This window comes from Stylophora pistillata, chromosome 5, assembly GCF_964205215.1.
Source record: "Stylophora pistillata chromosome 5, jaStyPist1.2, whole genome shotgun sequence".
NCBI lineage: Eukaryota > Metazoa > Cnidaria > Anthozoa > Scleractinia > Pocilloporidae > Stylophora > Stylophora pistillata.
The window spans coordinates 2,949,378-3,092,155 of NC_142523.1; the positions used below are offsets into that span (position 1 = coordinate 2,949,378).

Genomic DNA, 142,778 nt, shown 5'->3' on the forward strand with positions numbered 1-142,778 from the left:
TCATCATCAACTGAACCTAAATCGTTCCATTAAACTCTAATGTTATTTTTACTGATTTGGGTCTTGAATGAGAAATTAATATATCTGCATCCAAAGACTAAATTATCTTACAAAATTAGTCGTCATACCATTTTTTTAATTTACTGAAAAAGACAAACAAAGAAAGGAAATAAAAATTAGCTGGCACACTTAACCTCAGTAACACGCACATAAGTTCAAATAACAAAAATTCCTCACTTTGAAGGCTTTTCGAGTAATTACAATGAATTGTCTTCATTTATTAACACACCTCAGATTCACTTTGGGAAAGCTGTAGTTGAGCTCTTGCTTCATAGTCAGCTTTCTTCTGTGCACTTATATTACGCCACTAATCGAAAAACAATAACGATAAGACATTAGCACATACATAACTGCAAACTGAGAGAACTTTGGCTATTCATGACAAGCCGTTCATCCATTTCACTCTAATCAAATTTTTACATCACACTAAAACCATGCATGCAAACTTTCAACCTCGTCGCCTGACAAAGACTAGCTAGCAGTGTAGTCATCAAAACGTCACGATGAATACACTTGATAGCGCGACTCTCCATCGTGAGACAAAAGTGTAAACGTTCACTGATCTCCATAACCAAGATTAACAACATCTTTTCTAACAGTTGTCCTATTACCAGTTATAACAGTTATCCTATTATCAAGAAAATAATCAACCCCCCCTTTTTTTTTAAATGTACTGAAATAGCTTATTAGTGAGTTATTCAGCTCTTACCTCCACTCCAATGATACGACTTATTTCGCCAAATGCATACTCTGGGTGTTCCTTTCTAATTGTTGCCCTCATTTCATGAGAAAATAGAAGGTATCCTGACTGACCTCTCTGCTTTTTAGGCTTCTAGAAGAGAAAAAAAAATTGACCTATCAGAAATAAGAATACTTCAAATAACTCCTTCAGTCCTTGACGATAATAGAACTCTTCATGTAGCTGTTGACATCAACTTGCCAGTGATACACTGACACTCCTTGGATGGAAAATAAATGTTAACATCAAATAACAGAGCTCTGACCTTGCTTCCATCGCCTGTTGAATCTGTCAAATTCAAGGCAGGGGATTGACTACGCTCTTCTTCTAATAAATCCAGGTCTTCAATCAGGAGACGAGAAGGAACCTAAAATCACACAAACACAACTTAGTTATTCAGGGTGTTGTATTTCGCCCTCGAACAACATGAAAACTCTTCGAATAACCCTGCACAAGCGATATACCACATTCCATATTCCATTCCATTTAACTAGTTAAAGATCATCCACACATTCAGTCAGTTTTAATGCACGGAACAACAACTGTCTGAGGATCATTTGGAAGAAGAGAGTTCGAAACAGTATGTAGAATGACGTCTGTATATATGCAAGGGCTACAGTTATGTCTTAGCACTTAACAAACATTCACCAACCTTCACTGGGCTGATGGGTTTTTCAAAGAAGTAGTATTCATCTTCTTGCACACTGACTTCGGTGTAAGAGATAATGAAACATGAAAACTCGCCCATGATATCCTTTAACTTTCACATAAATATTTTGAAATGCTTAGTCAGTAAATATTTCATTCACTAAAATTACGGGAAAAACGGTAGAAGTAGGGTGTAAAATCACTTTCTGGTTTTCTTCGATGTGATGCAGTGGAACGAATTGAACTTAGCCGCTTGAACTCGGCAAAGTGCTGTCTTGAAATTTCAATGACGGTACTGAAGATATAAACAGTATTTCACGACGCTTACCAGGCTTTCAAATGTTCAGAAAAAACCCTTAAAAATTTTCCTGCAGGATACAGAACTAACAATCAACAACAAACATATGAAACATATGTGTGAACTGCGGTTATGAGACGTATATGAGAACGATCCTTCGCAGTAAAGCACTATTTGAGCAATAGTGAAAATCAGACCTGAAAAAAATTTCAGGCCTGTACGGGATTCGAACCACTGACCTATGCGATACTAGAGCGCTGCACTAGTATCGCAGAGGTCAGTGGTTCGAATCCCGTACAGGCCTGAAATTTTTTTCAGGTCTGATTTTCACTATTGCTCAAATAGTGCTTTACTGCGAAGGATCGTTCTCATATAGAACTAACAATGTAGGTGTACCTTGAGACCTTTCAGTTTTCTGAATTGTCCTTCTTCTTCGTCATATCTCGCTTCGTTCAGGTAAATATCTTTCTCTGGTATTTCTGTGGGCCGACCTGTGGCCAAAAAAAAAATGTGAAAAACCAGAAAAATATTCCGTCATGACCACACAAATAAACAAATCAAAGTCTTCATTATGAAGAAGGAATGTTCATTGGGATGACAAAGAACCAGGCTTAAGTAAAAGCTTTCTTAGATATCAAATTCAACAAATTTCTTTTTATATGACGGAAAAAACTATTTTCTTAAGACAACATGTAGCGTTTGAGTATAAAATACAGAATCTGTAAGCACATTTAACAGGCATTCGCTCTTAAACTAGTTTCTAGATTAATTGACACAATACAGCGTATTGAAGTGTCCCGGTAAGAAAAAGTAGTATGATCTCACTTACATCTGATATATTCCCTGAATGACAATACACAACATTTTCCTGCAATGGCGCCGATAGGCAAGGTTTCTTCTAAAGAGCTGAGGAACACTTCCTTTTCATAAAACATCCTGGTAGGTAGGTGCTGAGTACTGGCAGGTGTGATAAACCAAGGGCCATGAAACCACGCATGTCCACTACGGTACAGAAACAAAGTAATAAGTAAGAATAGGACTGAAGGTGGCTAAACTCCACGGAACTTGCAGCTGAAGTGAAAACTGTACACGTCATATTACGGATGCATGGCCGTGCGTTCATAAGGATTTTTACCATAGCAGTTTCTGAGGAATTTGGTAGGAATTGCGCCCATGATGTGTTGTAAATCTAAGTCAAGCATGCGTTCCAAAGAGTCAAAAGTCGAAGTGGAAGTGAAAAGTGGCATCGCGGCTCGGTAAATATCCACCCCTTTCACCGATATAGAATATATTACATAGCAAAGAGATTTCGCTTTGATAAGAATCGAGAATGAATTGTTTATTTTAAGAGCCGGGAAAGAAAGCGAACTGTGCTTGTAGCACAATAAACCCAAAGGGTTGTTCAATATTTTCTTTGTTTTGATATGACTGTCTTTTGCCGCTTTTTGCGACTTCGTTGCCGACATTTTCTGAAAGTTACGAACACAGGATTGGCTTCATCATGCCCGCAGACGCTGCCAGCTGTGTAATAATACTAATAATCTTTATTACTACATGATGCACAAGTAAAAGCTCTACTGCCACCTATAAGACCTCTTATTTCCGTCTGCTGAACCGGTTTCGCCTTAATTGCAATTGAATAGTCCTTTTAACGCGAGCTCGTGTTTAGCTCGCGGTAAGCCAAGTACTGTTCACTTGCGAGCAGCTAAAGAGAAATAAACTCGCTTCCCGTTTTTCATCGGTTTTCTCTGGGCAAACTTTATCAGTAAACGAAAAGGCCACAGGAAGAATACAACCATTGTCACGAATTTGGTTTAACACTATGTCTGTTCATCTTTTTAACCTCAAATTTTAAGAAGAAACAATCAAATACAGTGCCTTGTTCACGAACACCGGTGGCATACTGAGAAGTTATTGTAAACACTCACGATTATTTTCCTCCACTTCTGTGAATAGTTTTTTATTACACTGGTCAACTGTCTCGTTACGTTTCTGCAATCCATTTTTGGAATTGATTACCAGCGCTATAAGTTTTCAGTTGCGATTGATAACACCACAAATTTTAGTATTTTGTTCACATTGCTAATATTGTGACGTGACGTGACGTGAATTCAGACTAGTTTGAGTTCAAAGGATTAGACTTTGAACTTTGTTTAAGAGTAAAGAAAAAGAATTGAAGAACAAGCCAGACCTACTATCAGTACATAATCACATCCAACTCAGCGAAAAAGTTCAAACCCAAGAGAAACGACCACCAACGAATTGTTCACCCACAATACCCAAAACAACATCTTTCCCTTATGCATTTTATTTCTTACCTCCTGTCTGTCCACAACTTATCAATTCTGGACATGCACAGAAATCCTTCATCTGACCTGACATAGACACAGTCACCTGTAAACAGAAATAAAGATACTACACGTCAGTTCATAATTCAGTCCCTTCCATGCTTATTCACGTCTTAGTTTCAGTTTAATCCTTTTTCTCACCTACACAAATCTAAAAATAAAACATTGACAAAACATGAACGAGGCAAGGTAGCCTAGCAGTAAGAAAGCTGACTGCTTACCAAGCTTGTAGGGAGTGTCTCTCACATAAAACTGTTCATAATGTATGCAGCCTTCTTCCGCATTCTGAGGAGACTCCAGAACCACATTCTGGAAAGACAATGTAAAATCAATCACATTTTAACTTACAAGCGTAATCACATTTTCGTTTTCAGTGTTCTGTATGTACTAGAATGCATCATGGCTCAACACATCAAGAACTACAAATTTTTTTTTAAGTTCTACTGTTTTTACCCTTTACGTAGTATATTTTCAAACGAACTAATCGGTCTTTATCAACGAGTTTTGCAACAATTGAAGCACCAGTCCGTCATTTATATGATTATTTTACATTTTCCTGCGGATCACAAACGTCAGACATTTGGTGTGCACGTCTGTTTCATTGCATGTAATGGAGTATGGTGGGAGTTATGCTGCTGAAATGAGCATTGAAATGGACGATCTATACACAAATTACTTATTGCATTGGTTAAATTTCTTGCCTTTTTCGCATCATGGACAGGTGCTTCTCCTGAATCGATTTCCATTGGCTGAGCAGTGTTGCCTGTTTTGTTGACAAAAACCGATGGAACACGTCTCGGGTGGAGAGGTTCTTCTCTTGCGACATGACGGACTTTTGATGGAGGTACAGACCACACCTATAACAGGATCAAATTAAATACGATAGAGCTGGTCGGCCAATGCTCAAACGATTGACAAGCTACGTCATCACGATTTCAGAGGAAGTGACGTGTATAAACCGGAAATCAGGTACATATTGTTTTTGCTGAATGTGTTGACTGATTATAACGACAGTTGACCCAGCTATCACTTGGCCAGGTGTGTCGGTAAAGGAAGAAACACAATGCTACTTACCACACGACGACTAACGCATAACAAAGCGGTACCACAAATGTTTGAAATCAAACCCAAGGGCTTAGTTGCAGACTTTCACAATAATATATGTCATGAAATTCAATACAAAAAGTAAAGCCTCTTTCTACCACGGAAATGTACCTTTATCTTTTTGAACGACTTTGCCTTGACATTGTATCTTGATTCACAAACAAAAACATCTTCGTCTTTGAAATTCTGCAAAAGAGATTGAAGAGATTTTATTGAAGTATCAGAGATAATTTTTCCCGCTGCCAAAGAGCAAGAATTGCAAATTGTTTTCAAATAAGATACAACACTTATGCGACACTGAGTGAGACCTACTCACTCAATGGAGCCAGCCAAATAATGCTATGTGAATGCCAAAAGTGTTTATTGCAAAAACAAGGAGGGCGATCCACAAAGGAAAGAAAGAACATAAAAGTTTGTTAATACCTCTTAGTTAGATTTAGAACTCAGTTATTTCAGACCATTTTAGGATCATAATAGTAATCATGACCCTCTCTGGTGTACATGTAAAATTAAAAAAAAACATATTCGCACAATATTTCATGAAAGCAATATCAGTAGAGAGAGCAGAATCAAAATTTCAAAAAGTATGGTTACCAACAAAGAGAAAGCATAACAGCTGGTCTCCAAGAAAGCCCATGAGGAGCAACATGCACTAGTCCAAACAATAATGAATACCGAAATTTACCAACAACAGGACGTCAAAATGCAGTGACAGCTGCCGACTCATAGCTCGCATTCTCAACAATTTTTCGGAAGAGGTCTTTCTATTAATCAGGCTCGTGAAAAGACAAAAACTTCTTCTTTATCACGTTTGTTTCCTCACAGTATTTCACTACCCAGGTGAGAATACAACGGAAGAGAATTCATATGAGGGTAAAGTTAGTTCCCGTACAAAGAGCGATACATTATCGTGAAACTTAATAAAACCCCTTACCTCTGACTTCTGCTTAAAGAAGTCTTTAACAAACATAACATAACATTTTCCCACGACTTGCTTCAAGTTTGAGCATTCATAGTAATCACTCTTAAACACTTCCTGCAAGGGACAAGTTTGCACTTCAGGGTTTTGGTGAAATCAGAGACAGTTTTTACCTCATGCACTTCAGTTTTAAATTTCTGCTATCGCACTCTGCGAATAGTGTAGCCATGCAGACAATCTTCCTCTCACTAATGTGGAAGGTTTACGCCATTATTCGCTGAGCAACATTTGTGCTCATGCAGCAAACCAAGTTCAAGTTATTAACTTTTGATTAATAGAATAAAGGAGGCGTTAATTCACTAGAACTGTACATTTTCTCAGTACTTAGTGGAAAACTGCTGTAAAGGTGGCAAGGTGAACAACATGCACCCATAGAGCAACATTCAAAGGACGGTGTAAATTACCTTTTCTAGGAATTTCCTCGTAGCAGTGTGAAATGTCTCCTCTGGCCGATAAAACCAGCTTCCATACAACCACTTGTGGGAAGAAAGTATTTTATTTTCAAACTATGATAACGACTTCATTTCGTTTTCTATTAAGGTGAGAAATAAGACCATCAGGGGTTCGTGAAGGCCTTGCGTCTGCAAGACCTGACTTTTAACTCTATGGCTCAAATATATTGTCGATGCACACATACAGCTGTTTTTCTTTTGCTGGAGGGAATTGTTGGGTGCGGACAAACGGTAAGGCTACGCGGATTGATTAAAGATCTTTCTCGCTCACCTCCGCGGGCAACCCTCTCATGAGCGTCAATGGACTTTTCAAGTCTGTTACTTTTCTTTCCGTGCACATTTTGTACTGATCCTTCTAAAATGATCATTTTCTCTTCCGCTTGTACAAAGTGTCATTGAAACACTCTAGCACATTGAATCACTTTAGCACTCCTCTAGGGGAAACACCCACCAAAGGAACGTTTGGAGGAGGAGTAGGTTACACAAACCATAAAATTTTTACTGCTTACCGCGGTTTCAGATTTCAAAGAATGACATAACCTTACAAAAATTACCAGCAAATAGCACCAAAATTCGAATATAGAGGCCGCCATCAAAAAAAGAAAAACAAACACTCAGAAAAACAACTGAACAAAAACAAACACTCAGAAAGTTTGGCACTAAACTTCAATGCGCGGTTCAAAAGACTTATTGGTAATTATTGGCAAAATAAAATTTACTGCTACTACACATTCTCACCAATTCTCCATTGTTATCTCTGTAAAGCTTTTCAACAGATACAATATGTGGCTGAAGGTCTTCCTCTCTGGTAAAATGAAAGGGAAACATCAAATTACCCCGTGTCTACTGATTTCAACAATTCTGTTGCGAGTCTCGCGACATTATTTCGCACTAAAACGAAGACTCTACCTAACTGTTGAAAGTTTTTAATGATTAAAACATAACAGCTAACTTTTTTCCAAGAGGAAATGAACGCCTAGTGTTGAGTTCTACGCATCACAAATAACGCGCAAATCGTTCTATAACACGTACTACGTTCATTTACAAGCATGACGTGTGAACTGTCCTGTTGGTGCTTAAACCAGGAAGCTGACAAACAGACACGTGAGGGAATTTTGCTTTAGCGTATTTTTTAGTTCAGATTACGCAGGTCATTCACCTTGGTTTAAGGTACACAAAATCTCCAACTCGTATTTGAATGTCTTTGTAGGACAACTCCTGTTCACATGCTTCATCGCTTACTGGCACCTGTAAAGAGAGGCAATGTTTCATCAATATACAGAAGAATTATGTCACAAGTAATCAGTTAGCATTGGGTATTTTATATCTGATGGTTAAAGGATTAAGCGAAGTTCAACTGGGTGAACAGTCATATGTCACTGAGTGACTGTACAAAAGCACATGAACCCCGACGCAGGAGTCACATCTGTTAATTACAAGTTGGATCACAAACAGAATTGGACAACACAACATCCTTTTGCCAAGTCATTACAATTTCCGATAAAAACAAATTTATCTCTTTAATGAAGGCTTGCAATTCCAATTTTCTGAAATAAAAAATTATGGGAATATGGGGAACACATTGCCCGATGCATTTAATTCCTCTAGTTGGGAAATTCTAAGTGAGGAGCAGATGAGTACTAATGTCAGGGTGTAAAGAGTTAACTCTTCCAAACTTTTTCGCACGTTATTTTTCACATTTTTTACACTTGAGTGAGAGTGGTGTAGTAAAATTAACAAACTTAGTGAGACACATAGAAGCTCACAGTGTAATTGCCAAGATTCGGGGCTATATTCAGCAAAGATTATGAAAAAGTGCTAGCAAATTGTCGGAGAAACTTGACCGACTGAGTAACACTCCATCAGTAGCAATTCTTGAAGTCACTCCACGCTTTAAATAGCAGAATAAGCTGACGTGCAGTCTGACGAGTCTGTACTGAGTAACACTCCACCAGTAGCAATTCTTGAAGTCACTCCACGCTTTAAATAGCAGAATAAGCTGACGTGCAGTCTGACGAGTCTGTTTTGATGACAGACAGAGAAACTACCCCAAAGCTATTTTCCATGCTGTCATTAATAAATACTGGTTAAGGATACACGAGTTCCAGTCCATTAAATTGTTAGGGTTTGTTAAGTACTGGTACCCTATGCATATCAACTCAAAGACTGTAATCATTGTCAATGATATTTTAGCTCCACTTGTCGTGCTTACCTGAGAATGTTGTTTCCCTGCTCCCTTTTCAAGCTCTTTTTGCTTTTCGTCTTCCTTGCCTTCTGTGTCAGCTTTTGATTTTCTCTCCTCGTCCAGATCTTGGAGTAAGTGCCTTTTGATAAAGACAAGGGCTGGAGAAACAAATCTCTCTCCATCTTTGCACAGCTTATCTCTCTGGGTCACAAAGAATTGCTGCAATTCTACGGCATCATCATACATCTAGACAAAAAAAAACCACTACAAATGCACTTGACTACAAACTGTTTCATATAAGCAATTAATTTTTAAAATAAAAAATTGTATCATAGGGTGTTTATAATTTTCAATCAGAGGTAACAAACCTCTGACTTGAAAGGAGTAATCACAACTCAACTATATTTATGAAATTTAAAAGCTTTACTGAAATACTGGTTCCTCTATTCTATCTTTAATGCAGCTCAACTCTGTTAGTCCGTTCAATAGGCCATTTTATAGTTGTGTACTTAGTTGCCAAGCCTTTGATTTGGAGTGAGGCTGAAGGTAACCTTGTCATGATAGAGACATGTATCTAGTTAGCATGATAACAAAGTGATTTACATTTGAAAGGCAGCAAGGTTTGTATCATAACAAGGTCACCCTCAGCCTCACTCCCATTCAAAGGCTTGGCAACTAAGCACACAACTGTAAAATGGACTATTCAGTGTAATTAGCATGACTACCTAATGCAACTGTATAGACCACTTTCATAAATGGCTGTCGGATTAATAGTCTTTTGTTTAAATTTAAATTAGCCCTTCTGGCCTCGTTCTCCAGTACAAAATTCAAAAGAATACATTATCTCAAGCGAGGCCAGAAGGGCTAATTTAAATTTAAACAAAAGAATATTAATCCGGCAGCCATTTATGAAAGTGGTCTATGATTAAAGTTTTTTGTGATGGGTAACTGTCCAATAACAAGTGTGTGATTACACCCATCTGTCCAATTACACTGTCTGTTTACAACTCCTCAGAAAATTTAGCAAAAATGTGATAATTCTGTGCATAAAGTAGAAGTTAAAATAAAGCACCTCAGTATCTGAACGAAAGAAGAAACAATCAAATACAGTGCCTTGTTCACGAACACCGTGATATTGACCCAAGCCTGTGGAATAACAGTCTTCGGGTACTCTATAAAATTTATCAGCATTTCGTTACACTTCCAAGGGTTGAACCTCATCTTACGGTCAATACAAAGTGAGTGTGTGTCTCTAACAGCCAAATCGAGAAGGCTTATTCAATTGCGAGGCAGAATTTCTACAACTGTGGTATCATCAATATATTTTGCTCTCACATCCCAATCCCTTAGGAGCCTATTTATCATGACTGAGAAAAGGGTGACACCCATCTTGGTCCCTTGGGGTATACCTCCATGGGTATACTTCCAATCCGATAAAACGTTTCCGATGCGCACGGCTTGAGTTCTATTTGTTAAAAAAGATCTCATCCAACTGAATAGCACTGGGTCCACACCGAGCAGTGATAATTCCTCCATAAGGATCTGATAGTATTGGGCATTTGTTTCACAACTGTGTACGAGATCTACGGCTCCCTCGCTTCCCACAGCTGTGGCATTTAAGACCCAACGAGAGGGCAACTCAGCGTAAGCTTCTTCGACCCTGCACGTCTCCTAGCCTTGCGAATTACCCTGGGCAGTCGAGGGTTCTGATAATGCTTCTGTCCCCGAACTTAATGGAGACTTGCATTTTCTGTGCAAACTACATCGATGCCTCTAATACTTAAAATTACTAACAGACTTAAATCAACTCCACATAGAGGCGAACAGCACCATACAAGATGGCGAACAGCAGTATTTACAACAAGCAAGTGCTTTGTCGTGTGGCATTTTCTGAACAGCTTCCGAACGAATGGCGAAATCTTAAAGTGCATTAATTTTCAAATTATATTTTCTGAAAGTTTGTACAAGGAGGAAGGCTCATCATTTTTCCCTGAGGGTAAAACGTTCATTCTGTGTACTGCATTCTTCATGCGCGGGATCGATTCCTCGTAATAAAAATAGGTCCGCAATGTGGGGGCTATCAATTACTGGTGGAAGCTCTTGTTGGAACCACTATTGTGTTAATGCGAACACCTCCAGTTACCACCATTTTTGTTAAACCCTGTTTGAACTGTTAGTTAAACTATGCAATCAAGAGCTGTTGTGATGGAGCGGTCCAGTAAGTGTCTGTAGGCACCTGGCGTACCCAACTGGACTTTTCCACAGAAAACTACCAAAGTTGGCTTAACGTCACGTTGGCAAAAAAGAGTTAATTATAGCGTAGTGTGTTATAGTCGAATTTTCAGTCCCAGCTTGTTCGCTGAAGCTGGCCAAAAAGCTAAAAGGGGAATTTAGAAGTCATATACAATCCATGATAGCTCATGGTTAAACCCACACAGTCGGAGAACTTTGCTGTTGTCTCCTGTCAAACTGTGACCTCTACTGTGAACACGCGCAAGTATTTACGACAAAAGGCTTCTATAGTATACCAGCATATTCTAACTTATAGTTCTCAGCTCAACTAAATCTGGCCCTCAAATTTTTAGAGTCTGAACGCTTCGCGAAAACAGTATCGCAATGTAAAAAGTCAGTATGCTTCGGGCTCGCAAATAAAAACGTGAGAGTCGTCGCTGGCGCGGTGAGGATAGGAGAGCACCAATCAGAACAGATGCCATTTGAACTTTGGCCAAGTCTAGGTTAGCCAATCAAAGATGAGTAAAAATTTTCGATCCAGTCACATCATATGAATATAGCGTCCGCGTGGCATGGATCAAGTTTATCATAAAAGAGTCACGATGGCAGACATCCTCGGAGACCCAGGGGCTGTGGGTCGATTTCAAGTTAGGGCATGAAGAGCCCCTGGGGACATTGTCTAAGACTAGTTCCAAACGGTCGCAGTCGTTCTGCCATCTGATTGGTGCCAGAAAATCTTTGTGTTTTTCTGCCCAATCAGAGTGAAGTGTCCTTTCGTGTGTTATAACACGGACATATACTGATAGCTCAGTTGCTCGCTATGTTTGTTTCGGCCGTGCGACCATAGTTAGTAGAGGGGACTACTCTCTAACTATGGTCCCCTCTACTAACTATGGTGCGACGGAGACTTGCTTGAGGTGAAAAGTTTCAGCCTTAGCACACAATGTAAGAGAAATCGATCAGATTGTCCGCGAGAATCTTACCGGAAATTATACTGAATACTTTCGCAGGTATCACTAGAGAACGTGTTTTAAAGTTTGCGAGGTTTGTATACAACACGATGGTTGCAGTCATTGATATGTCGCTTTAAACGTTACACGAGATTTGAGCTTAAACCTTTCTATGTTTTTTGCATAATTTGCTGTGACGGAAACTTTGCCAATCCCGTGAAGTTATTTCGTCGCACGGGCCACGCAGGTATGTCGAGCAACTGGCGCTTTCCCCTACGCAGCTTTCTGCTTTCTGTGCGCGCCAAAATCTAATCTTCGCTTGGTAGTAAAGTCGTTCACAATACAGCTTAAGTTCGTGGACGACCTCCAGCAAGCGCTTAGAGAAAGCTTAGCTGTGTTTCCGGTGAGCTAATTAAAATCTGAACAAAAACTTATTAATGAGAATATCGTGGGAAGGAGAGGTTTTTTCGGGCAGTTACCGAAGGGGTTAGGAAAGAGTTTAATCTTTAAACTGCTGCCTAGAGTGTTGAAATTCTTGAGCTAGGAAGGCTACAGATTCTCTTCTAGTCCCTTGGTCATTTTCATTTCACCTCTTCTGTCGATTGTTGAAGACCAAGTGAAATACCTTTGTTCATTGGGAATCGATCCGATGCTGCTTTCAATGGGAAAAACAAAACCAAAGACCAAGAAATAATGGATGGAAAGGGCGGGTTTGCTTTATTGCAAATGTCAGCTTAATAGTACAGGGCCATCTACCCACATCTAATAAACTAAAGTTTCCACGCTTAGCTTTTCTTTTTTTTTAAGCGAAGATGAGATTAGATTAGATTTTGACACGCACAGAAAGTTGCGCAAGTACCAGTTGCTCGACATACCTGCGTGGCCCGTGCGACGAAATAACTTCACGGGATTGGCAAAGTTTCAGTCACAGCAAATTATGCAAAAAATCTAGAAAAGATTTAAGCTTAAATCTCGTTTAACGTTTAAAGCGACATATCAATGACTGCAACCATCGTGTTGTACACAAACCTCGCAAACTGTAAAACACGTTCTCTAGTGATACCTGCGAAAGTATTCAGTATAATTTCCGGTAAGATTTTCGCGGACAATCTGATCGATTTCTCTTACATTGTGTGCTAAGACTGAAACTTTTCACGTCAAGCAAGTCTGCGTTGCACGGCCCAAACAAACATAGTGAGCAACTAAGCTATAGGTATATGTCCGTGTTAAAACACACGAAAGGACACTTCACTCTGATTGGGCAGAAAAACACAAAGATTTTCTGGCACCAATCAGATGGCAGAACGACTGCGACCGTTTGGAACTAGTCTTGTAAGACAATGTCCCCAGGGGCTCTTCATGCCCTAACTTGAAATCGACCCACAGCCCCTGGGTCTCCGAGGATGGATGGCAGAAACCTGATGTCAGGTCTCCGTCAACTACCAGGAGCCCAGCAAATGCCAGGAACTCATCAGGTTCATCGACCAGAACAGCAAATTCAACGAAAAGCACAGCAAATTCAACGAGAAGCACAGCAAGTTTAACGAAAAGCACTGCAAGTTAAAATATGGAGACCATGGTAAGTTCAGTGATAGCCACGGAAAATTCAATGGGGGCAACAGCAAGCGGAATTACTTCTGAAGCAACTACATCGCCAAGACGTTCAGGCAACGGAGACTTTATAGGCTATGTTCACCAGTTGTCTCCGATAAAACGTAACAAAAAAACACTATTGACTATTCTACACTGCTGTTACAAAGTAAAGATGGAGAGCAGCAAGAAGCGTTGCTGTTCTCTAAACACAAAAGGCCGCTGTTGGTGGATAGCGAGAAATGTCGTACGCCTGTAAAGATTTAACCCTTCACCTACACTTCAGATGGCGAGAAGATAATCATAAATGACATGACCAAGATATCAGTACCTGGGCAAACTGAGTACTCATTTCAGTTCAAAGAGAGCCTGATGCCGGCGCGTACGCAGCCCGTTTCAATTGAAGACATACTAAGTCGTACCAATGAATGGGAGAATGTCACATTGAGCGGAAAAGTAGTACATGTTGGCGACATTTCAACGGTTGGTGCGAAGCAGTTGAAATCGGCGGAGACTACGTTTTACAGATTCCACTGGAACTATAGTTGTAGATATATGGGAACAGCATATTCCAATGATTGAAAACGGGAAAGTGTATCGTATTGCCCCTGTTAAAGTGCGTTCTTGGGCTGGAAAGAAGAAACTTTCTACTACTGTACGTTCAGTAGTAACAGAAATTATTGCTGATGACACACTTTCAAAGGTGTTCGTTTCCGAAGAAGATCTGAACACAGTAGACTGTAATGAAGTAACGGTGAAAGTGTCAAATATTCACTCAGTTGAGGCAGTTGGAACATTCATTCATTGTTTAAATAAGTATTGCTCAAAACGACTTCTCCAACCCTCGGCGGGAAAAATAGTGCACTGTGACAGGTGTGGATACACTATGATATCTAGCAATTGTACTAAACAAGTCTGTGCAAAGATTGTTATCCAACTTGAAAGTGGCGAGCAAGGAAATTTAACGGCATTTCAAAGTGTTTTGAACTGCATCTTTGAACGAGAGATTTCTTCGCTGTCAGAAACCGATGTGGCAGAAAAGCGTTTACTTTTAGAGGAGGTAATTATACGATATAATTCTGATACGCAAATTATCACAGGGCTGCTGTTGTTGAAATTGTTTTAAATGAAAGCAAAAGTTATTCACTTTTATTAAATTTTGAAATGGAATTACGAGTTGCGTTGCTGAATTACGTACTGGAGAAAACGAATGATGTAGTTGAAATTGGTGGATACTTATTTCAGGTGGCATTGTTGACACTACTATATGCAGGAATTTAAAATTTAAGTCAATTTAGATGATATCTTGTGGCATGTTACTCTTTTCAAAATCAAAACGAGTTGAGTTTGTTTTGAAATCGCTACAATAACAGGTCTCGTTGAGTTCTAACTTACTTGAGAAAACCAATAGGTTTATAATTGTTAACTCGGAATAACTAGCTGCTCCAGGCTGGACTTTTTTCGTAATTTGGCGAATGGTTAGTTTTTCAGGTATTTTTGAGATTATTCAGGAATTAAAATTGAAGCCAGTTTAGATATGTTGTGACATGCTACTGTTTGCTTTGCTAAAATGTCACTGTCACGTAATGTGAAGGAAAGTGTTCTCTCCAGTTTTTGTTCTAACCCTGTGCCACTCCAGCAGAAACCATTCTGAAATGCGAGGTACCTATGTTGCCTGAGCAAAGCGTCTGTTGAGAAATGCATTTTCCCTACCTTATTACCTTTTGCACATATTTTTGTAAATAAACTTTTGGGTGTCCTAGATAAAAAGGGTTTTGGCTTGATGGCATGTGGATTGAATAGACTAGAACTTCCGGTGGACTTTTGTAATAAAATCTATGCAGTTTGAATGCTTGGCTATTATTCATTAATTAACTCCCTGAAATTCCTTGAAAGAGAGACTTGTAATAAAGGAGTTTATAACTGGCTTCAAAAATGGATGGAGGGTGAAGTTAAATCCTGGTGACGAATGATATTAATCTGATCTGAAATGAGGGGAAATGTACCGCCCTAAGTACTTAGATGAGTTTGGCATACCAGGTAGCCTGCATGTCAGGCATTCAAGAGAGATAAAGAAAACTAGAAGTGTTTTTGAGCTCCTAGTTTTCTTCCCTCTCTACTACCCCTTTGAATGCTGGTATAATTCAATGCCGCTGGACTGTAAAACAGTGGGTTGTATGAGAAATAAGAATATCAACACCTTGCATTCTTCTCATGCTTATGCTAAAAACAATTATTTGATGAGGTTTTAGTGATGGCCAGAATGATCAAGGTCTCGGTAAGTGTTATCAGCCAAAGGTTGAGGCTGATAACACTTACCGAGACCTTGATTATTGTGGATATAACAAAAACTGAATCTAATAATTATTATTAGACATTGATTTAAAGGAAATACAAAAATGCATTACGTTGAAGAACTGAATCAACCAGTGATGTTCTTATTTCGCTGTGTGAACTTGACATTGCTTTTGCAGAATAATCTGCTAGCAGATTAATGAATAATCTGTAGGTTGCACTGTTTCCTAGAATTAACTGTAGGCTTTTAGCCAATGAGAATACAGATGATGACTACAATGTATAATAAGTGGCATTGTTGTGTCCAGGGGGGACCATGACTTTGCACATTTCTGCAGATAGCACCTGATGGTCAATAATTAATGTCAGTTTGTTAAGAGAATAGGATCTATTTATATGATTGCATCTCAACAAGAAAACTGCTATCATTGGTAACTTCAAGCTGTCAAGTTGCCTGGAGTTTATGGTAAATTTATTATTGAGGCATTTTAATTTATAGCCTTATATTATATGACAGAGATAAAGACAGAGATAAAGACAGTTACTGTAGTAGTAGTATCCAATCAGTGTGTTTAATACTCTTTTGTTTTGATGACTACTTGCTCAGTTAAATAATGTCAGGCATTGTAGATTTCATTAACAATAACAAAGAGTTTCTACTGGATAGATTCCATGAATGTGCCGTCCTTGCAAGAGGCCAGCACTCAATTTCCGAACAGTTTGATGTTGGATGTTATCATAATGTCAGCATATGGAAAGTTGCACCAAAGAGTGCTTCATTTCCTTGATAGTAGTCAACACATACTGTTCTTGTCGAGTCGATCACTTCAAATATTGTAGGACCTGGATTTTCCTCCACATCATTTGCTTGCCTTATAATCAATGGAATATAAATATTGTAGAATATCATTTGTGTGAACCAAAATTTCACTTCGTTCCTCATTTTGTATTTCCCAAGCACTTGCTTCAACGTTGGTAAGTAAAACACATTTAAATACAACATCATAAACGTTATGTTCCAAAATCGTCCTATCAGACGTGATAAAACAGCCTTTGTCTTAACAAAGCTGTCATGAATGCCAATCCTTGACCGATATTGTTCAATTGAGATGGACCCCATGATATAATGTCGAATAATCGAGATATGAGCGAAAATTACGATCCAGTATTCTTTTCTCAGCGTCTACTTCGGGCTCTATCAGTGAGTTTTCAGTAGCTATATCAGTACTATAAAGTGCTCCCTCAATGAGGATTAAGCCGAGTTAAAAACATTGGCTTGCGCAGGCGTAAAAGCCTCTTTTGAACTGAAGTGCAAAAATGCACAGGCCGCACTGACTTCGTGCTATTAAGGCTACGCTGGTTAGCTTGACTCCAAGAATTGCTGTAATGACGAGAAACTGCAGCAACAGCTGAAAATAGTAAGATTAATATTAAAAAACACTAAAAACATGCGCACAGGAATTTCGAGGCTATCGCCGAAATTCAGAAGGCTTGACACTTACTTTACAGTCGCTAACAAATTTACGCTTAACTACGATGATTAAAAAATTTTGGTACGCTAAAGCAAAAATAAAGAACAGCTAAAGAATGAAACTTACCTTCGAAACACCAACAATGTATACTGGAGACAAAAACGCAAAACTTGCAAAGTGTACGCATGAGACAGCCCATCCTCGGAGACCCAGGGGCTGTGGGTCGATTTCAAGTTAGGGCATGAAGAGCCCCTGGGGACATTGTCTTACAAGACTAGTTCCAAACGGTCCCAGTCGTTCTGCCATCTGATTGGTGCCAGAAAATCTTTGTGTTTTTCTGCCCAATCAGATTGAAGTGTGCTTTGGAGTCCTTTCGTGTGTTATAACACTGACAAATTGCTCAGTTGCTCGCTATTTTTGTATGGGCCGTGCGACGGAGATTTGCTTGAGGTGGAAAGTTTCAGTCTCAGCACACAATGTAAGAGAAATCGATCAGATTGTCCGCAAAAATCTTACCGGAAATTATACTGAATACTCTCGCAGGTACTAGAGAACGTGTTTTAAAGTTTGCGAGGTTTGTATACAACACGATGTTTGCAGTCATTGACATGTCGTTTAAAACGTTAAACGAGATTTAAGCTTAAACCTTCCTAGATTTTTTGCATAATTTGCTGTGACTGAAACTTTGCCAATCCCGTGAAGTTATTTCGTCGCATGGGCCACGCAGGTATGTCGAGCAACTGGCGCTTTTGCCTACGTAGCTTTCTGCTTTCTGTGCGCGCCAAAATCTAATCTTCGCTTTGCAGGAAAGTCTTTCACAATACGGCTTAAGTTCGTGAACGACCTCCAGCAAGCGCTTAGAGAAAGCTTAGCTGTGTTTCCGGTTAACTAATTAAAATCTGAACAAAAACTTATTAACGAGAACATCGTGGGAAGGAGAAATTGTTTCGGGCAGTTGCCGAAGGGGTTTGGAAAGAGTTTAACCTTTCAACTGCTGTCTAGAGTGTTGAAATCCTTGAGCTAGGAAGGCTACGGATTCTCTTCTAGTCCCTTGGTCATTTTCATTTCACCTCTTCTGTCGATTGCTGAAGACCAAGTTAAATACCTTTGATCATTGGGAATCGATCCGATGTTGCTTTCAAGGTAAAAACAAAACCAAAGACCAAGAAATATTGGATGGAAAGGGCGGGTTTGCTTTATTGCAAATGTCAGCTTAATAGCACAGGGCCATCTACCCACATCTAATAAGCTAAAGTTTCCACGCTCAGCTTTTCTTTTTTTTTCAAGCGAAGATGAGATTAGATTTTGGCACGCACAGAAAGTTTCGCAAGTACCAGTTCCTCGACATACCTGCGTGGCCCGTGCGACGAAATAACTTCACGGGATTGGCAAAGTTTCAGTCACGGCAAATTATGCAAAAAATCTAGGAAGATTTAAGCTTAAATCTTGTTTAAGGTTTAAAGCGACATATCAATGACTGGAACCATCGTGTTGTATACAAACCTCGCAAACTTTAAAACACGTTCTCTAGTGATACCTGCGAAAGTATTCAGCATAATTTTCGGTAAGATTTTCGCGGACAATCTGATCGATTTCTCTTACATTGTGTGCTGAGACTGAAACTTTTCACCTCAAGCAAATCTCCGTCGCACGGCCCAAACAAAAATAGCCAGCAACTGAGCGATTGGTATTTGTCCGTGTCAAAACACACGAAAGGACTCCAAAGCACACTTCAATCTGATTGGGCAGAAAAACACAAAGATTTTTCTGGCACCAATTAGATGGCAGAACGACTGGGACCGTTTGGAACTAGTCTTGTGAGCCAATGTCCCCAGGGGCTCTTCATGCCCTAACTTGAAATCGACTCAGCCCCTGGGTCTCCGAGGATGTAGACAGCCCCAAAATGGCCGATTTACGACGCTGATTCACAGGTGCATACCAGTCCCCTCCCCCGACAAATAAATTCGTACTGATTCCTACCACCACCGGGTGCGGCTAATACACAATTCCTCCCAGATGACCCTGCGATCCCGACACGCAGACTAATAAACCCCGCCGATGGTAGCATAGTGGAGGTTGACGCCCCCACAAAAATGAAGTGATGTATCTGATCAAACAGCTATCTATAGTTGAGACTGTGTCATCGTCGCTTTACGACTTTGAAGCCCTTTTCTTTCAACTTGAGTATTCTTATGCACATTTCCTGTTCGTTTGCGAGGTCTACAAGGGCGTATTTTGATCATGGATGGAGCGAAGGGAAGGAAAACCACTTTGATAATTTTGGTCACTGCACACCGACCGACGCCATTTTGATAAATGTGTTGACTTAATATACTCAGTCAAAAGTGTTGTTGTATTTTCCACAAGAAAGGACAACTGGTATCGCCCCTTCAAGGTTGATTTTGGGTAAAAGCTTCGAACACAAAGAAGGGAGTACGGTTACAGTCAACTGGGAGGGCAAGAAAATACAAGCGGAGATTATAGCTGTGGGTGGTAAATCTTACAACCTTTTTCCCATAATTCTTTGCTAGACAAACAGCGATTCTGTCTGCCATTTTTTTAATGGGCTCCACGCACATCACACCAAAAAAATTAATTTAGGGCACACTTTGTTGGTCCTCAAGTTTTTACATTTATTACTACCGAACTTACTATTATTGTGTACCAGCTTACAGAAAACGAAGAGATTCTAAATCAAAAAGACATTGAGTGGTCTTCCAAGTTTGTTTCTGCAACTGAACCCGATCCAATTTCCAATCAGTCCAAATTACCAGTCGAAAAATAGGAAGAAAGCCAGCAGCCACGGAGAACTCAAGTCAATTTAAGGGTTCATGAGGTAGTTACCGTTCATTTGCATTTACAATTTCGGTGAAAAAAAATTCCACCTGTTAACGACACCATGTAATTGTCCATTAAGTGATAGAGAACTTAGGCTGAATCAAATTGAATGATATTTCACGCATAGAATTGATTTGAGTTGTGTAAGGAATTATAGTCGTTTCATCAACGTTCAGTTCGCAGACTTCTGATGGCCGCCAGTTTGCAAACCTAATACGTTCCACGTACGTAAAATTAATGTGGTACGTAGCACAACTTGAGTGCGAGACGGTTGCATTCTCAACAGAAGATTCAGAACGAAACAGGTACCTGCTGAAATTTGTACTGAATTGAAATTAACATTATACCATTTATTTTCGAGACCGAAAAAACTACCAACAACGCACATGGTGTGGGAAACTGTCCCATCGATACATGTCAGTGGGGCTTATAACTTACCATAAGTAAACTTAACGAATCGTAAAACAGTACTTTGATTTATGATAAAACTTTCTATCACGAGCTCAGTGGTAGGAGTTGGTGTGGGTGTCTGACTGTTTGATGCTCCTTGGATAAGATAATAATTACCGCTGAAGAGAAAAACACCACTGATTTTTGATAACTCTTTTTTAAGGACGACGTCATCCATAGCAAAGCTAACTAAGGATACGGCAAGGTATCAATTGAAAGGAATTTTGCGATCAATAAAAAGCCATAAGAAATGCTTCTAACCTTTTAATTGTAGACATTAAATAGAGTGTGTGACATAACAATAAATACAGTTTTTTGTGTGATTTTTGTAGAGTACAGAAATAAACGCTCATACATCTACATGATCTACATCCATTCAGTTTTCAAATAAGAATTCCGTTTTACCACGACGAAGTTGTCAGTCTACTAAAACGAACGCTCCTCATAAGCGTTCCCTTTTTTTCTCGTACGAACCGAAACCACATAAGAAAATTAGTAATCTAAATTTACTCACCCTTTTAAGACGGTTCTCTCCGTTTACGACAAAAGCCTTTAAAACTTAAAGCAAAGCAATAAATTTGAATATCAATGCAATCAATTGTTTTCAAATAGCAATGGCTCGAAAGTTAAACAAAGCAATATGAGAGCAAAATGCATGTGAACTAAAGGACATCAGTTACGGAGTCAATAATATCGACGTACGGGATACTTCAATGGTGATCAATACCACACTACTAATCCAATACCAAACTACAAAAAAATTACCAAATTTCAAATATCCTTGGGAGGATTCCCTACCAGATTTTCTACAAAAAAAAAATTTACGGCGGAATGTTTGCACTACAACAGCTTGCAAATTTAAAGAGTATAAACGGGCCGCTTCTCAAGTTTGTTTTGTTTTTTAAATGTTTGGATGTTATTTTATCTCTTTCTATCCTGTTTTAATCAGTGAAGGACACTTAAGTAATATCTACCCAAGTTCTCGTACTCTGAATCCACCTGAATTGATTAATTATTTGTATCTTTAAACAGTTAACTTAATGAATTATTATCTAAAACAAAGATATCATTTGATTCTTTAACATGGAAAGACCTTAAAATCATTGCTGTGATCACGCATAGTTTAGCACCGAGAGGTGACAGAAAGGTACCCTAACGGCGAGCACTGGATCATTTTCCCAATCTTTTAGCAGCAGCCTTCTTTGCAACTTCCTCACTCGGTCCTGCATCTTCATCTCCAAGATCTTCAACCCTGGAGTATTTTTTCTTGTCATAAGCTCCCAGATTAAGTAGTTCCTCATATGTCTGGGGTGGAAAGCAAGAAATAAGGGTTGTACATTTGCTGCACAGCACTATATCACTATGATGTTAAGCTGAAAAGTAAAGTTACTTCCACAGTGGACTGAGAACCTCTGTGATTTTAGGAGGGATTTATAAACTGAAAATCGTGAAATGAGCGTAGACGGCATAACGAGCGTGAAAACACCACTGACTAGGGATCTAAATGGTCCTAGCTGAGCTGTTTACAGCGCTATGGGGAACAAAACCAGTACCATCGAGTGCTGCTCCCGATACTAAATGGTGTCAAAGTACTGAAAAATCCACGAGACTTCAAAATTCATAGAATGTCAGCAAGCTTTCAATTCTTAAAACAAACCTCTTCACGAATGTATTTGTCCATTCTTTGTCGCAGGTTTTCAAATGGAGGACGAAAGTCAGGGTTTAAATTCCAGCACCGTTTCATCATATCATGCCTGAAATTAAACAAGGATGGTCAATTCTCAACTACGTTTTTTGGACTATGCGAAGAATTGCAAGAAGTTTCTTTTACTGGAACCCTTTTAACGAAAATAATGGTTTAGGTTTGTTTTGGGTCATCGAACAAATCGGCACTATTTCACTCGCTCTGATCTCGTCGAAGTACGTAGACACACGTTATCACAGCTGAATACCTTATGCTCTTAGTTCACACTTTTAAAAGAAAACAGCTTTTATATTCATTGGTTAATTATGCCACAGCAAAAAATTCTACAAGAAGAACGTTAATTGTGATGTACTGTGTTGAAATTTAGGCTATACATTAGAAAACGTCGATTTCGCACCAGAGAGGTACAACTCACAGTTTTTTATCAACATGATCAGGCTTTGGCAGCTGATATCCTTTTGTGACCTCTGCAACCACCCTGCCTTCTGACCATCCATCGTATGGAATTCCTCCTGTTCAGGCATAAGGACGTGTGCATGTGATATTTAACAATTATTCGCCGAAGGCGAGGTGAATATCGTCGAATAATCCCCGAGACGAAGTCTAGGGGGTTATTCGACAATATTCTCTGAACCTGAGGCGAATAACTGTTTTAGTATAATTTCAGAGCTGAACAACAGAGAAATTTCTAAAATAACACTTTAGTAACATTTACTAACATTTGATTTTAACATTTTATATAAACCGCGTGGAGCGGTTTATATAGCGTCATATAAGGAACCGCTCGACCAATCAGATTGCTGGAAACTCTCTACCCAGCTCTGAAATTATACTAATACTGAATATATCACTAATAAAGATGTTGAAATTGTAGTCAGTGAGCCATAATTTTAATAATTTATTACAATTGTAAACATCTATCAGGTCAAATAAAAGTGCATATAAACATGTTCCACGAAATTGCTGTGGCTGAGACATCGCGCTCCTTTTCGACATCATTTTAAACAAGAAAAAAGTCCGCATTTAATATAGCTAGATGATGCCCAAATCTAAATTTTCCTTAATCTTGCATATACTTTTACATAGCTTGATGATGCTCAAATACAAATTTTCCTGAGTCAATGTAGTTTAAAGTTTTTTCGTTTTGGTTCGGTTTTGATGGTAGTCTCTAACAAGTGAACACTATGGAAGTCTTCTACTTCTTGTTTCATTTCATTTCATGAGATTAACTATCGATAAATAGCTTGCTACATATTAAAATGAAAACAGAGTTAATGAGATTTGATTTTCAGGTGTAAAAAGCAGATGATCTTTACTTAACACGGGAGTTGTCCTAAAAACGACAACTGTCGTACTTTTTGCCTGGAGGTTATACAACTCGACCGGAACTCATTAATAGGGTTCATTTTTACAAGAGTAGTTAAACTGCTTGATCAGTCTTACAAGACTGGGACACTAATGAACTAACTTAAAGCAAGAGATTGTAAACCATCTATATTATCTTGTTTAAGGACATTTTCAGGAGTGAAAGGCGTGGAAAAAAGTAAAAACAAACCTTTATTATAAATATTCTTATTGAACTTAGTTTGGCTTACCAAGGGTAACTATCTCATACAGAACGATTCCATAGGACCACCTGGTGAACATATCAGAAATATTCCACAGTTAGTGCCGAGTGAATTTTGGATGTGAAGTAATAAAAAAAAAATCAAATTGGGTGATCATTTCGTTAAGGTGATGGAAGAATATACACGATACATACACATCACTCAAAGTGGAAAGTCCGGCGAGGTTTCCCAGCAGAATTTCTGGTGCAGTCCATTTGGTTGGCAAACATCCCTGCGGAAAAAAAAAACATTAAAACTTCTCTTAAACTATCATTATAATAATGTTATTTAATTTGTTTTGTTTTCGTTTGTGATTGTTTTTTGTTATTTTTGCTTTACATCTTTTGTGATAATTTTCTTCAATTGTTCCTGAGTATCTCTTATTTTGCAAAGAAAAAATCAGTGCTAGCGCAAACAAAACCACTGTGAAATGTTGAACACCAAAAGAATAGTCGGTCCTCCATGTACTTCATTGTATGAGAAAATAAAAAGTAGCATTTTAGTAGTTGTCAATTTTTTTTGCGCAGAAGATGAAACAAGTAGGAGAACAACGGCTAACGAAAATGAGAAAAGCAAGAGCTAAAATTTTTTGGGCCCTTGAACGGCGAGATCTATTAGAACTGATGATCTTGGAGAAAATAAGTGCATGATCAAATTAAGACAAAGACTTAATTAAGACGGCCGCAATGGGAAAGGCACATACAGGAGGTTTTGCTCATATGAAAATGATGGATTAGTGCAGAATAAAGAAAGTATCCAAAGGAAACTTCTTTCGGATCAATGCATACAACCTCCAATCGAATGAGTCGGAGACAAATGAGGAAAAGAATAAACTTGAATCAGGAGAAAAGGAGAGGAATGAAGGGGGCAACTGAGTAGTAGCGATAGTAACGACTGAAGCTATTTGCAGCATTTGACGAGAAAAGATGTCTGCTTCCCCAGAACTTTATTTTACTTTAAAAATTATCTTCCTTCTTCTGCAAAGTCATATTTTACAAAGTATGAAGCTACTTAATATAATTGTGTAAAAATGTAAAAACAAAAATAAATTTGCCACTCTCCTAAAAATAGCTTTCAAGCAGACCTATCAGAAAAGAGAAAACATGTTTCCTTTCGCGAGACTTTCTACGAACAACCTCAGTGAAATTTATATACCACGATGTTTAGCGTTTTACTTTGTCTTTTTCCCTTTTTTAAGTTAATGTGAACTATGAAAACCATGTTGGTGGTCGAGCTAAGTTAATTTCATGCTGAAAAAATGCTGTCGTTTACAGCTTGCTTCTAGAACGCTCCATAATAAAGCAACAACAACAACAACAAAAAGCATTTCCTACCTTTTTGGCATTTCCATGGCCACATTTAATGCTTTGATTTGCCATGCCAAAGTCGGTCACTTTGCAAACATAGTTGTTATCGAGGAGAATGTTTCGGGCCGCAAGGTCACGATGAATGATCTACCAGAGACAAAGATCCATGACGTGAAAGCTTTTAAATCATTTGATTTCATGACAAAACGGCGAGATAAAGGTCTGAACATGTGCGAAGAGAAAAGGGCAACTGGACAGGCCAATATAGTTCTTTGAGGCTGTCAGGACTAAGGCGTTTACCTTCTTAAGAAAAATGGCAAAAATAGTAATGATGATGATGATGATAATTATGATAATCACATTAATAATAATTATGACAGTAAAATGAAGTTTAGATATAGAAAACCAACAGAAGACCGGTTGTACTCAGAAAAACAATATGCTCTTTTCATTACCGTAGTTTCTTGTTACAATTGTCAAGGGACACTCCGCTGTGCTTGTTAGCGCAGCGGAGTGTCCCACAACAGGCCAAAATCTAATATGGTTGGCGCATATCCGACCATTTTACCGTTGCATTTATTTTTCTGAGGGTAGTCAGACCTCAGTAGGCATCCTATTTTAGCTGCTCCAACCGAACTATTATGAAAATTACTCTCATATCCTTTTCCTCATTAAAGTAAAAATACCTTTTGGACAAGTTCACACATTCATCAATAGAGTTTAGTTATTCAAACGAGGTCCAACCTAAACCACGGTTTTACACAATCACTGGGCGTCGGGTTTTCTCTATTAGTTAAATAAATGTCCCTCGACTGTAAGTTTTCGGCTTTCTTAGCTTTGATCATAAGAATAAATGCTCACACAAAGGGTTCGGCTAAAATGAAGATAGTTAATAACGCAGTTTTGTTAGACAACGACTAAACTTTGTTTGAATAACCGGCCCTATAAGTTTGACATCCGAAGTGACCTACTCGCGGTAATAAAAGTACCATGGCCCAAAATTGGGTATCAGACTTTAAGTAAGTGAAACGTACCCACAAATGTTGGTCAGCATCTGAGCTATTGGAAAACAGTTGAAAGGTCTGAGAAATTTTTCGGAATTAGAATTGATTTATGACAACAATGAAGGAATTCACTTACCCCTCTCGATCCAAGGAACACCATGCCAGCCGCGATTTGTTTGGAAAACATCACAAGATCGTAGTTTGTCAAATCTTGAGCCCTTCCGTCACCAAGATAATACCGATCCCTCACTCCTCGGCATTTTCTGAGGTAACCAAGTAGGTCACCGCATGGCATGTATTCCATTATGAGAATAGGGTGAACTTGAAGTGGCGTAAAAAAAAAAAAAGTCAAGGCTCATAACCACAATATCTATTAAAAGTTTCTGAAGAGGACTCATTTTAAGGATTTTCCTTCATGAGACTTAAGCCTAAATTTTTGAAATGAGAAAGCAAGACAGCTCGAATACCAAGATTAATGATATTAGATACTCTGGTCCTGCGTCCAAAATCTTCGTGATAGGGCTATCGATAAATGTTCTCAAAGAGGAACAGTCTAGCTACTGCGTGCGTGCGCGCACACAGAAACAAACAAAACAAAACAAAAAAAATAGAAACCACAAACTTCGTCTGATCAACGAAGTTCTGGTTATGGAGCTCATTCAAGAAGTAGTGTAGTATTTTTAATAACTTATACATAGAAAAATGCTTTACACTTAGTACTTACTTTGAGTTGTAACGCAGCCCATGAACTTTACAATGTTTGGCTGATTGTTTTCACCGATAAGTTTTCCCAGCTCAATTTCTCTCATCAAACATTTCCTTCCCTCCTCTCCAGCAGTTGCTACAACAACAGGGTATGTTGATGAAGAGAATAATTCTGATAAATGCATTCTTTTCAAGCTTGATACTGAGAATTAATCTATTTAGGTTTCAAACCTCACACCTTCCTTTTACCATTTAGATGATTTTATTTGAAACCAGTACGTTACTCAACTCACTGACGAGTTCTCCCTAGACATTGCTGGGTCGATAGGGTTGGAATCAGTTAACGTTCAAATCCTACCAATGGACTCTTAGTTTTCTTTGTTTAGCATCTTCATGAAAATCATTTTTGTTGCCGCTTTTGTTCCGTATATTGCCGCGAACGGTGAATATCCACGAAGATCCGAACTTTTAAAACCAAAATCCTTCACGAGGGCGCCGACAAAAAACTCGCACTAACTGTTTACAGTGATCAGCCCAAAATTATAATCGAATCGAGAGAAAGTAAAAGATATAAAGAGGTGTCAAATCGATGGCCTTGTGGCGCCGTTCGGAGATGCTACTAGCGCGCATGCGCGAAAACTTAGATGTCCCGTATGGGGACCCAGGCGACGGTCGTGTGTCGAGCATCCAAACCTTGTAAATGCTATCGAAAACCACCGTCCACTCAGTCTGTTGGAATGCCCCCCTCAACCCGAGACAGTCTACCACTGGAAAAATGGGAATAAGTCACGATCTGTTGGAAATAATTGCATTTTTTAACAAAACATAGTTCAGGGGGAAAATAAGCTCTAGCTAGTGGATCCAGTGACGGATTCGCAGGGAAGATCCGGGCTCACCCCTCATCTCACTCCAAATACAAATGCACGGCACAAAAAGTTTTGCAATGACAAGATCGCCTAACTGGCTGATTTTTTTTTATCAATTTGTTTGCCTTTTCTCCCTTTTGTTCAGTGTATATCCGTGAGCGAAGAAGAGTGGGGGTTGTGCGTTGGTCGAAAGATAAGTTTGGACCCCCTCTCCGTATTAAACTTTCTAGAATGCACCCCTGGAATCAATATAAGTATCAACATATCGAATCAAAGGAATCTTACGCGTGAAGCATTTAGCGGCGACTGTTCGGTTTCCAGGCCTTCCATTCGGTGAACTCAGGAGAGCTCTCCATACGGCTCCGAACGCCCCTCGCCCAATGACTTCTTGAAGCAGGACACGGCTCACCTCAATCTCCCATCCATCTACCTCAACATCCAATGGCTCCATCTGAATTGCCTGCTCTTGACCAGGGCTGAAAAGTGGAAACGTTACATACTTTCGGGGTTAAAACAAAGAACGGTGATAAAAAAAAATTTGCTTTTGAAAGCAAAAAAATCATTAATTTGCTAGTAATTTTATTGATTGCCCCGACTTTTACCGAGATAATTGCCCTTGCTGATGATGAGAAGACAAAGTTATCACTAAACTAGAGACCTAACTTATGACAAAACACGCTCGTAACTATTCATTATGTAAGTACACTCCTCAGATCGGACTGAGTAAAAAAAACTACCCCGTTGTTTGTTAAAATGAATTACGGAAACTTTTTCAGTTGTTTAAAAACCGGAAAATTATACTTTAAATTCAAATTTAAAAAACATTGAGTTTTGGGATACAAACAGGTGGAATTCATAGAAACTTTGAGACAAGAAAGAAAAAAATTAACAAACGAACGAATAAGGTTGATTCTATCAGCAATTTATGAATGTTAAATATGCCGGCATAATTATTATCATAAAAGTAAAATGATATCATCTTTGTTACGATCATCATGTAAGGTCGTAAGTCACGAGGGGGGTCAGAAATACATTGAAATTTTTTGGACAAACTGAAAACAATGCTTCACAAAAAAACGAAAAAAAAATAGTGATGTTGGTGACTGATAAATATGGGGATAGCCTGGAAAGGATTAAGGCATGAGTAAAAATTAGATGAACAAAAGGTAAAGTAGTTGACTTACAGAGCCATAGCTGCAATTTAAATCGAAAAAAAAAATAAGAGAGGAGAAAAAGAAGGATTAAACTTTTTATCAATGTATTTAAGCAAGTATTCTTTTAAAATTGCTATACAACGGCAGCATGATTTCAATGTGCACCAAATATCAGCTGAGTTGACAAATGTTCTCAAAATACCGTCATTAATCATAACAATATCGATAATGACGATAATAATAACAATGTTAATTATAATATTGCAAAATATATTATTATTATTACAATAATAATTAACAAATTGCAGTTTCCGCTTGGTCGTTTCATTGTTTTTTCGACTTGAAAGGGTAAGATCGAGGTAACAGTTAAAGTGTGGGGTGACATAAACAAAAAGAAAGTCTATGTAAGCATTAGCTAGCTTCTGTTACTCTAATCAAAGGTAGCTAAAATAAAACAAAACAACTGAGCTTCACCTGTCCTTCGACACTTGCAGAAAAAGCAGGCAATCAGCGAAATGACAATCACCACCGCCACTAATCCACCAAAGTAATACCACCAAGAATTGGAACCTTGAATGGCTCTTGGAACTTGCTCGGCTAATTGTGTGAAATAAATGAGGTCATTAGATCAATCTCAACGATAGTGCCTGTAATAATAGTCATGTTACCGTCCGGAATGGCCTTGGGCATCCCTGTTGTGCATTATTTTAACCCGTGATTGACGCCTGTTCTTAAAAGTTAGCTCAATGGATAGAGCGCTGGACTGATGTGCGGGAGGTCGAGGGTTCGAGCCCCGGCCGGACCAACACTCAAGGTCTTAAAATAATTCAGAAGAATATGCTGCCTTTCTAAAACATCAAGAAATAGTTTAGATATTCTATTCTTCTCGGATAGGGACGAATAAATGGAGGTCCCGTCTCCTGCAGGGTAAGGGGTAAGAAACGTTAACTTCCCACCCATCCCTCCCTTGGGGTGGGATGGGTGGGTTGTTGTCTTGCGTTTCATACATAAGAACCAACAAGGCAATAAACCAAGCACTCTGGTATATCGGAGTAGTTGTTCTTTGGCCAGCTGTAGTGATAAAGAGAGAACAAGTTAGTACCAAATCATTCACAACTTCCTGCTGTTTCCCTCTTCTAAGGTGGGGGGTGGCGAGGGAGGGGAGGAGAGGGGTGATAGGAGGCTTGGGGGAAGAAGGAACAGTCAGGTTGTACCAGTTCGAGTAGAGGAATCCCTATTATCCGTCCCAAACCTCTCAGAATGTTCCTATCATTACAGCAGTAAAGTCAAGACTCGAGCTTAGAGGCGCAAACAGCCGGAACTTATCCCACCCTCTGTAGCACAAAGCAACTACGAGCAATTCCACTCCCCTGCATGAGATGTTAGTCAATCGCAAGTAAACCCTCCCCCCCCCCCCGCCGCCATTTCTTCAGATTTCTCTGACAGTCCGCTGGTATCCAAGTCTCGAACCCGACCTCTAGTACAAACACACAAAGTACGTGTCGAACTTACTCACAATTCCCAGGATGGATCTGGCTTCAGTGACTTCACTCGGCGGACTTTCTCCCTGATCGTTTCTTCCGATGGTCCTAAATTCGTACAAGGCAGACTCCAGACCATCAATCTCCTTATCCAGTACATCACCCAAGTAGTTGACCCACGATGAGTTTACAAACTTTTCAACTTCCACTAACAACAACAACAACAACAACATAGAGAAATCAGTTTATTGTTCATGTAAAATGGGAGTAACTTTCTATGTGTTGCAATAGTAGGAGTATAAAAAGACAATTTAGCTGATAATGTAAACTGGCCACCGTGTATAGTCTTTGAAGCTGACGTTTCGAGAGTTGGCCCCTCGATAGTTAAGCAAATTCCTCCAGTCAGAATCTTAAAAAATGTTTAAGGTACACTGCGAAGAAGATACATACTGATGCAAGGGTGCAACTTACATTTCTGTCGGTACTGAACAAGGAATTCATGGGTGTATCCTCCACCAACATCAAACTCGTAAGTAACCTTGACTTTGTCAATTGCCGTTGGTTCAACTGTGGGAGCTTTGGGCTTAGCAGGTGCTGTGGATGAAAAATATAAATAAGATTAATGCGTTCATCATCGTGCAAGCGCAGTCAACTCTCCGCTCACGGACACGTAAGCGGACAGTTCTACTTACGGACAATTTAAATGACTCTCAATCAAACTCTGTATTTACACAGCAAGGTTGTAGCTAAGAAATTACGCTGCCGGCTGAAATTTCAAGCGAGGTGGCGTAAAGTTGATGAACGATTGTAAGTGTGTAACCTCGGAGTGCTCGCTGAGCTTTACCAGGCGGTTGCCTGCCAAAATGTAGCCGGCAATCGCTGATTTTTCATCCGGCGAATTTCGCCGACAGCCGGCGATTAGGGACAACCCTGCACAGCGGACACTCTCTTGTGAAAGGACGCAGACACTTGTGATATAGAAAATCGGATTTTTTGCTTATTTGAGCGCTCTCCTCGTGAGCGGACACCCCATCGATAATAATGAACTCTAGGTAATAAAATTTGTCTTGAAGTTTCAAATCAACCTTATGACAGAGCAACACAACTATGAGGATCAGTTTTGTGAAACCTCCATTTCTCCGCGAGAAAGCAAGCTCTCCGTTCGTTTGACTTTAACAAGAGTCTGACATAATACTCTTCCGTATAAACGGAAATCCACCTCCTTTTCTTTGGCGTCCGCTGAGCGAAATAATTTTCGCAGACGGTCAGTTCTTCTGACGGACACTTTTTCCAATTCCCGAGAGTGTCCGCTGTAATCGAAATAATTTTCCAAATTTGTCGTGACTTACCAGAAACTTTGACTGTTTTAGTGGGTATTCTCACACTTTCACCGTAACCCAGTTCGGTTTTGGCTTGTATTTCTACAACATAGTTTGTCAGTTCTTCTTGCTTTACTTCCTTGCCAGTAAGGTACCTCCTCTCCGAAGCTTCTAGCTCGGTCATCTCCACTGGCGTATCTTTAGGCTCTGAACCCTCGTATTTAGCAGATCCCGTTCGGTAATTTGTAATGATTCCATTGGGTTCTACAGGTGGTTCCCACGTGACCAGGATGTACAACGCAAATGAGTACACTTTCACATCTGACGGGGGTCCAGGGACTAAAAATTAAACACACGCCAAGTTGCAACATAAGGGAAAAAACAGTGAGTTTTTAGTATTAGAAGTGGGTGCAGTAAAAACAAGGGAAAAGGGGTGCAACTATTCCGTGAGCGGACCGACATCATAACCCTTGTAATGAACGCCTGGATTGAGTACCTGCTCAAATGCGATTGGACGCGGGGAACAAAACAGCAATTTCAATGCCTCTATAGACCTCCCAAGAACCCCCATTTGTAAAACCGCTGCATTGCATTTGCCTAAATTGACTTCAGTCTAATCTGACATCACTTTTTTATTCGATGATCTTAAGGACGCTAAAATTAAATACATTTCCTAGTTCTGTTTCCTCATTCCAAATTCCCGCTCAAATATATGTTCACTGCGCAGGCGCGCATATGCGGTATAAACAAATAGCCCATTTCCGAATTACCCTTGGCCTCATTTTCAAAACGAGTCCTCGTGCTCATCCTTTCATATGATAATAAGTTTTCATTCACATACATATTAAACTCATTTTCACAAGAATGGTTGAGCACCAGGCCTCGTTTTGAAAAAGAGGCCAAGGGTAATTCGGAAATGGGCTATTAAGCTACTGCAAGATAACTTAAACGTACCATCCTGCAAAGAGGAAAAATATGTTTCATCACTTGCTGGGCCTTCCCCTCCGCTGTTGAAAGCCTTTATTGCTACTGTGTAAGAGGTGTAAGGTTTCAGGTCTAAGACTGTCGTTGAAGAGGTAGTTCGCCCCTTTACATCGGTAGAGTTCGCATAGCTTGGAATGGCTCGTCTTCTTCTCCTTGCATTCGCCAAAAGGCTCGCGCCCCAGTAAAAAATCTGCAAATTTTACACACAAGAAAAGATAAGAGACCTTCAGAGATTATCAGTGGAACTTTAGTTAGAAGTTCCTCGACTCCGACGACTCGAGATTCGAAACACGACCCTAGTTACTTTCTCCACGGAAATGCAATTATCGAGGCTTAAGTAGAGTTTACAAATATTTAGAACTATTCGCTGTTTGAAACATCATCAAATCAAGATACAAAGAACTTGACCCGCGATTAACTTTTTCACAGCCAAGAAAATCAAACCTCGCAACTAATCTGCGATTCTCGATTTTCTTAACGATCGAGGATGGGGCCTCCAAGTCGACACTATCAAGTTACGTTTAAACAATACAGTACGTCTGTCCGTCTATGAATCTGTATTTAAATTGTTTAAATTTGTTTTAATCTATCCACATTATCGCCTTCGTTCCGACTGTCACATATAGAAATGTTGGTTTTGAGTCTGTAAAGTAGTTTGTTCCCGGCTTTCAGTTGGAGAAACCGAAGCGAAATAGTGAACGGCGCGAAAAATTCAGATACGAGTCGTTACGCGACCCGACCCAGACCTCTCTCCCTTTTCTTACTTCTCCGCTTCAATCGCTCGCGCACTAACGCGCTTCGTTTTAAAAACAAAACGCCTGGACCAGGCTAACTGTAAGTTAAGTCCCTTACCCTATATCCATCGACACTTCCTCTGGCCGGGGCATCAACAGGCTGCCATGAAAGCTCCACACTGCGCGCTTGTATTTTCCCCACTTTCACATCTTTCGGTTGGCTTTGAGGTGGATCTTGGCCAGAACGGGATCGTTCGATGGCACTGAAGGGTCCTGGGCCCAAATTGTTCCCGGCGCGAATCCTAAACTCCCAAAGCTCATAGTACCCAGGATTGTCGATTTTAAAGGAGGACGCTTCAGCGGGGATTCTGGTGTCTTGCCATTTGTCAGGAGCATCTTCATTCGCCGTTTCTTCGACTTTTTTGTACTCCAAGAAATAGTAAAATCCAGGTCCGTTCCAGTACACCTTTGGCATTTTCTGCCAAATCAAAATTAATTCTTCTATTCAATTCAAATGAAAATTGGTGCAAATTCTACAATAGAGCGTTTTCCGATCGAGTGTCGTCAAACTAAAACCAAAGTTATCGCAGCAGCCAATCAGAAGAAAGGATAATACGTCCAAGAGCCAATGAGAACTCAACTTAAAGATCATCAAATGGCAGAAAGCGCGGGAAAACGCGGGCGACCAAGTCGTGACTGGTTTTAGTTTTGCATTTGATTGGTCGAGAAAGTGGCGCGAGTTTCCTGGACCAATTACAGAGCGAAGTAAAGCAATACCAAAGCAATCCAGGATTAATTTCAAGTCACGTGGTGAGCTTCGGCCAATCAAAAGGTACTTACCGTCCAAGCAATATCAAGTTCACTAGCCCTCTTTGGCACTCCACGCAAGTTCTCTGGGAATTTCTCTGGAGCTGTAAGGAAAGCAGGCAGAAGTCACGAATAAGCTTTGTGTTCGAAAAATCTCGAGTTTTCCTTCTCCCTAGTTTTGTTTCCTTTAACGGATTTCTATGGAAGTTCCAATTTCTTTCGCTTATTTTGCGAGACAGAGGTGGTTCCTACGAAATGCAGGAAATTTGGGCACGGGCACCCAAAAATGATCCCCTCGCGCAAGCATTGCGTTTGACCGCTTTGTTCGCACACAGAAACACAAACACACCTAACTGAGATGTTCTACAAATTCCAGGCTCTGTGGATAAACTAGGACGACTTGGGCCAAAACTGTTTACAGCTCTCATACGGAAACGCAGAGTCGACCAGCCCGTAAGGTTAAGCGTGAGGGATGTTGCATTTGGGTTTGTCTCATTGTAGATGAGATAAAACACATCCGGTTCATGGTTCGATTCCTGTTCAATCAAGAAGTGCAAAATGGGAGCATCATCGGAGGGTAAGGTAGTCCATTCAAGTACTGTTGTCCGATTGATGCGGACCGACATCATAACCCTTGTAATGAACGCCTGGATTGAGTACCTGCTCAAATGCGATTGGACGCGGGGAACAAAACAGCTATTTCAATGCCTCTATAGACCTCCCAAGAACCCCCATTTGTAAAACCGCTGCATTGCATTTGCCTAAATTGACTTCAGTCTAATCTGACATCACTTTTTTATTCGATGATCTTAAGGACGCTAAAATTAAATACATTTCCTTGTTCTGTTTCCTCATTCCAAATTCCCGCTCAAATATATGTTCACTGCGCAGGCGCGCATATGCGGTATAAACAAATAGCCCATTTCCGAATTACCCTTGGCCTCATTTTCAAAACGAGTCCTCGTGCTCATCCTTTCATATGATAATAAGTTTTCATTCACATACATATTAAACTCATTTTCACAAGAATGGTTGAGCACCAGGCCTCGTTTTGAAAAAGAGGCCAAGGGTAATTCGGAAATGGGCTATTAAGCTACTGCAAGATAACTTAAACGTACCATCCTGCAAAGAGGAAAAATATGTTTCATCACTTGCTGGGCCTTCCCCTCCGCTGTTGAAAGCCTTTATTGCTACTGTGTAAGAGGTGTAAGGTTTCAGGTCTAAGACTGTCGTTGAAGAGGTAGTTCGCCCCTTTACATCGGTAGAGTTCGCATAGCTTGGAATGGCTCGTCTTCTCCTTGCATTCGCCAAAAGGCTCGTGCCCCAGTAAAAAATCTGCACATTTTACACACAAGAAAAGATAAGAGACCTTCAGAGATTATCAGTGGAACTTTAGTTAGAAGTTCCTCGACTCCGACGACTCGAGATTCGAAACACGACCCTGGGTACTTTCTCCACGGAAATGCAATTATCGAGGCTTAAGTAGAGTTTACAAATATTTAGAGCTATTCGCTGTTTGAAACATCATCAAATCAAGATACAAAGAACTTGACCCGCGATTAACTTTTTCACAGCCAAGAAAATCAAACCTCGCAACTAATCTGCGATTCTCGATTTTCTTAACGATCGAGGATGGGGCCTCCAAGTCGACACTATCAAGTTACGTTTAAACAATACAGTACATCTGTCCGTCTATGAATCTGTATTTAAATTGTTTAAATTTGTTTTAATCTATCCACATTATCGCCTTCGTTCCGACTGTCACATATAGAAATGTTGGTTTTGAGTCTGTAAAGTAGTTTCTTCCCGGCTTTCAGTTGGAGAAACCGAAGCGAAATAGTGAACGGCGCGAAAAATTCAGATACGAGTCGTTACGCGACCCGACCCAGACCTCTCTCCCTTTTCTTACTTCTCCGCTTCAATCGCTCGCGCACTAACGCGCTTCGTTTTACAAACAAAACGCCTGGACCAGGCTAACTGTAAGTTAAGTCCCGTACCCTATATCCATCGACACTTCCTCTGGCCGGGGCATCAACAGGCTGCCATGAAAGCTCCACACTGCGCGCTTGTATTTTCCCCACTTTCACATCTTTCGGTTGGCTTTGAGGTGGATCTTGGCCAGAACGGGATCGTTCGATGGCACTGAAGGGTCCTGGGCCCAAATTGTTCCCGGCGCGAATCCTAAACTCCCAAAGCTCATAGTACCCAGGATTGTCGATTTTAAAGGAGGACGCTTCAACGGGGATTCTGGTGTCTTGCCATTTGTCAGGAGCATCTTCATTCGCCGTTTCTTCGACTTTTTTGTACTCCAAGAAATAGTAAAATCCGGGTCCGTTCCAGTACACCTTTGGCATTTTCTGCCAAATTAAAATTAATTCTTCTATTCAATTCAAATGAAAATTGGTGCAAATTCTACAATAGAGCGTTTTCCGATCGAGTGTCGTCAAACTAAAACCAAAGTTATCACAGCAGCCAATCAGAAGGAAGGAAAATACGTCCAAGAGCCAATAAGAACTCAAATTAAAGATGATCAAATGGCCGAAAGCGCGGGAAAACGCGGGCGACCAAGTCGCGCCTGGTTTTAGTTTTGCATTTGATTTGTTGAGAAAGTGGCGCGAGTTTCCTGGACCAATCACAGAGCGAAGTAAAGCAATACCAAAGCAATCCAGGATTATTTTCAAGTCACGTGGTGAGCTTCGGCCAATCAAAAGGTACTTACCGTCCAACCAATATCAAGTTCACTAGCCCCCTTTGGTACTCCACGCAAGTTCTCTGGGAATTTCTCTGGAGCTGTAAGGAAAGCAGGAAGAAGTCACGAATAAGCGTTGTGTTCGAAAACTCTCGAGTTTTTCTTCTCCCTAGTTTTGTTTCCTTTTACGGATTTCTATGGAAGTTCCGATTTCTTTCGCTTATTTTGCGAGACAGAGGTGGTTCCTACGAAATGCAGGAAATTGGCGCACGGGCACCCAAAAATGATCCCCTCGCGCAAGCATTGCGTTTGACCGCTTTTTTCGCACACAGAAACACAAACACACCTAACTGAGATGTTCTACAAATTCCAGCCTCTGTGGAGAAACTAGGACGACTTGGGCCAAAACTGTTTACAGCTCTCATGCGGAAACGCAGAGTCGACCAGCCGGTAAGGTTAAGCGTGAGGGATGTTGCATTTGGGTTTGTCTCCTTGTGGATGAGATAAAACACATCCGGTTCATGGTTCGATTCCTGTTCAATCAAGAAGTGCAAAATGGGAGCATCATCGGAGGGTACGGTAGTCCATTCAAGTACTGTTGTCCGATTGATGCACGTTTTCTCGTTTATCTTGAGGTTCGTTGGAGGGAACGGAACTCCTAGAGGGAATAAAAAAGGAGATGCTGTTAATCACTGCAGATAAGTTAGTGATTAAAAGTTGACCTAATTAACAACTTGAGGACTGCGACTTATTTCTCTCTTACTTCTATTTCTACTTCCAGATCTGTGAATAAATACCTCCGACAAACCGTGTTCGAGTATCCCCAATCGGAACGAAACAATCTTCAAAAAGCTCAAATACCCGTGGGGGGTGGGAGGGGGGAACGTTGAAACTTTGAATCACTCGATGCATTGATGAGAACAAACCTTTAATATTAACTTCAGCTGACGCCTTGTCTTCCGATTTCCTAGGTTCAGGCGTGTAAGCGACACAGGTGTAAATGCCAGCGTCGTCAACACTTATATCAGAGATTTTTAAAACGTTTTCTCCTTCTAACCACTCTATCTTTGAGTTGTACTTAACAACTGCATCATCTCTTTTCCAGTAATAGTTTAGTTCCAGTCTTGAATCGGCCTCTGCTCGGCAACGAAGGTCGATGTTGACGCGCTCTGGAACAACTTTGTCCTCTGGTTTAACTGTAATTCGCGTTTTTTCTGTGCCAAAGAAAACAACAGATAAACGCTTTAACTTACATGAGTGACCAAGACAGAATTTCTCCTTACAATATCAATACAATATTAAGCAGACAAGTGATGAGAATAGAGAAAGCATCACTTAGGGGATTATTAGTTGATCCAATACTAAATTCTTAAAACTAATATCGTAAGATCTATAGAGTAATAAGGTTAATCCAACAGAACCAAAAAATACTTTAATTCTTTCTCTGGACGGGTTGTTCCCGTCAAGATTGCGTGAGAGATTCCTTTCCAAACTTCCCTATCAAAAATCTTTCTTGAAAAAGAAAATAATTTATCCTTCCTGTTTAAGTATATAAAGCTTTTTCCAGCCTTCAAAGGGATTAAATCAGCAGTGGCAAGTTGCCAAGGACTTGCCACGCTTTTTACTTCAATGACTAATCCCTAACTTCCACTTTATTGATCGACCACTTCCTGATTTGTGGAAGTGAGGCAGCGCGGTTGGAGAGTACATGTAAGTATTCCCCGGTTAATGTTCGAACATACACTTCTGCAACTCATGCTTGTAATTCACGCGTGTAATTTGAATGTGTAATTCAGCTACCGCACCGCACCACTCCACTATAAGCATATGAAAGTGTGCACAATTCCCACGAAAACACGCTTGATACACATGTAATCCGTGGGGCAATATTTGTGAGCGATCCTACAGCAACAACAACAACAACAACAACCTTTATTTATGTGTCAAATCTAAAATAGCAGTTATACAACCACTAACTGGGGACACTAAATACTACCTAAAAATTTAAGAAATTTAAAAATAAAACAATATATATGTACAATTTAAAAATCTAACCTAAGTCTTACATAAAAGGCAGTTTTCACATTTACTATCAGTCAATTTAGAAACAAGGTCTATTCTACGTATGTTACATTTAAAAGATGATATGGATGTCAGTTCTCTTACATTTCTTGGTACAATTGCCCATACAGCAATGTCTATGCTATATTATATGAGATGTTTACCATAAACAATTGCTTCTCCTTTCTCCTCGGCCGAGTTCAAGAAGTTCGTGGCTTTACAACGATATTCGCCCTTATCATCCTCACCAACATCATTGATCAACAAGACGCCATCTGCCTGAACAGTGTAGCGTCCATCAGTTGTGATCTGTTCACCACCTCTAAACCACTCGAATGTTGGAGGAGGAGCAGCTTCTGGTTCGCATTTTAGAACGCCTTGACTATTTTTAAACAAGTAAAAGGGACCCAGTGGTTGGGAAAACGTTGGTGCTTTAGCTGAAAAGAAAAAATCCAAATCACAGTTATTTAAATGCATAAAGTTGTTTGAATTAACATTTTGATCCTCTATGTTTGACTAGCAACCCTGAATCACGCATAAGGTCACGAGGAAAATGGAAATGATCACCAACTCAACAGGCTCTTGATTGTTCACAAATTCTCCTTGTCAGCACCTTGCAAAATGCATACAATATTGTATCGAGAATAAGCATTCTGATGTTAGGATGTCAATGATAAAAACTTCAGTTACTCACCGCGGATATAGATCCAAGTGGATGATACAATCATTCCATGCTTGTTTTCCGCAACACACTGGTAAACACCATCTTCCTGCATTCTAGCATTTTGGATCCTCAACTTGTCGTTTTCTATTACGACATGTTGACTGTGGAAGTCAAGATAGGGAATTAACTGACTTTTTTTTCCCAGCAATCTGATCACTTCTTCATAAGAGAAGAGTCCAGTTCTATGCCTTAGGGCAAAAAAAAAAAAAAAAAAAAAAGCCCTAGCAGAATGTCACCCACATTGCCAATTCGCATTGAAACAAAACAGAGAGTTACACAATAGGCTGCTATGATGGGAATTAAATGTGGCAGTGCTATCACTGAGACACAATATGAGCCCTTATTGGATATGGGCATTTGCTGGTATAGGGGGGTGCTTAATGGGATGAGGGTGCCTACTAAATAGGGGTGCAAACTCAAGCAGGGCACAAACCAGAGAGAAGGCACTTATTGTAATGGGGGCACTGATCAAATCACTGCAGTATTCTCCATGCACATAACTTATGTGCATGTAAGAAAGGCTCCACCTCTAGACAGTACATGTTTGAGTACAAAAGCCACCATCTCAGCTAGTGTTTACTTACTCTGATGAGGGAATTATCTTTCCATCTTTGTACCACTTGAAAGATGGCACAGGATCAGCATATACATTACAATGCAATGAGCCATTCCCTCGAATGTCTACCTCCAACTTCGAAACAGGAGCTTTCTCCCACCGTGGAGCGACTAGCCAGATAAGGAAGAAAATTATTCTTTAGCTTATTCATTTATTCATTTGGTAAGGAATTCCAAACCTTTGGACCTCGGTGCATGATTGTAAACTTCTTGATATTAGTTCTGCAATAGTGTGTAGAGCAGTTTCTATCATTCTGAGTATCGTGTGCATGAATTTGATGATGAGTTGAAAAGAGAGTACGTCCCTTAAAATCTCTAAATTGTACTAAACATCAAATTGTTCAACTCTTAGATCTACATTTTAATTTTCTTCTAATTGAAGACAAACATTTCCTAGTCGGTACAGTCGAACCTTGATTATCCAGACTCGTTGGGACTTTGGTAAACAGTCCAGATAATCGCGAGTCCATATATTTGAAAATATGAATGTTAATGAAACAACAATGTAAAAAAAAAGAAATAAAAAAAACACACTTTAAATCCGAAAAGTCTGCTTCAATGACTCTCCAAGCGCTCGATCTTTTGAAAGCGGAGGAGGTATTGCACTGTTTTAAACGCACTTTTCCTGACCTTAAAACAAAATCTCTGAATTTTTTTACCTCATAACATTTGAAGATCGAAGCTCATAAATAATCATGAAAAAACGGGACCAAGGAAAAAGTCTGGATAATCGAGGTCCGGATAATCAAGGTTTAATTGCACACATAATTATAAGCCCTAAGAATTCAATGTTCATTGAGATTAAAAAAAGTTCAAGTTCATACTCAAGTGACCCATCTAATCTAAGCTCGCCCCTGTTTCCTTAGCATAAAGCGACTAGGAGTATCACAGGATAAGAGAGTACATGTCAAAAGCATTAGGAATTAAGGAGGTTATTATGATTGGAATACATAAAACAAGCTACAAGGAAAGCATAAAATTAAACGTTATAAATATCAAGGATATTAAAATTGAGATCTAGGAGTAAAAATACTGATTGAACACCTGAGGGGGGGGGGGGGGGTGGTGGTCTTAAAATTCTCAATTGAAAGTAATGCTCTCAACCCCCACTATAGTTACATGTTTAGTTGCACCTACAAGACATGTCTGTTAACAAAGAAAAAGTCTTTTGTTGCTTATAATATTCTGGTATGAAGTCGAGGTATTTACACATTCCTCTACACAGAAATCTTTCATGAGCAGAAAGGGACACTTTTGAAAGTGAAAATTGGACTTTTGTTTTGTTTATGCTCTATCATAAGAAGACACTCACTACACAATAATTGAATTTTGCACTGAAATTTGTCTTTAAATTGCAAATCAACAAAAATACCACCTCTGACAAAACACAACAGTGGGAACTGGTTTTATCAAATTTCCATATTGTCTCCATAGGGCAAACTGTCTATTTATTTGATATTATCAATAGTCTAGTATAACATTGGTAGTTCCACATTATGGCCATATTCGTCATGGTGGACATCCAATTCCTGAGGGTGTCCCCTAGCAAAAGAGTTGACTGTACAATCAAACATACATGTACCATGTGCATCACCATGCTTACCTTCAACAATCAGATTTATTTTGTGACTCAGAGGGTTCCCACTGTTCATTGAATTCATTGCCTCGCATGAGTACTCTGTTGATTCATGTTTGTCTTCCTTTACGTCCATGATAATCAACTGCCGTCCAAAGAACAAGTCTGGGATGTCATAGTTATTTTGCCCACTTGTAATCGGCTGACCATCTCTCTTCCAGGTTATTTTTGGAGCTGGCCTGGAAGTTTTCAAAGATAAAGTATTGAGTATTAAAAATAGTAAGTCAAAGTTGTTTTTACCCTTAAAGTAATGAGATCTGATTGTTACTTGTAATATTTTTCGCCTCTCTAACTGTTATGCATTACTTTGTAAATAATTTCTAACTGATGAGTTTGAGTATTGTCGCCACCTGTTCACTGGATAACATTTGGATATTTAATGAAGAAGTTACATATTCCATCACTTCTGGGTCTTACAGGGTTAAGAAAAAAGAACAGCATGGAAAAACTACACCAAAAAGAGCAAACAAATCATGGACAATCATATCAGAATACAAGATGGATCTCCTAGTCTCTGAAGGAACAGTGGTCCAGGTTAATCAGATTACACCTTACAGCTCCCAATGTCATCAAAAACAAAGAAATCCACCAAATTACTGCTGCATGATACTTTTCATTCCAGCTTTAACCACAAAAAAAATTATAACCAATTTGAAAACTTTAACCCTGAGATAAGTGATTCACAAATTTGTCAGAAAAAAAAAACACTCAGCAAAATTACACGTACAAGGACATGTCAGTGCCAATGAGATTACAAAAAAGATTGGAAATAACTGATATCAAGATCTTTGGAGTGAAGGGGATTAAATTTTTTTTGGCAAACCATCTATAACTAGATCACCTTCCGACAGCAAGGCAGTAAAGAGTCTTGTTTCTTCCCTCAACGGCTATTTCAACCATTTTTGACAATGAATTTACTTCCCAGGAAGGTGTTCTTTGCGTCTCAGGGTCACCTAATATCAAACATAAAAGAAATAAATACAATTATCAACATAACAACACAAGTAAGACCTACACACGTATATGAACACATAAATGTATACTTAATGATAGAAACTATAACAGTGATGATAATAACAATAACAAAAACAACAGTCATGTGAATGCTGATGTATCCAGAAAATGACACAGGCATTCTCAGAGAAAAAAAGAATACTAAGTGCTCCCAATAAGAATGAAACCTACATGTACTGTGACCTTCTAATTGATACTTCGGATACTACCACCAAGCTACTCTTTGGAAGACCCAGAGCAGGCTAAACTGCTTATTTCTTTTTCAATCATACGCTTTGAAAATTCATCCATTTATTGCTTTATATTTTGGTATAAATTAGCTTTAATATAGTTTATGTATTAGTTGATGCAGCAATTTGGTTGTAACATAAGAAAAAAAATACATGTACAGTACTGGCTTCAGGAATAACAGCATTGCATATATGTTTCATACATTTAAATCCACCATATTGCAGGCAAGTTACACAAAAAAAATTATCATGTGCATGTCACATGGAAGTAAATACACTAAAATACATGTAAAAAATTACATGCAAATTCTTCACAGTGAATGCAAAATTTTACTCCCAGCATTCCATGTGAAAGAGGGCAGAGTATTTACTGTTATAGTTGGACATAAATTACTAGCACACATACTGCACACATAAATATGCCATCTTGCACATATTTTACATGTGTGCAGGTGCTGCTATTCCTGCAGCCTGTACTGTATGTATGCTCATTTGAGGCAACTGGGTTTGTAAACAGACTAGTTTAAAAACATATCTGCTCTTCCACCAAGATACTGCCAGCTCCATAGTAGGCTGGGGGACACACTTTGTACATGCCAATAGAGCACTGCGAGCATAGATAAAATTAAAAAAATTTCAAAATATTTTAATAACTATTTTCACCTGGACTGCTTCTAGTCACAATCAGAAAGCCAGATTGGTAGATGGTATCTGCTGCAACAATGGTACAAGCAATTCCTTTCAATCCTGAGATTTTGTCCACATCAGCTTGGGTAACAAACATGATGTGCAGCGTACCAAGTGGGGTAATGGCTATATGTTCATCTCTGTTCAGCTGGATGTTTTCCTTATTTGCCCAAGTATAAGAAGCACCATAACTGCCACCATGTGGCGGGCAATAAAATGAAAAAGGATCTCCAAGATTCACTGTCTGTGCAATGCTTGTTTTAGAGACAAAATCTTCAACATCTAAAGGAAATGAATATTAACATAAATTCCAAAATTAACAGATCCACAAAACAGTGCTGAACATTTAAATTCATGATAACAATTGTTCAAAATACCAACTTCAAGTTGTTTTGTGCAAGAGTAACCATTTTCTCAAAAATTCATGTCTGGCAAACTGCATGATAACCAAGAAACAGGAGAGTCCAAGCTAGAATTAGTTTTAGTTTTAAATACAACACCAGCTGTAACAAACTTTCAGAAGGTCTCATCAGAGGGTTCTTACTTACACTCTTAACATTAATTTTTGAAGTGTAAAGTTGACAAAATAAGAGCAACAGTTAATTTATGTCACATCAGCACTTTTCCAGGGATTTCATTAGAAGCCAGCAACTGGCGAACTCCAGCGGCCACTCTCCACTATCACCATTTCACCTCAGTTTTTACATGTTTGTTGGAAAATATTCTATATATTCTAAAGGCAAGTTTTTTGCAGATATTTTCTGGGTGTTGGGTGTTGGGTGATTTTTGTAACAAGTTCTAACAATTCAATCAACAACATGATTGGTTCACTGTGCACTGTGTTGAATGGACAGAAGAGAAAGACTGGTGACAAATCTACCTTGGTAACTGCTGCACTATCTTCCACCTACTTGTTTTCCAACATATGTCTACATCCGCAATTAATGAAATCCCTGCTATTCAGGAGACCTCTTAAATTCATTTGTCAGTTTGACTAAACTTTTTAGTCAGGACCTCAATCAGATGCTTGGGCCTCGGCAAGACAGTCCTCCCCTCCTTCCAGCTATATCTTTTAATGAGCAGTTTTACCCTGTCACACATTTGAGGCTGACAATTAATTAAGGTCCACCACCTGAGAAAATATCTGTCACTTACATGTTACTGCGACTTGCACCTTTCTACTGAATGTTTCTTTGTTGGCAGTGGTGTCCTTGACAAAACATTGGTAGTTTCCACTATTCTCAGCTTCCAGAAAACTTCCAGTTAATGAACCATCAGCACCAAGTGTGTACTTGGCACTTGGAAAAGTAATTTCAGTTTCATTGTGCTTCCAACTCCACTCTAGTGGGTTGTCACCCTGCGCATCACATGGGAGTCTGAAGCCCCAGTTCTTAGAAGCATCAAACTTTTTGCCAGACTTAACTTCTTCTGGCTTTATCAAATTCCCATCCAAGAAATCTACAATTCTAGGAGGGGCAGATTGTGGCTGTGAAACACCTTGACCTGGAAAAATAAAAACACCCAAAATTAGTTCACAAAGATGTGATTTAAGACCAAAAAAGTTATCTTCATCAAGTAACATTTGTGACCAGGCACAGGATTTCATACACTTTACAGTTAAACAGAACATTCCGTTTACTATTCGTTTGTTATCCGTTTAAAACAGATCATCAAAGCATTTAAACGCTTTGCTCACCTGTTTAACGTTATCAACAAAACGTTTAAACGGTTAATCTATCCGTTTAAAAAAAAAATCCATCCATTTAATGGTTGGCCTATCCATTTAACGGTTACTTGCATCCATTTAACGTTTTTGAAGAGCAACAGTATAAAACAGTCCCAAGAAGCATCGTTGAAAATCAATCGCGCTTCGATCGAGCGGCTATGTTGGTCTTTGCTTCAACTTCCCATTTGCAACTCTCTGGTATTAGAAGGTCTTCGATTAGAAGAATTCTCAATAGAGATATTGAGACATGAGAGCTCACATTACCTCACGAAAACAGATGTTCGTTAATTAACACAAGGAGAGCGAGATTTGTTTTCATGATTATGGAAATTTATTTCGATGGACGTGTACAGCAAAAATTTACCAAAATTGGTGGCTATCGGGTTTCTCATCTTTTATTTCCATTGATTGAAAGGAAACAGAAATTGCTTTATAAAAGCTATAATTACACTTTACTTTATGAAATCAAACACTAGATGAAACATGAGCAAAAGAAAGTTGCATATGCAAAATTGTTTCGATGGTTAACCGACGGTGAAATCTACAAATCTCGAAAATTTGGGCTAGACAATGGTTCTCAGCTTCTAGCTGAGTGTTTTTCTAAACATAATTTTTTCGAAACAGCAAATTCAAAGGAAACATAGATATATTCGCGTATAAGCCGAGATATTGCATGCAGGAGTAAATAGCAAAACAAGTTGAAGTTGGTCATTGACTTAAAAAAATATGTGGTTGCTTCCAACGGAGTGGTTTGTTGTTTTCAGAGCATAGTAAAAGTGGCTAACTGTTCGTCCTCAGCGTCGGTGTGGAATTCGTCATCCATCTCCTCCTCACCTGCTAGTTCTGCCATTTATTCGGAGTAGATTGCTTCACCTTCCAAGCTGTCTAGAGTATCAGAGATTTTGCAGGTTCTGAACGAGTGTATACACCAAATGCAAATATGGTGTCCAATTTGAATTGCCATTGTTGTGGACTGACTAGCCTCGTCTTCACGTGGAAACACAAAAGGATTATTACATGTGTGAGAGGCTAGTCAGTCCAGAAAAATGGCAATTCAAATTGGATGCCATATTTGCATTCGGTGTATAGAGCTTGCGAAAGTGTTTTAAAAATTTCGAAACTGACCAATCAGAATTGCCCATTCCCACACTTGGTAAACAAACTCGTCACGATCGATCGTCACCTGCTACAGTGTTGAAATTTGCGATCACGTAAAAAGAAAACTTATCTTGGCTTCCCTACTCTGTAACCCAATCAAGTAATCTCTCATCCAGCCTCAGATATTTCCGAGTGTAACGGCCCGTCGTTGTGCGTTTCGCTGACATCTCAAGCTCTCCATTAAAGAGGTTCTCTTGATCTTTCCTCTAGGACTCACTGATGACTTAGGCCTAGTTTATACGTCGCCCTTCAGTCGAGTTTAATTCAGACGAATTTGATTCCATTAAATTTGTCGTTCCGTCGACATAAATCGTGGCGTGGTTTTACGCGTCGAAATCAATACGGTCGAATTGAATTCTCTTCCCAAATGCAGTGTCTCTGGTCAGAGGTGTCACTCGAAAAGCTCGCCCCGGGTCGCTGCGGGCTCGCCCCGGGTCGCTGCGGGCTCGCCAAAATAAATTCAGAAAATGTATGCATTTCATTCGACGCGACGCTAGTGCAACACTAAAACTGAAGACGCGTTATCGATATGTTATCTGTCTTACCAAGACAAATTGAATTCGCTTTAGACATCGTGCTATCGTCGAATTTAATTGCTTGTGGGACCTTGAATTAAATTCGTCTGAATCAAATTCGACTGTAGCACGACGTATAAACTAGGCCTTACTCTCTGGTTTACTCGGAATGTATTTTCGACATCAATACTGCATTAAAACTCTTTTCTGTTTTGAAACTTTTGCATTCATTTCAGTTTGCTTGAGAATGGAATTCTTTGAACGTGGTCTCGGCTTATAGCCGAGTATTTTCAATTTACATGTTTTAAGAAGCTTCCCGATTAAAACAGACCGAAGTTTAGGGTCTCGGCTTATAGCCCAGATCGGATTATAGATGAATAAATATGGTACGTTATAATCCATTACTTAACATTTTTCACTTGATTGTGCGATTTCATTTCGGTCAATACGAAGAAGAAACAATGAAGGAACATGAAAAAAAAGACTTTGCTTCTCATTTCTAATTTGTTTTTCTGTCAAGAATGTTCAGTCCACATGGTATGATTGACAAATTGCTTGCTCTGCTTATATTTTATGCAAATTTTCAAACGCATTGCAAGCTCTCCAGAGCGAGACACTCTCCGCTCGCTTCACTCGCCAGTGGATAGCTTAATTGCAGACTAGTAATTTAATTTTACTTCGTTTTCTATTGGTGTCAGTCAAATATAATATTAGCATGAAACATCAGTCGCAAGAACAATTTGTACAATTGTTCGCAACAGTTTCTGATCAATATGTGCATGGCTTCCCGCTGTTCTTTAGCCCTCCTGATTATGATCCGTTCAAGGTTTTTGTCCATCCGTTTAACGTTTTAAACTATATCCATTAATAGTTTCTGTTTAACCGTTTAACACTTTAAGCTATCCGTTTATTTTTTTCTTGGCTGTTCAACGGTTTATGGAATCTGTTTTTGGACTTAGCTAAACCCTTTAACGCTTTGGACTATCCGTTTAAATGGATATGCAAACCATTTAAATGCTCTTAGCACCGGTTTACTATCTGTTTACAAACCGTTTATTTTCACCCATTTAACCAAAAAGCGTTAGTGTACGAAATCCTGTGCCCGGTCACATTTTTAAAGCTACTGCAAATAGCTTCCTTTTTTCTGTGTTGCCTTACAAAAAAAATCCTTGACATATATCTTATTAACCAAGCGCGAGGGCCGTACTGGGAGAATATTGGCCTGAGGTCTTGACAGTACGGACCAAGCGCAGCGAGGTCCATACAAAAAAGACTGAGGGCCGATATTCTTCCAGTACAGTCCCGAGCAAGCTTGGTTAATAAGAGATTTATTATACGACTGAAGTTCAAAGGAACACAGGTGCCGTATCATTTGGGACCATTCGGGACAGTGCCCGGTCCAATACTGAGAGAATATTGACCGCCAATAGAGCATTTTGATTGGTTGATTTTAGTTATTGGCCCTCTGACTGCCCGAGTCGTGTAATAAATCCTGGTATTGTATATAGGTAAGAGCAACCATGCCGTAAGAGCTAACTAAACCTAATTCAATAGTAAAACTGTACAATCAAAATTCTGATTATCTGAACCTTGATTATCTGAGTTTTTTGATTAACCAGACTTGCTTCTTTGAAACTTTTTTCCGTTAAAGAACATCACTTGGTAACATTCAATATTCATGAAAACTTTTTCCTGTCAATCAAAGTACATGTAATGAAACACAAATCTGCACATTGTCAAGTTTAATGCACAGTAACTATACATTGTACTTAAAGTTAGCACTTTAAACAAAGTGATTTGAGAATGTTCCTTCATTCTTGCTTAATAATGATTAAATGATACATATATTATTAGCTTTCAGTTTTAAAAGACCTGTAGCTCACTAATATTCATATTTTTTCATTATCTAGAGACTAAATTAACCCCACTACCCAGCCCTGACCCTGCAAGGTTTGACTGCACCCAACCATTCTAGACACCCAACCATTCTACTGCACCCAACCATTCTACTGCACCCAACCATTCTACTGCACCCAACCATTCTACTGCACCCAACCATTCTACTGCACCCAACCATTCTACTGCACCCAACCATTCTAGACACTGTTCCATATGCATCATTACAGTAATTGATAATTGGCCCATTAGAACTGGTCTCAGAAACTCATGGGGATCATCAATAATTGAGATTTTATCATACAGTCTCAAGACTGTGCTCTAAAAAAAAAATTGAAGGGATTCCACTGCTCTGAAACTGAGAAATCCAGGGTGCCCAGCAGAGGCTTTTTCTGCAAAAAACTGAGTCGCCCAAGGACAAAAATAAGGCACCAGCGGAGGGGTCACTGGGCACTGCTAGACCACAGTCCTGAGTTTGAGGTGGATCATTTGAATAAAATAACAAAAGGTGCAGGCTGTAATCTACACAAAAAAATTTATGATCCTTTATTAGTTGCAAATTTATTCAAATCAACTAAAATTACCATTTATCAGAGTCGCAATGCTTGACATCCAAAGTAATAGACCCAAATGCCGCATCGTGAAGACTTGTGCCTAGGAGGAAAAATAGCATTCTTTGAATCATCATTTACATGTACAATACATTTCGGACTCAACACGACAGAGTTCACACTTAAACTCCAAAGATCTGATTGCAAATTCCACTCTCTAACTGCAATACATTTCTTGGTAAGTCACAAGCTGCCCTGATGGTCCCTGAATGGTGTCATAAATAAGAACACAGAAAGACCTGTCCTCTCCAAGAGATTTTCACAGCAAGGTGAATCAGGACCACAAGTGGTTCCTCCTTTTCAGCTAAGTTCAAATTCATTCAGGGCTTGACACTAACAGTAGCCCACTAGCCACAGACTTGTAGAAATTCAGTTTTGGCTAGTGGTTTCCGATTTCCACCAGCCAGTTTGGCTAGTCGGTAAACAAACTGAAATTGTCATAACATCTAGGATGTCAATAGCCACTTAGCTACTAAGTTGAAAAGTTAGTGTCAAGCCCTGTTCATTATGCGAGTTTTAAAGAATAAATGTGACCTCTCACGCGAAAACGTTCCTAATGGTAGCCGTTCGAACAGTGAACGGAACGGCGAGCGAACGGGTGACGAACGGCTAGGCAAGCCGTTCGAAATGGATAATGTGAACGGATGAACGGCTAATTAAAATTTTCGAACGGATGAGGTCGAACGGATAAACGGCTAATGATAATTTTCGAACGGATGAGGTCAAACGGATGAACGGCTAATGAAAATTTTCGAACGGATGAACGGCCAATTAAAATTTTCGAACGGATGAGGTCGAACGGATGAACGGCTAATGAAAATTTTCGAATGTATGAGGTCGAATGGATGAATGGCTAATTAAAATAATTATCGAACGGATGAACGGCTAATGAATATAATAATAATTTATTTTCGAACAGATGAGATCGAACGGATAACGGCTAATGAAAATTGTCGAACGGATTAAAAACGGCTAATAAAAGTTAATTTTTCCAACGGTAGCGGTCGAACAAGTGATCGCCTGTAGAAATTATTTTGAACAGAACTGATGGTTTCGTCAAAACGAGTGCCAACACAGGTGTCCCAAGCTCTTGTCTCGAGCAAAAGCGAAGGATTATTTCAGGAAAGCGTCACGCGTTGGGTTACGCGGTGTTAAGTTATGCGAGGTATTTGACACAATCTGTGGAAAGATCACTTGAAACGAGTCGAAACTCGATCGTTTGAATAACTCGACTTCACTTTCGGCGCATTCAAATGGATTATAATTAATATTTTTACTATTGAATTCAACCGATTAAGATAAGGTACAACCAAGGAACTTGCGCGCGAAAAGCATATGATAGTTCGGAAGTTCAAGTTCAAATTTCCATAATCCCAGCTTCCCTGTCAGTCCATCAAAAATGCGTTGCCTTGGTAACTGCTAACAACTTGTGTCAATTACTGCCTTTTCACACAATCACAAAATGGAGAATTCAACGAGAGAAGAAGACGTTTCTAGTATCGTCACCAAAGTGCAACAGTTTTTACAAGTTGGGTGCGGATGTCATCGAGGGTTGAAAGGCGACCAGTGTTCGGATTACTTCAAAGCGGAAACTGTTATTAGCAACCTATACGACTGTCTCGAACTTTCTCATGCAGAACTGGACTTAGTAATCTTGGCAAACCTTCAAGCGAAACCTTCGACGAAAGACGATGTGGTCGCTATACTCCGCCAGCAACTTGCTGTTAAGACAGAAGAGTGTCGTCACCTGGTGAACAGGCTGGATGCCATGGAGGAGGCGACAACAAAAATTCTTTCCTGTCAGATGCAAATGCAGGAAAGCTTCATTAAGGTATTTACCAACCTGTGGTCTAGAGTTTTTTCTGCAGTTACTTGCGCAAATTTCTTTCAAAAAGCATGAAAGACGAAAGAACTGTTAAAGATTTGTATCAGTCAGGTGAACCAAATTATCTGTTCTACTTTACAGATGATGGAGAAAATACAAACATCTGTTTCAGAAACAGAAGATAAACTGCTGAGGAAAATGACTGTATTGGCAGACAACCTTTCCAACTTTGAGGCACACCTTGGCTCCTTGGAGGGACAATCCCAAAATAATTATTCCCTGGTAAGAGGTTCTTAGATATCAACTACTCAGGCTCCTGTTAAATAACTTTAGAAAAGAGGGCTCCCTTAATTTTCACTTATGAGTAGATGCTAGACTTAGAGCAGACTTAATGCAACACAATGACAATGCGTATTTCTCACACACCCCTGGGAGCCATGTCAAGCCAACAACCGCAAGCCTGACCTTTATTCACACAATAACAGCTATCAAATTTTACAAGTATACATGGAGTTTCAAAACATGAACTAGTTAAGAATCGAGACAAAATCTAAAATCGTTTAGAAGTGTAATGAACAACTGAAAAAACTCTTGGGTGGGTGAGTGGGAAGGTCAAGCAATAGCGGTCAACAAAAAACAACTGACCGCCTTACACATCACATGACCTTAACCCATCCCCAGGCCCCAGCGGTGTGCGGGAAAAACATTTTCCACTTATTTCGTTCCACTCAGCCAGTGGAAAATCACCCTTCTCACACACCCCTGGGAGCCATGTCAAGCCAACCACCGCAACGGCACAAAGCATAGAGTGAAAAACTAAGAGAAATAATATTTCCAAAAACAAAATCCACAAGGCTTACAGAATGGAACATAATGTGCAAGTAGCAAGCCTTGCCAAAGTCAAACAGTCTGATAAGGGCACTAGATAATGCAAAAATCAGTTCATAAGTACAAAAAAGGTTCTGAACAGCTTGGGATCACGCCTATAATTCATGAGGTTTGGTCTTGAATTGTCCTGGTAACCAGAAGCAGGGACTCCAAAGACTCCTCAATATAGTTATTCTGTGTCTTGTCGCTACGCCAACCGCCCTGCCTCTGGAACAGACGCTCAGGGACCCCAAAAGCTGCTGCGGTTGTAGCGCCTCCAGATCGCAGACTATGAATTCCATACAAGGCAGGATCTAGCCCCTCCTACCGCAGCTTGGCCTTAATCAACTCAGCTGCCCGGCTATATGACATAGGATCTATCCTAAGCTTCATTCCCTTCTTTGTGGACAACACCCGCCTGAATAGCCGCGACTTCCTGTCATGATTGCCAACCCTCAGAAACTTCTCAACCACTGCAACCGGGCAACGTGATGAATCGCTGTGAGCTATGAAAACCCACGAGCCTTGGCGAAACTGATCATTCTTCCTGTGTGAGAAATATGGCAAGATGAGAATCCTCAAACTGACGATTGTCCACAGTCAATCGACTCAGATCGTCCCAGCGAAGGAAGCCGAAGAAACCCAAAGCGAACAAAGCAGCTACCTGGATATCAGACAAAGGGCCTTGCTCGAGGCGACGGATAGCACTCTTAACATGGCTGGCTTCCAGAGGCCTCCTGCGATTTGGGGGCTTAGCAAGGATCCTTCTTCCGGCCTCCGCTACCTGCTGTATGAGCGGATGGTCACTCAGTTGCTGATAGCCACTCTTCTTATGGACCCAGCTAGCTCCATAGATAGCAGAGTTAATACAGGAGACTGAACGGTCCTGCCGGATAAGATGTACCAAATACAAGGAAAACACTGTAGGATCCGCTGGTAGGGGAGTGGCCTCACATTGGACGGCCCATGTTCGCCACGCTTCATAAGCACGGACATAAGTGCTGACTGTCTTCGGTGCTCTGTCCTGGATCAGGATCGCTGGTAGAGACTTCGCAAGATAATTCAGTCTGGGATGAGTCATAGTCTCCCCACGTAACCAGCCAGATAAGTTAACACCCTCTGGGACAGGGCTGGAAACTGAAAGAGAATGTACCGAGTAAAACACTGCGTACATCATCACCTCCATAACACTCATTAAAACATGCCCAAACAGCAAGACTTATAAGGCTTTACAAACTAGCCAACACATGCACATTGGCAACCAGCACTAGAATGATGTTCCCCTTTGGCCAACACGGCTAGGGGCTACTTTGCCAAAACAGCAAACAGAGCGCGCGAAAAAACTTTACAGACATCCACATTAACATACAGCCAGCATACACCGCTAACCAGTGTTAGCGGTACCCCTTAGGCCAACACGGCTGGGGGCGGCTCTGCCATAACGGCAACAAACTGCTAGTCACGTAGTGTTCACATTTAGCGGCTGTCAATCCAGAGCATAATCACAAACATGCTGTCTTGTTAAAACAACAACTGACCAGTCATGAGCCACATCATCTATCCAACTCCCACACGACAATGTTGGCTGGCTCAAGATCGCAAGAGCTGAAAACGAGGTCCAAAACAGACTTCATCATAGTAGTTTCACCGAGAGGAATGTTGAGCATATGCCGTCAAAACAAAGTTTGAGTGCCAGAATGGAGAAGGAAGGAACGCCCGTTGTGAAAATGCCACTAGCTGCTGATCCTGATAGGAAGATCCCTTCGTATGGTAGAATCTGCATGGACTGGCTAATGAAGGACTTCCAACTCCCACTCTTCTCCACCAGAAGTGGCCACCAACTTGCTGAACGCCACTCAGGAACTATCAAGGTGCCATTCTCCCTTCCTGCTGACATGTGCCTCAACACACGTGGAACCAGGTATGGAGGAGGAAAAAGCCAATTAACTTCATGAGACCAAGAAACTGTAAATGCATCCGCTGCCACACAACCTGGGTTATGATACCTGCTGCAGTACCCCTCCAACTGCTTCGTCTTCAGGCTAGCAAACCTATCAATGGTGTGGGGACCCCACAAGGTGTCAATGTAATCAAAGCAAGCTGGGTCTAACATATAGTCATTAGAATCCTCCAACCTCGACAGCTCGTCTGCTCTCGTGTTCTCATCTCTGCTAACCCACTCAACTGTTAAGCGCATGCCAAGTTCCCGGCACAACCTGTAAACTGCTACAGCCTCCATGTGCAGCTCCTTGATGCGGCTTCCTACTGACAAAACAATTTCTGCATTCCTGTTGTCGGTGCGATGGAGCACATCTTTACCCCTGACTTCATCTTCAAAAGATTCCAGCACACGCCTGATGGCAGTCACCTCTCTAAACGTAGAACTCTTTTCACTTTCCTCACGGGACCCAGCTGCCCCTGGCTACCTTATCACTCAACTGCACTGCAAAATCACCCCAACCTTGCCCACTTGCATCTGAGTAAGTAATAACCTCTACCTTCGGACTAGGGGACCATATAGGATAACCGCCAGTGTCAAAATTAACTTTCCAAAACTGGACTTCAGCTTGACTCTCCGGAGATATCAAGAAAGGTATGTCGCAGTGAACTGTTTGACATATGTCCCTGTAGAGTGCCCTAGTCCAGAGTCGTGCTACAGGGCCCAAGGCAAGACCCATGGAAACCAGTGAACCAGTGATGCGTGACAAGTGTCGTGCTGAAACCACAAATTTCTTAGCTATAGTATCATTCCTCAATTGTTTCAAAGCATCAACCCTCCTTGGTGGAACCTGGAAAGTTCCAGATCGCAAATCCATTATAAAGCCCAGAAGTTCACCACATTGTACTGGCTCCCACTGACTCTTCTCTTTGTTGGTGACGAAGCCACTCAACAAAACATCCCTCCTAACCTCTGCTGACAACCTGACTGCCTCACCTCGGTCCTGGTCTGCACCTGCTCCATCGTCCAGATATGTAAACAATCTGAAGCCTTTACCCCTCCAGTGTTTCACGAGTGCTCTCTGGATCTTGGTGAAGAGGTAAGGACCAGTTGATAAGCCAAATGGAAGGACCATGAATTTAAAAAACCTTAGCTGCCCCTTGTAGAATAAGGAAAATCCGAGGTATTTGCAATGCTGAGGAAATATTTCGATGTGATGATAACCACTTTTATAATCAAATTTAAAAAAACCAATCGCCTTCATGAAATAAGTCTGCTGCTGTGCAAATGTCATCGTACTTAAATTTGCATGACCTCAGGAACTGGTTGACATAACGCAAGTCCACGATTAGGCAGCGTTTTTGGGCAGAGTTCCTCACAACGCCCAGTGGGTTGCATACCACCAAGTCCTCACTTTTCACCTCAACTACAGCACCAGACAACAGTAACTTTGAAATCTCAGTGCAAATAAAAACATTATCCTCGACAGCACTGGGATGGTTCCTCAAAAATGCCTTCTGAGGAAGGGAAATAAATGGTAAGCTATAGCCTTCTTGAAGGACACGCAGCACCCACCTGCTAGCCCCAATGTTCTGCCAAAACGAGATATTCTCCCTCAATCTGCCTTTCACAACCGTGGGACAAGCAAAATCAACATTCTCGAACTCAAGATATCCTCTATATACACTCTCTTCTAGGGGGAAGTTCAGGGCATCACTGTTGACTTCCAGATGATTGGCCATTGTTCTGGTCCCATCCTGGACTTCCACTTGCGACTGATGCACGGCAATCCCGGGCTTAATGGCCGTTTCGACCGCAGCGAAAACACAACTGCCTGGGGTCACATGCCACGTTGGACGACATTCCCGCCGTTCGGAAGTTGTGGGTTTTTTCAACCACACGTTTCGACCCATCAACTCCTCGTGGTAGGAGCGACTTCTTCGGTTTCCACTTCGCTGCAGCTGCCTTTCGTTTCTCCTCCCTGAGTTGCTTGCTTTCTTTGATGGCCTTTTTTATCCGTTTTTCGTCGCCAGAATCACTAGCAAGCGGCTCGGCTGCATAACATTCCACCGTGTCCCACCCATATTTATCGGCAAGACAAATGTGCTTATTCCGTTCTAAAAGAAGTTGCTCACCTTCTTCGAGGAGCTCGGAGCTAGACTCATCATCACTCGTATTCTTAGCCCTGTCAATTTTATGCAAGACGTCACGATTAAGTTTGTACTGCTTTTTGTTTCCCTCGAAGCGAAACTCCGGCTCCGGATCGCTCAGTTTGCCATGTTTTCGAAGCTTCGCATCATCAATCTCGTTCTTCAGCTTCTTTAACTCTTTCGAATACAGTCTCTGCTGCTGCAACAGCTCCCTTGCCCAACTTGGCGGTTCCTCGGTTCGGTTTGGAGGGTCCTCGCGCTTCGGGCTTTCGTGCCTTGATCCTTGACTTGATCGACTATTACCTCGCTGACTAGGGCTTTTGTTGTATGGCTCAAGTCGCCTAACCGCCCGAGAACTCCTCTTCGAACGTCTAGTTTCCTTCGGCATGCCTTACTAATGATTCGTGACTAACTATTCGTAACAAATGTAAATAATACAAGCACTTTCGCAGAAAAAGGTCAAGCAATGGCGGTCAACAAAAAACAGCTGACCGCCTTACACATCACATGACCTTAACCCATCCCCAGGCCCCAGCGGTGTGTGAGAAAAACATTTTCCACTTATTTCGTTCCACTCAGCCAGTAGAAAATCACCCTTATTTTTCTCCTTGCTTTTCAGCTCGATGTCACGATAAACAACCAATGTGATGAGATACCGCCGTTAGACGTACCCATTGAGCCGTCTGGAGATGACATGACCAGCATTGATAAAGACCTGCTACTTAGTCTATGCGAGGAACCAGCTGACATCCCAGTTGGGCAAGCAGGAACAAGTTCGGTTTCCGAAGTCGGCGAAGAATTGATTGGTAAATGTGTGATCCCAAGGAAAGTGAAAACAGTCCAGCAGACCCTGGGAAGTGAAAATGAACGGCACTTGTGTGCTCTAAAGCTCCTACCATCTTTCTTCACCACTGAGGAACTTGCGACCAGCAATTCCGATGGTACCTATGGCAAAAAGTGTCTTGACATCGCCAAACTCAATTCACTTAAAGTTTTAGTTTTTACAAAGTGTCCCACTAGCAACAACGAGGAAAAAGAAAAGCTCTGGAAGTTCATCAAAAGTAAAATAAATTCTAAGTGTCGAGCTATCCGTAAGTTTAATACCGCGAAAGACTCACCTGATCGTTCATCCTAATAAAATTGAATACTTTTGATTGTAGTTTTGAGGAATAAGTTGGTCGTATTTCACTCCCTCCCCTAAAAAATACTGCGTCTGAGGCTAGGATGAGAAAAGCCTACATTGCGTTGGAATTCATGAGAATTAACATCATATCAGGTATTTCTGCGCGAGCGAACTGGTTGAAAGGTTGAAGATTTATTTCGGGGTCTTAGGTCTTACTTTTCGGGGTCTTAATTTTCGTAACACCCAGATGTAGTTGCTCCAGCAGTGTCTTCTCACGAAAACTGAATTAGAATAATTATTCAGTTCATTCGGTTCATTGCTAATTTTATTTTTAATGTTTTTACATGATCTCACATTTCAATAAAGTAAAACAGCATAAATAAACAAAAAGAAAGGGACTGAATTTAAAGAAAACCGCTCCAAAGTCTGTTTGCGTTAATTTAGATGTAGATTACACAAATATCGCTTCTTACTTATCACACCTTTGGCCAGCCATTGTCAAGTGTAAGAACAAAAGCTTTAGAAATACATATACGCATACTGAAACCGCCCATTAAGTCCACTAAAAAATTCCGAGAGAACATGTTTGTCTATCTGTCTTTAGAGAGATCTCTTGGCTTGATGCGCATTCCAAAACAACGCAAGAAACAAAAAGGAACTCTTAGTATAATTATACTCAAATCATTATGAATGCGCTAATCGGACGTTGCTTTCAAAAGAATATCAACACTATCACGAGTTTGTCAGTTCAAATCCTTTTAGCAAGCCGCCGTAAAACGCTAAGCACGTGCTACCATTGTCACTTCAAAACATGGAAGTTGAACTGAATTTCTTTCGAAGAAGATTGAAAGAAGGTTGATGTTCGATTTAGCTAGGCTTTGTTAAGCTTTTAATTGGCTTCTTCAGCTCACACATATAAAGTAAATTATCTTCAGATACGCCCGGTGCAATCTGAGTTAAGCAGTTTTCCACTAAACACGTGTCAAAGTAAGGTATGCCCACAGCGATTTGACGTGTGATTTTTTTTCCACCACTGATCTTTTGTCACACTAGCTGTAGAATTTTTAGTATTGGTTCTTTTGTGGAGTTTTGATATGCCGCGGACTTGCCACTTGTCTTTTGTCTCACTAGCCAGGGATCGCGCATTGTAAAACGGTTATCTTTGAGCGTGCGCGAAAAAATCCTTCATGGATCGAAAGCGTGAAATTCTAAATCACATCTGCGATGAACGCCTCGATTTATTGGAGGAACTAAAGGAAACTGAAAAAAAACTGCAAGAGACAGTTGCAGCTGTATCAGAACAACAAGCTTTATCTTCTGTTCTGGAGAACTATCATTCTGTTGTTGAAAGTTTCGAGAACATGCGGCAGGGATTAGATGAATTGGAGGAGAAAGTAATATCGACACTTTTGTAACTGCTCTATTTAGAGCAATCAATCAAACAACGGCTCTTTTAGGAGCCACCAAACACAGTAAAGTCATGACCAATTGGACAGGACTGACATCTTATTTTTGATAGTACATTGAGATCCTACTTCCTGTAGCTTCGGCTCTCTAACTGTACTTGAAGATGGGCTTTCTAACACTCTAGTTGGCAACTTTCTCTTTCCTGGAGATACTTTGTTCTTGTCGCTCGGCAGAAGGTCAAGTGTGGGGTTCGTAGAGGCGTATGACTCACAGGGTAGACACCGTCGCGCAAGAGGCCGGAAGGGATAAAATTAACCTAAGACCCAAGCCTCTTGCGTGGCCATGTCCACCTTGTTAGTCAAAGGCCAGGCAGACACGAACAAGCGTGGAAATTATGGTAGAAAACCTTCGTTTTCAGCATAGTGCGTGGGGATTTTTTGAACTGAGACACTTTTGTTCCCTATACTATTCCTTATAACGCATTCAAATCCTCGACGGTTTCTCGCGTAACTTAACACCGTGTCACACAACGCGTGACGCTTTCATGAAATAATCCTAAGCTTTTGCTCAAGGCTTTTGCTGGGACGCCTGTGTTGGCATTCGTTTTTTGGTTATTGTAAGCTCAGTGTTGGTTATGACTTTAATAAGAAGTGGTGGCTCCTAAAGGAACCGTTTTGTAATACCTAGAGTGCAATGTCGAACGCTCGACCTCTAGGATTTCCCCTACGAAATGCAATGAAGGGTCATTGGGAGTTTTGATGCGTTCTTGCATTCATTCAGGTTGACGGCAGCAATGTCGTTGTTTCACGGCGCTGGGGCAACCAGATCTTCGGTACCTGGCTTGCAGAATTGACGAATTCCATGAGAGGTCACACATTAGCGCGAGGTTGATATTCCGCTTACAAATAACAACAGCTTAATGAAGAATTGAGTAACCAAACGGTAAACGGCGTTCAAACGGTGAGGGATTTTTTACAACCGATAGCTCGAGGCGTTCGAACGGCTGATGAATTTTCTTGAACGGATAGCTCGAGTCGCTCAAACGGATGATGAAATTTTTAGAACGGATAGCTCGAGGCGTTCGAACGGATGATGAATTTTCTTGAACGGATAGCTCGAACCGTTCGAACGGATGACGAATATTCAAGAACGGATAGCTAGAGGCGTTCAAACGGATGATGAATATTCGAGAACGGATAGCTGGAGGCGTTCGAACGGATGGTGAAATTTCTTGAACAGATAGCTCAAACGGTTCGAACGGATGATGAATATTCAAGAACGGATAGCTTGAGGCGTTCGAACGGCATGCTAATCCATTCGAACGGCTGGTGAACGGCAATCCGTTTAAAAACGGCTAACCGTTCGGAACGTTTTCCTGTGAGAGGTCACAAATTGATTTAGGGTGCCCCATGGAACACTGGGAGTGGAGTGCATGCACTACTCATGAAAATTGTACATTTCAATGTACAACTTTGGAAAAACAATTACCATCAAAACTGCCTCAAGGTGACAGTTGTTCTGCTCCAAGACACAATCTAATTGTGGGAAAATATGTTATATCTAATTACAGAATTCTGTGATCACAGAAGGGCATGAAGGATATTAGTAAAAAGCTAGGTATTAATCAAAGTATTGTTTACATGTCTGTTAGATAAACATACCATATCGAACTCTTTGGCATGGAGGCGTTTCATAGAAAAATGCATTTTGAAAATTTTTATCCAATGGCAGAGAATGATAGCCTGAAGCAATCATTTCCTGCTCTCTTATGAACTACTTACTTGACGAGATTCCAAAGACAAAGGAGGTATCACACAATCATAATAAGAAAATAAACAGACGGTATCTTCACGCCAATAGTCGTACCAAAAACTGCTGTATAATTTGATGACTGGCGTTCTTGACCCGTATCAAAAGTTGGGTAAGGAAGGTGTGAGGACACTCAAATGTTTCTTTCGTCCTTTGAAGTGCAAGAGAGCGTTTTCCTGAGGTCAGTCGGTGGCTAGATGCGTTGTAATATTCAAAACAACAACGTATATTTGGAGACAGCAGGAAGCCTCTTTGTCACGTACAGTTAGTTTACAACACGCGCTCTGAAACACGAAATTTTTTACGAACAAATTGCCGACAAAATTCATTACATTTCCACGGAAAAGGTGCTCGAGAAGTACACTACATCGTCTTTTAGTATACAAAGAAGTCGCCCAAGTCACATTCAAATATAAACTCACAAAAAATAATTATGCTAATCAGCGAAAATGAAATCCAGCAAGTATTAGTGCATCCTCGGAGACCCAGGGGCTGAGTTGATTTCAAGTTAGGGCATGAAGAGCCCATGGGGACATTGTCTTACAAGACTAGTTCCAAACGGTCGCGGACATTCTGCCATCTGATTGGTGCCAGAAAATCTTTGTGTTTTTCTGCCCAATCAGAGTGAAGTGTGCTTTAGAGTACTTTCGTGTGTTTTAACACGGACATTATACTAGTAGCTCAGTTGCTCGCTATGTTTGTTTGGATCGTGCGAAGGAGATTTGCATCAGGTGAAAAGGTTCAGTCTCAGCACACAATGTAAGAGAAATCGGTCAGATTGTCCGCGAGAATCTTACCGGAAATTATACTGAATACTTTCGCAGGTATCACTAGAGAACGTGTTTTAAAGTTTGCGAGGTTTGTATACAACACGATGGTTACATTCATTGATATGTCGCTTTAAACGTTAAACGAGATATAAGCTTAAATTTTTCTAGATTTTTTGCATAATTTGCTGTGACTGAAACTTTACCAATCCCGTGAGGTTATTTCGTCGCACGAGCCACGAAGGTATGTCGAGCAACTGGCGCTTTCGCCTACGTATCTTTCTGCCTTTTGTGCGCGCCAAATTCTAATCTTAGTAGTAAAGTCGTTCACAATACGGCCAAGGTTGCAGAGAACGTTGAGTTCGTGGACGACCTCCAGCAAGTGCTAAGAGAAAGCTTAGCTGTGTTTCCGTTTAGCTAATTAAAATCTGAACAAAAACTTATTAACAAGGAGATCGTGGGAAGGAAAGATGTTTTCGGGCAGTTACCGAAGGGGTTTGGAAAAAGTTTAATCTTTCAACTGCTGTCTAGAGTGTTGAAATTCTCTTCTAGTCCCTTGGTCATTGTCATTTCACCTCTTATGTCGATTGTTGAAGACCAAGTTAAATACCTATGATCATTAGGAATCGGTCCGATGCTGATTTCAATGGGAAAAACAAAACCAAAGACCAAGAAATGTTGGATGGAAGGGGCGGGGTTTGCTTTAGTGCAAATGTCAGCTTAGTAGTACAGGTGAATAAAGGCTGATAGTTTCGAAAGAAACTGTTTGGGGCTGCGTCGGTGGGAGTAACGAAATAATTTGGATATATCAACTAAGTTGAAATGGTAAATTGGCCACCGTAACGATTACAAAAGCTGACGTTTCGAGCGTTAGCCCTTCGCTCCGACGAAAGGCTAACGCTCGAAACGTCAGCTTTTGTAATCGTTACGGTGGCTAATTTACCATTTCAACTTTGTTGATATATCCAAATTGTTTAGTAGTACAGGGTCATCTACCTACATCTAATAAGCAAAAGTTTCCATGCTTAGCTTTTGTTTTTTGTCAAGCGAAGATGAGATTAGATTTTGGCACGCACAGAAAGTTGCACAAGTACCAGTTGCCCGACATACCTGCGTGGTCCGTGCCACGAAATAACTTCACGGGATTGGCAAAGTTTCAGTCACAGCAAATTATGCAAAAAATCTAGAAAAATTTAAGCTTAAATCTCGTTTAACGTTTAAAGCGACATATCAATGACTGTAACCATCGTGTTGTATACAAACCTCGCAAACTTTAAAACACGTTCTCTAGTGATACCTGCGAAAGTATTCAGTAATTTCCGGTAAGATTTTCGCGGACAGTCTGACCGATTTCTCTTACATTGTGTGCTGAGACTGAACCTTTTCACCTGAACCAAATCTCCCTCGCACGATCCAAACAAACATAGCGAGCAACTGAGCTACTAGTATAATGTCCGTGTTAAAACACACGAAAGTACTCTAAAGCACACTTCACTCTGATTGGGCAGAAAAACACAAAGATTTTCTGGCACCAATCAGATGGCAGAACGACTGCGACCGTTTGGAACTAGTCTTGTAAGACAATGTCCCCATGGGCTCTTCATGCCCTAACTTGAAATCAACTCAGCCCCTGGGTCTCCGAGGATGGTATTAGTGAAGAAAGAAGACGCTACTGAACGCTAGTTCAAGCACGAGACTTACAATGACTTCACCAAGACAGAGTTTTAGAATACAGCCATGGTAACTTTGTGCGATCATTCGCGTCAGACATGCGACAACTGCCAATGCACTAACGACAATGTAAGGCGATTATTTGCGACACGAAATACAACATCGTTGGATACAAATAAATGAATCGAGGCGGAACATAACCTCCGCTGAAAACGTTTGACCGCCTTCAAAATCGGCCAGAAGAGAAAATGAAAGTAACAGTGTCGAAATAACTTTTCGTGTTAACCGAGGTAAGAAATCGCTAAAAAGAGAAGTGAAGATGTCTTCCCCTCCATCAAGTGTTCCAAAACGGATGACTCATGCATGCCCACTTTCGTAATTTTCATAGTTGTCTTTGGAAGTATACCTGCGTTCTACTTAAAAACATGAAATGTACGATTCGCATAGGTTGTCCACAAAGGTAGCTGACGATGTAACCTGAAACTTGCCCATTTAATTAAGAAAAAAATCGACTCGGTCTTCCCGAAGAATCGTAATCCGTGTCGATTTGGAAACCGACCTATCATTTTCACATCGGTATAAGTGTTCATGACTAGCACATGAAAACACAAATTGGCCAAAGTTAAAGCTAAATTGGGGATAACTAACACAGTAATTTATCTCACAGGACTCGTACCAATCGATGGCCAAAGAAATAATAATAAAAAACAAACTTGAGCCACGAAATGGTACCAAAGTCTATAAAATAAGTATCTGACAGGAACGATCGTTCTACTCCAACGAGAAACAAATTGTGAAGACGACTTGAAAGTAACGTAGTATGCTAGCGTTTAAACCAAAAATCTTTACATTTATCGTATCTCACCTTTTACAAAGGCACCTTCCAACCAAAGAATAAAAATATCCAAGTTAAAAACCGTCTCGAAAAGCCAAAAACCTTCAACTTCAACCGGTGTGGTATTCTCCGCACAAACAACCGTTGACTATAAATCACCAATTGGATCGTATGGAATCTAGGCTGGGCGCCTTCTTATCACGTGATGCAAACGTCACATGTAAGCATTTCACTGATGATTGCTTACCTGCCTAATCACTATTTTTGGGCAAATAAACGTGTTCCTCAGACCCGAAAGATAATTTCTCTTTCCTTTTAAGTGTGCGGGTCAATACAAAAAGGCAATGACGTGATCCAAGATAATGCTGTATTATAATTCTGTGTTGTTTTCGAGCGAGAAAATTCCCTTTTGTTTCGTTCACCTGGGATGTTTCATGCAGTAATTTATGGAAATATTTTCGCCTCAGTCATTAAGAATGCTAACGCCATCGCAGAAATAATGCCTAAATATAAAAATTTAAATTCAAGGACGGTCATGACAAATTATGTTATGTCCTGTATTGTGCTGTTATCAAAACCGCGACGATATTTGTGGGTAACAAATTTCCGATTGAGGACAAATTCGTTAGCCTCTGAACCAAGCACACAAACGTCGGTGTTTTTTTTTTTTTTTTTTTTTTTTTTTTTTTTTTGTGGCAGAAGTTTCTGAAATCCGTGAAAAAGAAACTTCTAGAGAGGAAAAATTAGCAAGTTAGTTAACTGGCATGGTTTCATAAATATTCAAATATTCAACTGACAAAACTGAAAGAACTGAAAAACTGTTCCGGAAATGACGATGACCCGACCCTTGCCGAATAAGGAATTTCCCTAGAGAGTACATGACGTGACAGGAAGGATGGGGAGGGGGGGTTGCGGTATTTCGACACCTCCGACCCGTCATCATAAAGTCATGACAGAAAGCTCTGTCATCGACTTAAAATTCTTGGTTGAAAAATGCTTTTACGACCTTTTCCGTTTCCAACTCAATCACAATAGTAAACACTCTCTGAAATAATCTTTTCCCCCATGTTTTCAATAAATCATGTAGCTTTGGCTGATCGGTTTGATTTTTGGATAGCTTCGATATCGAAAAATTCTCTGGCCTATTTCAGGTGTTCATTTAGCAAAAAAATATGCTGCCGGGAGTGACGCAAACCAATTTTCACCTGCGTTTTTGTTTCCCATTGTCTTTTCTTTTCGTGGGTTGGACGGGAAAATGATAGCATTTATGACAATGACGATAATCATGATTATGATAAAAAGGAAAAAACTGATATAAAGATAAGACTGTAATAACAATTGTACGGAAAATAGATGGTCGACCAGGAGAGCCTGAGTCCAGGAGAGGCCCAATATATAAACCTGTTTTCTTACAAACCGAATCAATTTTAATTTTAATTTATTCCATTTTTACTGCATTATTGCAGTGGGGAAGGACTAGAAGGGAACATACGAACCATTCGAGCTAGTCTACCTTCCCACCCAGCCCACCCCAGGGGAGGACATCCATCACACAGTAATCTCGTGCCGTGGGAAATTAACATCTCCTACCCTAACCCTGCAGGAGACGGGACCACCATGTATTCGTCCCTATCCGAGAAGACTAGAATGTCTAACCATTTCTTGATGTTATAGAAAGGTAGCAAATTCTTCTCAATTATTTTAAGACATTGAGCGTTGGTCCGGCCGGGGCTTGAACCCTCGACCCCCCGCACAAATAAATTGAGAAAGGCGGCTAGACACATTGTTGTGCCCGACTGATGAATTACTCAGAACAGGTGACAAAATCTGCTGTTTTTTTCCCTAGGCTGCGGTAAAGATCTAAAGCCGTTAAAAACAAATTAACGCTAGCGCCGTTGGTCTTGCTCATTAAATTAATTATGCACACAGCCGTAAGCCGCACCAAGCAGCCGTCTGGCGTAAGTTCACTCAAAGGCGAAAGGAAAATACAATCCGGAACTACATTGGTTTTACTTAAATGCCCTAGGATTGATGAAAATAATTGCGTCACCCTTTACACCAATCGGACGCAAAACTATAATAATAGAATTCACTACGTCTCACCCACTTTTTACTATGCTTTTTTCACTGACCCTTTGAGAACTTTTTCTTGGGGGGGAGGGGGGGTTGGGTGGTGGTGAGTTCACGTGAGTACATTCAACAGCCTCTAACATGATGCAGACAAGTGGAGTTAAAGGCGCCCCGCTCCTTCCTCTACCCGACAAGGTCGGCTTAATCAATGGCCTTGAACTTAAATATACCTAATAGCCGTGTATTCAACAGCGTAATGGCATTTGCCACATCATTTTAAGAAGGCAGAATTAAGAGTCATTTAGTCGCTCCCGCGTACCGAACAAACCGCAAATCAGAAAGGGTTTATTGTGCAGCATTTTAACGACAGTAGTGCAGATGGTCGTTTGCGAGAAAGTAATGTTTTATCCAAAACAAATGATCAAATCAGTGGCGTCAAGCTGCGTAGGTTACTTCTTAAATTTCGTAAACAACATTGGTTATCCTTCTATCAGAAAAATAGCCTCGGGCGTGTGCGCGTCCGAACTATGCAGTCAGACAAAGGCTAATGTATTATTTCGTCAAAACATCAAAACAACACTAGTCTTATCATATTCGCCAGGAGCTTCGAAATTTGTTTAACGCACATATATCTATATGTCATGAAGTCTTCAAACTTGCATGATTTTAATTCATAGATTGCGTGTAATTTAGACGCTTATGTTTTGAAGACTGCGGTTTGTTATCAGTCATGCGGTTAAAACTGGATTGCGAGATGTTTTTGTAAAGGATCTTGTCCACTCCCAGGAGAAGAATTGTACGTCGCTCAACCATGAAAACCTGCGAAAAATAAGTTCGAGTGAAAACTAACTATGCACGCAGCTTCAGCTACACCAGATTTACGAAAAACAAACTTGTGCGCTATTCTCGTACTTAGGCTTCCCTCTTGTAAACGGATCACGCGGAAAAAAAGTTGCTCACTACCCGATTCTTCCCGCAGCCATTTAAAAAATGTCTAGCCACTCAAGTTGGTGATAGTCTGCAGGCCACCGCAGTCTTAAACCGGAAACAAGCAGAAATACGTATGCTTAAAGGAAACGGAAATACACGCACAATAAGCTCTTCAAAAATCAAGAGTGCTTCAAGTCTTACAAGTTATCCATCTCTTGTTACTCAAGACATCTGGCTCGCAGATATCAAGATCACGGATAATATCAGCTGATATGTTTGGATACTGTAAGAGAAACATCATAGTAGCCATAATAAGCTTCTTCGGGACTAGTGCTGCAGGGATACAGATTACGCTGACTTGGATGTTTCAGCTTCTTTCAGTCCATCGAAAAGGCCTAAAAAATCGAAAAGTTATTTTCTTTTTGATATTGTACTTTGAATTTGTACAGCTAAATATCGGCAACGGTGGAAACATTTTCAAAGATCAATATCTTAGCTCTTCGATATTCCTACCAGAAGTTCTAATGTCCACGAAACGTTTCTTTGCTAAAAAAAGACAAACGACACAAAAATTAAAAATCAATAATCGAACGAATATATGATTTTAGAGAGCACTAACAAGCGGATAGCCAAGAAGATTTAACACAGCGCGAATTTAGTTCCACGTTTAGCGAGCCCGCGCTCTTCCACGAGAACAAACGAAGACACAGTCCGAGAAAAAGGCAGAAATCGTTTTATCTAATGGCGATGGGGGGAGGGGAGAGTGGGAGAGCGGTAAGTCATGAAGTTAGAGTTGTACATTAACTCATTATAATCATTTTCGATCTGTTAGAGCCTACTGGCCCTTCCTTGGCAACACCCCCCACCCCTCCCCCAGCATTAACTTCTAACTTCTAGTTTCAACAAAAATAAAATCAAAATGCTGATTTAATTTTCCTATGGCCTAACAGTTCATGAAGTAATCGCTCTTGCATTTGTAAAATTACTTCTCGGGGTAATTGGTGTCACCCAGAATGCATGTGCGTGCCTATTTTGGGCTGTAACGCAACTCGAGATAAAATTATTGCGTGCCGCCGAAGATATCCATGATGATTTGGAAATCACGTTTCACTATCGAAAAGACTCGCTAAAAAAAGGTAAACGAAGCTAAATTCAGGAAACATTTATCGCAATTTTTTTTCTTCCAGTTAGAAAATATGAATGCTATTTGCATAAGCTGTGGGACCCTTGATGATGTCCTTTTACAAAGAGTTATGTTCTCTAATAATTTCCATAACGACCAAAAAACTCAATGGGCTTGTTCTTAGGGGTACAGGTTGATTGCGTGGCTGGAGATCCCAGAGTATCGATATCATTACCCCCGCCAGCCTTTGGCTTTATGACTACACCGTCATACATCCCCATGGATGGATCCTCGTCGAAGTAGCTGAAGGGCCTCAGGTAGAAGCTTGCGGAGTTCCCTGGGGTTGCTGTATTGGGGACATCTTCCGAGTGCATGACATGCATCATCCCAATAGTGACCCAAGCGACCAGATCTTCGTTTTCGATGTCTTCATTATCTGCGTAAAACTTTGTGAAGTCCAACACGGGATCGGCCATGTCCAGTTGATTGTACATACAGGAGCTCCTCTCTTCTGTGTCCTTTTGTTTTGTGACCGTCATTTGGTTTAGGGACCAAGCCGCGCCCTTAATCATGGGCCAAGCCTCGGGGATCATCTGTTTCATCATGTCCCTGATCTGAACGCGATAACCACGATGGACACCGAAGGCGTTCTTCTGTTCTTTGTTGAAGAAATTTAAGAAAGTGGGGGTCTGAAAATTGAAATGGTACACCGCATCCTTCTCTTTTGTTCGAACTCGGCGCTTCAAGATCTTTTGTACGTGTCGGTCACCGAGAAACCAAGGACTTGTGATGTTCTCCAGGCCAACCTCGACAGTCTGGTGAGAGTTCTTAGTGCCACGTACATCAATGTCGACTTTGTAGTTAAAAATGTGATCATGCAGGCTTCCCGCCATCTTGGGGTGGATCTGGTATGCGTATGGGTCCTCGTCAGGAGTATAGAAAGTAGTTTGTGCATAGCCACTGGTTGTGGTTCGCACTTCTAACACACCATTGGGATAGAAAATGTAATCGAGAACATAATCGTAGTTATATGTTGTCGAAGCTGTTCGAAGGATCAGTGCGCTTCCAGGGACCCCTCCATAGAAGTTGTAGCTACCTTGAAAATCGGTGTCATAATGTCTTCGTAAGGGAATCCCGATGTCTTGTTCAAAAACACAGACCGCGTTCTTGTACACGGCTGGCTCTTTAACACCAATGAAATGAATCAAATCAAAGAACGTCGCTGTGTTAGGACAGTCCAGGCCACGAAGAAGTTCAAAACTCATGGATCCCATGTTCCAAGCGGTGTCAAGGAAATTGGTAAACATTGGCTTGGGTGCCCAACCGGAATAAAACGCTTCAGCCTCCTGCGCGCTCAGCTCGTAGACTATCCTATCACCTTTAAACCGGATGTCGAACAGTTGTATACCGGAAGAGGTCCGAGACCGGAAACAGAAACTCCAGCCCATGTATTCTATGTGACGTCCGCTGACAGTGTACCGCTTGCCATCGGGCTCATAGAGCTGAGGATTTCGAAGTGGCTTGGCGGGTTCTTTCTTCCCACGTCGCTGATAAGTTGAAAATCTTCCGTTGTCTTCTGGTGCTTTGAAAACTGGCATCTTCGATCCGCTGTTAAAGGCGTTCACTAACTCGTCTACCGTGTCATAAGTTGCATTGTTATAAAATATTTTATCCACTTTCCAGAGGGACACGTCGTTGCCGCTTGTATCCAAACGCATCTCAAAACCTACAGGATGAATGTAATATCCAATCAAATCCCGCATCAACCACGTCCACGTTTTTCGCTCGTTGATCTTGAACGTACTGGGAGCTGCTAGACCCCATTTCAAACACTTGGGCTGCAAACAGTCCAACATCGAATAACCATCCGTTCCCTCTTTGAGAAGTTTATCAACGCCAGGGTGCGAAGTCAAATTACGAATTAATTTGTCCATTAGGTCGATCTCTTTAGGGTCTGGGAATCGCGCGTTGAATGGGATCGGATATTTTTGACCAGGGCCCTTCGATTCTGCGTGCTGACTAGGCTTTTCGACCGGACTCACTAAATATTCTCTCACATCCGGGTTTGCTTTCCCCCCATTGTACAAAACCACTCGAGCCTTGCGTGTAGGTTTCGGGGCGTTGTTCGTGTCAAGGTAAGCGAGCGCCTCGGATTTCTGCGGCTGTTGCAGCTCGATCAAGTAAATATAGTTTTCGTTGATGTTGGCATTTTCATACGCTGTTGCGTTCAAGGACGGTTGCTTGATGATATAGTCTCGAACTGCAATTATTTCTTCCTTGGATAAATCTCGGTAGAGCTCTGTCCAACCATGGGAGCCCTCTGATGGTGCATTCAGCTGAGTTTTTTCCGGGCACTCTTCGATACTGGGGGATGAACTTCCAGTTTCTGCAGCGCTGTCCTTGCCATTTCCGAGAGCGACCACAATTAACGCAATGAGCAAAGCTACAGATAGCAAAATGAAGATCACAAGGAGGACTTTCAAAATAAGATTCGATTTGTCGCCGTTCTTATCCGCCATTGTTTGTGCGACTCGCCTGGACGATGATGACAACAGACTAAATTTTATGTACACAATAGTCTCTATTTGGACAATATTCAGACAATTACGCAATTTGACGGGTCAAGTATCTTTTTATCAAAATGATCACACTTGGCGACATCTCGATTCTCTCCGGAGTAAACAACATGATTCCAGTCACAACTCGTCTTTTATCGACATTGGACGAGGTCCATACCAGTGATGGAAAAATTTTGTACACGTTCAAATATTGTAATTCCGTGCATAAGTTCCTCTTTTTACTTTTCCCGGAAGAATTCTAATGAATTTAGTCGGCAAGTATACAGCTCCGCCTACCTCCTACTGGAAGTGACATTTAACTCTTAGGACATGCAAGCGAAACACTCGAACATTGTGCAGTTTAGAGCAGGCAGACAAAAGCCCTGTTTTATGCTTTCAGTTTGCTGAAGTAAAGAAAAACAAAACAGGAAAAGGAAAAAGGAAGCAGCAAAAAAAATTACTCGATAAACAAACGGCATGGAAGTTGCGTGCAGTTCGCTGTGCCTTTATTTTTAGTCACTGAGAACAGATGCACCACAGGATTTTTTAGTCGTAGATGGTTAACAATTGCCTTGAAAAAAAATGTGAAATTTTGAATCGCGCTGACCAAAGTCGCTTTTCTCGAAGCGTGGTATAAACAAACACAGAGCTGCCAAGTTCTTTAAACGGAGAATCTGAGGCTTAAAAAGGACCGCATGAAATAGAGCGACCCTCTTTCTGCTTGAAATCTCCTTGCCACGCCGACTCACGTAGCCTTTAAAGTTTTCTGTAATTCAAGTTTTTTTAATGCTGATGTTGTGTCAATTGTCATTCCCACAATGCAAATGTTATCGAAGGCCATCACAGACACAACCATTGTTAGCTGTTGTGTAACTGGCTAGACATGCAAGCGACCAACTATACGTAAGTAAGTTAAGTCTGCTTTAAATTAACAGTAGGTTTTGCACGAGTAAGTATGCCAGGTCGTGAAGGTAGGTTAGTCATTTGTATATGTTAGGTATCAGTGTATGCTACACCAGTAAACTATACTAGTTTTGTCATTAGTTATCCTTATTATATAAGTGATGTTAGCCTTGTAAGTTAAGTACGCTATGTTTTTACTGTAATTTGTAAGTATTGTATAAAAAAACACTAAATAAATAAATTTGAAAAAAATTATTTTTTCTCTGTTTTGATGTCAAGACCCGAACAACAGTCCGGACTGATTGTTTTAAGGTTATGGATATCGTCAATTGTCATCTCAACAAAAGAAATTTGAACCGCGACAGTCCAGATTAAAACTGACTAATGGCCAAAGTTTATCACAGATCCATCGACTCCTGAAAAATGACCAAAGTTTATCACAGATCCATCGTCTCCTTGTTATTGTGCAACTGGCGACCCGTGGGGAACGGGGGGGGGGGGGAAGTCGTGCGACCAACTGCTGTTGTCAGTGTCTGTCACCAAAATCCTTCTACTCCGTAGAACAGCAGAAATGTAACAACTAGGAATCTGTATCCTTTTTAATCTCATTGTCCAGTATGAAGGGCCAGCCTCTGAAATCTCTTTCTTAACAATAGTTTTAGAAATTATTTCTTTATTTCTTCACCGAGATCGCCTACGCAATCGTCGTCCCTATTGCCTACGTCATCTTCGTCGTCTCTGTTATCGTCGCCGTCGTCGTCACCTTCGTCGTCGCTCGTATCATCATCATCGTCGCCACTTTCGTCGTCGCTATCACCGTCTCCGTCGTCGTCACCTTCGTCGTCGCTTGTATCATCCTCGTTCCCACTTTCGGAACTGTCATTGTCGCTTTCAGTTCCACGTGTCCCGCATATATTTTCAGCGGAATTGGTTTTCTCCTCTTCCTTTTGAACCAAACATGCGGCCAGTTCCAGTTCTTCTAACTGCCAAGACAAATCGCCTTTACTCATTTGGACCTAAACGACACGAAAGGAAAACTTCAAATTGACGAGTTTTGCTGCTCTTTTGCAACCATTTTACTCAAAATACCAAGTCACATTTTTCTTTCTGGCAGCTAATATGGAGAATATGGCTTCAATTACTGAGAGGCGAAGGAGTTGTAAAGTCTTTAAAGTTTTCCGCCCCTGACTCGTTCAACTCGCGAAATCTGATATTTGAATTTCCCTCCTGGCTGGTACCACCACATACGTTCAGAAATAGGTTATGGCAAAAGGCCCATTATTTTGTCTTGGTGATGGATATTTAGCCCCATTTAAAGTTCGCTTTTTACCACTATTGCGAATTCGCCCCTTGAAGTAAAACAAGTTCGCCCCCATCTTTACCAGTTTGCCCCCTAATCTTTAAATTTTGGAAATCAGTTAATTAATACTCTCTTCCTCATAAATTCGCCATTTCTCACGAATTGTTTTCTGTACAAGGCATCGCGTGTAATTCAGCAACAGCTGCACTTAGAGAGAAACAGGCACGCGCCGAAGGATTTTCGCGCTGGAGTCCTGATCAAAATGTAGGACCTTCGGCCACAGATTTCTTTGGTTTCCGACAAGACACTTTACTCTTACAGTAATTCTCGCCACCCAGCTCTATAAGAGACAAAAGGAACACTGCCGCTCCTTGCAACGGATACCGGATTAAGATCGTGCGAGCAGAAAATAGGAGTCAGTCTCGTTCGTATACTTAAAGGCAAATACAATGATTGTCAAATACCTGTTCGAGGTTTTTTGCTAAAGACGAAAGCTTCTTACGGCTGTTTCAAGAAAAAAATAATATGGTAACGAGGCAACGCATTGACGGGGCAAGCTCCCAAACCCCGATAAAAAGCAGAAACTGCCAATCGATCATGCAAGTGTAAGGAAACTTCTAAATAATATATTTTTTGTTGAATATATTTGGAATTACACCTTGTCAACGTCATCTTTCTGGGAAAAACCCTTCTTGAATAGAATTTCCCTTTAACTCTTTACAACTTCCTTAACGAGTGCCCTTCTAATTCAATTCCTATGGCAATTACTGGTGATGACAACAAGTCTATACCCGAGTCTCCGTGGTCAATGCATGACATGTCTGCTATTTGAAAAGAGGACTTTCCAAAGCAAGCAGAAAACTTGCCGAGGAAAACTTGCGGATTAGAGATTGTCATCCGGGATTGCTGGATTTTGCTTTACTTTGCATTCTATTGGTCTAGAACACTTTCGGATACCCTCTCAACCAATAAGATACAGAAGTTAAAACCAATCGTGATCTTGGTTGCTCGCGTCTTCCCGCGTCTTCCCGCTCTTTTCACGTTGAGAGTTCTCATTGGCCCCTTATGATATTTTCTGAGCTCTGATTGGCCGCCGTGGTTTCCTTGGATTACGAGACACTATCAAAAGGCGCTCTCACACAGACTTAGGAATCAGTATTTGGAAACGCTCGGCCTCCGAGTTACAATACACAGAGATAAATATGACTCTAAAACATCTTACCTGGCTTTTTGAATCCAAACGCAGTAGTCGGTCAAATAGAGATCATTCAACAGAAACCAAGGGTCTTCTTCACGACACAGGGCATGGAGTTCTAATAGACATCTCAACACCTGTCGACGACCTGCCAAGGAATGAAGTATTTGACCTCTAACTCCCCATTGTAATGTCAACATTGGCCCAATGTTGTCAATACTTATCCTGGCTTCTACAGCATGACACGACTAAGAATATTGCTACTCCCCCTAGATGGGATTCACAGATTCCCCCTTCCCCCTTCATTTGCCCAAAATTCTTTACAATTTCATGGTAATCATTGGAATTTCCGCGTGGAGAGGGCTGTTGGAAAACTAAGGCGAAGGCCTCTTTTGGCTTTCTTAATCTCATCCGTTTTTTGTTCAGAATAAAGTCTGGCTCAAATCAGAGACTACATCATCTATAAAATTTCCGAATCTTGATTCCGCAACGTTAAAAACAGTAACTGTTATGCTTCACACAAAAAAAGACACTACGGCTACATACCAAGGGAAAATATCTTTTTTGTGTCCTCAACAACTGCAGTGATCAAAGACCAGTGTCGATAAAGAGGATATGATAAAGATCGGCGAGCACAAGAAATTATGTCATCATGGATGCTGTTGAAGGACTGAGAAAACCAAAAATATGTATTCAAGTCTGGTCTTATATGAAGGAATTTTCCAGGATGGGTCCCCCCTAGTAATCGTCTTACTTGCATTTTAGGAGGGGTGGTATGCGAATGTGATGTCAAATGCTTAAGGACCCCTGGCTGCAACCTGGCTTGGATCACCGGCCGCTGTTTGAGAAATAAGACCCCCCCTCCCCTCCCCTCTCCTCTTCTCTGTACCAAAAAGCAGACACGAGGGAATGGCAGAAATCGAGCTGAGCTGTAACCCTGTTTTGTACCACAATTCTTTGCATGCTTACTAACAGTCTTAATCTCAGTAAAGGAGGTCTATCTTAACGTGCTTTGACAGGAACTTCCTGCCCTTGAGGCGTGCTCGGCTAAAATAATGACAAGAGTATTATTCCCCGTGTGGGCTCAGAAGTTTTTCATGTAAATATATAAGTATAAATTTTTAACTTAGATATGAAATAGATATAGAGGTTTTTTTTCTTTTTGCACTAGGTCTATAAAGGTGTTCTGCAAATATCTGTCATTTCAATGAAAAGTGTCTTACTTCAAACCACGAGAATGTAGAACTTATCCGTGAGATGGTCCAAGGTGATTCAACCTGGCAAACAACATTTTGTAAATCACTATTAGCTTAGATAAAATCCTTCGCACTAGATAAACAGAACGGATCCTTTTGGTTGGGTGTAAAATGCAGTCAAGCTTCAGTAGCAATACTTAGTGACATTCAGCTTTGATCATTTCTTCAGGCTATGATTTTGAGGGTGTTTCAAATAAGGGGGATGGAGCTGCATGTTCACATAGATGAGAGGTAAATAAAACATCTTGAGCTTGAGGTGAACAAAAAAACTTCTAGAACCAAGGTACTAGTACACCCTGTATTTTTCAATTCTTTACCGTATTTTCTCCTTCTGTAGTGCGATGATATAGACGATATCAACGAGACCAAGGAATAGTGAAAGTTCTTCTTTGTCGTCAAGAAGGTTTGTAATTAGTTAAGGGCACTTAACCGTAAAGACATGTTTGTAATCACTTACTAAATAAATGCATACATTGTAAAACCTAGATGTATAAAAGATAGAAAGTAATAAAAGCAATTGCAGAAAAAGTTTAAAACTGACATTTTCTCATTGTATAAAAATAACTATTACTGTAAACAAATAAAAATATTATAATCAAGGATTTTAATGGAAGAGGAAGTGATTATTGGTGGATACATGTATATTGTATTTATATGCACTAGGCTCCAAATCCACAATTTTTAAATTAATATTAGTAACTTTTCTTCAACACTAACTTAAAGCTGGATATTTTATTGTTTTCAACTAGTGTGCACTGCAGTAGCAGTTTTTTTCTCTCTTTTTTTTTTCTTTTATAAAATCACTTTTTAACCCAAAGCTACCAGCCAAACCTAAGTTGTTTCACTGAAAGAAGCGAACACTACTTCTCCAAACTAACCAATCAGTTGGAAAAGCACTTATCAGTAGTTTTTGGTTATTTTAATGGATTATGTTTCCTATGAGTTTAAGGATATAATCTTTATTTGGAAGTCTCCTCAACTGGTCTTTCTCTTCATCTGTGAACTGAACTACAAAATAAAGACAATAAAATTTAACTCACAAACTGATTGCCCATTAAATGACATACCGTGATAACGTTCATTGTGTCTCCCTGGGTTAAAAAGCTATGTTTTTCCATGATCTAGAACACATTTGTGATAATTCATGTCAGAATTAGGTTTGAATTTATTTCATTCTTGTAAAATTGCATATTAGGAAAGAAGATTTGGGCTATTTTGACTGTGCCATGATAGTTTCCAGCTCTCAAGATCTAAGGTGGAATTTTCCCTTCTTGGTATTACACGCGTCCTTTCAAGAGAGTTTGGTGTTTAATCAAGACAAAACTTACCTACCTGCGTCTAGCTTAATGATAAAATCACTTCTGTTTTCTCAATACCCGTTTTCTGAATAATGCACTGGAGATTATTTGACTTTCTTGTGATCATCAGTTCTAAGTATTGAATGGTTAAAACACTTTCTTTTAAAGAATCCTATTAACGATGGTCATAATAGCAAAGAATACCTGTTTTCTCTTCTTGCTCACTTGGATGCTCTCTGTTAGCCTACAAAATAGTTTCCAAATTCAAAAAAGTTGATCACTGGTTGAGGAAATGGTGAAGCCATCAGTAACAATAACTAGCCAAACCCTATCTTGATGACAAAATGACCAGCTCTCAGTTGGCTTGTTAGCTCAGTTGGTAGGGCATTGATCACAGAGATCATGGGTTCAAATCCTGCACAGGCCTAAAATATTTCTAGGCCCTATTTTCACTATTGCTTAAGAAGTGTTCATCATTGTGAAGATTGCTACCAGGTTCATTATTATCATCATCTCAGAAAGAAACATCATTTTGAGTTTGTGCACTATCTTTAATCATACCAGATAAAACAAAGATCATAATTCGGTGGTTGTCCTGTGGTCTTTATGTGCTTAACAGATGCATTTGTGTCACAGGACTCTCTGACATGATTACACTTTAAAGAAGTAGTACCTCAAAAGAGTTTTGTTTGTGCTGTTGCCATTTAGCATCCCAAGGTGGCTTGTAATCCAAGAGATGCTGAATTTGATCAACATTGAAATAATCTGCCCTGATATGGAAGAAGTTAAAGTAACTTGTGGTAGCTGTTCATTCAAACAAAATGGAGTGGTTTGAATGTATACGGTACATGTGCCCACTGCCTAGAAATGAACAATTTCATGACAATAATTGACAAATGGTAAACACCACAGCGTACACTATTGAGTTATGGATGCACGCAGGAGGTTGCTAAGCACGAAAGAAGCGTAAGAGTTGCTCGAGGCGATAGCCGAGAGCAACTCTAGCTTCTTGAGTTTTTTTCTGGTCGCGTAAGATTTGTTAAATAAAAGGGAACTCTTTAGCTACAATGTAACAATGTTATGTTATAAAACAAATGGTAAACACCACAGCGTACACTATTGAGTTATGGATGTACTTGGGAGGTTGCTAAGCACGAAAGAAGCGTAAGAGGTTCTCGAGGCGATAGCCGAGAGCAACTCTAGCTTCTTGAGTTAGTTTCTGGGGAAAGCTACCTTATAAGTAACACCCAGAAAAACTACCTTAAAGGCTCTCCTTTGTATAGTTTCTAATTTGGATGACAAATATCGTTTAGCGGCCTTACAACAAATATAGTCTATGTAGTCATTCCATTTAAGATCGTCTCTGATTTTAGCACCAAGTAATTTAAAAGCTAAGACACGTTCGAGCCTGTGGAATAACAGTCTTCGGGTACTCTATAAAATTTATCAGTATTTCGTTACACTTCCGAGGGTTGAACCTCATCTTACGGTCAATACAAAGTGAGTGTGTGTCCCTAACAGCCAAATCGAGAAGGCTTATTCAATTGCGAGGCAGAATTTGTACAACTGTGGTATCATCAATATATTTTGCTCTCACATCCCAATCCCTTAGGAGCCTATTTATCATGACTGAGAAAAGGGTGACACCCATCTTGGTCCCTTGGGGTATACCTCCATGGGTATACTTCCAATCCGATAAAACGTGTCCGATGCGCACGGCTTGAGTTCTATTTGTTAAAAAAGATCTCATCCAACTGAATAGCACTGGGTCCACACCGAGCAGTGATAATTCCTCCATAAGGATCTGATAGTATTTGGCATTTGTTTCACAACTGTGTACGAGATCTACGGCTCCCTCGCTTCCCACAGCTGTGGCATTTAAGACCCAACGAGAGGGCAACTCAGCGTAAGCTTCTTCGACCCTGCACGTCTCCTAGCCTTGCGAATTACCCTGGGCAGTCGAGGGTTCTGATAATGCTTCTGTCCCCGAACTTAATGGAGACTTGCATTTTCTGTGCAAACTACATCCATGCCACTAATACTTTAAATCACTAACAGACTTAAATCAACTCCACATAGAGGCGAGCAGCACCATACAAGATGGCGAACAACAGTATTTACAAAAAGCCAGTGCTTTGTCGTGTGGCTTTTTCTGAACAGCTTCCGAACGAATGGCGAAATCTTAAAGTGCATTCATTTTCAAATTATATTTTCTGAAAGTTTGTACAAGGAGGAAGGCTTATCATTTTTCCCTGAGGGTAAAACTTTCATTCTGTGTACTGCATTCTTCATGCGCGGGATCGATTCCTCGTAATAGAAATAGGTCCGCAATGTGGGGGCTATCAATTACTGGTGGAAGCTCTTGTTGGAACCACTATTGTATTAATGCGAACACCTCCAGTTACCACCATTTTTGTGAAACCCTGTTTGAACTGTTAGTTAAACTATGCAATCAAGAGCTGTTGTGATGGAGCGGTCTAGTAAGTGTCTGTAGGCACCTGGGGTACCCAACTGGACTTTTCCACAGAAAACTACCAAAGTTGGCTTAACGTCACGTTGGCAAAAAAGAGTTAATTATAGCGTAGTGTGTTATAGTCGAATTTTCAGTCCCAGCTTGTTCGCTGAAGCTGGCCAAAAAGCTAAAAGGGGAATTTAGAAGTCATATACAATCCATGATAGCTCATGGTTAAACCCACACAGTCGGAGAACTTTGCTGTTGTCTCCTGTCAAACTGTGACCTCTACTGTGAACACGCGCAAGTATTTACGACAAAAGGCTTCTATAGTATACCAGCATATTCTAACTTATAGTTCTCAGCTCAACTAAATCTGGCGGTCAAATTTTTAGAGTCTGAACGCTTCGCGAAAACAGTATCGCAATGTAAAAAGTCAATATGCTTCGGGCTCGCAAATAAAAACGTGAGAGTCGTCGCTGGCGCGGTGAGGATAGGAGAGCACCAATCAGAACAGATGCCATTTGAACTTTGGCCAAGTCTAGGTTAGCCAATCAAAGATGAGTAAAATTTTCGATCCAGTCACATCAATATATGAATATAGCGTCCGCGTGGCATGGATGAAGTTTATCATAAAAGAGTCACTATGGCAGACAACTGATGTTAGGTCTCCGTCAACTACCAGGAGCGCAGCAAATGCCAGGAACTCATCAGGTTCATCGACGAGAACAGCAAATTCAACGAAAAGCACTGCAAATTCAACGAGAAGCACAGCAAGTTTAACGAAAAGCACTGCAAGTTAAAATATGGAGACCATGGTAAGTTCAGTGATAGCCACGGAAAATTCAATGGAGGCAACAGCAAGCGGAATTGTTTCTGAAGCAACTACATCGCCAAGGCGTTCAGGCAACGGAGACTTTATAGGCTATGTTCACCAGTTGTCTCCGATAAAACGTAACAAAAAAACACTATTGACTATTCTACACTGCTGTTACAAACTAAAGATGGAGAGCAGCAAGAAGCGTTGCTGTACTCTAAACACAAAAGGCCGCTGTTGGTGGATAGCGAGAAATGTCGTACGCCTGTAAAGATGTAACCCTTCACCTACACTTCAGATGGCGAGAAGATAATCATAAATGACATGACCAAGATATCAGTAACTGGGCAAACTGAGTACTCATTTCAGTTCAAAGAGAGCCTGATGCCGGCGCGTACGCAGCCCGTTTCAATTGAAGACATACTAAGTCGTACCAATGAATGGGAGAATGTCACATTGAGCGGAAAAGTAGTACATGTTGGCGACATTTCAACGGTTGGTGCGAAGCAATTGAAATCGGCGGAGACTACATTTGCAGATTCCACTGGAACTATAGTTGTAGATATATGGGAACAGCATATTCCAATGATTGAAAACGGGAAAGTTTATCGTATTGCCCCTGTTAAAGTGCGTTCTTGGGCTGGAAAGAAGAAACTTTCTACTACTGTACGTTCAGTAGTAACAGAAATTATTGCTGATGACACACTTTCAAAGGTGTTCGTTTCCGAAGAAGATCTGAACACAGTAGACTGTAATGAAGTAACGGTGAAAGTGTCAAATATTCACTCAGTTGAGGCAGTTGGAACATTCATTCATTGTTTAAATAAGTATTACTCAAAACGACTTCTCCAACCCTCGGCGGGAAAAATAGTGCACTGTGACAGGTGTGGATACACTATGATATCTAGCAATTGTACTAAACAAGTCTGTGCAAAGATTGTTATCCAACTTGAAAGTGGCGAGCAAGGCAATTTAACGGCATTTCAAAGTGTTTTGAACAGCATCTTTGAACGAGAGATTTCTTCGCTGTCAGAAACCGATGTGGCAGAAAAGCGTTTACTTTTAGAGGAGGTAATTATACGATATAATTCTGATACGCAAATTATCACAGGGCTGCTGTTGTTGAAATTGTTTTAAATGAAAGCAAAAGTTATTCACTTTTATTAAATTTTGAAATGGAATTACGAGTTGCGTTGCATTGCGTTGCGTTGCTGAATTACGTACTGGAGAAAACGAATGATGTAGTTGAAATTGGTGGATACTTATTTCAGGTGGCATTGTTGACACTACTATATTCAGGAATTTAAAATTTAAGTCAATTTAGATGATATCTTGTGGCATGTTACTCTTTTCAAAATCAAAACGAGTTGAGTTTGTTTTGAAATCGCTACAATAACAGGTCTTGTTGAGTTCTAACTTACTTGAGAAAACCAATAGGTTTATAATTGTTAACTCGGAATAACTAGCTGCTCCAGGCTGGACTTTTTTCGTAATTTGGCGAATGGTTAGTTTTTCAGGTATTTTTGAGATTATTCAGGAATTAAAATTGAAGCCAGTTTAGATATGTTGTGACATGCTACTGTTTGCTTTGCTAAAATGTCACTGTTACGTAATGTGAAGGAAAGTGTTCTCTCCAGTTTTTGTTCTAACCCTGTGCCACTCCAGCAGAAACCATTCTGAAATGCGAGGTACCTATGTTGCCTGAGCAAAGCGTCTGTTGAGAAATGCATTTTCCCTACCTTATTACCTTTTGCACATATTTTTGTAAATAAACTTTTGGGTGTCCTAGATAAAAAGGGTTTTGGCTTGATGGCATGTGGATTGAATAGACTAGAACTTCCGGTGGACTTTTGTAATAAAATTTATCCAGTTTGAATGCTTGGCTGTTATTCATTAATTAACTCCCTGAAATTCCTTGAAAGAGAGACTTGTAATAAAGGAGTTTATAACTGGCTTCAAAAATGGATGGAGGGTGAAGTTAAATCCTGGTGACGAATGATATTAATCTGATCTGAAATGAGGGGAAATGTACCTCCCTAAGTACTTAGATGAGTTTGGCATACCAGGTAGCCTGCATGTCAGGCATTCAAGAGAGATAAAGAAAACTAGAAGTGTTTTTGAGCTCCTAGTTTTCTTCCCTCTCTACTACCCCTTTGAATGCTGGTGTAATTCAATGCCGCTGGACTGTAAAACAGTGGGTTGTATGAGAAATAAGAATATCAACACCTTGCATTCTTCTCATGCTTATGCTAAAAACAATTATTTGATGAGGTTTTAGTGATGGCCAGAATGATCAAGGTCTCGGTAAGTGTTATCAGCCAAAGGTTGAGGCTGATAACACTTACCAAGACCTTGATTATTGTGGATATAACAAAAACTGAATCTAATAATTATTATTAGACATTGATTTAAAGGAAATACAAAAATGCATTACGTTGAAGAACTGAATCAACCAGTGGTGTTCTCATTTCGCTGTGTGAACTTGACATTGCTTTTGCAGAATAATCTGCTAGCAGATTAATGAATAATCTGCTAGCAGATTAATGAATAATCTGTAGGTTGCACTGTTTCCTAGAATTAACTGTAGGCTTTTAGCCAATGAGAATACAGATGATGACTACAATGTATAATAAGTGGCATTGTTGTGTCCAGGGGGGACCATGACTTTGCACATTTCTGCAGATAGCACCTGATGGTCAATAATTAATGTCAGTTTGTTAAGAGAATAGGATCTATTTATATGATTGCATCTCAACAAGAAAACTGCTATCATTGTTAACTTCAAGCTGTCAAGTTGCCTGGAGTTTATGGTAAATTTATTATTGAGGCATTTTAATTTATAGCCTTATATTATATGACAGGGATAAAGACAGTTACTGTAGTAGTAGTATCCAATCAGTGTGTTTAATACTCTTCTGTTTTGATGACTACTTGCTCAGTTAAATAATGTCAGGCATTGTAGATTTCATTAACAATAACAAAGAGTTTCTACTGGATAGATTCCATGAATGTGCCGTCCTTGCAAGTGGCCAGCACTCAATTTCCGAACAGTTTGATGTTGGATGTTATCATAATGTCAGCATATGGAAAGTTGCACCAAAGAGTGCTTCATTTCCTTGATAGTAGTCAACAAATACTGTTCTTGTCGAGTCGATCACTTCAAATATTGTAGGACCTGGATTTTCCTCCACATCATTTGCTTGCCTTATAATCAATGGAATATAAATATTGTAGAATATCATGTGTGAACCAAAATTTCACTTCGTTCCTCATTTTGTATTTCCCAAGCACTTGCTTCAACGTTGGTAAGTAAAACACATTTAAATACAACATCATAAACGTTATGTTCCAAAATCGTCCTATCAGACGTGATAAAACAGCCTTTGTCTTAACAAAGCTGTCATGAATGCCAATCCTTGACCGATATTGTTCAATTGAGATGGACCCCATGATATAATGTCGAATAATCGAGATATGAGCGAAAATTTCGATCCAGTATTCTTTTCTCAGCGTCTACTTCGGGCTCTATCAGTGAGTTTTCAGTAGCTATATCAGTACTATAAAGTGCTCCCTCAATGAGGATTAAGCCGAGTAAAAAACATTGGCTTGCGCAGGCGTAAAAGCCTCTTTTGAACTGAAGTGCAAAAATGCACAGGCCGCACTGACTTCGTGCTATTAAGGCTACGCTGGTTAGCTTGACTCCAAGAATTGCTGTAATGACGAGAAACTGCAGCAACAGCTGAAAATAGTAAGATTAATATTAAAAAACACTAAAAACATGCGCACAGGAATTTCGAGGCTATCGCCGAAATTCAGAAGGCTTGACACTTACTTTACAGTCGCTAACAAATTTACGCTTAACTACGATGGTTAAAAAATTTTGGTACGCTAAAGCAAAAATAAAGAACAGCTAAAGAATGAAACTTACCTTCGAAACACCAGCAATGTATACTGGAGACAAAAACGCAAAACTTGCAAAGTGTACGCATGAGACAGCCCATCCTCGGAGACCCAGGGGCTGTGGGTCGATTTCAAGTTAGGGCATGAAGAACCCCTGGGGACTTTGTCTTACAAGACTAGTTCCAAACGGTCCCAGTCGTTCTGCCATCTGATTGGTGCCAGAAAATCTTTGTGTTTTTCTGCCCAATCAGATTGAAGTGTGCTTTGGAGTCCTTTCGTGTGTTATAACACTGACAAATTGCTCAGTTGCTCGCTATTTTTGTTTGGGCCGTGCGATGGAGGTTTGCTTGAGGTGGAAAGTTTCAGTCTCGCACACAATGTAAGAGAAATCGATCAGATTGTCCGCAAAAATCTTACCGGAAATTATACTGAATACTCTCGCAGGTATCACTAGAAAACGTGTTTTAAAGTTTGCGAGGTTTGTATACAACACGATGTTTGCAGTCATTGACATGTCGTTTTAAACGTTAAACGAGATTTAAGCTTAAACCTTCCTAGATTTTTTCCATAATTTGCTGTGACTGAAACTTTGCCAATCCCGTGAAGTTATTTCGCCGCACGGGCCAGGCAGGTATGTCGAGCAACTGGCGCTTTTGCCCACGTAGCTTTCTGCTTTCTGTGCGCGCCAAAATCTAATCTTCGCTTTGCAGGAAAGTCTTTCACAATACGGCTTAAGTTCGTGAACGACCTCCAGCAAGCGCTTAGAGAAAGCTTAGCTGTGTCTCCGGTTAACTAATTGATGACAATCTTTAATGAGGAAACTTTTTCACTAAAAAGTGGTTTACAAAAAGGACCTCGAAAATTAAAAATTAAAAATTTACAATGAATAAAAATGCTAAAAGATGCTACTAAAAACTAATGTATCTTATGTGTAATACAAAACTTAAATCAATTGATTAAAAATCTTACGCTTCAAAATATTTACATTATCAGCGGCTCGTATAGTTTTGTCCAGCGAGTTAAAATCACTTACAGCATGATAGCCAGTTCTTTGTTTGCCCCAGTTTCTTTTAACGGATGGAATTTTGAGGTTTGCTTTATTTCTTGTGTTGTAACTATGCTGTTCTTGCTGAGTGACTAATGTTAGTTCGTGATGCGTGAGACTATTAAGACATTTATATACATGTACGCATCGGCGCTGGAAGCGCCTTTTTTCTAGTGTTAACCACTTCAGTGTAGTTAACGCATCAGACGCAGAGGAATACAGTGGTCGATCTAATATTATTTTAGCCGCCTTATTTTGAAGCACTTGCAAACTAGACATTAAAGTTACATTATGTTTGTCTCCCCAAACTAAATCAGCATACTCGAATAAGGGCATAACAAGGCTTTTATAAAAAAGGATGCGCGCCTTAAACGGTAACAAATGCTTAATGCGTCTAAGTAGGCCAAGCCTTTGATTAACTTTCCCTGCCATGTATTCGACATGATTTGTCCACGAAAAATCAGACGATATTAAGATTCCAAGATATTTAAAACAAGTAACATTGTTTATACAATGATCAAAAATTGAAACAGTTAGAGCTATTTTCCTCTGTAACTTCTTGTTACTGCCTATGAGCATGCATTTGGTTTTGTCCAGATTCAGTGTTAACTTATGTTCATTCAGCCATTTCGCCACAGCCAGGAGGTCTTGGTTGAGCTTTTCAGTCAGCTCCTGAGAGGAAGACCCATAGCAGTAGATCACCGTGTCATCTGCATAAAGTGATGCTTGACAGGCATCTAGAACGCTTGGCAAATCGTTAATGTAGATGACAAATAGCAGAGGACCCAGAATACTTCCCTGAGGGACCCCATGGGTAACTGGCAATTCATCAGACAACTCATTCCCACAACATGTACGCTGTTTCCTGTCAGTAATGTAAGAGCGGAACCACTGAAGCGAGTTCTCACATAAACCAATTTTGGAGAGCTTGCGTAACAAAATCCGATGGTCCACAGTGTCGAAAGCCTTGGTTAAATCCAAAAACACGGCCCCACACAGTTTACCTTGTTCCATGTTCAATAAGACTTCATCAGCAAATGATGTCAAAGCAGATTCAGTAGAGAGCCCCTTCCTGAATCCAAACTGTTTCCTTGTGAGAAGGTTGTTAATTACCAAGTGCTGGTACAGCTGGGAATGCACGGCTTTCTCGAGAATTTTACTGAGTGTCGGTAAAATAGAGATAGGACGATAGTTCGATGCATTTGACCGGTCGCCTGATTTAAACAAGGCTGTAATTTTTGAGCATTTCCACAATTTAGGAAATTTACCAGTAAGAATCGATCGATTCAACAGCTTAGTGATGGAGGGAGTGATTGTATTAGCAGAGCTCTTGAGTAGTCTAGCACTAATTTTGTCCAAACCAATTGCTTTATTTGTCTTCAAAGAGGTAAGCTGCTGAAACACAAACGATTCCTTTAGTTCAGTTAACTGGAACTGAGACAACGTTTGTTCTAAAACCAAGTTGCAATTCGACCAGGTAGTCGTTATTTTGTCAGCTAGGCGCTTGCCTATGGATGCAAAGAAGCTATTCAAAGCAACAGCAATGGATTTGGAAGTGGTGTGCTGAATGCCATCGGAAATGATGCACTGAACCTTTTCTGAGGATGAATTACGATTGCATGCTTCGTTTACAGCTTTCCACATTTTGCCGTGATCTCCTCTGGCTTCCTCGATCATTTCGCAGTAATATTTCGACTTAGCAGATTTTACTAAGCGGTTTACTTTGTTCCTCAGTTTCCTGTAAGTGTTCCAGTGCTTTTCTGAGTTCGATTTACGTGCTTTACGATGATACCAGTCTCGATCTCTCATTGATTCGCTAATTTTGCTATTCATCCAAGGAATAGGTGTTCCCTTCACACGTCGTCGTTTGACAGGTGCATGATCGTCTGCAACTTCTGAAAACAGTTTGTTCCAAGTTAATAAAGCGTCATCGATATTGTTTTCATTGTCAACGACGTGCCAAGGAACATTCCTAAGATCTTCGTTAAATGAATTCGCATCGAAATTCTTGTAAGAGCGATACTCAAACATTCTTGGATGTGCTTTTGTGTGCACACCAGTCTTTAGAATGCAAAACACCAGGTAATGGTCGCTCAATGGAAACGGAACAACACCAGATTTTACAATACGATGTTCATTATTGACAAAAATCAGGTCAATCAAGGTCCGTGAGGTGTCAGATATTCGAGTAGGCTCTTTTATCAGCTGTGTGAAGTCAAAAGCGCGCGAGAAGGTGAGAAGTAGTTGTTTGTCTTTCTTGGGCGATTTTGAATTAGGCATCATGTTTGCGTTTAGATCTCCTAAAATGATCACATCCGATTTCTCAAGATCAACAGCAGGCATACTATCTCGCAGAGACGAAATAAAAGTGCAGAGATCGGCATCTGGTGCTCTATAAGCGCAGCATAATAACGTTGGCTTACATTTATCTCGAATTAACTCAATCCATAAACATTCCTGTCCACCAGTATTGATATCATTCCGCAAACGAAACGCCAAATCTTCTCTTACATACATAGCAACTCCGCCATATCCCTCTTTATTGCCAGTGCGATCTAACCTTATGCACACAAATCCAGGGAGTTTTATTTCAGCATCACTTGTTGAGGAATCCAGCCAAGTCTCGGACAGAGTTAGCACGTCAAAAGTTTTGTTGTTAATTCCCTCAAGACGCAGAGAGTCGGTTTTGTTTGCGAGACTTCGTATATTCAAGTGAGCAATCTTGAGACCTCCAGTGGACTTGATATCAGCAAATGTCTGGTAGCCGGGATTAATCTCAATGTCACCAGCAAGAGCAATAAGAGTCAAAGCAAAACAGGCACGATGAAAAAGCTTACAAAGCAAAAACTTATTAACGAGAACAACGTGGGAAGGAGAAATTGTTTCGGGCAGTTGCCGAAGGGGTTTGGAAAGAGTTTAACCTTTCAACTGCTGCTTAGAGTGTTGAAATTCTTGAGCTAGGAAGGCTACGGATTCTCTTCTAGTCCCTTGGTCATTGTCATTTCACCTCTTCTGTCGATTGTTGAAGACCCAAGTTAAATACCTTTGATCATTGGGAATCGATTCGATGTTGCTTTCAAGGGGAAAAACAAAACCAAAGACCAAGAAATATTGGATGGAAAGGGCGGGTTTGCTTTATTGCAAATGTCAGCTTAATAGCACAGGGCCATCTACCCACATCTAATAAGCTAAAGTTTCCACGCTCAGCTTTTCTTTTTTTTTCAAGCGAAGATGAGATTAGATTTTGGCACGCACAGAAAGTTTCGCAAGTACCAGTTCCTCGACATACCTGCGTGGCCCGTGCGACGAAATAACTTCACGGGATTGGCAAAGTTTCCGTCACGGCAAATTATGCAAAAAATCTAGGAAGATTTAAGCTTAAATCTTGTTTAAGGTTTAAAGCGACATATCAATGACTAGAACCATCGTGTTGTATACAAACCTCGCAAACTTTAAAACACGTTCTCTAGTGATACCTGCGAAAGTATTCAGCATAATTTCCGGTAAGATTTTCGCGGACAATCTGATCGATTTCTCTTACATTGTGTGCTGAGACTGAAACTTTTCACCTCAAGCAAATCTCCGTCGCACGGCCCAAACAAAAATAGCCAGCAACTGAGCGATTGGTATTTGTCCGTGTCAAAACACACGAAAGGACTCCAAAGCACACTTCAATCTGATTGGGCAGAAAAACACAAAGATTTTTCTGGCACCAATCAGATGGCAGAACGACTGGGACCGTTTGGAACTAGTCTTGTGAGCCAATGTCCCCAGGGGCTCTTCATGCCCTAACTTGAAATCGACTCAGCCCCTGGGTCTCCGAGGATGGAGACAGCCCCAAAATGGCCGATTTACGACGCTGATTCACAGGAGCATACCAGTCCCCTCCCCCGACAAATAAATTCGTACTGATTCCTACCACCACCGGGTGCGGCTAATACACAATTCCTCCCAGATGACCCTGCGATCCCGACACGCAGACTAATAAACCCCGCCGATGGTAGCATAGTGGAGGTTGACGCCCCCACAAAAATGAAGTGATGTATCTGATCAAACAGCTATCTATAGTTGAGACTGTGTCATCGTCGCTTTACGACTTTGAAGCCCCTTTCTTTCAACTTGAGTATTCTTATGCACATTTCCTGTTCGTTTGCGAGGTCTACAAGGGCGTATTTTGATCATGGATGGAGCGAAGGGAAGGAAAACCACTTTGATAATTTTGGTCACTGCACACCGACCGACGCCATTTTGATAATTGTGTTGACTTAATATACTCAGTCAAAAGTGTTGCTGTATTTTCCACAAGAAAGGACAACTGGTATCGCCCCTTCAAGGTTGATTTTGGGTAAAAGCTTCGAACACAAAGAAGGGAGTACGGTTACAGTCAACTGGGAGGGCAAGAAAATACAAGCGGAGATTATAGCTGTGGGTGGTAAATCTTACAACCTTTTTCCCATAATTCTTTGCTAGACAAACAGCGATTCTGTCTGCCATTTTTTTAATGGGCTCCACGCACATCACACCAAAATAATTAATTTAGGGCACACTTTGTTGGTCCTCAAGTTTTTACATTTATTACTACCGAACTTACTATTATTGTGTACCAGCTTACTGAAAACGAAGAGATTCTAAATCAAAAAGACATTGAGTGGTCTTCCAAGTTTATTTCTGCAACTGAACCCGATCCAATTTCCAATCAGTCCAAATTACCAGTCGAAAAATAGGAAGAAAGCCAGCAGCCACGGAGAACTCAAGTCAATTCAAGGGTTCATGAGGTAGTTACCGTTCATTTGCATTTACAATTTCGGTGAAAAAAAATTCCACCTGTTAACGACACCATGTAATTGTCCATTAAGTGATAGAGAATTTAGGCTGAATCAAATTGAATGATATTTCACGCATAGAATTGATTTGAGTTGTGTAAGGAATTATAGTCGTTTCATCAACGTTCAATTCGCAGACTTCTGATGGCCGCCAGTTTGCAAACCTAATACGTTCCACGTAAGTAAAATTAATGTGGTACGTAGCACAACTTGAGTGCGAGACGGTTGCATTCTCAACAGAAGATTCAGAACGAAACAGGTACCTGCTGAAATTTGTACTGAATTGAAATTAACATTATACCATTTATTTTCGAGACCGAAAAAACTACCAACAACGCACATGGTGTGGGAAACTGTCCCATCGATACATGTCAGCGGGGCTTATAACTTACCATAAGTAAACTTAACGAATCGTAAAACAGTACTTTGATTTATGATAAAACTTTCTATCACGAGCTCAGTGGTAGGAGTTGGTGTGGGTGTCTGACTGTTTGATGCTCCTTGGATAAGATAATAATTACCGCTGAAGAGAAAAACACCACTGATTTTTGATAACTCTTTTTTAAGGACGACGTCATCCATAGCAAAGCTAACTAAGGATACGGCAAGGTATCAATTGAAAGGAATTTTGCGATCAATAAAAAGCCATAAGAAATGTTTCTAACCTTTTAATTGTAGACATTAAATAGAGTGTGTGACATAACAATAAATACAGTTTTTTGTGTGATTTTTGTAGAGTACAGAAATAAACGCTCATACATCTACATGATCTACATCCATTCAGTTTTCAAATAAGAATTCCGTTTTACCACGACGAAGTTGTCAGTCTACCAAAACGAACGCTCCTCATAAGCGTTCCCTTTTTTTCTCGTACGAACCGAAACCACATAAGAAAATTAGTAATCTAAATTTACTCACCCTGTTACGACGGTTCTCTCCGTTTACGACAAAAGCCTTTATAACTTAAAGCAAAGCAATAAATTTGAATATCAATGCAATCAATTGTTTTCAAATAGCAATGGCTCGAAAGTTAAACAAAGCAATATGAGAGCAAAATGCATGTGAACTAAAGGACATCAGTTACGGAGTCAATAATATCGACATACGGGATACTTCAATGGTGATCAATACCACACTACTAATCCAATACCAAACTACAAAAAAATTACCAAATTTCAAATATCCTTGGGAGGATTCCCTACCAGATTTTCTACAAAAAAAAAAATTTACGGCGGAATGTTTGCACTACAACAGCTTGCAAATTTAAAGAGTATAAACGGGCCGCTTCTCAAGTTTGTTTTGTTTTTTAAATGTTTGGATGTTATTTTATCTCTTTCTATCCTGTTTTAATCAGTGAAGGACACTTAAGTAATATCTACCCAAGTTCTCGTACTCTGAATCCACCTGAATTGATTAATTATTTGTATCTTTAAACAATTAACTTAATGAATTATTATCTAAAACAAAGATATCAATTGATTCTTTAACATGGAAAGACCTTAAAATCATTGCTGTAATCACGCATAGTTTAGCACCGAGAGGTGACAGAAAGGTACCCTAACGGCGAGCACTGGATCATTTTCCCAATCTTTTAGCAGCAGCCTTCTTTGCAACTTCCTCACTCGGTCCTGCATCTTCATCTCCAAGATCTTCAACCCTGGAGTATTTTTTCTTGTCATAAGCTCCCAGATTAAGTAGTTCCTCATATGTCTGGGGTGGAAAGCAAGAAATAAGGGTTGTACATTTGCTGCACAGCACTATATCACTATGATGTTAAGCTGAAAAGTAAAGTTACTTCCAAAGTGGACTGAGAACCTCTGTGATTTTAGGAGGGATTTATAAACTGAAAATCGTGAAATGAGCGTAGACGGCATAACGAGCGTGAAAACACCACTGACTAGGGATCTAAATGGTCCTAGTTGAGCTGTTTACAGCGCTATGGGGAACAAAACCAGTACCATCAAGTGCTGCTCCCGAAACTAAATGGTGTCAAAGTACTGAAAAATCCACGAGACTTCAAAATTCATAGAATGTCAGCAAGCTTTCAATTCTTAAAACAAACCTCTTCACGAATGTATTTGTCCATTCTTTGTCGCAGGTTTTCAAATGGAGGACGAAAGTCAGGGTTTAAATTCCAGCACCGTTTCATCATATCATGCCTGAAATTAAACAAGGATGGTCAATTCTCAACTACGTTTTTTGGACTATGCGAAGAATTGCAAGAAGTTTCTTTTACTGGAACCCTTTTAACGAAAATAATGGTTTAGGTTTGTTTTGGGTCATCGAACAAATCGGCACTATTTCACTCGCTCTGATCTCGTCGAAGTACGTAGACACACGTTATCACAGCTGAATACCTTATGCTCTTAGTTCACACTTTTAAAAGAAAACAGCTTTTATATTCATTGGTTAATTATGCCACTGCAAAAAATTCTACAAGAAGAACGTTAATTGTGATGTACTGTGTTGAAATTTAGGCTATACATTAGAAAACGTCGATTTCGCACCAGAGAGGTACAACTCACAGTTTTTTATCAACATGATCAGGCTTTGGCAGCTGATATCCTTTTGTGACCTCTGCAACCACCCTGCCTTCTGACCATCCATCGTATGGAATTCCTCCTGTTCAGGCATAAGGACGTGTGCATGTGATATTTAACAATTATTCGCCGAAGGCGAGGTGAATATCGTCGAATAATCCCCGAGACGAAGTCTAGGGGATTATTCGACAATATTCTCTGAACCTGAGGCGAATAACTGTTTTAGTATAATTTCAGAGCTGAACAACAGAGAAATTTCTAAAATAACACTTTAGTAACATTTACTAACATTTGATTTTAACATTTTATATAAACCGCGTGGAGCGGTTTATATAGCGTCATATAAGGAACCGCTCGACCAATCAGATTGCTGGAAACTCTCTACCCAGCTCTGAAATTATACTAATACTGAATATATCACTAATAAAGATGTTGAAATTGTAGTCAGTGAGCCATACTTTTAATAATTTATTACAATTGTAAACATCTATCAGGTCAAATAAAAGTGCATTTAAACATGTTTCACGAAATTGCTGTGGCTGAGACATCGCGCTCCTTTTCGACATCATTTTAAACAAGAAAAAAGTCCGCATTTAATATAGCTAGATGAAGCCCAAATCTAAATTTTCCTTAATCTTGCATATACTTTTACATAGCTTGATGATGCTCAAATACAAATTTTCCTGAGTCAATGTAGTTTAAAGTTTTTTCGTTTTGGTTCGGTTTTGATGGTAGTCTCTAACAAGTGAACACTATGGAAGTCTTCTACTTCTTGTTTCATTTCATTTCATGAGATTAACTATCGATAAATAGCTTGCTACATATTAAAATGAAAACAGAGTTAATGAGATTTGATTTTCAGGTGTAAAAAGCAGATGATCTTTACTTAACACGGGAGTTGTCCTAAAAACGACAACTGTCGCACTTTTTGCCTGGAGGTAATACAACTCGACCGGAACTCATTAATAGGGTTCACTTTTACAAGAGTAGTTAAACTGCTTGATCAGTCTTACAAGACTGGGACACTAATGAACTAACTTAAAGCAAGAGATTGTAAACCATCTATATTATCTTGTTTAAGGACATTTTCATGAGTGAAAGGCGTGGAAAAAAGTAAAAACAAACCTTTATTATAAATATTCTTATTGAACTTAGTTTGGCTTACCAAGGGTAACTATCTCATACAGAACGATTCCATAGGACCACCTGGTGAACATATCAGAAATATTTCCACAGTTAGTGCCGAGTGAATTTTGGATGTGAAGTAATCAAAAAAAAATCAAATTGGGTGATCATTTCGTTAAGGTGATGGAAGAATATACACGATACATACACATCACTCAAAGTGGAAAGTCCGGCGAGGTTTCCCAGCAGAATTTCTGGTGCAGTCCATTTGGTTGGCAAACATCCCTGCGGGAAAAAAAAAACATTAAAACTTCTCTTAAACTATCATTATAATAATGTTATTTAATTTGTTTTGTTTTCGTTTGTGATTGTTTTTTGTTATTTTTGCTTTACATCTTTTGTGATAATTTTCTTCAATTGTTCCTGAGTATCTCTTATTTTGCAAAGAAAAAATCAGTGCTAGCGCAAACAAAACCACTGTGAAATGTTGAACACCAAAAGAATAGTCGGTCCTCCATGTACTTCATTGTATGAGAAAATAAAAAGTAGCATTTTAGTAGTTGTCAATATTTTTTGCGCAGAAGATGAAACAAGTAGGAGAACAACGGCTAACGAAAATGAGAAAAGCAAGAGCTAAAATTTTTTGGGCCCTTGAACGGCGAGATCTATTAGAACTGATGATCTTGGAGAAAATAAGTGCATGATCAAATTAAGACAAAGACTTAATTAAGACGGCCGCAATGGGAAAGGCACATACAGGAGGTTTTGCTCATATGAAAATGATGGATTAGTGCAGAATAAAGAAAGTATCCAAAAGAAACTTCTTTCGGATCAATGCATACAACCTCCAATCGAATGAGTCGGAGACAAATGAGGAAAAGAATAAACTTGAATCAGGAGAAAAGGAGAGGAATGAAGGGGGCAACTGAGTAGTAGCGATAGTAACGACTGAAGCTATTTGCAGCATTTGACGAGAAAAGATGTCTGCTTCCCCAGAACTTTATTTTACTTTAAAAATTATCTTCCTTCTTCTGCAAAGTCATATTTTACAAAGTATGAAGCTACCTAATATAATTGTGTAAAAATGTAAAAACAAAAATAAATTTGCCACTCTCCTAAAAATAGCTTTCAAGCAGACCTATTAGAAAAGAGAAAACATGTTTCCTTTCGCGAGACTTTCTACGAACAACCTCAGTGAAATTTATATACCACGATGTTTAGCGTTTTACTTTCTTTTTCCCTTTTTTAAGTTAATGTGAACTATGAAAACCATGTTGGTGGTCGAGCTAAGTTAATTTCATGCTGAGAAAATGCTGTCGTTTACAGCTTGCTTCTAGAACGCTCCATAATAAAGCAACAACAACAACAACAAAAAGCATTTCCTACCTTTTTGGCATTTCCATGGCCACCTTTAAAGCTTTGATTTGCCATGCCAAAGTCGGTCACTTTGCAAACATAGTTGTTATCGAGGAGAATGTTTCGGGCCGCAAGGTCACGATGAATGATCTACCAGAGACAAAGATCCATGACGTGAAAGCTTTTAAATTATTTGATTTCATGACAAAACGGCGAGATAAAGGTCTGAGCATGTGCGAAGAGAAAAGGGCAACTGGACAGGCCATTATAGTTCTTTGAGGCTGTCAGGACTTAGGCGTTTACCTTCTTAAGAAAAATGGCAAAAATAGTAATGATGATGACGATGATAATTATGATAATCACATTAATAATAATTATGACAGTAAAATGAAGTTTAGATATAGAAAACCAACAGAAGACCGGTTGTACTCAGAAAAACAAGATGCTCTTTTCATTACCGTAGTTTCTTGTTACAATTGTCAAGGGACACTCCGCTGTGCTTGTTAGCGCAGCGGAGTGTCCCACAACAGGCCAAAATCTAATATGGTTGGCGCATATCCGACCATTTTACCGTTGCATTTATTTTTCTGAGGGTAGTCAGACCTCAGTAGGCATCCTATTTTAGCTGCTCCAACCGAACTATTATGAAAATTACTCTCATATCCTTTTCCTCATTAAAGTAAAAATACCTTTTGGACAAGTTCATTCATCAATAGAGTTTAGTTATTCAAACGAGGTCCAACCTAAACCACGGTTTTACACAATCACTGGGCGTCGCGTTTTCTCTATTAGTTAAATAAATGTCCCTCGACTGTAAGTTTTCGGCTTTCTTAGCTTTGATCATAAGAATAAATGCTCACACAAAAGGTTCGACTAAAATGAAGATAGTTAATAACGCAGTTTTGTTAGACAACGACTAAACTTTGTTTGAATAACCGGCCCTATAAGTTTGACATCCGAAGTGACCTACTCGCTGTAATAAAAGTACCATGGCCCAAAATTGGGTATCAGACTTTAAGTAAGTGAAACGTACCCACAAATGTTGGTCAGCATCTGAGCTATTAGAAAACAGTTGAAAGGTCTGAGAAATTTTTCGGAGTTAGAATTGATTTATGACAACAATGAAGGAATTCACTTACCCCTCTCGATCCAAGGAACACCATGCCAGCCGCGATTTGTTTGGCAAACATCACAAGATCGTAGTTTGTCAAATCTTGAGCCCTTCCGTCACCAAGATAATACCGATCCCTCACTCCTCGGCATTTTCTGAGGTAACCAAGTAGGTCACCGCATGGCATGTATTCCATTATGAGAATAGGGTGAACTTGAAGTGGCGTAAAAAAAAAAAAAGTCAAGGCTCATAACCACAATATCTATTAAAAGTTTCTTAAGAGGACTCATTTTAAGGATTTTCCTTCATGAGACTTAAGCCTAAATTTTTGAAATGAGAAAGCAAGACAGCTCGAATACCAAGATTAATGATATCATATACTCTGGTCCTGCGTCCAAAATCTTCGTGATAGGGCTATCGATAAATGTTCTCAAAGAGGAACAGTCTAGCTACTGCGCGCGCGCACACACACATACACACACACACATACACACACACACACACACACACACACACACACACACACAGAAACAAACAAAACAAAACAAAAAAAAATAGAAACCACAAACTTCGTCTGATCAACGAGCCGTTCTGGTTATGGAGCTCATTCAAGAAGTAGTGTAGTATTTTTAATAACTTATACATAGAAAAATGCTTTACACTTAGTACTTACTTTGAGTTGTAACGCAGCCCATGAACTTTACAATGTTTGGCTGATTGTTTTCACCGATAAGTTTTCCCAGCTCAATTTCTCTCATCAAACATTTCCTTCCCTCCTCTCCAGCAGTGGCTACAACAACAGGGTATGTTGATGAAGAGAATAATTCTGATAAATGCATTCTTTTCAAGCTTGATACTGAGAATTAATCTATTTAGGTTTCAAACCTCACACCTTCCTTTTACCATTTAGATGATTTTATTTGAAACCAGTACGTTACTCAACTCACTGACGAGTTCTCCCTAGACATTGCTGGATCGATAGGGTTGGAATCAGTTAACGTTCAAATCCTACCAATGGACTCTTAGTTTTCTTTGTTTAGCATCTTCATGAAAATCATTTTTGTTGCCGCTTTTGTTCCGTATAACAACAAACATATGAAACATATGTGTGAACTGCGGTTATGAGACGTATATATGAATTAATTTGATGGCCTGCTCCCAGTTGGCTTGTTAGCTCAATTGGTAGAGCGCTGCACTAGTATCGCAGAGGTCAGTGGTTCGAATCCCGTACAGGCCTGAAATTTTTTTCAGGTCTGATTTTCACTATTGCTCAAATAGTGCTTTGTTCCGTATATTGCCGCGAACGGTGAATATCCACGAAAATCCGAACTTTTAAACCAAAATTCTTCACGAGGGCGCCGAGAAAAAACTCGCACTAACTGTTTACAGTGATCAGCCTAAAATTATAATCGAGTCGAGAGAAAGTAAAAGATATAAAGAGCTTTCAAATCAATGGCCTTGTGGCGCCGTTCGGAGATGCTACCAGCGTGCATGCGCGAAAACTTAGATGTCCCGTATGGGGACCCAGGCGACGGTCGTGTGTCGAGCATCCAAACCTTGTAAATGCTATCGAAAACCACCGTCCACTCAGTCTGTTGGAATGCCCCCCTCAACCCGAGACAGTCTACCACTGGAAAAATGGGAATAAGTCACGTTCTGTTGGAAATAATTGCATTTTTTAACAAAACATAGTTCAGGGGGAAAATAAGCTCTAGCTAGTGGATCCAGTGACGGATTCGCAGGGAAGATCCGGGCCCACCCCTCATCTCACTCCAAATACAAATGCACGGCACAAAAAGTTTTGCAATGACAAGATCGCCTAACTGGCTGATTTTTTTTTATCAATTTGTTTGCCTTTTCTCCCTTTTGTTCAGTGTATATCCGTGAGCGAAGAAGAGTGGAGGTTGTGCGTTGGTCGAGAGATAAGTTTGGACCCCCTCTCCGTATTAAACTTTCTAGAATGCACCCCTGGAATCAATATAAGTATCAACATATCGAATCAAAGGAATCTTACGCGTGAAGCATTTAGCGGCGACTGTTCGGTTTCCAGGCCTTCCATTCGGTGAACTCAGGAGAGCTCTCCATACGGCTCCGAACGCCCCTCGCCCAATGACTTCTTGAAGCAGGACACGGCTCACCTCAATCTCCCATCCATCTACCTCAACATTCAATGGCTCCATCTGAATTGCCTGCTCTTGATCAGGGCTGAAAAGTGGAAACGTTACATACTTTCGGGGTTAAAACAAAGAACGGTGATAAAAAAAAATTTGCTTTTGAAAGCAAAAAAATCATTAATTTGCTAGTAATTTTATTGATTGCCCCGACTTTTACCGAGATAATTGCCCTTGCTGATGATGAGAAGACAAAGTTATCACTAAACTAGAGACCTAACTTATCACAAAACGCGCTCGTAACTATTCATTATGTAAGTACACTCCTCAGATCGGACTGAGTAAAAAAAACTACCCCGTTGTTTGTTAAAATGAATTACGGAAACTTTTTCAGTTGTTTAAAATCCGGAAAATTATACTTTAAATTCAAATTTAAAAAACATTGAGTTTTGGGATACAAACAGGTGGAATTCATAGAAACTTTGAGACAAGAAAGAAAAAAATTAACAAACGAACGAATAAGGTTGATTCTATCAGCAATTTATGAATGTTAAATATGCCGGCATAATTATTATCATAAAAGTAAAATGATATCATCTTTGTTACGATCATCATGTAAGGTCGTAAGTCACGAGGGGGGTCAGAAATACATTGAAATTTTTTGGACAAACTGAAAACAATGCTTCACAAAAAAACGAAAAAAAAAAGTGATGTTGGTGACTGATAAATATGGGGATAGCCTGGAAAGGATTAAGGCATGAGTAAAAATTAGATGAACAAAAGGTAAAGTAGTTGACTTACAGAGCCATAGCTGCAATTTAAATCGAAAAAAAAATAAGAGAGGAGAAAAAGAAGGATTAAACTTTTTATCAATGTATTTAAGCAAGTATTCTTTTAAAATTGCTATACAACGGCAGTATGATTTCAATGTGCACCAAATATCAGCTGAGTTGACAAATGTTCTCAAAATACCGTCATTAATCATAACAATATCGATAATGACGATAATAATAATAATGTTAATTATAATATTGCAAAATATATTATTATTACAATAATAATTAACAAATTGCAGTTTCCGCTTGGTGGTTTCATTGTTTTTTCGACTTGAAAGGGTAAGATCGAGGAAACAGTTAAAGTGTGGGGTGACATAAACAAAAAGAAAGTCTATGTAAGCATTAGCTAGCTTCTGTTACTCTAATCAAAGGTAGCTAAAATAAAACAAAACAACTGAGCTTCACCTGTCCTTCGACACTTGCAGAAAAAGCAGGCAATCAGCGAAATGACAATCACCACCGCCACTAATCCACCAAAGTAATACCACCAAGAATTGGAACCTTGAATGGCTCTTGGAACTTGCTCGGCTAATTGTGTGAAATAAATGTGGTCATTAAATCAATCTCAACGATAGTGCCTGTAATAATAGTCACGTTACCGTCCGGAATGGCCTTGGGCATCCCTGTTGTGCATTATTTTAACCCGTGATTGACGCCTGTTCTTAAAAGTTAGCTCAATGGATAGAGCGCTGGACTGATGTGCGGGAGGTCGAGGGTTCGAGCCCCGGCCGGACCAACACTCAAGGTCTTAAAATAATTGAGAAGAATATGCTGCCTTTCTAAAACATCAAGAAATAGTTTAGATATTCTATTCTTCTCGGATAAGGACGAATAAATGGAGGTCCCGTCTCCTGCAGGGTAAGGGGTAAGAAACGTTAACTTCCCACCCATCCCTCCCTTGGGGTGGGATGGGTGGGTTGTTGTCTTGCGTTTCATACATAAGAACCAACAAGGCAATAAACCAAGCACTCTGGTGTATCGGAGTAGTTGTTCTTTGGCCAGCTGTAGTGATAAAGAGAGAACAAGTTAGTACCAAATCATTCACAACTTCCTGCTGTTTCCCTCTTCTAAGGCGGGGGGTGGCGAGGGAGGGGAGGAGAGGGGTGATAGGAGGCATGGGGGAAGAAGGAACAGTCAGGTTGTACCAGTTCGAGTAGAGAAATCCCTATTATCCGTCCCAAACCTCTCAGAATGTTCCTATCATTACAGCAGTAAAGTCAAGACTCGAGCTTAGAGGCGCAAACAGCCGGAACTTATCCCACCCTCTGTAGCACAAAGCAACTACGAGCAATTCCACTCCCCTGCATGAGATGTTAGTCAATCGCAAGTAAACCCTCCCCCCCCCCCCCCCCCCCGCCGCCATTTCTTCAGATTTCTCTGACAGTCCGCTGGTATCCAAGTCTCGAACCCGACCTCTAGTACAAACACAGAAAGTACGTGTCGAACTTACTCACAATTCCCAGGATGGGTCTGGCTTCAGTGACTTCACTCGGCGGACTTTCTCCCTGATCGTTTCTTCCGATGGTCCTAAATTCGTACAAGGCAGACTCCAGACCATCAATCTCCTTATCCAGTACATCACCCAAGTAGTTGACCCACGATGAGTTTACAAACTTTTCAACTTCCACTAACAACAACAACAACAACATAGAGAAATCAGTTTATCGTTCATGTAAAATGGGAGTAACTTTCTATGTGTTGCAATAGTAGGAGTATAAAAAGATAATTTAGCTGATAATGTAAACTGGCCACCGTGTATAGTCTTTGAAGCTGACGTTTCGAGAGTTGGCCCCTCGATAGTTAAGCAAATTCCTCCAGTCAGAATCTTAAAAAATGTTTAAGGTACACTGCGAAGAAGATACATACTGTTGCAAGGGTGCAACTTACATTTCTGTCGGTACTGAACAAGGAATTCATGGGTGTATCCTCCACCAACATCAAACTCGTAAGTAACCTTGACTTTGTCAATTGCCGTTGGTTCAACTGTGGGAGCTTTGGGCTTAGCAGGTGCTGTGGATGAGAAATATAAATAAGATTAATGCGTTCATCATCGTGCAAGCGCAGTCAACTCTCCGCTCACGGACACGTAAGCGGACAGTTCTACTTACGGACAATTTAAATGACTCTCAATCAAACTCTGTATTTACACAGCAAGGTTGTAGCTAAGAAATTACGCTGCCGGCTGAAATTTCAAGCGAGGTGGCGTAAAGTTGATGAACGATTGTAAGTGTGTAACCTCGGAGTGCTCGCTGAGCTTTACCAGGCGGTTGCCTGCCAAAATGTAGCCGGCAATCGCTGCTTTTTCATCCGGCGAATTTCGCCGACAGCCGGCGATTAGGGACAACCCTGCACATCGGACACTCTCTTGTGAAAGGACGCAGACACTTGTGATATAGAAAATTGGATTTTTTGCTTATTTGAGCGCTCTCCTCGTGAGCGGACACCCCATCGATAATAATGAACTCTAGGTAATAAAATTTGTCTTGAAGTTTCAAATCAACCTTATGACAGAGCAACACAACTATGAGGATCAGTTTTGTGAAACCTCCATTTCTCCGCGAGAAAGCAAGCTCTCCGTTCGTTTGACTTTAACAAGAGTCTGACATAATACTCTTCCGTATAAACGGAAATCCACCTCCTTTTCTTTGGCGTCCGCTGAGGGAAATAATTCTCGCAGACGGTCAGTACTTCTGACGGACACTTTTTCCAATTCCCGAGAGTGTCCGCTGTAATCGAAATAATTTTCCAAATTTGTCGTGACTTACCAGAAACTTTGACTGTTTTAGTGGGTATTCTCACACTTTCACCGTAACCCAGTTCGGTCTTGGCTTGTATTTCTACAACATAGTTTGTCAGTTCTTCTTGCTTTACTTCCTTGCCAATAAGGTACCTCCTCTTCGAAGCTTCTAGCTCGGTCATCTCCACTGGCGTACCTTTAGGCTCTGAACCCTCGTATTTAGCAGATCCCGTTCGGTAATTTGTAATGATTCCATTGGGTTCTACAGGTGGTTCCCACGTGACCAGGATGTACAACGCAAATGAGTACACTTTCACATCTGACGGGGGTCCAGGAACTAAAAATTAAACACACGCCAAGTTGCAACATAAGTGAAAAAACAGTGAATTTTTAGTATTAGAAGTGGGTGCAGTAAAAACAAGGCAAAAGGGGTGCAACTATTCCGTGAGCGGACCGACATCATAACCCTTGTAATGAACGCCTGGATTGAGTACCTGCTCAAATGCGATTGGACGCGGGGAACAAAACAGCAATTTCAATGCCTCTATAGACCTCCCAAGAACCCCCATTTGTAAAACCGCTGCATTGCATTTGCCTAAATTGACTTCAGTCTAATCTGACATCACTTTTTTATTCGATGATCTTCAGGACGCTAAAATTAAATACATTTCCTTGTTCTGTTTCCTCATTCCAAATTCCCGCTCAATTATATGTTCACTGCGCAGGCGCGCATCTGCGGTATAAACAAATAGCCCATTTCCGAATTACCCTTGGCCTCATTTTCAAAACGAGTCCTCGTGCTCATCCTTTCATATGATAATAAGTTTTCATTCACATACAAATTAAACTCATTTTCACAAGAATGGTTGAGCACCAGGCCTCGTTTTGAAAAAGAGGCCAAGGGTAATTCGGAAATGGGCTATTGAGCTACTGCAAGATTACTTAAACGTACCATCCTCCAAAGAGGAAAAATATGTTTCATCACTTGCTGGGCCTTCCCCTCCGCTGTTGAAAGCCTTTATTGCTACTGTGTAAGAGGTGTAAGGTTTCAGGTCTAAGACTGTCGTTGAAGAGGTAGTTCGCCCCTTTACATCGGTAGAGTTCGCATAGCTTGGAATGGCTCGTCTTCTTCTCCTTGCATTCGCCAAAAGGCTCGTGTCCCAGTAAAAAATCTGCAAGTTTTACACACAAGAAAAGATAAGAGACCTTCAGAGATTATCAGTGGAACTTTAGTTAGAAGTTCCTCGACTCCGACGACTCGAGATTCGAAACACGACCTTAGTTACTTTCTCCACGGAAATGCAATTATCGAGGCTTAAGTAGAGTTTACAAATATTTAGAGCTATTCGCTGTTTGAAACACCATCGAATCAAGATACAAAGAACTTGACCCGCGATTAACTTTTTCACAGCCAAGAAAATCGAACCTCGCAACTAATCTGCGATTCTCGATTTTCTTAACGATCGAGGATGGGGCCTCCAAGTCGACACTATCAAATTACGTTTAAACAATACAGTACATTTGTCCGTCTATGAATCTGTATTTAAATTGTTTAAATTTGTTTTAACTTATCCACATTATCGCCTTCGTTCCGACTGTCACATATAGAAATGTTGGTTTTGAGTCTGTAAAGTAGTTTGTTCCCGGCTTTCAGTTGGAGAAACCGAAGCGAAATAGTGAACGGCGCGAAAAATTCAGATACGAGTCGTTACGCGACCCGACCCAGACCTCTCTCCCTTTTCTTACTTCTCCGCTTCAATCGCTTGTGCACTAACGCGCTTCGTTTTACAAACAAAACGCCTGGACCAGACTAACTGTAAGTTAAGTCCCTTACCCTATATCCATCGACACTTCCTCTGGCCGGGGCATCAACAGGCTGCCATGAAAGCTCCACACTGCGCGCTTGTATTTTCCCCACTTTCACATCTTTCGGTTGGCTTTGAGGTGGATCTTGGCCAGAACGGGATCGTTCGATGGCACTGAAGGGTCCTGGGCCCAAATTGTTCCCGGCGCGAATCCTAAACTCCCAAAGCTCATAGTACCCAGGATTGTCGATTTTAAAGGAGGACGCTTCAGCGGGGATTCTGGTGTCTTGCCATTTGTCAGGAGCATCTTCATTCGCCGTTTCTTCGACTTTTTTGTACTCCAAGAAATAGTAAAATCCGGGTCCGTTCCAGTACACCTTTGGCATTTTCTGCCAAATTAAAATTAATTCTTCTATTCAATTCAAATGAAAATTGGTGCAAATTCTACAATAGAGCGTTTTCCGATCGAGTGTCGTCAAACTAAAACCAAAGTTATCACAGCAGCCAATCAGAAGGAAGGAAAATACGTCCAAGAGCCAATAAGAACTCAAATTAAAGATGATCAAATGGCCGAAAGCGCGGGAAAACGCGGGCGACCAAGTCGTGACTGGTTTTAGTTTTGCATTTGATTTGTTGAGAAAGTGGCGCGAGTTTCCTGGACCAATCACAGAGCGAAGTAAAGCAATACCAAAGCAATCCAGGATTATTTTCAAGTCACGTGGTGAGCTTCGGCCAATCAAAAGGTACTTACCGTCCAAGCAATATCAATTTCACTAGCCCCCTTTGGTACTCCACGCAAGTTCTCTGGGAATTTCTCTGGAGCTGTAAGGAAAGCAGGAAGAAGTCACGAATAAGCGTTGTGTTCGAAAACTCTCGAGTTTTTCTTCTCCCTAGTTTTGTTTCCTTTTACGGATTTCTATGGAAGTTCCAATTTCTTTCGCTTATTTTGCGAGACAGAGGTGGTTCCTACGAAATGCAGGAAATTGGCGCACGGGCACCCAAAAATGATCCCCTCGCGCAAGCATTGCGTTTGACCGCTTTGTTCGCACACAGAAACACAAACACACCTAACTGAGATGTTCTACAAATTCCAGCCTCTGTGGAGAAACTAGGACGACTTGGGCCAAAACTGTTTACAGCTCTCATGCGGAAACGCAGAGTCGACCAGCCGGTAAGCTTAAGCAGGACGGATGTTGCATTTGGATTTGTCTCATTGTAGATGAGATAAAACACATCTGGTTCATGGTTCGATTCCTGTTCAATCAGGAAGTGCAAAATGGGAGCATCATCGGAGGGTACGGTAGTCCATTCAAGTGCTGTTGTGCGACTGATGCACGTTTTCTCATTTATCTTGAGGTTCGTTGGAGGGAACGGAACTCCTAGAGGGAATAAAAAAGGAGATGCTGTTAATCACTGCAGATAAGTTAGTGATCAAAAGTTGACCTAATTAACTACTTGAGGACTGCGATTTATTTCTCTCTTACTTCTATTTCTACTTCCAGATCTGTGAATAAATACCTCTGACAAACCGTGTTCGAGTATCCACAATCGGAACGAAACAATCTTCAAAAAGCTCAAATGCCCGTGGGGGGTGGGAGGGGGAACGTTGAAACTTTGAATCACTCGATGCATTGATGAGAACAAACCTTTAATATTAACTTCAGCTGACGCCTTGTCTTCCGATTTCTTAGGTTCAGGCGTGTAAGCGACACAGGTGTAAATGCCAGCGTCGTTAACACTTATATCAGATATTTTTAAAACGTTTTCTCTTTCTAACCACTCTATCTTTGAGTTGTACTCAACAACTGCGTCATCTCTTTTCCAGTAATACTTTAGTTCCAGTCTTGAATCGGCCACTGCTCGGCAACGAAGGTCGATGTTGACGCGCTCCGGAACAACCTTGTCCTCTGGTTTAACTGTAATTCGTGTTTTTTCTGTGCCAAAGAAAACAACAGATAAACCCTTTAACTTACATGAGTGACTACGACAGAATTTCTCCTTACAATATCAGTACAATATTAAGCAGACACGTGATGAGAATAGAGAAAGCATCACTTAGGGGATTATTAGTTGATCCAATACTAAATTCTTAAAACTAATATCGTAAGATCTATAGAGTAATAAGGTTAATCCAACAGAACCAAATTCTTTCTCTGGACAGGTTGTTCCCGTCAAGATTGCGTGAGAGATTCCTTTCAAAACTTCCCTATCAAAAATCTTTCTTGAAAAAGAAGATAATTTATCCTTCCTGTTCAAGTATATAAAAGCTTTTTCCAGCCTTCAAAGGGATTAAATCAGCAGTGGCAAGTTTCCAAGGACTTGCCACGCTTTTTACTTCAATGACTAATCCCTAACTTCCACTTTATTGATCGACCACATCCTGATTTGTGGAAGTGAGGCAGCGCGGTTGGAGAGTACATGTAAGTATTCCCCGGTTCACGTTCGAACATACACTTCTGCAACTCATGCTTGTAATTCACGCGTGTAATTTGAACGTGTAATTCAGCTACCGCACCGCACCACTCCACTCCACTACAAGCATATGAAAGTGTGCACAATTCCCACGAAAACACGCTTGATACACATGTAATCTGTGGGGCGATATTCGTGAGCGATCCTACAGCAATGTCTATGCTATATCATGACATATTTACCATAAACAATTGCGTCTCCTTTCTCCTCGACCTCGGCCAATAAATTCTTGGCTTTACAACGATATTCGCCCTTATCATCCTCAGTAACATCATTGATCAACAAGACGCCATCTGCCTGAACAGTGTAGCGTCCACCAGTTGTGATCTGTCTACCACCTCTAAACCACTTGAATGTTGGAGGAGGAGCAGCTTCTGGTTCGCATTTTAGAACGCCTTGACTATTTTTGAACAAGTAAAAGGGACCCAGTGGTTGGGAAAACGTTGGTGCTTTAGCTGAAAAGAAAAAATGCAAATCACAGTTATTTAAATGCATAAAGTTGTTTGAATTAACATTTTGATCCTCTATGTTTGACTAGCAACCCTGAATCACGCATAAGGTCACGAGGAAAATGGAAATGATCACCAACTTAACAGGCTCTTGATTGTTCACAAATTCTCCTTGTCAGCACCTTGCAAAATGCATACAATATTGTATCGAGAATAAGCATTCTGATGTTAGGATGTCAATGATAAAAACTTCAGTTACTCACCGCGGATATAGATCCAAGTGGATGATACAATCATTCCATGCTTGTTTTCCGCAACACACTGGTAAACACCATCTTCCTGCATTCTAGCATTTTGGATCCTCAACTTGTCGTTTTCTATTACGACATGTTGACTGTGGAAGTCAAGATAGGGAATTAACTGACTTTTTTCTCCCAGCAATCTGATCACCTCTTCATAAGAGAAGAGTCCAGTTCTATGCCTTAGGGCAAAAAAAAAAAAAAAGCCCTAGCAGAATGTCACCCACATTGCCAATTCGCATTGAAACAAAACAGAGAGTTACACAATAGGCTGCTATGATGGGAATTCAATGTGGCAGTGCTATCACTGAGACACAATATGAGCCCTTATTGGATATGGGCATTCGCTGGTATAGGGGGGAGCTTAATGGGATGAGGGTCCCTACTAAATAGGGGTGCAAACTCAAGCAGGGCACAAACCAGAGAGAAGGCACTTATTGTAATGGGGGCACTGATCAAATCACTACAGTATTCTCCATGCATATAACTTATGTGCATGTAAGAAAGGCTCCACCTCTAAACAGTACATGTTTGAGTAAAAAAGCCACCATCTCAGCCATTGTTTACTTACTCTGATGAGGGAATTATCTTTCCATCTTTGTACCACTTGAAAGATGGCACAGGATCAGCATATACATTACAATGCAATGAGCCATTCCCTCGAATGTCTACCTCCAACTTCGAAACAGGAGCTTTCTCCCACCGTGGAGCGACTAGCCAGATAAGGAAGAAAATTATTCTTTAGCTTATTCATTTATTCATTTGGTAAGGAATTCCAAACCTTTGGACCTTGGTGCATGATTGTAAACTTCTTGATATTAGTTCTGCAATAGTGTGTAGAGCAGTTTCTATCATTCTGAGTATCGTGTGCATGAATTTGACGATGAGTTGAAAAGAGAGTACATGTCAAAAGCATTAGGAATTAAGGAGGTTATTATGATTGGAATACATAAAACAAGCTCCAAGGAAAGCATAAAATTAAACGTTATAAATATCAAGGATATTAAAATTGAGATCTAGGAGTAAAAATACTGATTGAACACCTGAGGGGGGGGGGTGGTGGTCTTAAAATTCTCAATTGAAAGTAATGCTCTCAACCCCCACTATAGTTACATGTTTAGTTGCACCTACAAGACATGTCTGTTAACAAAGAAAAAGTCTTTTGTTGCTTATAATATTCTGGTATGAAGTCGAGGTATTTACACATTCCTCTACACAGAAATCTTTCATGAGCAGAAAGGGACACTTTTGAAAGTGAAAATTGGACTTTTGTTTTGTTTATGCTCTATCATAAGAAGACACTCACTACACAATAATTGAATTTTGCACTGAAATTTGTCTTTAAATTGTAAATCAACAAAAATACCACCTCTGACAAAACACAACAGTGGGAACTGGTTTTATCAAATTTCCATATTGTCTCCATAGGGCAAACTGTCTATTTATTTGATATTATCAATAGTCTAGTATAACATTGGTAGTTCCACATTATGGCCATATTCGTCATGGTGGACATCCAATTCCTGAGGGTGTCCCCTAGCAAAAGAGTTGACTGTACAATCAAACATACATGTACCATGTGCATCACCATGCTTACCTTCAACAATCAGATTTATTTTGTGACTCAGAGGGTTCCCACTGTACATTGAATTCTCTGCCTCGCATGAGTACTCTGTTGATTCATGTTTGTCTTCCTTTACGTCCATGATAATCAACTGCCGTCCAAAGAACAAGTCTGGGATGTCATAGTTATTTTGCCCACTTGTAATCGGCTGACCATCTCTCTTCCAGGTTATTTTTGGAGCTGGCCTGGAAGTTTTCAAAGATAAAGTATTGAGTATTAAAAATAGTAAGTCAAAGTTGTTTTTACCCTTAAAATAATGAGATCTGATTGTTACTTGTAATATTTTTCGCCTCTCTAACTGTTATGCATTACTTTGTAAATAATTTCTAACTGATGAGTTTGAGTATTGTCGCCACCTGTTCACTGGATAACATTTGGATATTTAATGAAGAAGTTACATATTCCATCACTTCTGGGTCTTACAGGGTTAAGAAAAAAGAACAGCATGGAAAAACTACACCAAAAAGAGCAAACAAATCATGGACAATCATATCAGAATACAAGATGGATCTCCTAGTCTCTGAAGGAACAGTGGTCCAGGTTAATCAGATTACACTTTACAGCTCCCAATGTCATCAAAAACAAAGAAATCCACCAAATTACTGCTGCATGATACTTTTCATTCCAGCTTTAACCACAAAAAAAATTATAACCAATTTGAAAACTTTAACCCTGAGATAAGTGATTCACAAATTTGTCAGAAAAAAAAAACACTCAGCAAAATTACACGTACAAGGACATGTCAGTGCCAATGAGATTACAAAAAAGATTGGAAATAACTGATATCAAGATCTTTGGAGTGAAGGGGATTAAATTTTTTTTGGCAAACCATCTATAACTGGATCACCTTCCGACAGCAAGGCAGTAAAGAGTCTTGTTTCTTCCCTCAACGGCTATTTCAACCATTTTTGACAATGAATTTACTTCCCAGGAAGGTGTTCTTTGCGTCTCAGGGTCACCTAATATCAAACATAAAAGAAATAAATACAATTATCAACATAACAACACAAGTAAGACCTACACACGTATATGAACACATAAATGTATACTAACAGATTTAATGATAGAAACTATAACAGTGATGATAATAACAATAACAAAAACAACAGTCATGTGAATGCTGATGTATCCAGAAAATGACACAGGCATTCTCAGAGAAAAAAAGAATACTAAGTGCTCCCAATAAGAATGAAACCTACATGTACTGTGACCTTCTAATTGATACTTCGGATACTACCACCAAGCTACTCTTTGGAAGACCCAGAGCAGGCTAAACTGCTTATTTCTTTTTCAATCATACGCTTTGAAAATTCATCCATTTATTGCTTTATATTTTGGTATAAATTAGCTTTAATATAGTTTATGTATTAGTTGATGCAGCAATTTGGTTGTAACAGAAGAAAAAATACATGTACAGTACTGGCTTCAGGAATAACAGCATTGCATATAATTATGTTTCATGCATTTAAATCCACCATATTGCATGCAATTTACACAAAAAAATTTATCATGTGAATGTCACATGGAAGTAAATAAACTAAAACACATGTAAAAAATTACATGCAAATTCTTCACAGTGAATGCAAAATTTTACTCCCAGCATTCCATGTGAAAGAGGACAGAGTATTTACTGTCATAGTTGGACATAAATTACTAGCACACATACTGCACACATAAATATGCCATCTTGCACATATTTTACATGTGTGCAGGTGCTGCTATTCCTGCAGCCTGTACTGTATGTATGCTCATTTGAGGCAACTGGGTTTGTAAACAGACTAGTTTAAAAACATATCTGCTCTTCCACCAAGATACTGCCAGCTCCATAGTAGGCTGGGGGACACACTTTGTACATGCCAATAGAGCACTGCGAGCATAGATAAAATTAAAAAAATTTCAAAATATTTTAATAACTATTTTCACCTGGACTGCTTCTAGTCACAATCAGAAAGCCAGATTGGTAGATGGTATTTGCTGCAACAATGGTACAAGCAATTCCTTTCAATCCTGAGATTTTGTCCACATCAGCTCGGGTAACGAACATGATGTGCAGCGTACCAAGTGGGGTAATGGCTATATGTTCATCTCTGTTCAGCTGGATGTTTTCCTTATTTGCCCAAGTATAAGAAGCACCATAACTGCCACCATGTGGCGGGCAATTAAAAGAAAAAGGATCTCCAAGATTCACTGTCTGTGCAATGCTTGTTTTAGAGAAAAAATCTTCAACATCTAAAGGAAATGAATATTAACATAAATTCCAAAATTAACAGATCCACAAAACAGTGCTGAACATTTAAATTCATGATAACAATTGTTCAAAATACCAACTTCAAGTTGTTTTGTGCAAGAATAACCATTTTCTTAAAAATTCATGTCTGGCAAACTGCATGATAACCAGGAAACAGGAGAGTCCAAGCTAGGATTAGTTTTAGTTTTAAATACAACACCAGCTGTAACAAACTTTCAGAAGGTCTCATCAGAGGGTTCTTACTTACACTCTTAACATTTTGAAGTGTAAAGTTGACAAAATAAGAGCAACAGTTAATTTATGTCACATCAGCACTTTTCCAGGGATTTCATTAGAAGCCAGCAACTGACGAACTCCAGCGGCCACTCTCCACTATCGCCATTTCACCTCAGTTTTTACATGTTTGTTGGAAAATATTCCATATATTCTAAAGGCAAGTTTTTTGCTGATATTTTCTGGGTGTTGGGTGTTGGGTGATTTTTGTAACAAGTTCTAACAATTCAATCAACAACAGGATTGGTTCACTGTGCACTGTGTCGAATGGACAGAAGAGAAAGACTGGTGACAAATCTACCTTTGTAACTGCTGCACTATCTTCCACCTACTTGTTTTCCAACATATTGTCTACTTCTGAAATTAATGAAATCCCTGCTATTCAGGAGACTTCTTAAATTCATTTGTCAGTTTGACTAAACTTTTTAGTCAGGACCTCAATCAGATGCGTGGGCCTCGGCAAGACAGTCCTCCCCTCCTCCCAGCTATATTTTTTAATGAGCAGTTTTACCCTGTCACTCATTTGAGGCTGACAATTAATTAAGGTCCACCACCTGAGAAAATATCTGTCACTTACACGTTACTGCGACTTGCACCTTTCTACTGAATGTTTCTTTGTTGGTAGTGGTGTCCTTCACAAAACATTGGTAATTTCCACTATTCTCAGCTTCCAGGTAACTTCCAGTTAATGAACCATCGGCACCAAGTGTGTACTTGGCACTTGGAAAAGTAATTTCAGTTTCATTGTGCTTCCAACTCCACTTTAGTGGGTTGTCACCCTGCGCATCACATGGGAGTCTGAAGCCCCAGTTCTTAAAAGCATCAAACTTTTTGCCAGACTTAACTTCTTCTGGCTTTATCAAATTCCCATCCAAGAAACCTACAATTCTAGGAGGGGCAGATTGTGGCTGTGAAACACCTTGACCTGGAAAAATAAAAACACCCAAAATTAGTTCACAAAGATGTGATTTAAGAATAAAAAAGTTATCTTCATCAATTAACATTTGTGACCAGGCACAGGATTTCATACACTAACGCTTTACCGTTAAACGAAACAATCCGTTTACTATCTGTTTGTTATCCGCTTAAAATGGATCATCAAAGCGTTTAAACACTTTGCTCATCCGTTTAACACTATCCACAAAACGTTTAAACGGTTAATCTATCCGTTTAAAAAAAAATCCTTCAATTTAACAGTTGGCCTATCTGTTTAACGCTTACTTGCATCCGTTTAACGTTTTTGAAGAGCAACATGCAGTTTAAAACGGTCCCAAGAAGCATCGTTGAAAATCAATCGCGCTTCGATTAAGCGGCTATGTTGGTCTTTGCTTCAACTTGCCGTTTGCAACTCTCTGGTAGTAAAAGGTCTTCGATTAGAAGAATTTTCAATAGAGATATTGAGACATGAGAGCTCGCATTACCTCACGAAAACAGATGTTCATTAATTAACACAAGGAGAGCGAGATTTGTTTTCATGATTATGCAAATTTATTTCGATAGACGTGTGCGGAAAAATTTACCGAATTGGTGGCTATCGGGTTTCTCATCTTTTATTTCCATTGATTGAAAGGAAACAGAAATTGCTTTATAAAAGCTATAATTACACATTACTTTACGAAATCGAACACTAGATGAAACATGAGCGAAAGAAAGTTGCATATGCAAAATTGTTTCGACGGTGAAATCTACAAATTCAGCGGCTATTTTTACCTACCGTATTTAGTTATCTATAACCGAGCCATTTTTTCACAAAACTTTACCGAAATCTCGAACATTTGAGCTAGAGAATGGTTCTCAGCTTATAGCTGAGTGTTTTTCTAAACATAATTTTTTCGAAACAGCAAATTCAAAGGAAACATAGATATATTCGTGTATAAGCCGAGATATTGCATGCAGAAGTAAATAACAAAACAAGTTGAAGTTTGGTCATCGACTTTAAAAATATGTGATTGCTTCCAACAGAGTGGTTTGTTGTTTTCGGAGCATAGTAAAAGTGGCTAACTGTTCGTCCTCAGCGTCGGTGTGGAATTTGTCGTCCATCTCCTCCTCATCTGCTAGTTCTGCCGTTTATTCGGAGCAGATTGCTTCATCTTCCATGCTGTCTTGAGTATGAGAGAATTTGCAGGTTTTGAACGAGTGTATACACCAAATGCAAATATGACCTCCAATTTGAATTGCCATTGTTCTAGACTGACTAGCCTCATCTTCACGTGGAAACACAAAAGGATATTACGTGTGTGAGAGGCTAGTCAGTCCAGAACAATGGCAATTCAAATTGGATGCCATATTTGCATTCGGTGTAAAGAACTTGCGGACGTGTTTTAAAAATTTCGAAACTGACCAATCAGAATTGCCCATTCCCACAATTGGTAAACAAACTTGTCGCGATCGATCGTCACCTGCTACGGTGTTAAAATTTGCGATCATATATAGAGAAAACTTATCTTGGCTTCCCTGCTCTGTAAACCAATCAAGTAATCTCTCATCCAGCCACAGATATTTCGTTGCACATTTCACTGACATCTCGAGCTCTCCATTAAAGAGGTTCTCTTGATATTTCCTCTAGGACTCACTGATGACTTAGGCCTAGTTTAAACGTCGCGCTACAGTCAAATTTAATTCAGACGAATTTAATTCCATTAAATGCGTCGTTCCATCGACATAAATCGTGGCGTGGTTTTACACGTCAAAATCAATACAGTCGAATTTAATTCTCTTCCCAAATGCAGTGTCTCTGGTCAGAGGTCACTCGAAAAGCTCGCCCCGGGTCCCTGCGGGCTTGCCCCGGGTCGCTGCGGGCTCGCCACGGGACGCTGCGGGCTCGCCCCGGGTTGCTGCGGGCTCGCCACGGGACGCTGCGGGCTCGCCCCGGGTCGCTGCGGGCTCGCTACAGGACGATGCAGGCTTGCCAAAATAAATTAAGAAAATGTATGCATTTCATTCGACGCGACACTAGTGCAACGTTAAAACTGAAGACCCGTTATCGATATTTTATCTGTCTCACCAAGACAAATTTAATTTGTTTTAGACGTCGCGCTATCGTCGAATTTAATTGCTTGTGGGACCTTGAATTAAATTCATCTGTAGCATGACGTATAAACTAGGCCTTACTCTCTGGTTTACTTGGAATGTATTTTCGACGGCCATACTGCATTAAAACTCTTTTCTGTTTTGAAATTTTTGCATTCATTTCAGTTTGCTTGAGAATGGAATTCTTTGAAAGTGGTCTCGGCTTATAGCTGAGTATTTTCAATTTACATATTTTAAGAACCTTCCTGATTAAAACAGACCGAAGTTTAGGGTCTTGGCTTATAGCCCAGATCGGCCTATAGACAAATAAATACGGTACATTATAATCCATTACTTAACATTTTTCACTTGATAGTGCGATTTCATTCGCTAATTTGTTTTTCTGTCGAGAATGTTCAGTCCACATGGTATGATTGACAAATTGCTTGCTCTGCTTATATTTTATGCAAATTTTCAAACGCATTGCGAGCTCTCCAGAGTGAGACACTCTCGGTTCGCTTCACTCACCAGTGGATAGCTTAATTGCAGGCTAGTATTTTAATTTTACATTGTTTTCTATTAGTGTCAGTGAAAAATAATATTAGCATGAAACATCAGTCGCAAGAACAATTTGTACAATTGTTCGCAACGGTTTCTGATCGATATGTGCATGGCTTCCTGCTGTTCTTTAGCCCTCCTGATCATGATCAGTTCAAGGTTTTTGTCCATCCGTTTAACGTTTTAAACTCTCCATTAATAGTTTCTGTTTAACCGTTTAACGTTTTAAGCTATCCCTTTATTTTTTCTCGGCCGTTTAATGGTTTATGGAATCTGTTTTTGGACTTAGCTCTACCGTTTAACGCTTTGGACTATCTGTTTAAATGGATATGCAAACCGTTAAAACGCTCTTACTACCGGTTTACTATCTGTTTACAAACCATTTATTTTCACCAGTTTAACGAAAAAGCGTTAGTGTACGAAATCCTGTGCTCGGTCACATTTTTAAAGCTACTGCAAATAGCTTCCTTTTTTCTGTGTTGCCTTACAAAAAAAATCCTTGACATCCTGGTATTGTATATACAGTAAGTAAGAGCAACCATGCCGTAAGAGCTAGCTGAACCTAATTCAATAGTAAAACTGTACAATCAAAATTCTGATTATCTGAACCTTGATTATCTGAGTTTTTTGATTAACCAGACTTGCTTCTTTGAAACTTTTTTTCGTTAAAGAACATCGCTTGGTAACGTTCAATACTCATGAAAACTTTTTCCTATCAAAGTACATGTAATGAAACACAAATCTGCACATTGTCAAGTTTAATGCACTGTAAGTATACAATGTACTTAAAGCTAGCACTTTACACAAAGTGATTTGAGAATGTTCCTTCATTCTTGCTTAATATTGATTAAATGATACATATATTATTACCTTTCAGTTTTAAAAGATCTGTAGCTCACTAATATTCATATTTTTTCATTATCTAGAGACTAAATTAACCACACTTCCCAGCCCTGACCCTCCAAGGTTTGACTGCACCCATTCATTCTCCTGCACCCACTGCATCCAACCATTCTACTGCACCCAACCATTCCAATGCACCCAACCATTCTAGACACCCATCCATTCTACTGCATCCAACCATTCTACTGCACCCAACCATTCTAGACACCCAACCATTCTACTGCACCCAACCATTCTACGGCACCCAACCATTCTACGGCACCCAACCATTCTACGGCACCCAACGATTCTACGGCACCCAACCATTCTACGGCACCCAACCATTCTACGGCACCCAACCATTCTACGGCACCCAACCATTCTACGGCACCCAACCATTCAACGGCACCCAACCATTCTACTGCACGCAACCATTCTACTGCACCCAACCATTCAGCTGCACCCAACCATTCAGCTCCACCCAACCATTCAACTGCACCCAACCATTCAACTGCACCCAACCATTCTACTGCACCCAACCATTCTACTGCACCCAACCATTCTACTGCACCCAACCATTCAACTGCACCCAACCATTCAACTGCACCCAACCATTCAACTGCACCCAACCATTCAACTGCACCCAACCATTCAACTGCACCCAAGCATTCTACTGCACCCAACCATTCTACTGCACCCAACCATTCTACTGCACCCAACCATTCTACTGCACCCAACCATTCTACTGCACCCAACCATTCTACTGCACCCAACCATTCTACTGCACCCAACCATTCAACTGCACCCAACCATTCAACTGCACCCAACCTTTCAACTGCACCCAACCATTCAACTGCACCCAACCATTCTACTGCACCCAACCATTCAACTGCACCCAACCATTCAACTGCACCCAAGCATTCTACTGCACCCAACCATTCTACTGCACCCAACCATTCTACTGCACCCAACCATTCTACTGCACCCAACCATTCTACTGCACCCAACCATTCTACTGCACCCAACCATTCTTCTGCACCCAACCATTCAACTGCACCCAACCATTCAACTGCACCCAACCATTCAACTGCACCCAACCATTCAACTGCACCCAACCATTCTACGGCACCCAACCATTCAACTGCACCCAACCATTCAACTGCACCCAAGCATTCTACTGCACCCAACCATTCTACTGCACCCAACCATTCTACTGCACCCAACCATTCTACTGCACCCAACCATTCTACTGCACCCAACCATTCTACTGCACCCAACCATTCTTCTGCACCCAACCAGTCAACTGCACCCAACCATTCAACTGCACCCAACCATTCAACTGCACCCAACCATTCAACTGCACCCAACCATTCTACGGCACCCAACCATTCTACGGCACCCAACCATTCTACGGCACCCAACCATTCTACGGCACCCAACCATTCTACTGCACCCAACCATTCTACTGCACCCAACCATTCTACTGCACCCAACCATTCTACTGCACCCAACCATTCTTCTGCACCCAACCATTCAACTGCACCCAACCATTCAACTGCACCCAACCATTCAACTGCACCCAACCATTCTACGGCACCCAACCATTCTACGGCACCCAACCATTCTACGGCACCCAACCATTCTACGGCACCCAACCATTCTACGGCACCCAACCATTCTACGGCACCCAACCATTCTACGGCACCCAACCATTCTACGGCACCCAACCATTCTACGGCACCCAACCATTCTACGGCACCCAACCATTCTACGGCACCCAACCATTCTACGGCACCCAACCATTCTACGGCACCCAACCATTCTACGGCACCCAACCATTCTACGGCACCCAACCATTCTACGGCACCCAACCATTCTACGGCACCCAACCATTCTACGGCACCCAACCATTCTACGGCACCCAACCATTCTACGGCACCCAACCATTCTACGGCACCCAACCATTCTACGGCACCCAACCATTCTACGGCACCCAACCATTCTACGGCACCCAACCATTCTACGGCACCCAACCATTCTACGGCACCCAACCATTCTACGGCACCCAACCATTCTACGGCACCCAACCATTCAACGGCACCCAACCATTCTACTGCACCCAACCATTCTACTGCACCCAACCATTCTACTGCACCCAACCATTCAACTGCACCCAACCATTCTACTGCACCCAACCATTCTACTGCACCCAACCATTCTACTGCACCCAACCATTCTACTGCACCCAACCATTCAACTGCACCCAACCATTCTACTGCACCCGACCTTTCAACTGCACCCAACCATTCAACTGCACCCAACCATTCTACTGCACCCAACCATTCAACTGCACCCAACCATTCAACTGCACCCAACCATTCTACTGCACCCAAACATTCTACTGCACCGAACCATTGTACTGCACCCAACCATTGTACTGCACCCAACCATTCTACTGCACCCAACCATACAACTGCACCCAACCATTCTACTGCACCCAACCATTCTACTGCACCCAACCATTCTATTCATCATTACAGTAATTTATAATTGGCCCATGAGAGACTTAACCATTAGAACTGGTCTCAGAAACTCATGGGGATAATCAATAATTGAGATTTTATCATACAGTCTCAAGGCTGTGCTCCAATAAAAATTGAAGGGATTCCACTGCTCTGAAACTGAAATCCAGGGTGCCCAGCATAGGCTTTTTTCTGAAAAAACTGAGTTGCCCAAGGACAAAAAGAAGGCACCAGGGGAGGGGTCACTGGGCACTGCTAGACCACAGTCCTGAGTTTGAGGTGGATCATTTGAATAAAATAACGAAAGGTACAGGCTGTAATCTACACAAAAAAAATTATGATCCTTTATTAGTTGCAAATTTATTAAAATCAACTAAAATTACCATTTATCAGAGTCGCAATGCTTGACATCCAAAGTAATAGAGCCAAATGCCGCATTGTGAAGACTTGTGCCTAGGAGAAAAAATAACATTCTTTGAATCGTCACTTACACGTACAATACATTTCGGACTCAATATGACAGAGTTCACACTTAAACTCCATAGATCTGATTGCAAATTCCACTCTCTAACTGCAATACATTTCTTGGTAAGTCACAAGCTGCCCTGATGGTCCCTGAATGGTGTCATAAATAAGAACACAGAAAGACCTGTCCTCTCCAAGAGATTTTCACAGCAAGGTGAATCAGGACCACAAGTGGTTCCTCCTTTTCAGCTTAGTTCAAATTCATTCAGGGCTTGACACTAACAGTAGCCCACTAGCCACAGACTTGTAGAAATTCAGTTTTGGCGAGTGGTTTCCGATTTCCACCGACCAGTTTGGCTAGTCGATAAACAAACTGAAATTGTCATAACATCTAAGACGTCACTAGCCACTTAGCTAGTAAGTTGAAAAGTTAGTTCATTATATGAGTTTCAAAGAATATATTGATTTAAGGGTGCCCCATGGAACACTGGGAGTGGGGTGCATGCACTACTCGTGAAAATTGTACATTTCAATGTACAATCTTTGGAAAAACAATTACCATCAAAACTGCCTCAAGGTGACAGTTGTTCTGCTCCAAGACACAATCTAATTGTGGGAAAATATGTTATATCTAATTACAGAATTCTGTGATCACAGATGGGCATGAAGGATATTAGTAAAAAGCTAGGTATTAATCAAAGTATTGTTTACATGTCTGTTAGATAAACATACCATATCGAACTTTTTGGCATGAAGGCGTTTCATAGAAAAATGCATTTTGAAAATTTTTATCCAATGGCAGAGAATGATAGCCTGAAGCAATCATTTCCTGCTCTCTTATGAACTACGTACTTGACGAGATTCCAAAGACAAAGGAGGTATCACACAATCATAATAAGAAAAGAAACAGACGGTATCTTCACGCCAATAGTCGTACCAAAAACTGCTGTATAATTCGGTGACTGGCGTTCTTGACCCGTATCAAAAGTTGGGTAAGGAAGATGTGAGAACACTCAAATGTTTCTTTCGTCCTTTGAAGTGCAAGAGAGCGTTTTCCTGAGGTCAGTCGGTGGCTAGATGCGTTGTAATATTCAAAACAACAACGTATGTTTGGAGACAGCTTGCAGGAAGCCTCTTTGACACGTACAGTTAGTTTACAACACGCGCTCTGAAACACGAAATTTTTTTCGAACAAATTGCCGACAAAATTCATTACATTTTCACGGAAAACCTGCTCGAGAAGTACACTACATCGTCTTTTAGTATACAAAGAAGTCGCCCAAGTCACATTCAAATGTAAATTCACAAAAAGTAATTATGCTAATCAGCGAAAATGAAACCCAGCAAGTATTAGTGAAGAAAGAAGACGCTACTGAACGCTACTTCAAGCACGAGACTTACGATGACTTCACCAAGACAGATTTTTAGAATACAGCCATGGCAACTTTGTGCGATCATTCGCGTCAGACATGCGACAACTGCCAATGCACTAACGACAATGTACGGCGATTATTTGCGACACGAAATCACAATATCGTTGGATACAAATAAATGAATCGAGGCGGAACATAACCTCCGCTGAAAACGTTTGACCGCCTTCAAAATCGGCCAGAAGAGAAAATGAAAGTAACAGTGTCGAAATAACTTTTCGTGTTAACCGAGGTAAGAAATCGCTAAAAAGAGAAGTGAAGATTACTTCTCCTCGATCAAGTGTTCCAAAACGGATGACTCATGCATGCCCACTTTCGTAATTTTCATAGTTGTCTTTGGAAGTATACCTGCGTTCTACTTAAAATCATGAAATGTACTATTCGCATAGGTTGTCCACAAAGGCAACTGACGATGTAACCTGAAACTTGCCCATTTAATTAAGAAAAAAGTCGACTCGGTCTTCCCAAAGAATCGTAATCCCTGTCGATTTGGAAACCGACCAATCATTTTCACATCGGTATAAGTGTTCATGACAAGCGCATGAAAACACAAATCGGCCAAAGTTAAAGCTAAATTGGGGATAACTAACACAATAATTTATCTCACAGGACTCGTACCAATCGATGGCCAAAGAAATAATAATTAAAAAACAAACTTGAGCCACGAAATGGTGCCAAAGTCTATAAAATAAGTATCTGACAGGAACGTTCGTTCTACTCCAACGGGAAACAAATTGTGAAGACGACTTGAAAGTAACGTATTATGCTAGCATTTAAACCAAAAATCTTTACATTTATCGTATCTCACCTTTTACAAAGGCACCTTCCAACCAAAGAATAAAAATCGGTAAGGCTTGAACGGAGATAAATTGAGAAAGACGGCTAGACACATTGTTGTGCCAGACTGATGAACTACTCAGAACAGGTGACAAAATCTGCTGAGTTTTTTCCCTACGCTGCAGTAAAGATCTAAAGCCGTTAAAAACAAATTAACGCTAGCGCCGTTGGTCTTGCTCATTAAATTAATTATGCACACAGCCGTAAGCCACACCAAGCAGCCGGCTGGCGTAAGTTCACTTAAAGGCGAAAGGAAAATACAATCCGGAACTACATTGGTTTTACTTAAATGCCCTAGGATTGGTGAAAAAAATTGCGTCACCCTTTCAACCAATCAGATGCAAAACTATAATAATAGAATTCACAACGTCTCACCCACTTTTCACTATGGTTTTTTCACTGACCCTTTGAGAACTTTTTCTTTGAGGGAGGGGGGGGGATGGGTGGTGGTGAGTTAATGTGAGTACATTCAACAGCCTCTAGCATGATGCAGACAAGTGAAATTAAAGGCGCCCCGCTCCTTCCTCTACCCGACAAGGTCGGCTTAATCAATGGCCTTGAACTTAAATATACCTAATAGCCGTGTATTCAACAGCGTAATGGTATTTGCCACGTCGTTTTAAGAAGGCAGAATTAAGAGTCATTTAGTCGCTCCCGCGTACCGAATAAACCGCAAATCAGAAAGGGTTTATTGTGCAGCATTTTAACGACAGTAGTGCAGATGGTCGTTTGCGAGAAAGTAATGTTTTATCCAAAACAAATGATCAACTTAGTGGCGTCATGCTGCGTAGGTTACTTCTTAGACTAGGTTTACACTAGAGGAAATTGTTCCGGATTCGTGATGAATCCGAAACGTTTTAGGGTTCTGTCCTCGTGTACCGGTTCACAAGAGCCGATACAAAAGACCGAACAATACACTACACCTAACCAATGACTCCTAAACAAAGAAAGAACAATGGTAATTCCCTTGTGAACCGGTACACCAGGACAGAACCCGTTTTAGTACAGATTGATTTTGCCGTTTACACGAAAGTGGACGAATCCGAAATAAAAACTTCCCGGTTTGGTCATATCTCCGGAGATTTTGAATCCGGAATTTAAAGTGGGAACTTTGAATCCGATAACTTTTGAATCCGGAAAGTTTTGTCGTGTAACCGCTTTTTTTTCTCGAATCCGGATATTATTTCCGCCTGCGATCTTTTGAGTTGGCGGTGAACCAAAATGGAGGATCTGGTGCTAACATTGCTGGCGGTCTCCGGCTGCCTAATCTTGTTGCAGGTTCAGGCGATAAATTTTATCATGTGTACCGCAGTATTTCTGAGGAAACGCAAATTATTATTGCAAGGAAGTTTAACGTCAGCCACACTTAATTGCCGACGACGTAGATGGCTTGGCATCTGTCCGACTCAAATTTGCCTCAGTGGCATCTGGATCTACTCTAGCCTTTTTTGGGGGAGGCATTTTTACTTTGTCGATCGAACGATAAAACAACACTGGGCTTGGTAACCATTCCATTTAGAATGTTCCCGGAGTTGTCGTTGTGTGTAAACGGTCAGGAATCCGAATATCCTTTCAGTGTAAACGCCTACGAATCCGAATACTCCAAAATTGATGAATCCGGAAACATTTACGAATCCGGAAAACTCTCCTCTAGTGTAAACCTAGTCTTAAATTTCGTAGACAACATTGGTTATCCTTCTATCAGAAAAATAGCCTCGGGCGTGTGCGCGTCCGAACTATGCAGTCAGACAAAGGCTGATGTATTATTTCGTCAAAACATCAAAACAACACTAGTCTTATCATATTCGCCAGGAGCTTCGAAATTTGTTTAACGCACATATATCTATATGTCATGAAGTCTTCAAACTTGCATGATTTTAATTCATAGATTGCGTGTAATTTAGACCGTCGCTTATGTTTTGAAGACTGCGGTTTGTTATCAGTTATGCGGTTAAAACTGGATTGCGAGATGTTTTTGTAAAGGATCTTGTCCACTCCCAGGAGAAGAATTGTACGTCGCTCAACTATGAAAACCTGCGAAAAACAAGTTCGAGTTTGGAAACCGACCAATCATTTTCACATCGGTATAAGTGTTCATGACGTATCATATACGCCAGGAGCTTCGAAATTTGTTTAACGCACATATATCTATATGTCATGAAGTCTTCAAACTCGCATGATTTTAATTCATAGATTGCGTGTAATTCAGAGGCTTCTGTTTTGAAGACTGCGGTTTGTTATCTGTCATGCGGTTAAAACTGGATTGCGAGATGTTTTTGTAAAGGATCTTGTCCACTCCCAGGAGAAGAATTGTACGTCGCTCAACTATGAAAACCTGCGAAAAACAAGTTCGAGTGAAAATTAACTGCACGCAGCTTCAGCTACACCAGATTTACGAAAAACAAACTTGTGCGCTATTCTCGTACTTAGGCTTCCCTCTTGTAAACGGATCACGCGGAAAAAAAGTTGCTCACTACCCGATTCTTCCCGCAGCCATTTTAAAAATGTCTAGCCACTCAAGTTGGTGATAGTCTGCAGGCCACCGCAGTCTTAAACCGGAAACAAGCAGAAATACGTATGCTTAAAGGAAACACAAATACACGCACAATAAGCTCTTCAAAAATCAAGAGTGCTTCAAGTCTTACAAGTTATCCATCTCTTGTTACTCAAGACATCTGGCTCGCAGATATCAAGATCACGGATAATATCAGCTGATATGTTTGGATACTGTAAGAGAAACATCATAGTGGCCATAATAAGCTTCTTCGGGACTTGGATGTTTCAGCTTCTTTCAGTACATCGAAAAGGCCTAAAAAATTGAAAAGTTATTTTCTTTTTGATATTGTACTTTGAATTTGTAGAGTTAAATATCGGCAACGGTAGAAACATTTTCAAAGATCAATATTTTAGCTCTTCGATATTTCTACCAGAAGTTCTATTGTCCACGAAACGTTTCTTTGCTAAAAAAAGACAAACGACAAAAAAATTAAAAATCAATAATCGAACGAATATATGATTTTAGAGAGCACTAACAAGGGGATAGCCAAGAAGATTTAACACAGTGCGAACTTAGTTCCACGTTTAGCGAGCCCGCGCTCTTCCACGAAAAGAATCGAAGACACAGTCCGAGAAAACGGCAGAAATCGTTTTGTCTAATGGCGATGGGGGGAGGGGGGAGTGGGAGAGCGGTAAGTCATGAAGTTAGAGTTGTACATTAACTCATTATAATTATTTTCGATCTGTTAGAGCCTACTGGCCCTTCCATGGCAACACACCCCCACCGCTCCCCCAGCATTAACTTTTAACTTCTAGTTTCAACAAAAATAAAATCAAAATGCTGATTTAATTTTTCTATGGCCTAACAGTTCATGAAGTAATCGCTCTTGCATTTGTAAAATTACTTCTCTGGGTATTTGGTGTTACCCAGAATGCATGTGCGTGCCTATTTTGGGCTGTCACGCAACGCGAGATAAATTATGGCGTGACGCCGAAGATATCCCTGACGATTTGGAAATCACGTTTTACTGTCGAAAAGACTCGCTAAAAAAAGGTAAACGAAGCTAAATTCAGGAAACATTTATCGCAATTTTTTTTTCTTCCAGTTAGAAAATATGAATACTATTTGCGTAAGCTGTGGGATCTTTGATGATGTCCTTTTACAGAGAGTTATGTTCTCTAATAATTTCCATAACGACCAAAAAACTCAATGGGCTTGTTCTTAGGGGTACAGGTTGATTGCGTGGCTGAAGATCCCAGAGTATCGATATCATTACCCCCGCCAGCCTTTGGCTTGATGACTACACCGTCATACATCCCCATGGATGGATCCTCGTCGAAGTAGCTGAAGGGCCTCAGGTAGAAGCTTGCGGAGTTCCCTGGGGTTGCTGTATTGGGGACATCTTCCGAGTGCATCACATGCATCATCCCAATAGTGACCCAAGCGACCAGATCTTCGTTTTCGATGTCTTCATTATCTGCGTAAAACTTTGTGAAGTCCAACACGGGATCGGCCATGTCCAGTTGATTGTACATACAGGAGCTCCTCTCTTCTGTGTCCTTTTGTTTTGTGACCGTCATTTGGTTTAGGGACCAAGCCGCGCCCTTAATCATGAGCCAAGCCTCGGGGATCATCTGCTTCATCATGTCCCTGATCTGAACGCGATAACCACGATGGACACCGAAGGCGTTCCTCTGTTCTCTGTTGAAGAAATTTAAGAAAGTGGGGGTCTGAAAATTGAAATGGTACACCGCATCCTTCTCTTTTGTTCGAACTCGGCGCTTCAAGATCTTTTGTACGTGTCGGTCACCGAGGAACCAAGGACTTGTGATGTTCTCCAGGCCAACCTCGACAGTCTGGTGAGAGTTCTTAGTGCCACGTACATCAATGTCGACTTTGTAGTTAAAAATGTGATCATGCAGGCTACCCGCCATCTTGGGGTGGATCTGGTATGCGTATGGGTCCTCGTCAGGAGTATAGAAAGTAGTTTGTGCATAGCCACTGGTTGTGGTTCGCACTTCCAACACACCATTGGGATAGAAAATGTAATCGAGAACATAATCGTAGTTATATGTTGTCGAAGCTGTTCGAAGGATCAGTGCGCTTCCAGGGACCCCTCCATAGAAGTTGTAGCTACCTTGAAAATCGGTGTCATAATGTCTTCGTAAGGGAATCCCGATGTCTTGTTCAAAAACACAGACCGCGTTCTTGTACACGGCTGGCTCTTTAACACCAATGAAATGAATCAAGTCAAAGAACGTCGCTGTGTTAGGACAGTCCACGCCACGAAGAAGTTCAAAACTCATGGATCCCATGTTCCAAGCGGTGTCAAGGAAATTGGTAAACATTGGCTTGGGTGCCCAACCGGAATAAAACGCTTCAGCCTCCTGCGCGCTCAGCTCGTAGACTATCCTATCACCTTTGAACTGGATGTCGAACAGTTGTATACCGGAAGAGGTCCGAGACCGGAAACAGAAACTCCAGCCCATGTATTCTATGTGACGTCCGCTGACAGTGTACCGCTTGCCATCGGGCTCGTAGAGCTGAGGATTTCGAAGTGGCTGGGCGGGTTCTTTCTTCCCACGTCGCTGATAAGTTGAAAATCTTCCGTTGTCTTCTGGTGCTTTGAAAACTGGGATCTTCGATCCGCTGTTAAAGGCGTTCACTAACTCGTCTACCGTGTCATAAGTTGCATTGTTGTAAAATATTTTATCCACTTTCCAGAGGGACACGTCGTTGCCGCTTGTATCCAAACGCATCTCAAAACCTACAGGATGAATGTAATATCCAATCAAATCCCGCATCAACCACGTCCACGTTTTTCGCTCGTTAATCTTGAACGTACTGGGAGCTGCTAGACCCCATTTCAAACACTTGGGCTGCACACAGTCCAACATCGAATAACCATCCGTTCCCTCTTTGAGGAGTTTATCGACGCCAGGGTGCGAAGTCAAATTACGAATTAATTTGTCCATTAGGTCGATCTCTTTAGGGTCTGGGAATCGCGCGTTGAATGGGATCGGATATTTTTGACCAGGGCCCTTCGATTCTGCGTGCTGACTAGGCTTTTCGACCGGACTCACCAGATATTCTCTCACATCCGGGTTTGCTTTCCCCCCATTGTACAAAACCACTCGAGCCTTGCGTGTAGGTTTCGGGGCGTTGTTCGTGTCAAGGTAAGCGAGCGCCTCGGATTTCTGCGGCTGTTGCAGCTCGATCAAGTAAATATAGTTTTCGTTGATGTTGGCATTTTCATACGCTGTTGCGTTCAAGGACGGTTGCTTGATGATATAGTCTCGAACTGCAATTATTTCCTCCTTGGATAAATCTCGGTAGAGCTCTCTCCAACCATGGGAGCCCTCTGATGGTGCATTCAGCTGAGTTTTTTCCGGGCACTCTTCGATACTGGGGGATGAACTTCCAGTTTCTGCAGCGCTGTCCTTGTTATTTCCGAGAGCGACCACAATTAACGCAATGAGCAAAGCTACAGATAGCAAAATGAAGATCACAAGGAGGACTTTCAAAATAAGATTCGATTTGTCGCCGTTCTTATCTGCCATTGTTTGTGCGACTCGCATGGACGATGTTTACAATAAACTAAATTTTATGTAAACAATAGTCTCTATTTGGACAATATTCAGACAATTATGCAATTTGACGGGTCAATTATCTCTTTATCAAAATGATCACACTTGGCGACATCTTGATTCTCTCCGGAGTAAACGACATGATTTCAGTCACGACTCGTCTTTTATCGACATTGGACGAGGTCCAAGGCAGTGATGGAAAAATTTTGTACACGTTCAAATATTGTAATTCCGTGCATAAGTTCCTCTTTTTACTTTTCCCGGAAGAATTCTAATGAATTTAGTCGGCAAGTACACAGCTCCGCCTACCTCCTCCTGGAAGTGACATTTAACTCTTAGGACATGCAAGCGAAACACTCGAACAATGTGCAGTTTAGAGCAGGCAGACAAAAGCCCTGTTTTAAGCTTTCAGTTTGCTGAAGTAAAGAAAAACAAAACAGGAAAAGGAAAAAGGAAGCAGCAAAAAAATTACTCCATAAACAAACGGCATGGAAGTTGCGTGCAGTTCGTTGCGCTTTTATTTTTAGTCACTGAGAACAGATGCACCGCAGGATTTTTTAGTCGTAGATGGCTAACAATTGCCTTGAAAAAAATGTGAAATTTTGAATCGCGCTGACCAAAGTCGCTTTTCTCGAAGCGTGGTATAAACAAACACAGAGCTGCCAAGTTCTTAAAAGGGAGAATCTTTGAGGCTTAAAAAGGACCGCATGAAATAAAGCGACCCTGTTTCTGCTTGAAATCTCCTTGCCAAGTCGACTCACGTAGCCTTTGAAGTTTTCTGTAATTCAAGTTTTTTTAATGCTGATTGTGTGTCAATTGTCATTCCCACAATGCAAATGTTATCGAAGGCCATCACAGACACAACCATTGTTAGCTGTTGTGTAACTGGCTAGACATGCAAGCGACCAACTATACGTAAATAAGTTAAGTCTGCTTTAAATTAACAGTAGGTTTTGCGCGAGTAAGTATGCCAGGTCGTGAAGGTAGGTTAGTCATTTGTATATGTTAGGTATCAGTGTATGCTACACCAGTAAACTATACTAGTTTTGTCATTAGTTATCCTTATTATATAAGTTATGTTAGCCTTGTAAGTTAAGTACGCTATGTTATTACTGTAATTTGTAAGTATTGTATAAAAAAACACTAAATAAATAAATTTGAAAAAAATTATTTTTTCTCTGTTTTGATGTCAAGACCCGAACAAGGTTATGGATATCGTCAATTGTCATCTCAACAAAAGAAATTTGAACCGCGACAGTCCAGATTAAAACTGACTAATGGCCAAAGTTTATCACAGATCCATCGACTCCTGAAAAATGACCAAAGTTTATCACAGATCCATCGTCTCCTTGTTATTGTGCAACTGGCGACCCGTGGGGAACGGGGGGGGGGGGGGGAAGTCGTGCGACCAACTGCTGTTGTCAGTGTCTGTCACCAAAGTCCTTCTACTCCGTAGAACAGCAGAAATGTAACAACTAGGAATCTGTATCCTTTTTAATCTCATTGTCCAGTATGAAGGGCCAGCCTCTGAAATCTCTTTCTTAACAATAGTTTTAGAAATTATTTCTTTATTTCTTCACCGAGATCGCCTACGCAATCGTCGTCCCTATTGCCTACGTCATCTTCGTCGTCTCTGTTATCGTCGCCGTCGTAGTCACCTTCGTCGTCGCTCGTATCATCATCATCGTCGCCACTTTCGTCGTCTATATCACCGTCTCCGTCGTCGTCACCTTCGTCGTCGCTTGTATCATCCTCGTTCCCACTTTCGGAACTGTCATTGTCGCTTTCAGTTCCACGTGTCCCGCATATATTTTCAGCGGAATTAGTTTTCTCCTCTTCCTTTTGAACCAAACATGCGGCCAGTTCCAGTTCTTCTAACTGCCAAGACAAATCGCCTTTACTCATTTGGACCTAAACGACACGAAAGGAAAACTTCAAATTGACGAGTTTTGCTGCTCTTTTGCAACCATTTTACTCAAAATACCAAGTCACATTTTTCTTTCAGGCAGCTAATATAGAGAATATGGCTTCAATTACTGAGAGGCGAAGGAGTCGTAGAGTCTTTAAAGTTTTCCGCCCCTGACTCTTTCAACTCGCGAAATCTGATATTTGAATTTCCCTCCTGGCTGGTACCACCACATACGTTCAGAAATAGGTTATGGCAAAAGGCCCATTATTTTGTCTTGGTGAGGGATATTTAGCCCCATTTAAAGTTCGCTTTTTACCACTATTGCGAATTCGCCCCTTGAAGTAAAACAAGTTCGCCCCATCTTTACCAGTTTGCCCCCTAATCTTTAAATTTTGGAAATCAGTTAATTAATACTCTCTTCCTCATAAATTCGCCATTTCTCACGAATTGTTTTCTGTACAAGGCCTCGCGTGTAATTCAGCAACAGCTGCACTTAGAGAGAAACAGGCACGCGCCGAAGGATTTTCGCGCTGGAGTCCTGATCAAAATGTAGGACCTTCGGCCACAGATTTCTTTGGTTTCCGACAAGACACTTTACTCTTACAGTAATTCTCGCCACCCCGCTCTACAAGAGACAAAAGGAACACTGCCGCTCCTTGCAACGGATACCGGATTAAGATCGTGCGAACAGAAAATAGGAGTCAGTCTCGTTCGTATACTTAAAGGCAAATACAATGATTGTCAAATACCTGTTCGAGGTTTTTTGCTAAAGACGAAAGCTTCTTACGGCTGTTTCAAGAAAAAAATAATATGGTAACGAGGCAACGCATTGACGAGGCAAGCTCCCAAACCCCGATAAAAAGCACAAACTGCCAATCGATCATGCAAGTGTAAGGAAACTTCTAAATAATATATTTTTTGTTGAATATATTTGGAGTTACACCTTGTCAACGTCATCTTTCTGGGAAAAACCCTTCTGGAATAGAATTTCCCTTTAACTCTTTACAACTTCCTTAACGAGTGCCCTTCTAATTCAATCCATATGGCAATTACTGGTGATGATAACAAGTCTATACCCGAGTCTACGTGGTCAATGCATGACATGTCTGCTATTTGAAAAGAGAACTTTCCAAAGCAAGCAGAAAACTTGCCGAGGAAAACTTGCGGCTTAGAGATTGTCATCCGGGATTGCTGGTTTTGCTTTACTTTGCATTCTGTTGGTCTAGAACACTTTCGGATACCCTCTCAAGCAATAAGATACAGAAGTTAAAACCAATCGTGATCTTGGTCGCTCGCGTCTTCCCGCTCTTTTCACCTTGAGAGTTCTCATTGGCCCCTTATGATATTTTCTGAGCTCTGATTGGCCGCCGTGGTTTCCTTGGATTACAGACACTATCAAAAGGCGCTCTCACACAGACTTAGGAATCAGTATTTGGAAACGCTCGGCCTCCGAGCTACAATACACAGAGATAAATATGACTCTAAAACATCTTACCTGGCTTTTTGAATCCAAACGCAGTAGTCGGTCAAATAGAGATCATTCAACAGAAACCAAGGGTCTTCTTCACGACACAGGGCATGGAGTTCCAATAGACATCTCAACACCTGTCGACGACCTGCCAAGGAATGAAGTATTTGACCTCTAACTCCCCATTGTAATGTCAACATTGGCCCAATGTTGTCAATACTTATCCTGGCTTCTACAGCATGACACGACTAAGAATATTGCTACTCCCCCTAGATGGGATTCACAGATTCCCCCTTCCCCCTTCATTTGCCCAAAATTCTTTACAATTTCATGGTAATCATTGGAATTTCCGCGAGGAGAGGGCTGTTGGAAAACTAAGGCGAAGGCCTCTTTTGGCTTTCTGAATCTCATCCGTTTTTTGTTCAGAATAAAGTCTGGCTCAAATCAGAGACTACATCATCTATAAAATTTCCGAATCTTGATTCTGCAACGTTAAAAACAGTAACTGTTATGCTTCACACAAAAAAAGACACAACGGCTACGTACCAAGAGAAAATATCTTTCTTGTGTCCTCAACAACTGCAGTGATCAAAGACCAGTGTCGATAAAGAGGATAAGATAAAGATCGGCGGGCACAAGAAATTATGACATCATGGATACTGTTGAAGGACTGAGAAAACCAAAAATATGTATTCAAGTCTGGTCTTATATGAAGGAATTTTCCAGGATGGGTCCCCCCCAGTAATCGTCTTACTAGCATTTTAGGAGGGGTGGTATGCGAATGTGATGTCAAATGCTTAAGGACCCCTGGCTGCAACCTGGCTTGGATCACCGGCCGCTGTTTGAGAAATAAGACCCCCCCTCCCCTCCCCTCCCCTCTCCTCTTCTCTGTACCAAAAAGCAGACACGAGGGAATGGCAGAAATCGAGCTAAGCTGTAACCCTGTTTTGTACCACAATTCTTTGCATGCTTACTAACAGTCTTAATCTCAGTAAAGGAGGTCTATCTTAACGTGTTTTGACAGGAACTTCCTGCCCTTGAGGCGTGCTCGGCTAAAATAATGACAAGAGTATTATTCCCCGTGTGGGCTCAGAAGTTTTTCATGTAAATATATAAGTATAAATTTTTAACTTAGATATGAAATAGATAGAGAGGTTTTTTTTATTTTTGCACTAGGTCTATAAAGGTGTTCTGCAAATATCTGTCATTTCAATGAAAAGTGTCTTACTTCAAACCACGAGAATGTAGAACTTATCCGTGAGATGGTCCAAGGCGATTCAACCTGGCAAACAACATTTTGTAAATCACTATTAACTTAGATAAAATCCTTCGCACTAGATAAACAGAACGGATCCTTTTGGTTGGGTGTAAAATGCAGTCAAGCTTCAGTAGCAATACTTAGTGACATTCAGCTTTGATCATTTCTTCAGGCTATGATTTTGAGGGTGTTTCAAATAAGGGGGATGGAGCTGCGTGTTGACATAGATGAGAGGTAAATAAAACATCTCGAGCTTGAGGTGAACAAAAAAACTTCTAGAACCAAGGTACTAGTACACCCTGTATTTTTCAATTCTTTACCGTATTTTCTCCTTCTGTAGTCCGATGATTATATGCATATGCATAGACGATATCAACGAGACCAAGGAATAGTGAAAGTTCTTCTTTGTCGTCAAGAAGGTTTGTAATTAGTTAAGGGCACTTAACCGTAAAGAAATGTTTGTAATCAGTTACTAAATAAATGCATACATTGTAAAACCTAGATGTATAAAAGATAGAAAGTAATAAAAGCAATTGCAGAAAAAGTTTAAAACTGACATTTTCTCATAGTATAAAGATAACTATTACTGTAAACAAATAAAAATATTATAATCAAGGATTTTAATGGAAGAGGAAGTGATTGTTGGTGGATACATGTATATTGTATTTATATGCACTAGGCTCCAATTCAACAATTTTTAAATTAATATTAGCAACTTTTCTTCAACACTAACTTAAAGCTGGATATTTTATTGTTTTCAACTAGTGTGCACTGCAGTAGCAGTTCTTTTCTCTCTTTTTTTTTTTCTTTTATAAAATCACTTTTTAACCCAAAGCTACCAGCCAAACCTAAGTTGTTTCACTGAAAGAAGCGAACACTACTTCTCCAAACTAACCAATCAGTTGGAAAAGCACTTATCAGTAGTTTTTTAATTATTTTAATGGATTATGTTTCCTATGAGTTTAAGGATATAATCTTTATTTGGAAGTCTCCTCAACTGGTCTTTCTCCTCATCTGTGAACTGAACTACAAAATAAAGACAAAATTTAGCTCGCAAACTGATTGCCCATTAAATGACATACATAACGTTCATTGTGTCTCCCTGGGTTAAAAAGCTATGTTTTTCCATGATCTAGAACACATTTGTGATAATTCATGTCAGAATTAGGTTTGAATTTATTTCATTCTTGTAAAATTGCATATTAGGAAAGAAGATTTGGGCTATTTTGACTGTGCCATGATAGTTTCCAGCTCTCAAGATCTAAGGTGGAATTTTCCCTTCTTGGTATTACACGCGTCCTTTCAAGAGAGTTTGGTGTTTAATCAAGACAAAACTTACCTACCTGCGTCTAGCTTAATGATAAAATCACTTCTGTTTTCTCAATACCCGTTTTCTGAATAATGCACTGGAGATTATTTGACTTTCTTGTGATCATCAGTTCTAAGTATTGAATGGTTAAAACACTTTCTTTTAAAGAATCCTATTAACGATGGTCATAATAGCAAAGAATACCTGTTTTCTCTTCTTGCTCACTTGGATGCTCTGTGTTATCCTACAAAATAGTTTCCAAATTCAAAAAAGTTGATCACTGGTTGAGGAAATGGTGAAGCCATCAGTAACAATAACTAGCCAAACCCTATCTTGATGACAAAATGACCAGCTCTCAGTTGGCTTGTTAGCTCAGTTGGTAGGGTATTGATCACAGAGATCATGGGTTCAAATCCTGCACACGCCTAAAATATTTCTAGGCCCTATTGTCACTATTGCTTAAGAAGTGTTCATCATTGTGAAGATTGCCACCAGGTTCATTATTATCATCATCTCAGAAAGAAACATCATTTTGAGTTTGTGCACTATCTTTAATCATACCAGATAAAACAAAGATCATAATTCGGTGGTTGTCCTGTGATCTTTATGTGCTTAACAGATGCATTTGTGTCACAGGACTCTCTGACATGATTACACTTTAAAGAAGTAGTACCTCAAAAGAGTTTTGTTTGTGCTGTTGCCATTTAACATCCCAAGGTGGCTTGTAGTCCAAGAGATGCTGAATTTGATCAACATTGAAATAATCTGCCCTGATATGGAAGAAGTTAAAGTAACTTATGGTAGCTGTTCATTCAAACAAAATGGAGTGGTTTGAATATGTACGGTACATGTGCCCACTGCCTAGAAATGAACAATTTCATGACAATAATTGGCAAATGGTAAACACCACAGCGTACACTATTGAGTTATGGATGCACGCAGGAGGTTGCTAAGCACAAAAGAAGTGTAAGAGTTGCTCGAGGCGATAGCCGAGAGCAACTCTAGCTTCTTGAGTTTTTTTCTGGTCGCGTAAGATTTGTTAAATAAAAGGGAACTCTTTAGCTACAATGTATCAATGTTATGTTATAAAACAAATGGTAAACACCACAGCGTGCACGATTGAGTTATGGATGCACTTGGGAGGTTGCTAAGCACGAAAGAAGCGTAAGAGTTGCTCGAGGCGATAGCCGAGAGCAACTCTAGCTTCTTGAGTTAGTTTCTTGGGAAAGCTACCTTATAAGTAACACCCAGAAAAACTACCTTAAAGGCTCTCCTTTGTATAGTTTCTAATTTGGATGACAAATATCGTTTAGCGGCCTTACAACAAATATAGTCTATGTGGTCATTCCATTTAAGATCGTCTCTGATTTTAACACCAAGTAATTTAAAAGCTAAGACACGTTCGAGCCTGTGGAATAACAGTCTTCGGGTACTCTATAAAATTTATCAGCATTTCGTTACACTTCCGAGGGTTGAACCTCATCTTACGGTCAATACAAAGTGAGTGTGTGTCCCTAACAGCCAAATCGAGAAGGCTTATTCAGTTGCGAGGCAGAATTTCTACAACTGTGGTAGCATCAATATATTTTGCTCTCACATCCCAATCCCTCAGGAGCCTATTTATCATGACTGAGAAAAGGGTGACACCCATCTTGGTCCCTTGGGGTATACCTCCATGGGTATACTTCCAATCCGATAAAACGTTTCCGATGCGCACGGCTTGAGTTCTATTTGTTAAAAAAGATCTCATCCAACTGAATAGCACTGGGTCCACACCGAGCAGTGATAATTCCTCGATAAGGATATGATAGTATTGGGCATTTGTTTCACAACTGTGTACGAGATCTACGGCTCCCTCGCTTCCCACAGCTGTGGCATTTAAGACCCAACGAGAGGGCAACTCAGCGTAAGCTTCTTCGACCCTGCACGTCTCCTAGCCTTGCGAATTACCCTGGGCAGTCGAGGGTTCTGATAATGCTTCTGTCCCCGAACTTAATGGAGACTTGCATTTTCTGTGCAAACTACATCCATGCCACTAATACTTTAAATCACTAACAGACTTAAATCAACTCCACATAGAGGCGAGCAGCACCATACAAGATGGCGAACAGCAGTATTTACAAAAAGCCAGTGCTTTGTCGTGTGACATTATCTGAACAGCTTCCGAACGAATGGCGAAATCTTAAAGTGCATTCATTTTCAAATTATATTTTCTGAAATTTTGTACAAGGAGGAAGGCTTATCATTTTTCCCTGAGGGTAAAACGTTCATTCTGTGTACTGCATTCTTCATGCGCGGGATCGATTCCTCGTAATAAAAATAGCTCCGCAATGTGGGGGCTATCAATTACTGGTGGAAGCTCTTGTTGGAACCACTATTGTATTAATGCGAACACCTCCAGTTACCACCATTTTTGTGAAACCCTGTTTGAACTGTTAGTTAAACTATGCAATCAAGAGCTGTTGTGATGGAGCGGTCCAGTAAGTGTCTGTAGGCACCTGGGGTACCCAACTGGACTTTTCCACAGAAAACTACCAAAGTTGGCTTAACGTCACGTTGGCAAAAAAGAGTTAATTATAGCGTAGTGTGTTATAGTCGAATTTTCAGTCCCAGCTTGTTCGCTGAAGCTGGCCAAAAAGCTAAAAGGGGAATTTAGAAGTCATATACAATACATGATAGCTCATGGTTAAACCCACACAGTCGGAGAACTTTGCTGTTGTCTCCTGTCAAACTGTGACCTCTACTGCGAACACGCGCAAGTATTTACGACAAAAGGCTTCTATAGTATACCAGCATATTCTAACTTATAGTTTTCAGCTCAACTAAATCTGGCCCTCAAATTTTTAGAGTCTGAACGCTTCGCGAAAACAGTATCGCAATGTAAAAAGTCAGTATGCTTCGGGCTCGCAAATAAAAACGTGAGAGTCGTCGCTGGCGCGGTGAGGATCGGAGAGCACCAATCAGAACAGATGCCATTTGAACTTTGGCCAAGTCTAGGTTAGCCAATCAAAGATGAGTAAAATTTTCGATCCAGTCACATCATATGAATATAGCGTCCGCGTGGCATGGATCAAGTTTATCATAAAAGAGTCACGATGGCAGACAACTGATGTTAGGTCTCCTTCAACTACCAGGAGCGCAGCAAATGCCAGGAACTCATCAGGTTCGTCGATGAGAACAGCAAATTCAACGAAAAGCACAGCAAATTTAGCGAGAAGCACAGCAAGTTTAACGAAAAGCACTGCAAGTTAAAATATGGAGACCATGGTAAGTTCAGTGATAGCCACGGAAAATTCAATGGAGGCAACAGCAAGCGGAATTGTTTCTGAAGCAACTACATCGCCAAGGCGTTCAGGCAACGGAGACTTTATAGGCTATGTTCACCAGTTGTCTCCGATAAAACGTAACCAAAAAACACTATTGACTATTCTACACTGCTGTTACAAACTAAAGATGGAGAGCAGCAAGAAGCGTTGCTGTACTCTAAACACAAAAGGCCGCTGTTGGTGGATAGCGAGAAATGTCGTACGCCTGTAAAGATTTAACCCTTCACCTACACTTCAGATGGCGAGAAGATAATCATAAATGACATGACCAAGATATCAGTACCTGGGCAAACTGAGTACTCATTTCAGTTCAAAGAGAGCCTGATGCCGGCGCGCACGCAGCCCGTTTCAATTGAAGACATACTAAGTCGTACCAATGAATGGGAGAATGTCACATTGAGCGGAAACGTAGTACATGTTGGCGACATTTCAACGGTTGGTGCGAAGCAGTTGAAATCGGCGGAGACTACGTTTGCAGATTCCACTGGAACTATAGTTGTAGATATATGGGAACAGCATATTCCAATGATTGAAAACGGGAAAGTTTATCGTATTGCCCCTGTTAAAGTGCGTTCTTGGGCTGGAAAGAAGAAACTTTCTACTACTGTACGTTCAGTAGTAACAGAAATTATTGCTGATGACACACTTTCAAAGGTGTTCGTTTCCGAAGAAGATCTGAATACAGTAGACTGTAATGAAGTAACGGTGAAAGTGTCAAATATTCACTCAGTTGAGGCAGTTGGAACATTCATTCATTGTTTAAATAAGTATTGCTCAAAACGACTTCTCCAACCCTCGGCGGGAAAAATAGTGCACTGTGACAGGTGTGGATACACTATGATATCTAGCAATTGTACTAAACAGGTCTGTGCAAAGATTGTTATCCAACTTGAAAGTGGCGAGCAAGGCAATTTAGCGGCATTTCAAAGTGTTTTGAACAGCATCTTTGAAGGAGAGATTTCTTCGCTGTCAGAAACCGACGTGGCAGAAAAGCTTTTACTTTTAGAGGAGGTAATTCGATATAATTCTGATACGCAAATTATCACAGGGCTGCTGTTGTTGAAATTGTCTTAAATGAAAGCAAAAGTTATTCACTTTTATTAAATTTTGAAATGGAATTACGAGTTGCGTTGCATTGCGTTGCTGAATTACGTACTGGAGAAAACGATTGATGTAGTTGAAATTGGTGGATACTTATTTCAGGTGGCATTGTTGACACTACTATATTCAGGAATTTAAAATTTAAGTCAATTTAGATGATATCTTGTGGCATGTTACTCTTTTCAAAATCAAAACGAGTTGAGTTAGTTTTGAAATCGCTACAATAACAGGTCTCGTTGAGTTCTAACTTGCTTGAGAAAACCAATAGGTTTATAATCGTTAACTCGGAATAACTAACTGTTCCAGGCTGGACTTTTTTCGTAATTTGGCGAATAGTTAGTTTTTCAGGTATTTTTGAGATTATTCAGGAATTAAAATTGAAGCCAGTTTAGATATGTTGTGTTTGCTTTGCTAAAATGTCACTGTCACGTAATGCGAAGGAAAGTGTTCTCTCCATTTTTTGTTCTAACCCTGTGCCACTTCAGCAGAAACCATTCTGAAATGCGAGGTACCTATGTTGCCTGAGCGAAGCGTCTGTTGAGAAATGCATTTTCCCTGCCTTATTACCTTTTGCACGTATTTTTGTAAATAAACTTTTGGGTGTCCTAGATAAAAAGGGTTTTGGCTTGATGGCATGTGGATTGAATAGACTAGAACTTCCGGTGGCCTTTTGTATTAAAATTTATGCAGTTTGAATGCTTGGCTATTATTCATTAATTAACTCCCTGAAATTCCTTGAAAGAGAGACTTGTAATAAAGGAGTTTATAACTGGCTTCAAAAATGGATGGAGGGTGAAGTTAAATCCTGGTGACGAATGATATTAATCTGATCTGAAATGAGGGGAAATGTACCTCCCTAAGTACTTAGATGAGTTTGGCATACCAGGTAGCCTGCATGTCAGGCATTCAAGAGAGATAAAGAAAACTAGAAGTGTTTTTGAGCTCCTAGTTTTCTTCCCTCTCTACTGCCCCTTTGAATGCTGGTGTAATTCAATGCCGCTGGACTGTAAAACAGTGGGTTGTATGAGAAATAAGAATATCAACACCTTGCATTCTTCTCATGCTTATGCTAAAAACAATTATTTGATGAGGTTTTAGTGATGGCCAGAATGATCAAGGTCTCGGTAAGTGTTATCAGCCAAAGGTTGAGGCTGATAACACTTACCAAGACCTTGATTATTGTGGATATAACAAAAACTGAATCTAATAATTATTATTAGACATTGATTTAAAGGAAATACAAAAATGCATTACGTTGAAGAACTGAATCAACCAGTGATGTTCTTATTTCGCTGTGTGAACTTGACATTGCTTTTGCAGAATAATCTGCTAGCAGATTAATGAATAATCTGTAGGTTGCACTGTTTCCTAGAATTAACTGTAGGCTTTTAGCCAATGAGAATACAGATGATGACTACAATGTATAATAAGTGGCATTGTTGTGTCCAGGGGGGACCATGACTTTGCACATTTCTGCAGATAGCACCTGATGGTCAATAATTAATGTCAGTTTGTTAAGAGAATAGGATCTATTTATATGATTGCATCTCAACAAGAAAACTGCTATCATTGTTAACTTCAAGCTGTCAAGTTGCCTGGAGTTTATGGTAAATTTATTATTGAGGCATTTTAATTTATAGCCTTATATTATATGACAGAGATAAAGACAGAGATAAAGACAGTTACTGTAGTAGTAGTATCCAATCAGTGTGTTTAATACTCTTCTGTTTTGATGACTACTTGCTCAGTTAAATAATGTGAGGCATTGTAGATTTCATTAACAATAACAAAGAGTTTCTACTGGATAGATTCCATGAATGTACCGTCCTTGCAGGAGGCCAGCACTCAATTTCCGAACAGTTTGATGTTGGATGTTATCATAATGTCAGCATATGGAAAGTTGCACCAAAGAGTGCTTCATTTCCTTGATAGTAGTCAACACATACTGTTCTTGTCGAGTCGATCACTTCAAATATTGTAGGACCTGGATTTTCCTCCACATCATTTGCTTGCCTTATAATCAATGGAATATAAATATTGTAGAATATCATGTGTGAACCAAAATTTCACTTCGTTCCTCATTTTGTATTTCCCAAGCACTTGCTTCAACGTTTGTAAGTAAAACATATTTAAATACAACATCATAAACGTTATGTTCCAAAATCGTCCTATCAGACGTGATAAAACAGCCTTTGTCTTAACAAAGCTGTCATGAATGCCAATCCTTGACCGATATTGTTCAATTGAGATGGACCCCATGATATAATGTCGAATAATCGAGATATGAGCGAAAATTTCGATCCAGTATTCTTTTCTCAGCGTCTACTTCGGGCTCTATCAGTGAGTTTTCAGTAGCTATATCAGTACTATAAAGTGCTCCCTCAATGAGGATTAAGCCGAGTAAAAAACATTGGCTTGCGCAGGCGTAAAAGCCTCTTTTGAACTGAAGTGCAAAAATGTACAGGCCGCACTGACTTCGTGCTATTAAGGCTACGCTGGTTAGCTTGACTCCAAGAATTGCTGTAATGACGAGAAACTGCAGCAACAGCTGAAAATAGTAAGATTAATATTAAAAAACACTAAAAACATGCGCACAGGAATTTCGAGGCTATCGCCGAAATTCAGAAGGCTTGACACTTACTTTACAGTCGCTAACAAATTTACGCTTAACTACGATGGTTAAAAAATTTTGGTAAGCTAAAGCAAAAATAAAGAACAGCTAAAGAATGAAACTTACCTTCGAAACACCAACAATGTATACTGGAGACAAAAACGCAAAACTTGCAAAGTGTACGCATGAGACAGCCCATCCTCGGAGACCCAGGGGCTGTGGGTCGATTTCAAGTTAGGGCATGAAGAGCCCCTGGGGACATTGTCTTACAAGACTAGTTCCAAACGGTCCCAGTCGTTCTGCCATCTGATTGGTGCCAGAAAATCTTTGTGTTTTTCTGCCCAATCAGATTGAAGTGTGCTTTGGAGTCCTTTCGTGTGTTATAACACTGACAAATTGCTCAGTTGCTCGTTATTTTTGTTTGGGCCGTGCGACGGAGATTTGCTTGAGGTGGAAAGTTTCAGTCTCAGCACACAATGTAAGAGAAATCGATCAGATTGTCCGCAAAAATCTTACCGGAAATTATACTGAATACTCTCGCAGGTATCACTAGAGAACGTGTTTTAAAGTTTGCGAGGTTTGTATACAACACGATGTTTGCAGTCATTGACATGTCGTTTTAAACGTTAAACGAGATTTAAGCTTAAACCTTCCTAGATTTTTTGCATAATTTGCTGTGACTGAAACTTTGCCAATCCCGTGAAGTTATTTCGTCGCACGGGCCACGCAGGTATGTCGAGCAACTGGCGCTTTTGCCTACGTAGCTTTCTGCTTTCTGTGCGCGCCAAAATCTAATCTTCGCTTTGCAGGAAAGTCTTTCACAATACGGCTTAAGTTCGTGAACGACCTCCAGCAAGCGCTTAGAGAAAGCTTAGCTGTGTTTCCGGTTAACTAATTAAAATCTGAACAAAAACTTATTAATGAAATCTACAATGCCTGACATTATTTAACTGAGCAAGTAGTCATCAAAACAGAAGAGTATTAAACACACTGATTGGATACTACTACTACTGTAACTGTCTTTATCTCTGTCATATAATATAAGGCTATAAATTAAAATGCCTCAATAATAAATTTACCATAAACTCCAGGCAACTTGACAGCTTGAAGTTAACAATGATAGCAGTTTTCTTGTTGAGATGCAATCATATAAATAGATCCTATTCTCTTAACAAACTGACATTAATTATTGACCATCAGGTGCTATCTGCAGAAATGTGCAAAGTCATGGTCCCCCCTGGACACAACAATGCCACTTATTATACATTGTAGTCATCATCTGTATTCTCATTGGCTAAAAGCCTACAGTTAATTCTAGGAAACAGTGCAACCTACAGATTATTCATTAATCTGCTAGCAGATTATTCTGCAAAAGCAATGTCAAGTTCACACAGCGAAATAAGAACATCACTGGTTGATTCAGTTCTTCAACGTAATGCATTTTTGTATTTCCTTTAAATCAATGTCTAATAATAATTATTAGATTCAGTTTTTGTTATATCCACAATAATCAAGGTCTTGGTAAGTGTTATCAGCCTCAACCTTTGGCTGATAACACTTACCGAGACCTTGATCATTCTGGCCATCACTAAAACCTCATCAAATAATTGTTTTTAGCATAAGCATGAGAAGAATGCAAGGTGTTGATATTCTTATTTCTCATACAACCCACTGTTTTACAGTCCAGCGGCATTGAATTACACCAGCATTCAAAGAGGTAGTAGAGAGGGAAGAAAACTAGGAGCTCAAAAACACTTCTAGTTTTCTTTATCTCTCTTGAATGCCTGACATGCAGGCTACCTGGTATGCCAAACTCATCTAAGTACTTAGGGAGGTACATTTCCCCTCATTTCAGATCAGATTAATATCATTCGTCACCAGGATTTAACTTCACCCTCCATCCATTTTTGAAGCCAGTTATAAACTCCTTTATTACAAGTCTCTCTTTCAAGGAATTTCAGGGAGTTAATTAATGAATAATAGCCAAGCATTCAAACTGCATAAATTTTATTACAAAAGTCCACCGGAAGTTCTAGTCTATTCAATCAACATGCCATCAAGCCAAAACCCTTTTTATCTAGGACACCCAAAAGTTTATTTACAAAAATATGTGCAAAAGGTAATAAGGTAGGGAAAATGCATTTCTCAACAGACGCTTTGCTCAGGCAACATAGGTACCTCGCATTTCAGAATGGTTTCTGCTGGAGTGGCACAGGGTTAGAACAAAAACTGGAGAGAACACTTTCCTTCACATTACGTGACAGTGACATTTTAGCAAAGCAAACAGTAGCATGTCACAACATATCTAAACTGGCTTCAATTTTAATTCCTGAATAATCTCAAAAATACCTGAAAAACTAACCATTCGCCAAATTACGAAAAAAGTCCAGCCTGGAGCAGCTAGTTATTCCGAGTTAACAATTATAAACCTATTGGTTTTCTCAAGTAAGTTAGAACTCAACGAGACCTGTTATTGTAGCGATTTCAAAACAAACTCAACTCGTTTTGATTTTGAAAAGAGTAACATGCCACAAGATATCATCTAAATTGACTTAAATTTTAAATTCCTGAATATAGTAGTGTCAACAATGCCACCTGAAATAAGTATCCACCAATTTCAACTACATCATTCGTTTTCTCCAGTACGTAATTCAGCAACGCAACGCAATGCAACGCAACTCGTAATTCCATTTCAAAATTTAATAAAAGTGAATAACTTTTGCTTTCATTTAAGACAATTTCAACAACAGCAGCCCTGTGATAATTTGCGTATCAGAATTATATCGTATAATTACCTCCTCTAAAAGTAAACGCTTTTCTGCCACATCGGTTTCTGACAGGGAAGAAATCTCTCGTTCAAAGATGCTGTTCAAAACACTTTGAAATGCCGTTAAATTGCCTTGCTCGCCACTTTCAAGTTGGATAACAATCTTTGCACAGACTTGTTTAGTACAATTGCTAGATATCATAGTGTATCCACACCTGTCACAGTGCACTATTTTTCCCGCCGAGGGTTGGAGAAGTCGTTTTGAGCAATACTTATTTAAACAATGAATGAATGTTCCAACTGCCTCAACTGAGTGAA

General features: G+C 40.2%; 8 protein-coding genes and 4 pseudogenes across 15 annotated transcripts in view; 2 read left to right on the top strand and 10 right to left on the bottom strand.

The window, feature by feature from the left end:
* The window catches only part of LOC148729823 (uncharacterized), an 18,478-nt gene extending 4,428 nt beyond the window's left edge, over positions 1-14,050 (bottom strand). Inside the window, exons 1-19 of the mRNA XM_088760846.1 lie at positions 14,008-14,050; positions 13,414-13,548; positions 9,886-9,959; positions 8,841-9,059; positions 7,788-7,876; positions 7,367-7,433; positions 6,581-6,652; positions 6,132-6,233; positions 5,309-5,383; positions 4,795-4,950; positions 4,315-4,402; positions 4,064-4,139; positions 2,575-2,747; positions 2,125-2,236; positions 1,827-1,830; positions 1,452-1,559; positions 1,065-1,166; positions 770-892; positions 290-367 (exon numbers count right to left, since the gene is read on the bottom strand). Of these exons, the coding sequence (XP_088616972.1) occupies positions 290-367; positions 770-892; positions 1,065-1,166; positions 1,452-1,559; positions 1,827-1,830; positions 2,125-2,236; positions 2,575-2,747; positions 4,064-4,139; positions 4,315-4,402; positions 4,795-4,950; positions 5,309-5,383; positions 6,132-6,233; positions 6,581-6,652; positions 7,367-7,433; positions 7,788-7,876; positions 8,841-9,059; positions 9,886-9,959; positions 13,414-13,548; positions 14,008-14,050 (1,896 nt within the window). The remainder of the gene's footprint in view (positions 1-289; positions 368-769; positions 893-1,064; positions 1,167-1,451; positions 1,560-1,826; positions 1,831-2,124; positions 2,237-2,574; positions 2,748-4,063; positions 4,140-4,314; positions 4,403-4,794; positions 4,951-5,308; positions 5,384-6,131; positions 6,234-6,580; positions 6,653-7,366; positions 7,434-7,787; positions 7,877-8,840; positions 9,060-9,885; positions 9,960-13,413; positions 13,549-14,007) is intronic.
* Positions 14,051-21,810: 7,760 nt separating this feature from the next.
* LOC148729824 (tyrosine kinase receptor Cad96Ca-like) lies at positions 21,811-27,153 on the bottom strand. The gene is made up of 8 exons (XM_088760847.1): positions 26,988-27,153; positions 26,400-26,584; positions 25,287-25,406; positions 24,108-24,184; positions 23,941-23,981; positions 22,761-22,857; positions 22,298-22,394; positions 21,811-21,945 (listed from the first exon to the last, which is right to left on the bottom strand). Exons 1-8 carry the CDS (start codon positions 27,151-27,153, stop codon positions 21,811-21,813), a joined length of 918 nt encoding a protein of 305 aa, XP_088616973.1.
* A 972-nt stretch (positions 27,154-28,125) lies between these two features.
* Positions 28,126-64,576, bottom strand: LOC148729825 (fibronectin type III domain-containing protein-like). Of its 3 annotated transcripts, none has more exons than XM_088759993.1 (22): positions 64,299-64,576; positions 49,849-49,918; positions 45,125-45,472; positions 43,946-44,251; positions 42,880-42,991; positions 42,006-42,217; positions 40,372-40,513; positions 39,758-39,888; positions 39,228-39,500; positions 37,929-38,216; positions 37,349-37,660; positions 37,033-37,103; positions 36,311-36,670; positions 35,432-35,648; positions 34,347-34,417; positions 33,625-33,984; positions 32,743-32,962; positions 31,819-32,127; positions 30,941-31,063; positions 30,501-30,677; positions 29,463-29,585; positions 28,126-28,310 (listed from the first exon to the last, which is right to left on the bottom strand). In XM_088759993.1, the coding sequence occupies exons 2-22, from the start codon at positions 49,901-49,903 to the stop codon at positions 28,261-28,263; spliced, it is 4,260 nt and encodes a 1,419-aa protein (XP_088616119.1). In that variant the 5' UTR covers positions 49,904-49,918; positions 64,299-64,576; the 3' UTR covers positions 28,126-28,260. The 3 variants fall into 3 exon arrangements, 2 of the variants coding, with proteins under 2 accessions (XP_088616119.1, XP_088616121.1); XR_016001176.1 differs by having other exon boundaries at positions 28,171-28,310; positions 30,505-30,677; positions 64,299-64,575; XM_088759995.1 differs by lacking the exons at positions 49,849-49,918; positions 64,299-64,576 and adding an exon at positions 46,530-47,216.
* Positions 49,910-57,815, top strand: LOC148729826 (uncharacterized). Its single transcript, XM_088759999.1, has 3 exons — positions 49,910-51,706; positions 51,842-51,982; positions 57,276-57,815. Exons 1-3 carry the CDS (start codon positions 51,338-51,340, stop codon positions 57,789-57,791), a joined length of 1,026 nt encoding a protein of 341 aa, XP_088616125.1. The 5' UTR covers positions 49,910-51,337; the 3' UTR covers positions 57,792-57,815.
* LOC148729827 (uncharacterized) lies at positions 56,220-57,234 on the bottom strand (annotated as a pseudogene).
* Positions 64,577-68,177: 3,601 nt separating the features above from the next.
* On the bottom strand, positions 68,178-71,248 carry LOC148729828 (diamine oxidase [copper-containing] pseudogene; annotated as a pseudogene). The gene has a single exon (XR_016001178.1). The product of XR_016001178.1 is annotated as a diamine oxidase [copper-containing] pseudogene (transcript).
* Positions 71,249-71,438: 190 nt separating this feature from the next.
* Positions 71,439-77,709, bottom strand: LOC148729829 (protein SHQ1 homolog; annotated as a pseudogene). Its single transcript, XR_016001518.1, has 9 exons — positions 77,575-77,709; positions 77,106-77,145; positions 76,557-76,611; positions 75,921-76,007; positions 75,571-75,624; positions 74,894-75,017; positions 74,375-74,495; positions 73,617-73,656; positions 71,439-72,868 (listed from the first exon to the last, which is right to left on the bottom strand). The product of XR_016001518.1 is annotated as a protein SHQ1 homolog (transcript).
* An 8,449-nt stretch (positions 77,710-86,158) lies between these two features.
* Positions 86,159-89,609, bottom strand: LOC148729830 (uncharacterized). The gene is made up of 3 exons (XM_088760851.1): positions 89,559-89,609; positions 86,384-87,947; positions 86,159-86,205 (listed from the first exon to the last, which is right to left on the bottom strand). Exons 1-3 carry the CDS (start codon positions 89,607-89,609, stop codon positions 86,159-86,161), a joined length of 1,662 nt encoding a protein of 553 aa, XP_088616977.1.
* Positions 89,610-90,590: 981 nt separating this feature from the next.
* Positions 90,591-120,743, bottom strand: LOC148729831 (fibronectin type III domain-containing protein-like). 3 transcript variants are annotated; one of them, XM_088759990.1, is made up of 28 exons: positions 120,599-120,740; positions 118,279-118,348; positions 111,502-111,849; positions 110,327-110,632; positions 109,251-109,362; positions 108,377-108,588; positions 107,351-107,492; positions 106,744-106,874; positions 106,214-106,486; positions 105,206-105,493; positions 104,627-104,938; positions 104,311-104,381; positions 103,589-103,948; positions 102,707-102,926; positions 101,783-102,091; positions 100,905-101,027; positions 100,468-100,644; positions 99,423-99,545; positions 98,983-98,992; positions 98,085-98,275; positions 96,744-96,860; positions 96,099-96,283; positions 94,990-95,109; positions 93,812-93,888; positions 93,644-93,684; positions 92,464-92,560; positions 92,001-92,097; positions 90,591-91,648 (listed from the first exon to the last, which is right to left on the bottom strand). In XM_088759990.1, the coding sequence occupies exons 2-28, from the start codon at positions 118,331-118,333 to the stop codon at positions 91,514-91,516; spliced, it is 4,632 nt and encodes a 1,543-aa protein (XP_088616116.1). In that variant the 5' UTR covers positions 118,334-118,348; positions 120,599-120,740; the 3' UTR covers positions 90,591-91,513. The 3 variants fall into 3 exon arrangements, with proteins under 3 accessions (XP_088616116.1, XP_088616117.1, XP_088616118.1); XM_088759991.1 differs by lacking the exons at positions 90,591-91,648; positions 92,001-92,097 and having other exon boundaries at positions 92,463-92,560; positions 93,604-93,684; positions 120,599-120,741; XM_088759992.1 differs by lacking the exons at positions 90,591-91,648; positions 92,001-92,097; positions 92,464-92,560; ... (6 more) ...; positions 98,983-98,992; positions 99,423-99,545 and adding an exon at positions 99,597-100,019 and having other exon boundaries at positions 100,472-100,644; positions 120,599-120,743.
* A 3,208-nt stretch (positions 120,744-123,951) lies between these two features.
* On the bottom strand, positions 123,952-126,794 carry LOC148729832 (diamine oxidase [copper-containing] pseudogene; annotated as a pseudogene). The gene has a single exon (XR_016001177.1). The product of XR_016001177.1 is annotated as a diamine oxidase [copper-containing] pseudogene (transcript).
* Positions 126,795-127,202: 408 nt separating this feature from the next.
* Positions 127,203-142,778, bottom strand: part of LOC148729833 (uncharacterized) — a 16,033-nt gene continuing 457 nt past the window's right edge. Inside the window, exons 1-11 of the mRNA XM_088760852.1 lie at positions 142,593-142,778; positions 139,820-139,958; positions 133,329-133,425; positions 132,860-132,899; positions 132,318-132,372; positions 131,667-131,766; positions 131,317-131,370; positions 130,635-130,758; positions 130,116-130,236; positions 129,370-129,409; positions 127,203-128,622 (exon numbers count right to left, since the gene is read on the bottom strand). The exon at positions 142,593-142,778 is cut by the window's right edge and continues 457 nt beyond it. Of these exons, the coding sequence (XP_088616978.1) occupies positions 128,272-128,622; positions 129,370-129,409; positions 130,116-130,236; positions 130,635-130,758; positions 131,317-131,370; positions 131,667-131,766; positions 132,318-132,372; positions 132,860-132,899; positions 133,329-133,425; positions 139,820-139,958; positions 142,593-142,778 (1,307 nt within the window). The 3' untranslated portion in view covers positions 127,203-128,271. The remainder of the gene's footprint in view (positions 128,623-129,369; positions 129,410-130,115; positions 130,237-130,634; positions 130,759-131,316; positions 131,371-131,666; positions 131,767-132,317; positions 132,373-132,859; positions 132,900-133,328; positions 133,426-139,819; positions 139,959-142,592) is intronic.
* Positions 136,055-137,055, top strand: LOC148729834 (uncharacterized). Its single transcript, XM_088760685.1, has one exon. It carries the CDS (start codon positions 136,246-136,248, stop codon positions 137,053-137,055), a length of 810 nt encoding a protein of 269 aa, XP_088616811.1. The 5' UTR covers positions 136,055-136,245.

What these genes read in the sequence shown, in the direction of transcription:
- LOC148729824 (XM_088760847.1), bottom strand. Translation starts at nt 27,153, where the DNA reads ATGCATTTATCAGAATTATTCTCTTCATCAACATACCCTGTTGTTGTA. An exon ending in GTATGAGATAGTTACCCTTG is followed by an intron (nt 22,858 to 23,940) that starts GTAAGCCAAACT and finishes ATGCCTGAACAG; the next exon opens with GAGGAATTCCATACGATGGA. An exon ending in GATCATGTTGATAAAAAACT is followed by an intron (nt 22,395 to 22,760) that starts GTGAGTTGTACC and finishes GTTTAATTTCAG; the next exon opens with GCATGATATGATGAAACGGT.
- LOC148729825 (XM_088759993.1), bottom strand. Translation starts at nt 49,903, where the DNA reads ATGCGGCATTTGGGTCTATTACTTTGGATGTCAAGCATTGCGACTCTG. An exon ending in TTGTAGAACATCTCAGTTAG is followed by an intron (nt 37,104 to 37,348) that starts GTGTGTTTGTGT and finishes CTTTCCTTACAG; the next exon opens with CTCCAGAGAAATTCCCAGAG. An exon ending in TTTTTCCTCTTTGCAGGATG is followed by an intron (nt 32,128 to 32,742) that starts GTACGTTTAAGT and finishes TTTAATTTTTAG; the next exon opens with TCCCTGGACCCCCGTCAGAT.
- LOC148729826 (XM_088759999.1), top strand. Translation starts at nt 51,338, where the DNA reads ATGGAGAATTCAACGAGAGAAGAAGACGTTTCTAGTATCGTCACCAAA. An exon ending in TGCAGGAAAGCTTCATTAAG is followed by an intron (nt 51,707 to 51,841) that starts GTATTTACCAAC and finishes TCTACTTTACAG; the next exon opens with ATGATGGAGAAAATACAAAC. An exon ending in CCCAAAATAATTATTCCCTG is followed by an intron (nt 51,983 to 57,275) that starts GTAAGAGGTTCT and finishes CTTGCTTTTCAG; the next exon opens with CTCGATGTCACGATAAACAA.
- LOC148729830 (XM_088760851.1), bottom strand. Translation starts at nt 89,609, where the DNA reads ATGGCAGACAGAATCGCTGTTTGTCTAGCAAAGAATTATGGGAAAAAG. An exon ending in AGAATTATGGGAAAAAGGTT is followed by an intron (nt 87,948 to 89,558) that starts GTAAGATTTACC and finishes TTGCTTTGTAAG; the next exon opens with CTTTTTCATCGTGCCTGTTT. An exon ending in GAATCGATCGATTCTTACTG is followed by an intron (nt 86,206 to 86,383) that starts GTAAATTTCCTA and finishes CCTTCTCACAAG; the next exon opens with GAAACAGTTTGGATTCAGGA.
- LOC148729831 (XM_088759990.1), bottom strand. Translation starts at nt 118,333, where the DNA reads ATGCGGCATTTGGCTCTATTACTTTGGATGTCAAGCATTGCGACTCTG. An exon ending in AATAAATCTGATTGTTGAAG is followed by an intron (nt 107,493 to 108,376) that starts GTAAGCATGGTG and finishes TTATCTGGCTAG; the next exon opens with TCGCTCCACGGTGGGAGAAA. An exon ending in AGGAGACGCAATTGTTTATG is followed by an intron (nt 105,494 to 106,213) that starts GTAAATATGTCA and finishes TCTTTGGCACAG; the next exon opens with AAAAAACACGAATTACAGTT.
- LOC148729834 (XM_088760685.1), top strand. Translation starts at nt 136,246, where the DNA reads ATGACCAAGATATCAGTACCTGGGCAAACTGAGTACTCATTTCAGTTC.